At 53.0% G+C, this 109,890-nt stretch overlaps 1 protein-coding gene across 2 annotated transcripts; it reads left to right on the top strand.

The window, feature by feature from the left end:
* Positions 1 to 1,671: 1,671 nt before the first annotated feature.
* On the top strand, positions 1,672 to 68,610 carry Scarb1 (scavenger receptor class B member 1). 2 transcript variants are annotated; one of them, XM_059249374.1, is made up of 13 exons: positions 1,672 to 1,973; positions 41,047 to 41,204; positions 42,377 to 42,518; positions 44,726 to 44,929; positions 46,598 to 46,693; positions 48,091 to 48,206; positions 50,389 to 50,555; positions 55,579 to 55,697; positions 58,404 to 58,477; positions 61,144 to 61,195; positions 61,845 to 61,991; positions 64,444 to 64,572; positions 67,829 to 67,939. In XM_059249374.1, the coding sequence occupies exons 1-12, from the start codon at positions 1,848 to 1,850 to the stop codon at positions 64,570 to 64,572; spliced, it is 1,530 nt and encodes a 509-aa protein (XP_059105357.1). In that variant the 5' UTR covers positions 1,672 to 1,847; the 3' UTR covers positions 67,829 to 67,939. The 2 variants fall into 2 exon arrangements, with proteins under 2 accessions (XP_059105357.1, XP_059105358.1); XM_059249375.1 differs by lacking the exon at positions 64,444 to 64,572 and having other exon boundaries at positions 67,829 to 68,610.
* Positions 68,611 to 109,890: the final 41,280 nt, after the last annotated feature.

Below are 109,890 nucleotides of genomic sequence, written 5' to 3'. Positions count from 1 at the left end.
AGTATGACCTGGCTGTCTCTCCAGAATTTACCAGATGCTCAGTAAATCCTGATTTGGGGACATTTTTGCTGAAGGTGGTTCCAAGAGGAGTTCTTCTGGGATTTGGGGTGGGGGGAGCGGGGCTGGAGTGGCCCATGTTCTTAGGAGTATTAGCTTGAGGTACCTGATGTCAGGGATACTGCTGGGTCATCCTCGTGTGACCCAGGAGGAGTCGTCCTCCCCCCCCCCCCCCCGCCCCCGAGACAGGGTTTCTCTGTGTTAGCTTTGCGCTTTTCCTGGATCTCGCTCTGTAGACCAGGCTGGCCTTGAACTCACAGAGATCCACCTAGCTCTGCCTCCCAAGTGCTGGGATTAAAGGCATGCGCCACCACTGCCCGGCAGGAGGAGTCTTATAGGGCAGCAGTACCCTTGAGGGAGCCAAGGACCTGGTCTGTAAAAGGTTGCCAGGAGGAGGTGGTGACACCCTACACGTGCCAGACTGGGTTTTCTCAGCTGTGATTATCCACCCTTCATGTCCTGAGTGGGAAGCAGGCCTTGGCCTCGCTGAGTATGTTGCCCTGTGCCTCAGTTTTCTTGGTAGTAGCACAGGGCGGTTAGGACTAGAGCGGTGGTTCTGAACTTCCTAATGCTGTGGCCCTTTAATACAGTTCCTCATGTTGTGGTGACCCTCCCAACCATAAAATTATTTTCTTTGCTACTTCATAACTGTAATTTTGCTACCCTTATGAATCGTAATGTAAATATCTGATATTTTCGATTATCTTAGAGCTCCCAAAGGGGTTGCGACCCCCACACCGGTTGAAAAACTTTGGGTTAGAGGCCCTGGCTGTGTGCTGGGCATGAGCTAACTGAGCACTGGTCAGGTCGGGGAAATACAGAGTCCGCACCTCCCTGCTGGTATCTTGCGTGGGGTTTATGACAAAAAAAAAAAAAAAAAAAAAAAAAAAAAAAAAAAAAAAAAAGTCCAACTGAGCGCAACTGAGCCGGTGGCGCTGGATGATAAGGAAGAGTCGCCAGGGAGCATAGTGGCCGGGCGAGGTATCTCTGCCTGATAAGCCCCTAGAACACCTTCCTGGATGGATTTAGGGCCCCAGCGGGTGGCTGGGGCCTGGAATTCTGAGTGGAGGGTGTGCAAAGACCGTGAAGGACGCGGAATTCCGAGTGGAGGATGTGCAAAGGTCCCGAGAGACATGGAATTCCGAGTGGACAGCGTGTAAAGGCCGGGAGGAACACGGAATGGAGGGCGTCCAAAGGCCAGGAGGGGCCTGGAATTCGGAGTGGAGGGCGTGCATGGCCCGGAGGCAGGCAGGCCCCAGCCGACTGCAACTGATGCAAGGCCAGGGATGCTGGACCCGGAGGCATTCGCATCGGGAGAAAGACGAGATCACAGGAGTGGGGGTGGCTAGCCAGTGCAGATGGTGCCAGGGGCTTCTGCGCTCTATGGGAGCGCATCGGTTCCCACTTTGACGAGAGAAGAGACACATGGAAGCGCAATCCGGAGCGCGCAGCGGGAATCCAGGCGCCTGGTGCACTGGTTCAGAGGGCTGCGGAACTCGGAGGGGCAGCTCCAGACGGAGGCCACGCCCATGACTCACCACTAGAGCACCGCCCACTCCCCGCCCACCCACCCCCTCCGGAATCCCGCGCTGCGCGAGGGGGCGGGCTGCCCGGGCCATGGCGCATAAAGCCTGTGGCCACCTGCAGGGATCCTGGTGCGCCGGCCACCGACTGGGACTCACCTTGCTGAAGCTTGAGCCTCGGCTTCTGTCATCTCTGTGGCCTCCGTCGCCTCTGTTGCTGTCCCCTTCAGGCCCGGAGCCCCGCGAGCCCCGGCCGCGCACGCGGACATGGGCGGCAGCGCCAGGGCGCGCTGGGTGGCGGTGGCGGTGGGCGTCCTGGGGGTGCTGTGCGCTGCACTCGGTGTTGTCATGATGCTCTTGGTGCCCTCGCTCATCAAGCAGCAGGTGCTGAAGGTGAGTGACTCGTCCTCCCGGGGAGCGGGACGCAGGATGGGACACTGGCGCTACCCTTCCCACCACCTGGGAGGCCCAGGCTCACTCGGGAGGCTTGGAGGTCTGAGTCACCAGCGTCCCAGGGGCCTGACCCTCGCTGGAGCAGAAGTGTGGCCTGGTTGTCCGAGTTTCGATTGCTGCTGCCCTGACCTCCAGCCCTTCTACGCATCCCGGCCGGTGGCTGTACCTAGTGACCTCAGGGCTGTGGGCAGCTGGTGTCCCCTGGTACCTCTCTGTGAGGCTCCCACGGACGCCCAGTCCTCAGTAGGGTGTTCTGTCTGTCTCCTCCCGCCCAGATGCCCCAGCGATGCCCTGGCTCGCCCCCACACTGCCTGCCAGTCTGGAGAGTTAAGCCGCTTTCCTCCCCACGCTCTGGCAGAGGCAGACAGTACCCAGGTCGGTGAGGGCAAGGCAGCCGGGCCTCTCTCTTGATCTCACTCAGCCTTAGGTCCCGTTGCCCTTTCAACCGGGGACCTATATTAGGCGGGCGGTGCCGGCCAAGCCACAGACTCTGCCCTGGGAGCCTGTGTCCTCCGAATGAGCCCGGAGCTCATTAAGTCCTGGAGATTACCGTGTCATTACACTCCAGCTAAGGGTGCCTCTGAGACGCTAAGCTACCCCGGAAGGGGAAACCGAGGCTGGCCTTTAGGGACCATTTAGTTAGAACTGGACCTGGGATATAGAAGAGGCTGTTGTCACATGGGTTGATTGACATCTTTCCCCTTAGCGGGTTTGTTTACTGGGAATTTGAGAATGGCTTCGTGGACTGTGCCCCGTCGTAGGGTGAATGAAGGAGAGAATGAATGAAGTTTGCTCCTTCTTAGGCCCTGACTGCCGCCTCCCAGGACCTGACTGGCCTTCCAGATGGAGCCACAGGTGGCTTTCCTGGAGTTCTGGTGGGCACTTCTGAATCCTCTTGGCCACCCTGTCGTTTTTTAGTGCTTTGAATTTTCAACCCTTGCTCCTGAAGATCCTCGGGTCTGATGGCAAAGAAGTCCCAGGGTCCCAGGGGTTGCCGTGTCTGGGGTGGAGGAAAACCCTTTCCAGTTGGAACCTCAGAATTAGCGAAGTTAGCAGTGACAGCCTTGTCTCAGTGACAGTCTTGGTTTTCAGCCACGCCAAGACCCAACACGTGGACTGGCTGCCTGTTCCTCACCCCGCTTGCAGCGGGTGGAGTGAGCAAGTGACCTCTGCTCTCCTGTTTGGGGGTGAGGGGGGAATCTCAGCTGGTTCCCGGGCTCCTCTCAGGAGTGTTTTCTTTATTGGGTTGGCGTCTGCCGGGAGTGGGGGTGGTGGGGTGGTGGGGTGTTAACGTGTTAGCGTTGGGACTGCGCATGCCTGTCGGGTCAGTGGGGCGGGGGGCATCTGCCCCGGGCTTTGAGAAGGAAAGCCATGTTCGGCTGAGTTGTCCTACTGCTAGAAGCTTGGGGCTTTAAGTTTGAGTGAGCGGCTTCCAGCACCCGACGAGGAGTGAAAATCCCCAAGGCGATTGGTTGGGGGCTGAGTGGCGTGAAGGAAGGAAGACAGGAGGACACGCCTAGCCCAAGACAGCCGCTTCTTAGACGCCCCGGCTGGAGTGTAGCCGACCTCCTGGAGGAGAAGAAAGCTCACTTCAGGAGCTGGCTGGAGGACGGGGGCGGAGGGGAGCAGGGAGGGGGATCCCGGAGTTGACTTTGGCCACTTTCGTTCTTTGCGACTTGAATGGAAGCCTTGTTTTTATGAATTTTCATGTTTTATGCGGTTTTTTTTTGGTCAGTTAAAGAAGTTGATGTATAAAAGGCAGGAATGCTTGGTTTAAGAAACAAAACAAAAAATCAAAACAAAACAAGGTGCCGTAGAGATGGCTCAGAGGTGTTTTTCCAGAGGACCCGGGTTCAATTCCCAGCACCCACATGGTAACTCACAACTGTCTGCAACTCCTCACGCATACATACATGTAGGCAAAACACCAATGTCATAAAATTAAAAATAAATAAATTGTAAAGAAAAAAATCAGGGCTGGGTCTATAGCTCAGTGATGGTAGCAGTTACCCAGCATGTAACCGGCCCTGGGTTCCAACACAAACATAACACCCACACAACACACATACACAGACACACAGACACACACAGAAAAAAAGAGAAATTTCTTCTGATGTTATTATCATAGGTATGGTATCCTTTTAGACCTTTCTATATACATATATGTATGTATATAGAATCGTGTGTGTGTGTGTGTGTGTGTGTGTGTGGTGTGCGCATGCATGTACTTGTGTATGAACCAGGTAGGCGGCCAGAAAGCCCCAGCCATCCTCCTGTCTCTGCCTTCCCATAGCACTGGGATTACGGGGTCACTCTCAGTGGTGCCCAACATTTAATGTGGTGCTCGGGGTTTAAACGCAGGTCCTGTTTGCCCAGCAAGCACTCTGCTCACTGAGCAACCTCTCCAACTCTGATGGACATATTTTATAAAACCTGAACTGGGCCGGGTGGTGGCGGCGGCGGTGCATGCCTTTAATCCCAGCACTCGGGAGGCAGAGCCTCTGTGAGTTCGAGGCCAGCCTGGTCTACAGAGCGAGTTCCAGGACAGGCACCAAAGCTACACAGAGAAACCCTGTCTCAAAAAACCAAAATAAATAAATAAATAAACAACAACAACAAACAAACCTGAACTGCGTAGCATGTGCCTCTCTCTCTCTCTCTCTCTCTCTCTCTCTCTCTCTTTCTCTCTCTCTCTCTCTCTCTCTCTCTCTCTCCCTCTCTCTCTCTTTCTATTTTTTGAGTCAGAGTCTCACTGTGTAGCCCAGGCCTCAAACTCACAGAGATCTACATATGGCTACCTCCTGAGTACTGGGATTGAAAATGTGCACCACTGTGCCTGGCTTAAGTAGTATGGTTTTTCTGTTCGGTGTTAGTTCTCAAAGGTGTGTGTGTGTGTGTGTGTGTGTGTGTGTGTGTGTGTGGTGTGTGTGGTGTGTGTGGCTAGGCTTACTACACAAGGCAAGGCCAGAGGTTGATGTCGGGTGTCTTCCTCGATTGCTGTCCACCTTATTTTTTGAGACAGGCTCTCTCAGTGGACATGGGGTGTACCTTTTCTGCTGGGCACTGGTTAGTGAATCCCTGGGAATCTGCCTGTCTCCACCCACTCTGGTGCTGGGGTTCCAGACATGGACTACTGTGCTCAGTGTTTTTGTTTGTTTGAGACATGTTTTCTCTGTGTAGCCCTGGCTCCCTGGAATTTGCTCTGTACAGCAGGCTGGCTTCAAACTCAGGAATCCACCTGCCTCTGCCTCCCCAGTGCTAGGACTAAAGGTGCATGCGTGCATGCATGCGTGCGCCACACCTGGCTCAGTGTTCAGCTTTTGTTCGGGTTCTGGGAAGCAGGACAAGATCCTCTAGGAAGCACTGAGCTGTCTTCCCTGCCCTGTTCAAAGGTTTCTGCATGACAGGCAGACCATGCCAATCTGTTACTGCCTCCCCCCCCCCACTACTGCCCCCCCCCCCACTGTGAGGTATTCCTTTGTTTACCAAGTCCTCTGTTGACCGGCCACTTCCTTTGTCTCAGGCTACAGAGAGCACATACCCTCCTGTGTGAGTCTTAACCTGTGGACCCACAGGTATGCTCCATTTCGATTTTGGTCTTTTCTTCTTGACTCCCGCTTGACGGACTCTGGAACCAGCCACTTCCCCTTGGTTCTTCCTTCATTACATCACCCTCTCTGGGGCTCTCCGGTGGCTTTGATTCACATCTTCAGCTCCACGGGGTTGGGCCACGGGATGCCCACGTAGGTGACAGTTTCCAGAGCTTAGGGGTGCAGGCACACTGTGCCATGTGCTAGCTGGGGGCCAATCCATCACTTGGGAGCTGGGCTTTCTCAATGAGACAGGGGCCAGATCTGGTTTGCTCCTTTGAGGGATTAGCAAATTACAAAGGCGATTACAAGCGCCTTTGGAAATGTCCTGTGAACCCGCCTGCTTCTTTCTGGTTTGCACCCAACCACAGTGTTGTGAAACAGGCCGAGGCTGCGGAATTCTTCCTTTCTACAGATAAGGGATCTGGGCCATAGCAAAGGTCGGGGAGCAGGTTATTGAGCATGACCTGTGGTGGGCTGGGAGGGACTTCAAGTGCCCATGTTTGATTTACCTTCCATTGGGAAGCAGGAAATAGGGAAGAGCCCTCTCTATACAGGCAGCTGCTGGGCAGAGTCAAAAAAGAACTAAGAAGAGCCAGGTTACAAAAACATATGGGCTGAGCAGCGGTGGTACACGCCTTTAATCCTAGCACTTGAGAGGCACAGCCAGGCGGATCTCTGTGAGTTCGAGGCCAGCGTGGTCTACAAAGTGAGTTCCAGGATAGCTAGGGCAGCACAGAGAGACCCTGTCTCAAAAAAAAAAAACCAAAAACCGAAAGAAAACACGTGGATGATGGAGAAAAATCACTGTTCCTGTTAAAGTCCCTCCTCCCCAGCCTCTTGGCCTGTCCTCCCAGCTACCTGGAGGCTGAGGCAGGAGGAATGTAAATTCGATGCTGGCTCTCGGCTGTACAGGAAGTTAAAAGCTGGCTTAGGCTGTACAGGAAGTTCGAACAGCAAGACCCTGCCTTTAAATAAAACGTAAGCTAGGCACGTCGGGGCAAACTTTTAGTCCCAGTGTTCAGAAGGCAGAGGCAGGCAGATTTCTGAGTCGGGTTCCCGGACAGCCAGGGATGCACAGAGAGACCCTGCCAAATAAATAAATAGATAGATAATAAATAAATAATTTAATTTAAAAAAAAATTAGGTGAAAAGAAAGCTGAGGATACAGCTCAGTAATAGAGAGAGGCTTGCCTAACATGTGCAAAGCCCTGGGTTCGACCCCCAGTGCTGCAAAACATCATCATCATCATCATCATCATCATCATCATAAAAGCTAATAGTTTTCTATATTTTCTTTTTTTTTTTCTTTTTTCTTTTTTTTTTTGGTTTTTGGAGACAAGGTTTCTCCGTGTAGCTTTGGTGCCTGTCCTGGAACTCACTCTGTAGACCAGGCTGGCCTCGAACTCACAGAGACCCGCCTGACTCTGCCTCCCGAGTGCTGGGATTAAAGGCGTGCGCCACCACCGCCTGGCGGATTTCTATATTTTCAACAGGTTCCTGTCAGTGCAATTACAGTTCAGAAAAAGGTATGGAAGGGTACACACCAGACACACAAAGCAGATAATGCTGGGTCCATGATTCTTTGCACGTTTTTGTTTTACGTGTATGGACGTTTTTTGCCTGCATTTACATCCGTGCGCCACGTGTGTGCAAATGCCCTCGGAGACCAGAACAGGGCGTCAGATCCTCTGGATCTGGACTTACAAGATGGTTGTGAGCCATCATGTGGATGATAGGAATTGAACCCAGGTCCTCTGGAAGAGCAGCCAGTGCTCTTAACCCCTGAGCCAGCTCTCCAGCCCACCATGATTCTTTTTGTAAAATATTATATGTATGTAATTATTTGTGTGTGAGTGGAGGGGCTGTGCCACAGCATTCCTGTGCAGGCCCAAGAACAACTTCCAGGAGTCAGTTCTCTCCTACTATGTGGGTCCCAGGGATTGAACTCAAGTCATGAGGCTTGGCAGCAAGCATTTTTACCTGCTGAGCCAGCTCACTAGCCCCAGTGGTTATTATTTTGTTTGTACTGCTTTGAGGCAAGCTCTCTATTACTGAGTGTTACCCAGGCTTTATTTGAAATTATCCTGCCTCAGCTTCCTGAGTGCTGGGGTAACAGGCCTGCACCAACCCACCGAGCCTCTTTAGAAACAAAAAAAGAATGTATCCGTGTGTTATGAATTTAACTAAAAATGACAAGTGAGGCAGTATCTTAGGGTTATGATTGCTGTGATGAAACACCATGACCAAAGCAAGTTGGGGAGAAAAGGGTTTATTTGGCTTACACTTCCATATCGCTGTTGATTATTAACGGAAGTCAGGACAGGAACTCAAACAGAACAAGAACCTGGAGGCAGGAGCTGATGCAGAGGCCATGGAGGGGTGCTGCTTATTGGCTTGCTCTTCATGGCTTGCTCAGCCTGTTTTCTTACAGAACCCAGGACCACCAGCCCTGGGGTGGCCTCACCCACAATGGGCTGGGCCCTCCCACCTCAATGACTGATTAAGAAAAAGCTCTGCAAGCTTGTGTACAGCCCAATCTTATGGAGGCATTTTTCTCAATTGAGGCTCCGTCTTCTCAGATGACAATGGTCTGTGTCAAGCTGACGTAAAACTAGCCAGCACAGGTGGCATGGTAACACAGGTCCTTGTCAAGTAAGGAAACAACTGAAGGGGGTAATTACCCTGTGACTTTCCTGGAGTGTGTGTGATAGTGTCCCAGAGGCCAGCCCACCAGCATTGAGACCCTGGCTGTTTCACCTAGAACCCAACCTGGCATGCAGGTGCCCATCCTCGGGACCACCCCCTTCATCAGAGGCCCTCATAATCCTATGATTGGGACCCCTTTGCTGTCCTTAAGTGGGTTTTCCTGTTGAACTCACCCCAGGGGCTTGATCTATACATCTGCTGATGCCTCCTTCATCCATTTGTCCCTGAGGTGCAGAGCAGAAGGCTCAGGCTGTCCATACCTGCTTGTTTCTGTCCGCTGCTTCCTGCTACCTCCTATCTAGTTCACCGACATCTTAACCTCACGTGCCTGGGGGTGAAGGTACCCCCTGTACCCCTTTGGCTGCTCCACCTGCTTGGATCCATATAATAGTCTCATCCAGCTTTTCACAGGCAGCCAGAGGGACGATGTCCATCCTGCTCAGATCCTTTGACATTCCCCGTCTTTTTCTGAGTGAACCCCAAATTCCTCTCAGCAGCTTGAAGATCCGCACTCAGTCTGCCTCCCTTTCCCTCCCTCGACTCAGCCACCCCCACCCCTTGGCCACCCTCCTGGTTTGAGCAACACGATCCCTAGTCTCACTTCAAAGGTCCTGGCATTGTCCCTCAGCCGGAACTGGAGTGACGGGTGGTTGTGATCTGACCTGTGGGTTCTGGGAACCGGACCCAGGTCCTCCACGGGAATAGCTGGTGCTGGTAACATCTGAGCCATCTCTCCAGCCTTATTCGGTCACAGGCCTGTATGTGGTGCTTTCTTTTTCCTGAACATGGAGTTAGCCAGGGGAGGGGCTGTGGGAGCTGACTGGGATGCTGGTAGATGGCTGTCCACCTCTCCTCACCTCAATTTTGTCTCCTTCTCCCACTGCTCCCTATGGACCTCCAGGGAATTCTCAGGAGTTGGGCTAGCCTGGGATATCTACACTGTCCCTGAGTTGTTTTGGGACCTTTGGCAGAGCTCCTGGGCCTGGTGGCACTTGGAAGGAGGCGCTGAGGGCAGATAGCAGCTTGTAGACACTGTTACCTTGAGCAGTCTGATGTTACTCAAAGCCTTTTATTTTGTGTCTAAATGGCTACAGTTGCTTTCTGCTTCATTCCAGGGAGACAGACACAGGCACACACAGATAGAAAGTAACTTGTCCCAAGTCACACAGCTTGAGGTAACAGAACCAAGCTTTTCAGTGAATTCAAAGCCTGTGGTGGTGTAGCCTCCGCTGATACAGACTGTAGCTTCTGGGTGGTGTAGCCTTTGTTGATACAGACTGTAGCTTCTGGGTGGTGTAGCCTCGGCTGATACAGACTGTAGCTTCTGGGTGGTGTAGCCTCCGCTGATACAGACTGTAGCTTCTGGGTGCTTCTTTTACCCTCTATGGAGGAGTCTTCCATTTATCTGCATGGCCAGTGGAGGTATTCCAGGCTTTTCTCCCGTGGATGCCTGAGAAGGCGGCAGGTACAGAGCGCCTCAGGAGGACTCAAGTGGGAAGGTCTGCCTTTCCCCAGCTTGTGGCACCCTATGACCTTGAGGCTAAGGTCTGCCTAGGCCACTGTGGGCCGTTCCCCCAGTGGTTTCTGGGGCCCTCAGTGTCAGGATGGGTATCCCTGCAGGTTCCTTGCTCTCCAGGCCCTGGGTAGGGATGTTTGGGTATGCTGGGATTTCTTCTGTTTTCTTCCTCTTTCCTCCTGCCTGGCTTCCGGTCCCCCTGGCTCGTGAGGAGCTATTTTGGTTCCCTACAGGGCTGTGGCTGTGGCTATCAGCTGCCTATTTTTAGTTTCAAGCACTTACTTCTGTTCCCTCCTGGCTTGTGTATCCACTAGTACGCACGTCTCCAGTGAGTGTGTCACACCTGTTGGTGAATGTCCGCACAATGGTGGCCCCAGGTGTACTAGCACATACAGCTCGGTGTAGGGTCCCAGTGTTGACATATGTGGCTATGTGTGTTTTTGTGTACCACACAAGTTGCACCCATCCACATGTGGATGCAAGTCGTTGTCTGGGCCCTCGTGGACACATGTGCTAATACATGTTCCCATGTGCTGAGGGGCAGGGGACGTGGTTCCGTAGCAGAGGGATGGCCAAGCAGGTGCAAGGCACTGGGCTCCAACTTCAGCACTGCAGAAGAAAAAAAAAAGGGGTCACTGTCACTCTGCGGTCACTGTGTGCAGCAGTGAGGTGCTCTTGTCTGACATTGAAGCCAGGCTCTCCCTTTTTCATTCCTGGAAGGACCCAGGGACCCTTCCTGGAAGGATGGACTCCTTAGTGTCCTCCCACAATGACTCACCCTAATTCCCCCCCAACTCCAGGAGTTCAGCTACCTGGAATCCTGTGCACTGGCCTTGGATCCCAGCAACCTATTCTAGAGCCAAGCTGGGGAGGCCACTCGGCTCTCTGTAGAGCCTATCTTAGGTGCATGTGGGTTCCTAAGAGGTTTGGCCCAGGCTGCCAGCTCTGCGGCCATCTGGGACTTCTAGAGTCCAGAGGAGTGTTCACACATCCTTGGCCAGCATTAAAGAGGCTCCAGGCCACCACGAATCCCTCCCCCAGCTTGTCACTGGATGTTTGACACTTCCCATTTCAGGACCCGGGAGTTCAGCTGAGAAGCTCCCAGCCGCCTACCCTGGATCCGGTGTGGCCAATATAGTCCGAGGAGGATTCAGCCAGGGGCTTTGCCAAAAATACAAACAGGAAGCCGGGCAGTGGTGGCGCACGCCTTTAATCCCAGCACTCGGGAGGCAGAGCCAGGTGGATCTCTGTGAGTTCAAGGCCAGCCTGGGCTACAGAGGGAGATCCAGGACAGGCATGAAAACTACACAGAGAAACCCTGTCTCGAAAAACACACACACACACACACACACACAAATACAAACAGGAGAGGAGGCTGAAGAAGGAGGATTGCTAATTCCAGGCCAGCCTGGGCTACAGCATGACAGGGCTAAAAAAAAAAAAAAGAGAAAATCGACAAAAAATGGAAAACAGAAAACAAGAAAGGTTACACTTTTACCTCTCTCCTCTCCCTCTTCCTCCCTCACAGGTGGCCTTGGCCACCTCTGGCCTAGAGGAAGGTCAGGCCAGGCTGCGTGGCAAACAGAAACAAACAAACAAAAAAAACCAGGCCTGGCTCAGCCTGGCTCCAAGCCTTCGGAGCTCAGGAGGCCTCATGGCTGCCCAGGGGTGATTTCCACTCCAAGCCTTGAATGGTGGGGTGCTTTACACCTTCTCAGAGTCATGGCCTCCTCAGACCTGGGGGTTTCTTGTCTCCCCCCCACACCCCCCATTTCTTTGCGATGTTCAGCTGCCTGGGGAGGGGAGGGAAGGAACAGGAGTGGCCTGACCCTTGCTTGCTTCCTGGCATTTCAATGAAGTTCCTTCCACCCTCCCTGGAAGCTTCTAGAAGGGCTCTTGGACCACTTTCCCTGTGGGGCTCCTCGAGGTCTTCATGGTTGTCGCTGGGCTGGGTCCTTTTTTGCTCACAGTTGGTGAGTCCTCACCTTGCCTCAACTATACTCTGGGGGAATATGACCAGGCCTGACTCACTGCTCAGTGCCTTAGCCATCCATGCTCAGCTCTGGACTGTCTTCTGTGGACCTTCACCTTTTTCTTGAACTCCTCCAGCCTTGACCTCGAAGGAGGACTTTGGTTTGCCAGATGTCTTACCCTACCCTGAGCCCCCTCCTCATCTCCAGGCCTGTCCTCCTCACCTTCCTGATTAGCTTGGCCTGGGGTCTTCCATACTGTGGCCACCAGTCAAGACCTTGGGGGCAGCTATCACTTGCTCGCTCTCTCTCTCTCTGCTTGAGCCTTGGGGAAGTGAGGCTCTCTCTCCTACCTTCAGTCCCTTTCCTGAGGCTGGCTCCTGTCACCTGTATCTTTCATCGGGATTTTGAACTTCTTTCCAATGTCTCCTGTGTTCTCTCCCCGCCGGCTCCCAGTACAGCAGCCAGAGATAACCTAGGACCTTCTCCTGCGCCATGAGGCCAGTATCCTGCCCTTCGATACCTTCCCAGACTGTCCTCTCCGCTTCCCCTTGTGCATGGGCCAGGTCTGTGGGCTTATTATGCCTGTGACATGTCCCAGTGAGAGCCCACTTAGGTCAAATCAGATCGCACCTGCTTGGGAAGCCCACACTGGTCCCCACAGTTGACAGGAAGGCCCCCCTGGCCCCAGTCTTCACGCCATGTTTTTTTCTTCAGCCCCAATACACTGTACTGTTTACCTGTGACATTTACCTGTGTATCGGGCCTTTTTCTTCTGCCACGCTGTCCCTATGGGAATCCTGGGCTCAGGAGGGCAAGGACCTCTGTGGTGTTTGTTCTCTGTCCCCAGTGTTGGAACTAATGCCTGGCACCGGGCCTTGGGTTCCCAAATATTTAGCCAGAGCGGACAGGCCGAATCACAAGGTGTCCTGGGACACTTGGCACTGTGAGGTCCCGTGCCAGGCCATGGATGCCATGGTGCCACTGTCCTGCTGTGGCTTGCCTCCGGGCGGCGGCGGTGGCGCACACCTTTAATCCCAGCACTCGGGAGGCAGAGCCAGGCAGATCTCTGGGAGTTCGAGGCCAGCCTGGTCTAGAGAGCGAGATCCAGGACAGGCACGAAAACTACACAGAGAAACCTTGTTTCGAAAAACAAAACAAAAATCCCAGGTACTATGGTTTAAAGGGCTAGTTCAGGTTCCAGGCAGGTAAAATGATGTGAATTTGATTCCCAGAACCCAGGTCAAAAAAGCTGGCGCCGGGCGGTGGTGGCGCACGCCTTTAATCCCAGCACTCGGGAGGCAGAGCCAGGCGGATCTCTGTGAGTTCGAGGCCAGCCTGGGCTACCAAGTGAGTTCCAGGAAAGGCGCAAAGCTACACAGAGAAACCAAAAAAACCAAAAAAAAAAAAAAAAAAAAAAAGCTGGCCATTTCAGCGCTGGGGAGGCAGAGGCAGGAGCATCCCTAGGGCTCGGCAACTCTGGACAACCCTGCTGAACTGGGGAGTTCCAGGACAAAGAGAGACCCTGTCTCAAAAATCAAGGTGGATAGTGTCTGAGGAACCACACCTGAGGTTGTCCTCTGGCCTACACACACACACACACACACACACACACACACACACACACACACACGCACGCATGCACACGCACCTCCCCCATCTTCTCTTCTAACCTCGCCTGCTGTTCCTTCTGCCGAATGCTTTTCCCTGGGCTCTTTTATTCAGTTCCTCTCCTGTACTTCAAAGTAAACATCACTCATTTGTATTTTGTGGTGCCTGGGACTCACCCAGAGATGCACTCATGCTAGACAAGAGCTCTGTCACCAATCTACACGCTACACCTGTAAGTGGGATTTTTATTTATTTACTTATTTATTATTATTATTTTATTTTATTTGGTTTTTCAAGACAGAGTTTCTCTGTGTAGTCCTGGCTGTCCTGGATCTCACTCTGTAGCCCAGGCTGGCCTCGAACTCACAGAGATCCGCCTGGCTCTGCCTCCCAAGTGCTGGGATTAAAGGTGTGCGCCACCACTGCCATTTGAAGACATTTCCTGGCCACTAGCTTCCCCTACCTCCTCTGAGGCTCCCCTGGGACTTTCCCTAAGCTCACCCTCCAACCATCTCATCCATTTGGTTGATGACCAACCAGGATGAGGATCCTGTGTGTTTTGTACAGGGCTTTACTCCACAGTGGTGACCTGGCTGGGGTGGGACCAGAGCTGAGGCAGGGGCAGGGCCCTAGCCCTAGTGGCCATTATTGAAATCACAAGCCTTGTAGCTTGACTCTGCTCCATTGGGGTGGGGGGGGGGGGGGGAGAGTCAGGGGGCTTTGATGTGCCTCTGTCTCCCGGGATGGCCTCCTGGGCTGGCGTTCATATGGCCCAGACCACACCCAGTGGCCTGAGTCCCTGGCAAGGACCACTCAGGGTCTGAGTCTCGACGTGCTTCCTCTTGACTCCAGCAACTTCTCTCTGGTGTCTGTGCCAGGGTGTACCCCATGTATATGCCACTGGATTCCCCCACTGACCTCTTTCCTGTCCCAGCACAAAGGCAGTGGGCCAGGAGAAATAGACCCAATTTTCAGAGACGTTATTGGGACTGCTGTGGGCGGTGAGTAAATAAATCACACCTGTCTTAACCAAGGGCAGAAGGGATTAGAGGTGAGGAGCAGGGTTTGGGGAGCACAGCCTTCCTGAGTGAACGTCTTCGGCAGCCCTGGCTTGGCGTGGGCCACGTGCATTCCTCTGCAGTCTGTAAGCCCAGGTTTATTACCAAAGCAGGGTCACGTCCTCCCGTGGTTTCCTCACAAACAGAGCCAGTGTGGGGCTGGGGTGGACAACTGCTTCTTAATCTGCCAGTGATCTCTATCTATGGAGATGAGGAGGTGTGGCCCACAGTCATGAAGAACAACAGCAACAACAGAAAAACCTGGCTGCTAGCACACACCTGTAATCCTAGCCCTCCAGAGGCTAAAACAAGAGAATCGGAGTTACATCATCCTGACTACATAGGGAATTCGAGACCAGTCTCGGCTACATAAGATCCTGTCTCCAAAAAAAAAGGGGCGGGGGGGGGGGTATGAAAGGGCTCAGTGCGTAAAGATGCTTGCCACCAAGCCTGTTGACGGGCGTTTGATCCTGGGACCCACATGGTGGAAGAAGAGAACCAGCTCCTTCGAGCTGTCCTCTGACCTCCGTGCAGTGTACCACATTCAGACTCCTACGTACACACAAATAACAAACACGAAACAATACAAATCAAAGCAAGGATGCGAAGGGCCGGGTGATGCTGTGGTTGACAGTCCCTTGCCTCTGATTGGCTGCGCTTGGGCCACGTGCTTCTCTTTGGGCCAATCACTGTGCACCAAGGGGGCGGGGAACATTCCTCTGTAAGAGGAGCCCTCTTCTGAGGACTCAGGTCGGAATGGAGTGATGTCCTGTGACAGTAGCCCAGGTGGGGAAGGAACCCTTGGCCCCTGGTTAGCACCCAATCACCCCCTTTCGTGGTTCTGTATTTGGGATGCTTCCTTTGGCGTTAAGCTCCAGCCTTTCTTGAGAAAGGAGGCAGCTTATCAGGGTAAATTTAACAACTCTTGGATGGTTGGATCTTCAACTACTTGGGTTTCTCTCTTTCCCTTTTATTTTATTTCATCATCATCATTATCGTTTTGGTTTTTTGAGACAGGGTCTCTCTATATAATCCTGGAACTCACTATGTAGACCAGGCTGGTCTTGAACTTACAGAGATCCACCTTCCTCAGTCTCTGGGGTGCTGGGAAAGGCCTGTGCCACCATGCCCAGCTTATCATCATCATCATCATCATCATCATCATCTGAGACAGGGTCTCACAACTGTAACCCAGGCTAGCCTCAAACCTTTGGGCAATCCTTCTGCCTCTGCTTCCAGTCCTTGGGATTATAAGCATGCGCCACCATGCCTGGCCCATCTTTTCTTTTATTCAAATTACATGCATTTGTTTATTTGTGTGTGGGGGGGATGGGAGCACTTGTGTGCCCCCCTACACACACACACACACACACACACACACACACACACACACACACACACACGAGTAGAGGTCAGAGGACAAGTTACAAGGGTCAGTTTTCTTCTTCCACTGGGTAGAGCCCAGGGGTTGAACTCAGGCCATTAGGCTTGGCAACAAGGGCTTTACCGACTGAGCCATCTTGCCAACCCCCATGCTTTATTTTCTCTTTCAGGACCACAAAGGTCAGAGGAAGCTGTGCTCTGTTCAAGGCCGTGGGGATGGTTGGTAGCCGGCCTGTTGCGGGCCATGCTGACCGTCCCCGGCTAGCTAGGGAAGTGGGATGTTGGACCTAGGGAAAAGAAAGGGAGCTTGGTAGGTGAGGGGTGGCCAGGTGATTTATTCTGTGGTGACTTCCAGGCGGAGTCCCCATGTTCCTACCTACCTTCTCTTTGGTCCCACCCGGCTGCAGGAGTGGGAGGGAGGTGTTCCGATAGATGTCAGGGCCATCCGTGCCAAAGTTCAAGCTGTGTGGGCTTCCCTCGAGGCTCGGGATGGGCCCTAGGACGAAAGTAGGAGAAGGAGCCTGGGCCTTTGTGACCTTCACGACACTCGGCACCAGGCTCCGAGGAAGAGGCGTCGAGCCGCTCCGGGCATGTTCTGCAATGTGGCTCGGGAGTCAGTTCTGGCCCCAGACCAACCAGCTGTTGGCTCCTGCCCCGGACTTTGATGCATGCCCCGCTCTTCTGGGATAGTATAGAGGCTGCAGCTGGGCCTCAGGAATGAGGCCTCTGCTCGTGTCCCTTTCTAAGCTGAGCTGTGCCCGGGGTTCTCACATGCTTCCCATCTGCCTGGAGGAGAGAGATGAGATGGATGCTCCTGTAGGGTCATTGTCAATATCATGAAAGAGTTGAATAGTCTCTGGGCTTGGGCCTTGGGGGCTGGCATTCTAAATTTGAACCCTGGCTTTGCCAATTCCCTGCTGGGCAACTTCAGGCAAACGCCTTAACGTCTCTGTGCCTTTTCACCCTGTTCTGAATAATGTCCTATGCCCTGACTTTTGTGACAGCAGAGGAGCTAGTACTTGTTGGACACCTAGAGTGTCCCTTCACCATGTTGACACACACACACCCCCAGGCGGGTCTGTCATCAGTGTTTGCAACAGAACTCTGCTCCGCCTGCTGCTCTGAGCCATCAGGAGGCTTGCTCAAGGCGTGCCTAGGTTTCCCACTGGCCTTCGACTGCCTGGTGATGTCTCAGGCTGACTCTGCAGTAGCCGGAGTGACCTTGCGGAAGAGGCTTGCCCCACCACGTCCAGCTGCCTCTCCAGGGTACACTCAGCTGTGGGCCTTTCACCCATCTCCAGGTTTTCTCTTTAAAACACTGTTGTTTTGGGAAAATTGCTGATGCAGGACAGCTGGCCACATTGGCCCTCACCCAAACCCCTTGGCCCTGCAGAGGATACATGTAGATCTCTGTGTGGGTCAAGGACACTTGCCTCTCTGCCCACAGCCTGCAGCTACAGGCTGGCTCCTGCCTGTAAAAACTCTGCTTCCTACACTGACCTTCCTCCATCCCAATCCACCTTTCCTGCCTCTCTGTGCGTATGTGCACATGAATGCAGGTGCCTATGGAGGCCACATGAGGGCGCCAGATCCCCTGGAGCGGCGAGTTACAGTGAGCCACCTGACTAGGGTGCTGGAACTTAGGTTCTTTGCGGGAACAGTACACGCTCTTAACTGCTGGGCTGTCTCTTGGCAGTTTTTGTTTGTTTACAGAGGGCCCATATAGAGATCAGAGGACATCCCTGGGGAGTCAATTCTCTTCTTCCATCCTGTTGGTTCAGGGACTGAACCCAGGCCCTGCAGCAAAGTGCTTTTATTTGCTGAGCCATCTTGAGACAAAGTCTCATGGAGTTTCCCAGACTAGCCTTGGAGTCCAGGCTGGCCTTGAACCTTTCAATCCTCCTGCTTAGCCTCCCTAGCAGCTGGGGTGGCAGGCTTGCCCACCATGCCCCACTTGATTGCAGTTGTTAAGTTTAGAGGATTGTCCTGTGTGGGTCCCCTTCTTCCTATCAATGGTGCCACCAGTTTCTTGTCACACACTCTCCCAGCCCTGTTTTCCAGGAGCTGAGGAGCTGGCCAGGTTCTAGGCAGGGTGCCCTGGGTGTGATTGATGTATGCTCTTCCCACAGACCCTGCACAAAAGCTGCCCGTTATGATGGGTGTCGGACTATCCCGGTGGAGCAGGCGGCTGAGCTCCACAGCAGTAGCAGAGGGGTGGTGGCAGTAGAACCTAGGCGGGTTAGAGTATCCTGCACCAGCTCCCGCTTAAGCTTGCTGGCTTTCCTAGCCCCGCCTCCACGCTCCAAGAAGTGTTAATCCTTCCGCTGGCCAGGCTGGGGCCAGCCCAGGGTTCACCAGGCTGGGGCCAGCCCAGGGTTCACGTCCACCCACCCTCGCGGCTCCTTCTGTCCTGTTTCCCCATCCTGGCCTCTGAGCCCTGCAGGAATCCTGATCCCATCTGGCCTTCTGGCACAGGAGGCTGCATTGGTTCCCCTGGGCTGAGAGCCCTGTCTCAGCTGGTGTTCCATTGTAGCCGGGGTCCTGACAGGCGCTGGCCTTGGGATTTCCTTCTGCTCTCTGTTCCCAACCCTCCTCATGCCCCCCCCACCCCCCCTTTGCTCTTTGTTTCTTATTATTGGGAAAGAGGACGTAGTTCTGGCAAAGGTCATAATACACGTTCATCAGGTGACAGGAGCCCCAGGTGAAAAGATGAAGCCTTGTGTGGTCCTGTGGCCCTGCCAGAGGGAACCACTGACACCCCCGGGCTGCTCTCTGCCTTTCTTAGAATCCCTACATACCCGACTGGGTCCTGGTTTTGAACTTTTCCTCCAGTGTACCCAAACTCTGATTTTATTGTGATGTTCTTGCTCTGTAGCTCACATTCTGGCTTGAACTGGTGTCAGCCCTTCTGTCTCAGTCTCTGGAATACAGGGCCCACAGATGTGCACCACCAAGCCCGGCCTTGTTTGTGTCCTGGCTGTCCCAGAACTCGCTCTGTAAACCAGGCTGACCTCGAACTCCCAGAGATCCGCCTGCCTCTGCCTCCCGAGTGCTGGGATTAAAGGCGTGCGCCACCACCGCCCAGCCGGGGATATGGTTTCTTTTACTAAACTTGTTTTCAAGTTCATCTATCTAGTAGCATACGGCTGTGCATCCTAACTCTTTATGATGGAGGGATTTTTTTTTCACAGTGTCCGTCTTTCGATGGTGGCAGGTAGATGGTGGCACTTGTGAGTGTGGGAAGCATGCTGCTGTGAGGGGTGTGGACACATGCTCACTCCTCCTGTTCCCCCTTTCTCTGCCCTTCCCTGTCTGTCCTCCCAAACCTCAGCCTCTTCCTCGGTGGCTCATCCTCTTCCTAGCTTCCATCTTGAATGTGACCTTCAACCTGCTCCAACAGTGGGAGTCCGTCCACACCGCAGTGGGTGAGAACTTGAGTTTGGAGTCCCCTGGCTGGCGTCCAAATCTTGGTTCAGCCTCCCGCCAGCTGTGTGACCTCCAACAGCTGGCTAACCTCTCTGACCACGGTTAGGTGACTTACGTTACTGGGCCATCATCGTGAAAGGACATCATCGTGAAAGGCCATCAGTTGGGTGGCTTAAGGGATGCTCATTTCCTTTTGGCCGTTCTGGAGGCTGGAGGCCCGTGGCTGCTGCCGTGGCTGCCTCCGTGGCTGCCGCCGTGGCTCCTAAGGCTCCCACTCTTTAGCTTGCAGCCACTGCCTGCCTCGTCCTTGGTCTCTCTGCCCCAGCTCTTCTTGCTGTAGACATTTCATCAGGGGCCCCCCTGATGAATCGATTGCCTCACTTTAACCTCCCACCACCCCATGGTGGGCCCCGACTCCGGTACAGCCCCACTTTGAGGCATGAGGGTGGGGGTGGAGGTAGTGGTTCACCACCATGTGGAACACTCCGGAACACTCTGGATAGGACACTGTGTGGCCGTCTTGAAATCAGAGTCTCTGTGATTCGTGCCTGAGACCCTTCAAAGGTTGGGTCTTGTGGGAGTGAGGAGGGTGCCCGGGAATATCTGAGTAGTTCGCAATTGCTGGGGGTGGAGCAGATGGGTGATGCAGATGCTTTGAGTCACCCCGTGCTCCTGTAAGTGACCCCGGTAAACATGTTGCTGCACTCATCTGGATGGGCTAGAATCACCTCTTTGGCCAGAGGTCACCCTATCTGGGGTGAATAAAGTCCCCAAGAAAAGCCACACAAGAATAGGGGTTTTTATGCTTATTTTGCTTATGTATTTGTGTGTGTGTGTGTGTGTGTGTGTGTGTGTCTGTGTGTGTCTGTGTGTGTGTCTGTGTGGCGGGCATCAGATGTCTTTATCACTCTCCACACTGATTTGAGCATCAGGGTGAACTCCAGCTGCAGTGTTCGGGGAGGTGGTGGCCTCTCCAGGCACTGGCCAGTCACCCTACTAGGTGGCACTATCTTATCTGGGTTGCCGTGTGCCTATCTGGCTCCTGGCTTCTTGCTGTTGCCTGGATTCCCTGTTTAATGTCTGTCAGATTCTGTCTGTTCCCATGGTGACAGGTGCCCTGGTTTTTCCAATTCCTAGCCACACACAGCATACTCCACATACTCCCTGGAACCTGCCACGTTGGGTGGCTTCAGATCCGCCCTTGGGATGTCTGGGTAAGCAACCAGCTGACTACTGCTGGCAGGCTGGCTTCATAAGTGGCCATTCATCTTCTCAGAGTTCTCCGTGACCAGCCTTCTAGAAGCTCTGTGGCTTTGAAGAGGGCCTATGGGTGTTGTCTCAGTTTGCATTTCTGTGTGTGTGTGTGTGTGTGTGTGTGTGTGTGTGTGTACGTACGTGTGTACACAATGTACGCATATGTGTCTGTGGGTGCATTTTCTGTGTTGGTGTACATGTGGCTACCAAAGGTCCATGTTGTATGTTCTCAATGACTGCCCAATTTGCTTGTTTGTTTATTCTGAGACAAACTCTTATGACCAGGCTGGACTGGAACTCACTATGTAGACCATACTGGCCTCGAACTTGCAGAGATCCACCTGCCTCCTAAGTGCTGAGATTAATGCCATGTATGACCACACCTGTGTGTGTGTGTGTGTGTGTGTGTGTGTGTGTGTGTGTGTGTGTGTGTTGGTGGTGCTTGTGCTGGTGTTTGAACCCAGGGCTTCCTAGGTGCTAGGTGAACACCCTGCTTCTATCCTATCTCCCAGTCTATTTTTTGACTCGGAGTCTCTCACTGAATCTGGAGCTTACTGATTGGCTAGACTCTCTGTGTCCATCAAGCTCCAGGGGCCTTCCTTTCTCCACCCACCCCAATGCCTTAAGTGTTGGGGTTATAGACCTATGCAGCTAGGCTTGCTCGGCGTTTTCATGGTTCTGGAGTCATTTGCAGGTCCTCATGCTTGAACAGCAGGTAGTTGTGTCTACTGAGCTGACTCTGTGGCCTGTTGAACCTCTTCCGTTTGTAAGTAGGGCTCCAAGAATCTGAAGGGCATTAACAGGCTAGCCTGAGGCTTGGGCTCCATTTACTCAGAATTTGTGTCAGGCTGCGCTTGTGGCTCACTTTGTGGAGTGCTTGTCTAGCATGCCTGAGGTCCTGGGTTCAATCCCCAGCACCCTGGGAACTTTACATGGTGGTCCATACCCACCATCCCAGCACTCTGCTTGGCTACCATAAGGAGGCCAACCTGGGCTAGAGACACTGGTCCAAAGAAAAAATCTGTGTTGAAGGTCGTGGCGCTCAAGGGTGTCTGGCTTTTGTCTGGGATGGGAGCCTGATTGGCAGGTAGAAGCGGGCGGGAAAGTCCTGCCAAGGGCTGGAGGCCAAGGGCCTAGCGTGTCTGTCTCCTCACCAGTGCTGAAATCAGGGGTATTTTTTCAGTGGTGGTGCCTCAGCTCCTTAGAGAGGCCTGGGTTAGTCACCTAGGTCTAAGACTCTAAAGCATGGGAACTTGCTGGTTAGACTGGGAGCGCCTTGTGTTGGAGGCCCTTGACTCTCTCCACTCCCAGAGGTTTTCACGGCTCTTCAGTAGGTGGAGTCAATGCCCCTGTCTCTGCCTCTGTCTCCACATGGCCTCCTCTGTATTCTCCTCCTCCTCTTCTTCAAGATTTAGTTGTTAGTGTTTATTATGCATATGTGTATGATTGCATGAATTTATGTGCATGGTGGATGTGCTTGGAGCCCATGGAGGCCAGAGGGCGTTGGATCCCCTGGACCTGGAATTAGAGACAGTTGCGAGTGGATGCTGGGAACTGAATGCTCATGCTCTTCTCCACTGACCATCCTTCAGGCCACCTCCCCACCCCCCACCCCGCCTTCTTATAAGTTCATCTGTCCTTGCATTTGGGATCCAACCTACGTCCAATCATTTTTGAGATTCGTTCTTATTTTGAGACACAGTGTCACCATGCAGTTCAGGCTGGCCTCAAACTCATTCCGAAGCCCATGCAGGCTTTAAACTCACAATCCTCCTGCCTCAGCTTCCCAAGTGCTGGAATGACGGGCCTGTGCCACTGTGCCAGGATATTCTTAACTTGATGACATCGGCCCAGACCCTGTCTTCAAATAAGGTCTCACTCTGAGGTTTGGGTGGGCATCAACTTTGCGGGGGATGCTATCCTTACCAGTGGTCATGTGCCGTGTATGCGAGCTCAGACTCAGATCCGCAGGATTCTCGGATTCAATCCCAGCTGTCATAAGTTCTATAGAGACCGAAATCCCTCCTGAATGTCACTTCCTCATCTGTGGAGGGGCTAGGCACCCTCTCAACACCATCTGGAGGTCACACAGGGCCACTGGCATGGTTGAGTATCTACACCATGTGCATGGTGGGGTACTTTTGACCCAGACAGGCCCACTATGAAAACAAACTACAGAACAAAAAAAATCATCCCTCTGTTGTGATGACCAGATCTCGGCACTTGAGAGGTGGAGGCAGGAGGATCAGAAGTTCAAGGTCATCTCTGCTAATAGTCAGTTTGAAGCCAGCCCAGAGGGGCATGACCCTCTGGGAAGCCAAAGGTGACGTGTCGCTGTCCTTCCCCAGGGTCCCAAGCACAGAGGTAACTTTGGTTCATGGCTTTTGTTCTTTCCTGCAAAAAACATGTTTATGTCCAGGATAGTCCCTCCCTGCCCTCTCCATCCTCCCTACCTTGGCTCCCGGTACCCATGCGCACTTCCTGAATTTTGCAGCCCTTGGATTGGGCACCCGGATGGGTCCTGGGTCTTCCCCTTCTCTCCTCTGCCCTGTTTCCCATCAGCCAAGTCAATGGAGAGTGGACGTGCATTCGACAGCATGTCTCCAGGACGTTGGGCCTCTTCCAGAACCATCGCCCCATGTCTTCCGGAGCTTTCTCGGGGGATGTATTAGTTTCTAGAGACGCCACAAATACCCCCTGGCTGGGTGCCTAGAAGCCACCTGTGAGTTAAGGTGCCACTAGGACTGAACTTCCTCTGAGGCCCCAGAGGTCCTAACATACCCCCCCCCAATTCAGCTTCTGTGTCCCCCAGCTTGTGGCCCCATCGGTCACTCTATCCCTGCTCCACCTTCTGATAAGAACATCTGTTGTTGGATTCAGGACTCTCTCAAGACCCTCAGTCATAACATCCGCAGACCCTTCCTCTTGACAAGGCCATGTTTATGCCTTCTGATAAACAGAGCTTTGGTGGTGCGGGTGGGGAGGGGTTGACACCCTGCAGGAGGATGGTGCTAACAGCAGCAGTCAGCATTGACCGAAACCGAAAGCACACGAAAGGCTGAGGAAGGGGGAATCGCACATTCGAGGACAGTCTGGGCTGTAGCCGAACACGAAGTATCGGGAATTATTAAATAGCTTGTCACAGCAGTTATAGTCCAGAGCAGAAGGACATGAATTCCCATGTACTTGCTCGCTCGCTTGCTTGTGCTGGGCTCAACTTCCCCACTCCTGTGTAGTTCAGGACCCCCTTTGCCTAGGGAATGGTGCCACCCACAGTGGACTGGGTCTTCCCACATCCGTTTAACCTAATCAAGACAATCCCTGCAGACATACCCACAGGCCGACCCAATATAGACAGTCCTTCCTTGAGACCCTCTTCCCAGGTGTTTCTGGGTATGTCAAGTTGACAGTTAAAGCCGACCATCCCAAGGTCATGATTTTAAAAGACAAGGCACATCTCTGGCACATGCTTAGCTCAGAGTTGCAGGTTATGTATGTAAAAGATTAAAGGCTCATCGACACAGAACTTGGTCCCTGAAGGCATTTGCCAGGCTTAGTCACCATGAGAACATCACAGTAAGACCCTTTCTCAAACAAACAAACAACAAAAACATGGCTCAGGCATGTAGTTCACGGATGGGGGAGGGTTTGCCTAGTGTGCACAAGGTTCTGGGTTCCATCCCCAGCACCGCGCACACTCACACACCAGCTTTCATTGAGCGCTCGAGCCTCCAGGCACAAAGCTGTGTGTGGTCCGGCTTCCAGGCATGTGCATCAGAACCAGAGCCGCTCCGGTCTCTAAAGGTCCGCTCAAGGCATTTTCTGCACCTCACAGGCTCTGTGAGGTGGAGGTACCTGCCAGAGGCCACACAGCTGTTGGGGAAGGTCAGGTTTTATCTGGCCTCTGGGTGCGTCACTCTTGCCTGGAGGTTACACCCTGACCCTCTTCAGGACCTGTGTGTGTGTTTCGTGTTTGAATTTTTGTTGACACTTACAGAGGAGTGGATCTTAACTCAGACTCACATTTCCAGGCCCTTGTGTGCACCGAGGTGGCAGAATTTATGTGGTAGCCGCTGGCAGAGCTACACCTCCAGGACAGCTGCTCCTCGGTGGGGTCCTCCTGGATGGTGATCTCTAGTGTGTGGCTGAGGTCAAGAGGCTGGACTTGCTTGTGCCTCAGTTTCCCTGCTTGTCAAGGGGGACCGTGGCTAGGAGGGATAAGTGAGTGATAATTGGGGTAGTGTGTTGGTGCTGCCAGGATCGTATCCAGCTGCGGGCTAACATGGGCAGCGAGGTGCTCAGCTCAAGTTGGCAGTGATGTCCTTAACATCAGGCCTTCTTGTTAATCCAGTGTGTTCTAGGAGGTGTCTGGGGTCCTTGGGTGATGGGTTTGAAAAAAAAAAAATTGGGCCATGGTGGGTGCTGAGGTATGAAGCCTCTGGAGCTTCGTGGTAACCTCCTGCCTCTGTGTCCTCATTTGCCCTGAGCCTCCTACCTGGTCAGGTGAGGTGGTGACGAGGGATGAGAGGGCCAGTGGGATGGATGGCTTAGCAGGTAAGGGTGCTTGCTGCCAAGCCCGATAACCTGAATTTGATCCCTGGAACCTACACGGTAGAAGGACAGAACAGACCTCCACACATGTGCTGTGGTGCGTCTGTGCCCTGCATGTGCAAAATAAATAATAAATAAATGAATGTGATTTAAAAAAAAAAATCGCAAGGGGCTAGGAAATGTCATTTGTCCCCTTAACTCTCCCCTCTGTGTATGGACTTGCAGAGTGAGAATGAAGACAGGCCGAGGTCTAGCTGCTGCCTCAAGCACGACCTCATCTTCCAAGGACTCAGTTTCCCCATCTGCAGAGTGGTTGCTGTTAACTCCTGCGTCCAGCTGTGAGGACTTAGGAGTCAGAGCACACCTAGGGACATTGTCTGTGGTGGTGATGAAGGTGTCCCTGGGAACCTCCAACAGTGGAGGACAAGTCAAGTCAGATAAAGAAAGACGAGGAGAGGAGGCCAGCCATGGAAATGGCCGTGGCTGTGGGCAGGAGGCTGCCCTTGGGCTGAGCAGCCCGGCCTTTGAGGTCTCCCCACAGCTGACCTTCCCAGTCTGGGCTTGCGTGGTTTGTGGTCCAGGAGCAGATAAGTAGGCTGGACTATCCGCAGTCAGGGCCACCAACTCCTCAGTGGGGGGCGGGAAGAGACGGGATGGGCCCTGTTTCAAGGTAGAGGCTAACAGAGAGCCACTGTGGAGACCCCACAGCCTGGCCTCACCGTGGCATCGCCCCCTTCCCAGGCCCATAGCTGGGAATGGCTGAGCTCTGTTTGGTAAAACTGTGGGAATGGAAGGTGTCTGTTCCCTAGCAGTTGGGATACTCACAAACCCCCCAGTACAAGGCCTCCCACTCCAGGCCAGGAGGGACACTTGGTGCCTTAAATGATCTCCAGGTGTCTTTGTGTCACACTGAACCCTTGGGGAGTTATTGGTCTTCCAGATGGGACAGATGCAGAGGAGCAGGGTAGACAGGAGGAGGACTCAGGCCCTTCTGGGGAAGCAGGTATTCCCTCTTTGCGTGGAGCTGACTGCTCTGTTGCATGCTGGGCCCTTCCCAGACCCTGGAGCTGCATCGTGGACAGAGAAACAAGGTCTTCATGGACTATCTGCCACACACAGCACCAGCGTGAAATGCGGTGCAATGGTTGGTACAAAGGGCCATGGTGAGCATGGCGTGGATAACAAGGAGACCAGTGGGGAAGGGTCTCTGGAGCCCAGCAGGAAGGAGTAGGCTTTCCACCTGACTGAGAGCCAAAATGAGTGTTTGCCCAAAGTAGCTCACGGTGGCGGTGGCCTGGGAGCAGGTGTTCAGGACACCTGTCGGGCTGCAGGTTGCTGGGGGTCAAAGGTCATGCACATTCACAAGGACAGCCTCTGGATAACCCAGTGGGTCACAGGTGTTCGGAGGAGCAGCAGCAGCAGCTGTCCCAAGAAGTCAGTGTCAGGGTCTCAAAGAGTTGACTGGAAGTTGGGCTTCAGTGGCACATGCCTTTAATCCCAGCACTCGGGAGGCAGAGGCAGGTGGATCTCTGTGAGTTCGAGGCCAGCCTGGTCTACAGAGTGAGTTCCAGGACAGGCATCAAAACTACACAGAGAAACCCTGTCTCGAAAAACAAAATAACAAAAACAAACAACAACAACAACAAAAAAGCTGACCAGAGAATCACTGTTGGGTGCAGCCATCCTCCTGGGGAGTCTGGATGCCACACACAGCTATGTGGTCTAAGCACTGAGTGACCATGGATAGGCAAATAGAAAAACTGAATGAGATAAAAAAGGGGCTGGAAAGATGGTTCAGAGGTAAAGAGCACAGGCAGCTAGCTCTTCCAGAGGACCCATGTTTGGTTCCCGGCACCCACATCAGGCAGGCCACGACTGCTTGTAACATCAGCTCCAGGGGATCCTACATTTTCTTTTGGTCTCTTTAGGTACTACACTCATGTGCACAGAGCCACATATGCATTAAATTTAATCAAAAATTAAGTTAAAATTAAATCTTCAGAAATCAAAAGGGCTCTCCAGGAGAGGGAATCGGATCTAACTCTGCAAAGGAAGAGAGCTTCCTTCTTTTTTTAAAAAAATGATTTATTTATTTTTATTTCATGTGCATTTGTGTTTTGCCTGTGCATATGTCTGCATGAGGGTGTCGGATCCCCTGAAACTGGAGTTACAGGCAGTTATGAGCCACCATGTGGGTTCTGGGAATTGAACCCAGATCCTCTGGATGATCAGTCCATGCTCATAACCGATGAGCCATCTCTCCAGCCCCTCCGGGTTTTTTTTGTTTTTGTTTGTTTTGTTTCGTTTTTTGAGACAAGGTCTCACTATATAGTCCTTAGGCTGGTTTCAAACTCATGATCCTCCTGCCTCAGCTTTATGAGTGCCGGGATAGCCGCTGCAGAGGAGAGAGTTCTATTCTGTGCTGTAACATGGGTGAACCCTGAAGGGCAGATTCTGAGAGAAGGTAGGACAGATACAGTGTGATTGTGTTCACAGGGGCCCCTAGAGTACCCAGATGTCGAGGTTGGAGGAGTGGGATGCCGAGGGGCAGGGTAGAGTGTTGAATGGGGACAGGGTCTCAGAAGGACAGATGAGAGGTAGTCTGTGGCCGTTGGTGGGGACAATTGCCCAACACCATAGGAGCGGATACTTAAAAATGGCCCTGTATCTGGAGGCTTCACCACAATGAAAGTGAATAAACCAGCTGTGGCCAGTTTCCTCCTGAAGGGACATGGGTCACAGCCCTCCTTTCTCTGGCTTGTAGATGGAGGGCCCAGTGTCCATGGTGGCTGTGTTCCAGCTTGATGAATGTCTTAGAAAATCGCAGTTCCCTGAAAGTGTGGCCCGGAGCCATAGCTGATGCCCAACCTCTGCCCCTTCCTCTGAGGTTTGGCCGGCTTCTGGCTGCATTTTTGAACCTCAGCCAGCGCAGAGCTGGAAGCCCTTGTGGTATTGTTGGGAGTGTTTGTGAGTGAGTGGGTGTCTTCCTTGGGACAGCTTCGTGCCCCAAGCCACTGCACGCACTGACATTGGGAGGGGCCCTGAGGGGACCATACAGTAGTCTGGGGACCAGGCTGGAGAGAGCTGAGGAAACCCTGGCCCGGACCTACCCCCACGGCCTCGTAAGGCCTCGTGTGGCGCTAGCTCAGTCGAGAACTCTCACGCATTTCTAAATGTTCAAGTCCTTAGCTGCTACTGCAAGAATTCTCTAGAAGTCTCCCACAGACCCTTCACCCAGTCTAGAGGCAAGGCTGCCTTCCCTGAGAGGTAGGGCTCTCTACCCGACAGGTGAGCCACATGTATCTCTAGTGGGGGGTAGGAGGCAGAGAGCCCTGGGTGGGTAACAACACTGCCTGCTGTGTGTGTCAAATGCGGATCCAGCACATGGTGGTCGGGAAGCAGAGACAGGAGGATGACAGGTATGAGGCCAGCCTGAGCTGCACACTGAGGTCCAGGCTAGCCTGGGTTGCATAACCTGTTAGAAAAACTACAAGAAAAGATGCCCATTCACCACCTGGCGTGGCCCTTGATAAATGATAGCCCTTGTCGCTAGCCTGACACTTTGGCACCAGGATCAAGAAACAGGAGCTCCCAGAATCCCTTGGGGCACCTGGAAAGTAACCAGTCCGTCCCCGTCCCCCCCCCCCCCCCCCCTGGAGACAGGCTCTGGCTGTTGTGAAAGTCATGGCAATCCTTTTGCCTTACCCTACTGTGAGTGCAGGGATTACAGATGTAAGTTACCACACCCAGCCCTCCACTAGCTTCCGGCTGCGTGGATTAGCTTGATCGATCTAAACCGAGCCGGGCTCTGCCTCGACTTGTCTCTGTGCTTTCACAGTGGGACCCCTGGCCCCGCTCTGCAGTGGCTTCGTGCAGCTCAGCCTGAGGCCGGTGAGATGCATACGGAGTCATGGCTGGTTGCTTCTTGTTGCTGGGTCGTGTCCTGAGCAAACGGGTCCCTGTTTGGTGAGCTCCAGCTCAGGGCTGTGATAGAAGCTTCTGGAAGCATCACTAAGGCTTTTGCTGATGTTCTCATCTTTCCGAGCGGCACCTGGGATTGAGCGAGGAGGTTGCAGGTGGGTGGGAGCGGGCAACAGACTTTAATGGCTGTTTCCCAATGATGCTGCGCTGTGTGATGCGCCCTTCAAGGGTGCTGGCGCCGCCACCGCATGCCAGCAGGTGCGTCGTGATGCTCTGAGTGCCTCCTCTCAGGTCCCTGAGTCATGCAGGTTAGCAGAGTCCTCTTGTCCAATCACAACCATTTCCCTGAGGGCAGAATCCAGTCTGGTTAACCTTGCGTCCTAGTGCTAGGTAGCAGTCTGGGGACTTGGAGGTGCTTGGGCAGGTTGGAGAGAATGAAATCGATTGAATAGATGGGTGAACAAATGAATGAATGAATGAGTGTTCTCAGCCTGTGTTGTTTTGGGTCGGGGATAAGTGGGAGTGTCAGTGGGTAGAGGTGCCATGTGAGCTGTGGGGTTAGGGTGTCTTCGGGCTGTGCCCATTTTGGGATGAGATGTTTGTGTGTGTGTGTTTGTATATATTGTACATATATATTGACACACACACACACACACACACACACACACACACACACACACACACGAAGCCAGGGCCCTGTGCACATACCACACAAGTGCTCTGGTGTTAACACCTGGCCCTTTCGACTTGAGAACTGGAGTTGCTATCAAGTCTGGGGGAATCACTGCTCAGTAGAAGCTTGTTAAACAGTAATCGGCCCCAGAGCAAAAGCCGGCCTCACAGGCTTCCCATGAGGCCTCACCCACTGACAGCTGCCCGTGGGCCGGACACGTTCGGTATATGAGTCTGCTCTGTGTTCAGTACTGTGGGGGTTCTCCTCTGTGGGACTTTATCTGGGTGGCCCTTACTGCGGGCTACCTTTGGGAGCAGAGGGAGTGTGGCTCAGTGGTTGATATACACCCAGGTACCCATGTGTCTGTGTCCAGTCCTGGCCCAACCTAGGGGCTTCCTGAGGCTCCCACTGCTCTTGTCCCAGAGAAACCCACTGGCAGTGAGGATGCTTTTGACAGGACCATACATAGGTCCTGAAGCTACCCTGGATAGGCGTCAAGGGACCCACTAGGGACCCTCTGATGGAGCCAACAGATCATTTTTCCCCGGGGCTCTGATTTTTATACCTGGACAGGTTCCCTGGCCTGTCAAACTGGGGTTAAAGAGGGGTCAGGAGGCTTGTATCTTGAGGTCATCTTCGCACCTCGGTCCCTGTGTGTCACAGGAGCAGAAACCACAGTTCTCGCGTAGCCCGAGGGACTCAGCAGCCACACCCTTTGACGTCTAGGGAACTTTCTAGCATGTGCCTGTGGGGACGTTGGTATCACTCTTGTGTATTAAGCCACGGTAGCAAAACTCTTGGAAACATTTATGGACAGCCTGTGGGCGGGTGCCGACATGTCCCCAGGATGACTTAGCGGACCGCCACGCCACAGTGCGCAGGTACTCAGCTTCATTAGGCAGAGCCATGGCACCGACAGCCCACGCGCCCACCAGCATCGCGTACACATTCTGGTTGCCCCCCCACATCCTCGCCAACATCTGTGACTGTCAGTCTTTCTCATTTTAGCCATGCTGGTATATGGCCTGGAGCTCATTATGAACCGAGGGGACATTTCCCGAGTTGGTGGGATAGCTTTATGACGTCATAGGTCACCAATCTTTTATGCACGGCCATCCCTTGTGTGTGGCTTTCCGTCTCAAAGCCTGCCTCGTGTTCCAGGGCGGCTGCTGTAGCGCTCTCCATCAGGACTGAATTCCTGGGCGCATGTTGGGGGCGGGGGGGGGGGGGGCTTGTCCCTGAAGCCACAGGAACTTTTGGTAGGGGAGGGGGTCGGGGGGGGGGGAGGGGCTGTTTTTACAAAGATGGGTCCCGTCCGTTTTCTTCACTGCTATGGTTCAGGCCCAGCGCGCACAGCCTCTTGTGTTCTGGGGGCTCGGCAGAGGCTGTGGAAGGAGATGGAAAAAGATGAGAGATGGCACGTGTCGCAATCGTGGGAGGGTTAGTGCAACGGGCTATGAGCTTAGGAGCACCCTAGGGGCACGTGGAGAGTGAGCGACGTAGGTGGTACAGAGAGGCGAGGTTGGAATAATTCAGGGGAGAGGCTACACAAGACCCCGCTGGTCATTGCCAGGGATTTTTTTTCTTTTGTTTTGTTTTTCGAGACAGGGTTTCTCTGTAGTTTCGGTGCCTGTCCTGGATCTCGCTCTGTACACCAGGCTGGCCTCGAACTCAGAGATCCACCTGGCTCTGCCTCCTGAGTGCTGGGATTAAATGTGTGTGCCACCCCTGTCTGGTCAGAACTGTGTTTTTGAGCCTGAAACGTGTTTCCTAAGGGAAGGACCAGGTTTTGCAATTTCCTAGGTCAGATTAATGATTGCTCCATGACACCGCAGTACCTCAACTGAGCCGCTGGGAAGTCCCTGGAGAGGCTGGGGACAGTGCCCTGCTGATCCTGTGCGGTCCTATGTGGAGAGAGAGCCTGGGTGAGATTCCATCTCTGTGACCTCCCTGGGGCAGAGGCTTCCGAGCCTGGTGCTGTGCCTGTGATATATGGTCAGAGAGTCAATGAGGTGAAATGTGCCCGAGTGTCTTGTTACCCACACAGAGGGTTCCTCAGGTCTCTAGCACCTCAGGTGGGGCCCTTAATCATCTCCGTCTGTTTTTGTTTTTCTTTTGCATTGTGTCTTTGACATCCGGGTATGTTTGGCTCCTGCAGGCCAACCTTTAGTTGGGAATTACCCTGGCTACAGTCAGAGTGCCCTCTCACCCCAGGCCCACTGTGTTCTCTTCGGTTTGAGTGGCCCAGAGCTCACTTCCGGCTCAAAGTATTTTTTTGTTTGTTTGTTTATTGAGACAGGGTTTCTCTGTGTAGCTCTGGCCATCCTGGAACTCACTTCATAGACCAGGCTGGCCTGGAACTCACACAGATCCGCCTGCCTCTGCCTCCTGAGTGCTGGGATTAAAGCATTTGTTTATCTGGTGCCCAGCCATCCCACCCAGTTCTATTCTGGAAGGCAAGCTGGCTTATTCTCTGTTGTACCCAGGCACCCAGGTCAGTGCGGGGCACTTGGCACATAACTAGTATGTATTTGGGGGTACAAACAAATGATTGGAACACCCAGTCCTGCATTGTGCAGGGCATGGAGGTTGCTCCGATTTTCCTGTCTCTCAGGCACTTGGAGTGCATTTTGGGGGCCCCCAAGGCTTGCCGAGTGGGGTTGAGGCAGCTCATGGCTACCAATAGAGGAGGCAGTCCCTCTGTATTGTTCTATTGCTGTTACTATGATGAAGGATCCAGACTTGACGCTGGTATCACCTACCTCTGATGAGGCCACTTCATTGCTACTGTGCACTGCTGGAAATGTCTGCGGGCAGAGAGGTCACAGAGGGGAAACCAGAAGCCAAAGAGAGTCTGCACCCCAAAATCCTTTCCCAGTGAGGCCACGCCTCCTGAGGGTCCTATCCCATCTCACGCGGCTTCATGTTAGAGTCCAAATCTCCATCCATGATCCTAAGCATGAGGATAAGGTCTTTGCAGGTGTTTTTAAGGTAAGGATCTGATGGGCCAGTGAGGTTTGCTCGCTGGAATTCGGGTGTCAAAGTGCGAGCCTCAGCCATGTGCTTCGGCTACTGCTGGCCCGGGGGTTGGTGTTTGGGACAGGGCTTGGCGAGGCTCCCCGCATGGGCACTATGGTCATCGTGGAACCACCCCCCCCCCTTCCCCTCCAGGATTGTCTGGGTCCCCAGCCCTCAGGACCGTGCTCATTGTCTCTGGCCAGCACTCAGTCTGGGCAGGAGGCTTGCTGCAAACCTCTTGTGTAGAAGTCAAGGATCCTTTCACTTGGTCCTGCCCAGGGCTGGGGACCAGCTGGGAGGGTCAAGCTGTGGAAGCCAAAAGTATCAAATTTTTTTTTTTTAATTTTTGAGAATCACTTGATTGAAAAATAGACAAATGGTTGAGAATGAAGGTGGGACATTTTACCTATCATACATCCTGGACCTGAAGAGCCTGAGCCGTGGGTAGGCTCAGAAATATTCTTCTCTTAGGCTAGAGGCACAGCTTAGTCCTAGTCTATGTGAGAGTTCTGTCCTGGCATCCCCAAATGCCGTTATTGGGGTTGCATGTGTGCATGTTTGTGTGTAGAAGTCAGAGGTCAACCTTAGTGTTGTTTCTCAGGTCCAATTCACCTTTTTTTTTTTTTTTTTTTTGAGACAGGGTTTCTCTGTGTAGCTTTGGAGCCTGTCCTGGATCTCGCTCTGTAGCCCAGGCTGGCCTCAAACTCACAGAGATCTGCCTGGCTCTGCCTCCTGAGTGCTGGGATTAAAGACGTGTTAATCCCAGGGCACAATACCACCGCCCAATTACACCTTTTTTTTTTTTTTAAAGGATCTATTTTTATTTTACACATAGATGTTTTACCCGCATGTATGTCTGTGCACCGTGTGCGTACCTGGTGACTGCAGAGACCAGACTATGGTGTCAGATCCCTTGGAAGTGGAGATACAGATGGTTGCGAGCCATCATGTGGGTGCTGGGATTCGAACTCGGGTCCTCAAGAAGAGCAGCCAATGCTCTTAACCACTGAACCATCTCTCTAGCCCCTCACTTTGTTTTTACGAGGCAGGGTCTCTCTAGGATCTGGGTTTCACCCCGGGCATCCTGCTGTCTCCATTTCCCCAGTTCTGGGATTACAAGCAATGCACCACCACACCTGGCTTTGTATGTGGGAGCTGGGGGTGGGGGGCAAACTCAGGCCCTTATACTTTTTGTTTTTGTTTTTGTTTTTGTTTTTGTTTTTCGAGACAGGGTTTCTTTGTATAGTTTTGGTGCCTGTCCTGGATCTCGCTCTATGGACCAGGCTGGCTTCGAACTCACAGAGATCCGCCTGCCTTTGCCTCCTGAGTGCCGGGATTAAAGGCGTGCGTCACCACCGCCCAGCTTGCCCTTATACTTTCGAAGCAAGTGATTTACGACGGAGCCATCAATACACAGGTTCTCAAGCTCATACTATGTCAAAGGTGCCCACAGGATGCCGGCTCCTCTGGGGGGTTCGTTTCCCAGACTGGCGGATTATGGTGTTCCAGGATTAGCTTTGGCTCCTTCCTCAAAGTCTTCTGAGGTCTTGCCAGGTGCCTGGCGCTGCCTGGAAGTTCAAGGCTGCAGCGTGAGCATCATCGATGGGATTTATGGCCTGGCAGGGAGACATAAGCACAATATACAGGCAAATGGGAAAACAAGGAGCGCCTTGGAAAAAAACAAGAGTGGGTGAGGGAGCTCGGGGCTCAGGGTGACCTGTGTGGGCCTTCCTGAGCACAGACACAGCATCCCATGGGGCCTTGCTCATAAGGCTTCCTTGGCAAGCATATTGAAGAGGACAGCCAAGCAAGGGTCTGGGAGAGAGTGTGTGAGCATCCGAGGCAGAGCCGATGGAACGATGGGGAGAATGATGGTAGGTCATGGCGTTAGAGATGCCAACAGGGCCAGACACAGGAAGAGGCTCATAGGTCAATGTCATGGTAAAATTTTATCAATTTTTTAAAGAATCGTTTTGGTGGGGGCCAGTGGGCATGGCATGCAAATGCCAGAGCGCGTGCAGAAGTCAGAGGACAGTTCGCTGGAGTAGGTTCTGTTCTTCCCTAATGGGAGTCCCAGGGACCTAACTCCGGTCCTCAGGCTTCGGCGTGAGTGCCTTTACCTGCTGAGTCATCTTGTCAGCCAAAGAATTCCAAAGTTAAAATTTTTTTTTTTTGAAAGATGTTGGACCGCAAACGGCAGATAAGGAAAGGCTACACCATCACAGGCATTATGCACCCCACATTCATCACTAGGCTCAAGGGCACTGCGCACTTCAGCCTCCTGCAACCCCAACCACCTGCTCCCCTCGGGAACCGCCCATCACCCCATGCTTTTGAGATTTTTGGCTAGTTCCCCGAGCCCAAAAGAGCCAAGCAGGATCTGTGGGGAGCCTGCCCTCTGGGAGGGGAAGGGAGCCAGTCTGTTCGAGATGAGAGCCTGTGGGCACTCTCCGCGGTTCTGCCCGGGCTCTTGCACCTTGAGAATTCCTCTAGGGCAGAGTTTTCAAACTGTGGGATGTGATCTTTCTGATATGGGTTGTGACATCTCCGGGGTATGTGGGCGACTGGTATTTCAAATGTGGTGTGTGTGGGTGGGGGGGTGGGTGGGGTGTCAGAGAAATGGCTCAGAGGTTAAGAGGGGTGTGTGTGTGTGTGTGTGTGTGTGTGTGTGTGTGTGTGTGTGTGTGTGGCGTGGTGTGTGCAGATGCCAGAAGAGGGTGTTGGATCTCCTAGAAGCTGGAGTTACAGCTTTGTGAGCTGCCTGATGTGAGTGCTAGGAAGCGAAATACTCTTAACCACTGAGCCATATCTCTCTAGCCGGCCCCCGCAAGTTAAAAGCAAACAAACAAACAAATAAAAGTCTAAACCACTAAGAGCCTGGTGCAATGACACCCTGGGATCCCTGCAATCCCAGCACTGAAGAGGTGGATGCAGGAAAAGATCCAGAGTTCAAGGTCTTCCTCAACTACATAGAGGGTTCCAGGCCAGCCTGGGCTACACGAGACCTCATCACATACAAAGAATCCCAAAACCCGCCCTAGAGGAACGGGGCGCAGTACAGAGTCAGAAATACTGCGGTTGGGATGGAGGCCGTTTTGGTGGGGGAGGTTGCCCCGGGGGGCGTGCGGCATTTGGAAGCTGGTGTTCTATGTGCTGTGTCAACCAGGGACTCCACGGGGCCACTGGGCATTACACAGATCCGATCGACTCCAGACATGGACATGGCTGCCTCCTCTCTCCCCAGGCTGTATGCCTCACCTCTGTCCTCACTTCTTTGGCTCGCTTGAGCTTCCTATTTTTTGCACAGTTGCTGGGAAATGACATCCTATGTGACTGTACAGTTTATCTTTTTAAAATGACGGGTGACTTTCCATGTGAACGTATCATTTAGGGGCCAGCGAGGTGGCCCCAGTGGACGAAGGCACTTGCTGCCAAGCCTGGTGGGCTGAGTTCGATCCCTGGGGCCCACATGGTGGAAGGAAAGAACCAACCTCTCTACAAGTGTCCTCTGACCTCCACACATGTGCCCTGGCGTGTGCAAACCCACACACATACCTGTGTACTCAAATAAGTAACTGCAGTGATAAAAAAAAAAAAAAGAAACGTTTATTGAGACATGCCGGCCTTGTCTGTTCTGGAGCTTTGCACAGTAGAACTCACACAGCCTATATGCTTTGCTTCTGCCTTCTCTCTGCTCCCCCGAGATACTACACTGCATCCTACCTTTCCTGTTTTCTTTCTGAGACAGGCTTCTATGTAGCCCAGGCTGGCCTTGAACTCACTATGTAGCTGAGGATGGCTTTCAACTCCTGGTCCTCCTGTCTCTGCTACTGGAGTGCTGGGAATGGAACTGACCTAATCCACCAGGTCACACACAGAGGCACGAGTACCCGTGGGGCTTGTCCCGTGTTGCCAGAGGCAGGTTGGTGCTCTCCCAGCGGCTCTCCAGATGTTTCCTAGAGCTTCGTTTTACAAACACCCCTGTTAAGGGTGGACCCGGAGCCCGGCACGCTCTCAAAGTGGGCCAGCCTTGGCTGGAACTCCCTCCTGGGATCTTTTCCTGGCACACAGCCCGGTTTTTGTCTTTGTTTTGTTTTCTTGCTATTGTGAGACAGATGATGACTGGCCTCAGCCAGGCTGCCAACTTTCTGCCTCAGCTGCCTGATGCTGAGGTAACAATCGTGCACCCCAACACACAGCTACATCTTTTCTTTTTTCTAAGTTTTTCACATTTTGTTTATTTTGTTACGGTGATAGGGATTGAACCCAGGGCCTTGTACATGCTAGGCAAGCTCCCTTCCACTGAGCTACATCTTCAACCCTCATCTACACTTTCTTTTATTTTAAATATAGTGTCGTTTCTTTATTCTTTGAGAATTACAGCATTCATACAATGTATTTCAATGGTATGGACTTGCTACTCCTCTCGGATTCTTCTACAGGCCCCTCTTAACTTTATGTGTTTATGTTTTTTTTTTTCTTGTCCTTTGAGACAGGGTCTCACTTTGTAGCTCTGGTTCATCTCAAACTCAAAGAGATCCTCCTGCCTCTGCTTCCTGAGTGCTGGAAGCAAAGGCATGCAACACCACATCCAGCTTTCTATCTTTTTTCTTTCTTTCTTTCTTAAATATCCCACTGAATCTGATCACTGTGGCCCATATACACATAGTATGGGGGCCAGTTTATACTATGTCCATTTAGCAAAATAATAGTACATTTACCCTTTGAGCCTGTGAGCTCTCAGCCATCAGTCTTGGCCAGATTCATAGTACCAGGCATGTTTTTTGCCCTGTGGAGCAAGCTTTACATCCAGTCAGAAAGTGGTTGATTACCCCCATAATATTCATGCCACTAATATATCCATGAGCCTGTCTTTTTTTAAATTTATTTATTTTTATTTTATGTGCATTTGTGTTTTGTCTACATGTATGTCTGTGTGAGGGTGTTGGATCGATCCTGGAGTTACAGACAGTTGTGAGCTGCCGTGTAGATGCTGGGAATTGAACCCAGGTTCTCTGGAAGAGCAGCCAGTGCTCTTAACCACTGAGCCATCTCTCCAACCCCATTTAGTTTCTTTTTGAGACAGGGTCTCGCTATGTACCCCTGGAGGGCCTGGAACTCACAGAGATTCACCTGCTTCTGCCTCCAGAGTGCTGGGATTAAAGGTGTGAGTCCCCATACCTGACGTCAGGCTTCTTATTTACCTCTGGGAGAAGTATTATCCCTGTGTGTGTGTGTGTGTGTGTGTGTGTGTGTGTGTGTGTGTGTGTGTCTGTCTGTCTGTCTGTCTGTCTGTCTGTCTGTGTCTATGTCTGTGTCTTGTGTTTGGAAACAGAGTCTCTCATTTGCCTGGTACTTGGTGAGTAGGCTGGCAAGCCAATGAGTCCCAGGGATTCACCTGTCTCTGCCTTCCTAGTGATAAGATTAGAAACTTGTGCCACTATGCCTAGCTTTCCTACGTGGGTTCTAGGGATTGACCTCTGATCATGCTCACCCAAAAAGCATTGACCCCTCATCTCCCCCACTGACCCATCTCTCCATCCCTCAATGTAGTGTTTAATATGCAGCCCAAATGTGCTCTCCTGGGTGCCTTTCTACCCTTGGGCTGGGCTGAGGGTTCCTTGGAAGCAGCATGGTCCTGAGGGGACTCACCTTGGCTTCCTCCCACTCTGTGTCCTAGGGCTATGATCTTTGGCCTTGGGAAGGGGGATGGATAGAGTGAACGAATCAACTATGTTCCGCCTTGACCTTCATGACTGTTATCTAGTCAGCTGGTCCTGGTGTCTCTGGTCTCTTTGACTGGAAAAAAAATTAAAAAGGTGATTCTGTAGTTACAATGGGAAGGGTCACTTTTCACTAGGAGACAGTGTGATGCCAGAGGCCTGCCTGATCCAGTTACCGTTCCCTGTCAACTCTTACCTAAACCTTCCAGCGGCTCATAAGGTGGACGCTGTGTTTGGTCCACGGCAAGACCTCCTGTGTCACCAGGAAAAAAGGGACTGTGACAGTCGCTGCCTCAAAGGGCTGTGGAGCTGGCCAGAAATGGAAAATGCAGTACAGAGGGCAAAGCCTAGCACGGGGCACCCAGGGACACTTCGGTTGCCACCGCCAAGGTCCTGAAATGCCTCTCTATGTATGCCAGAAATTCAGGCTGTGGTTGAATGGCGGCCACAGGTGGCCACAACTGTAGGAAGGGGTGACGTGGCTTCTCCAAGGTGGGGATTCATACTCAGCTGACGATTTACTTTCCTTGAGTCCCGTGGAGGACAGGCTAGACCCAGCCGTGGCTTCAGTGACGGGGCCTTGTAGTATTCAAGAACAAACCCAGGCCCAGAGAGGTAAGCTAGGCCTGGGAGAGTGTGACCCAGCGTCTGCCTGCCTTGGAGTCCACCCTGACCTGCCAGCTCTGGCCTGCCACCTCCTCTGGGGTCTCTACCTGTTGTTTCTGGCTGTTTGGTGACAGTGGGATGGTAGTCCTTGTCCTGGAAGGCCTAGTTCAAAGACAGTCAGAGGTGATGTAAACTGCCCGAGACCTGACCTTTGGACATTGCTGTCTCTGATGAGCTGGGGGTGGGGACTCTTAGCTCTTATGGAAAGCAGAGGTTAGAGGTCAGAGAATAGCCCACCTCTTCCTTCTAGCCTTTGAGAAAATTGGTGGGTTTTGTTTTGTTTTTGTTTTCGAGACAGGGTTTCTCTGTGTAGTTTTGGTTCCTGCCCTGGATCTCGCTCTGTAGGCCAGACTGGCCTCAAACTCACAGAGATCCCCCTGCCTCTGCCTCCTGAGTGCATGAGACGGAGTCTCATTCATCACGTATCTCAGGCTGGACCTCATAGTTACCATCTTCCTGCTTCAGCATCCCAAGTGCTGGGATGACAACCCTGTACCGCCATGTCTGCTTTGTATGGCTAGGGACCGAACCCACGGCTGCCTGTGTGCTAGGCAAGCACTGAGCCACGCCCCCAGCCCTGCTTGGGGTGTGTGTATGTGTGTGTGTGTGTGTGTGTGTGTGTGTGTGTGTGTGTGTGTGTGTTTTGTCCCTCGAAGCTGGTGACTGTGAAGAATCCAAGCCACGCCAGGTGGTAGAGGCAGAGGCAGGCCGATCTTTGTGAGTTCAAGGCCAGCCTGGTCTACAGAGTGAGTTCCGGGACAGCCAAGGCTACACAGAGAAACCCTGTCTCTGGAAAACAAAACAAAACGAAAAGAACATGTCTTACGACACTGGCTTCCTTCCCCTCGAAGCACAGAGCCCATGTTTCCCTGGTTCAGTAAAAGCCCCACAAGGCTGGGAACAGACAGTCTGTCTCATTCCCACTGCTCTCTGCCACTCCTGGGACCTGACCTGTCAAGAGTAGCTGCTGACAACATGCTTGGTGAATGAATGAAGGAAGGAAGGAAAGAATGGACGAAGGAAGGAAGGAATTAATCAGTGAATAAAGGAACAAAAGGATTAGTAAAGGAACAAGTGAAATGATGAATGAAAATGAAAAAGCGAAATGATGAATGAATGAAAATAAATTAAAAAAATGAATGAATAGCTTCATGAATGGGTGACTGGATGAATGAAAGTGCCAACGTCACCAAGTCACAACCACTTTGGTGCAGGGCTCCCTTCCTAGGAGCGCATTCCCTGAGGAGCACTGCCTTAGTCAGCGTTCTGTTTCGCTGGGAAGAGATGCCATGACCGAGACAGCTCTTATAAAAGAAAATATGTAACTGGGGGCTTGTTCACAGTTTTCAGAGGCCTAATCCATTATCCTCATGGCGGGGAGCATGGCAGCGAGTACCGTGGGCGTGGTGTTTGAGGAGTAGCCGAGACCTTACGTCCTGATCCACAGGCAGAGAGAGAGAACTACCCTGGGCCTGGAGTAGGCTTGTTTTTTGTTTTGTTTTGTTTTTTGAGACAGGGTTTCTCTGTGTACCCTAGCTGTCCTGGAACTCACTCTGTAGACCAGGCTGGCCTCGAACTCACAGAGATCCACCTGCTTCTCCCTCCAGAGTGCTGGGATTAAAGAGGAGCACCACCACCACTCGGCTTTGGAGTGAGCTTTTGAAAGCTCAACGTCCAGCCCTAGCAACAACACACCCCCTCCAACAAGGCCACACCCCCTCCAACAAGGCCACACCTCCTAATCCTTCCAAACACTTCACCGACTGGGGACTAAGTGTGCAAACATGTAAGCCCGTAGGGGCCATTCTCTTTCAGATCACCACAACCACCTTTCCTGACTGGCCTTTGGGGACCTTGGCACACAGGCCAGTCTCGGGCAGCTGTTGTGAGCCGTAGCGGGGGAAGCAAGCCCCTCCTTAGGCTCCTCTCTCTGTCTCCCTGCAGAATGTCCGCATAGACCCCAGCAGCCTGTCCTTTGGGATGTGGAAGGAGATCCCGGTCCCTTTCTACCTGTCTGTCTACTTCTTCGAGGTGGTCAACCCCAACGGGGTCCTAAAGGGTGAGAAGCCGGTAGTGCGGGAGCGCGGACCCTATGTCTACAGGTGAGGCCAGGCGGGGTGGGCTGGGGCTGTGGTGGGGAGGAGGGTCTGCTGTGTTCAGCCTTGGAGATTGCTCCGGAGGTGGGCCAGGCACAGAGGAGGGAGGCCATCATGGCTGACCATTTCTTTATGGAGTGATGCTGTGGGCCCGGGCTGAGGGCTAACATGCGCGTGTATGTGTGTTTATTGGAGGGGGGGGGGGCAGGGAGGGCACGAAAGGGGAGAGATGCTATGGAGTCCGAAAAGTCAGACAGTGGTTCAGAAATGAAGCCAGTTAGCATGGCAACCTAAGAAGTGGGCCACAAGCCGGGAGGGGACAGAGAGCATGGAGGGGGGCTTGTGTCTTAGTTGACGTGGCCTGTGTGGGCCTGTGTGAAGAGACTTGTGCCTTCAAGGTTGGAGGGGAACATGTGGCCCTGGAACAATGGGATGAGCAATGCAAAAGTCCTGAGGCAGGAGAATGGTGGCATTGGGGAACAGTGAGGAAGCCAGCTTATGGTACTGCAGGGCCTGGGGCTCACCTGCCAGCAACTCTCTCCTTGGTTTCCTGTGGGTGCAGCGACCTGCTGAGGTGGGAGTATTATTGTTCCACCCTACAGATGCAAACACTGAGGCCCCAGAGGTTTTTGCATTCCGTGGCACATGTCCCAATCCTGGGCTCTCATAGTTGAAACTAGGGACTCTTAAGAGTGCCTGCCTGGTCTTCTACCCTTGGGCAAGGGGCTTTACTTCTGTAGGACTGTTTCCCCGTCTGTAACATGGAGAAACCTACCATGGCGGGGGCGGGGCGGGGGTTCAAGGACCAGGTGAGATGGTTAGTTGGAGCCTCTTAGTTTAGCGTGTGGCCTGTAGTAAACTCTCAGTAAATGCTGGCTGGGTGGATATCAGCTTGGTGCTGGGTGCTGGTTGTCAAGTGAAAGAGGGATGTGGGGACTTGGTGTGCTTTCCAGAGGGGTTCAGAGAACCTTGTGGTGGGTGAGGGAGAGCAGAGAAGGGTTCATTGGTGGCGGCAATGTCTTGCCACGCGCGGGCGGACGCTGGGGTATATAGACAAGAGGAGGCAAGCTTGGCCTTGGTACCGTTGGGTATCAGTGGCTCCCAGGGTGTGCTGGGAGCTGATGGGAGCATCCTCGTGGCCTCACACACCCAGCTGATCCAGTGTCTCTCCACCACAGGGAATTCAGACACAAGGCCAACATCACCTTCCACGACAATGACACAGTGTCCTTCGTGGAGCATCGCAGTCTCCATTTCCAACCCGACAGGTCCCGGGGCTCGGAGAGTGACTACATTGTACTGCCTAACATTCTGGTCCTGGTGAGGCTGTGGCCCCATGTCCACCCCGTGCCTACCCCACTTTCTCCCCACAGTCTCCGTAGTGACCATCCCATCCTTCTCATTGCCTTACTTCCCACCTGAGACTCTGGGACCTCCCTCGTGGTCCCTGACGAAGCCTGAAGGTCAGCGCCACCGGGGACCAGTGTGGCAGGGTCACCTGATCTGGGCAGGTGGGAGTCAGAAAGAGCAAGCATTTATTTATCGAGTACGGTGTTGGGAGTTGCTGGGTCACGGCCTCGGTGCATGTTGGGACCCAGTCAACTCAGAGCAGACCCAGCTGTCTTGGGGAGAAGGCAAGAGTGAGATCAGGAAGGACATTTACACAGAGGCGCCAGGAGGACACCCCCCCCCCCCCAATGGACGAAGTCCCAGGCACCAATTGGGCCAGCCTCACCAGGCCAGGGGCGGAGCCCATGGTCTGATTTTCATACTTTTTGGAAGATTCTTTTGATTCCCCATCCCCACCCCTGGCCATAGGAAATTGTCAGAAAGACCAGTTAGGTGCTGGCTGGCTTTGCCCCTCAGCTTCCCTGCCAGCCAAGCCTGGGTCTATTGTCATTGACGTCCCCAAAGACCGATGGGGCTGGAGGGAGAATTTTTGTTTTTATTTACTTGTTTGTTTGTTTATTATCATTATCAGTCTCTTGAGACAGGGTTTCTCTGTGTAGCCCTGGCTGTCCTGCAACTCACTCTGTAGACCAGGCTGGCTTTGAACTCACAGAGATCCGCCTGTCTCTGCCTTAAGTTCTGGGACTAAAGGTGTGCGCCACCACATCTGGCACATGACTCCTTGTTTAGATATTAAAACACAACAACAATCCGTGCTGGGCCAGCAGGCTGGGTCAGTGGGCAAAAGATGCCTGCCGGTAACCCTCATGACCTGAGTTGAATCTTCTCCAGGACCCACATGACTCCCACAAGTTGTCCTTTGACCTCCATACATGTGCTATGGCAACCCCACCCCCCAACAAACATAATAAGAACCTTGTGTTGATTACTGATACTGAAGGAGACCTGTAAGGGGGGGCGGGGGCAGCACAACACGCTTCATGGGAAGTTCAGCCATGCATCGCCCTGGAGGCAGAGGTGACTTTTGGTTGAACAGCCTTTGGAAAAACCTTGGGCCCAGATGCATGCTGTCGAGGAAAGCCAACACAAAAACTGTAAAACTCGGGCTGGAGAGATGGTTCAGTGGTTAAGAGCACTGTCTGCTCTTCCAGAGGTCCTGAATTCGATTCCCAACAACCACGTGGTGGCTCACAACCATCTGTAGTGGGAACTGATACCCTCTTCTGGAATAAAGGAGTACATGCAGATGGAACACTCATATAGATGAAATAAAATCCTTAAAAAAACACGCCTTTAATCCCAGCACTCAGGAGGCAGAGCCAGGCGGATCTCTGTGAGTTCGAGGCCAGCCTGGTCTCCAAAGCGAGTTCCAGGAAAGGTGCAAAGCTACACAAAGAAACCCTGTCTCGAAAAACCAAACAAACAAACAAACAAACAAAAAATTGTAAACTCAACTGCACTGAGGGCACTTTGACCCTGGGGGGAGCAGATGTCTTGGACTCCCAGTGTTGAGGTGGGGAGGAGACATGAGAAGTGGGGTGGAATCCCCATGAAGAGGCTGAGGCAGGAGGATGATGAGTTCTGCATCAGCCTGGACTACATCCTGAGACCTTGTGTTAAAAAAAAAAACTAGAAAAGGGGGCTGCAGGAGGCTGGGGAGACTTTCTCAATGTGTTCTGTTCCTGGGCTCCTGTTACTGATAGCATGGGGTCCGCATCCTAGTTATAAACAGAGCACCCGGATCTTTGCTGGCCCTCTTCTCTGGCAGGCCTGCTCCTATCCTTGGCTACAGCCTCGACTGTTCTGAGGGTGCAGGACAGCCTGGGAAACCTCCTTCTTTGCCCCAGCTCTGCAGAGTATCTCCTGCCAGGCCTCAGGTGTGGCTCTACAGTTACAGGGGCTGAGGAGGGCTTCTGAATGCCAGGCCTGAGCTTTGTGACTGCCTTGGAGTTCACTTAATCTGAACCCTTTGCATGTTCTCGAGTTCATATTGCCCTGGCAACAAGGACCAGAGAAGGGTCCACACTGAGGGCCTGAACTCCTTGCCTGATACCTGGTTGAAGGTATCGGGAGGGAGACACGTTCATCTCCCTAGCCCCATGTCCTTGGCTTTGCAGGGTGGCTCAGTAATGATGGAGAACAAGCCTGCAGGCCTGAAGCTGATGATGACCTTGGGGCTAGCCACCATGGGCCAGCGTGCCTTTATGAACCGGACCGTCGGTGAGATCCTGTGGGGCTATGACGATCCCTTCGTGAATTTGATCAACAAATATTTCCCAGACATGTTTCCCATCAAGGGCAAGTTCGGCCTGTTTGTTGATGTAAGTGTCTTCCGTCCACACAAACTGTCGTGAAAGCCGGCTGTTGAGGGGGAAGCCCCTAACTCAAACCGGCTTAAGCAAAGTCGGGGAAATTATCAGCTCATATAACAGAAAACACCAGTGTTGCATTCAGGGGTGGCTTGATCCAGTTCAAGGGGTGTGTGACTGGGGGTTAGCTTAGAAAATTGAAGGCTTTGCTGGAGGAGGTGGAGGACTGGGTTCTCGAGAAGCATACCTCAGATGTCCCATCAGTGTGACTCAGAGGTGCCTGCTTATTCTCAATCTTGACCTTAAGTAACCTGAGCTAAGATCTGATCTCTGACCCCTGCTCCAGCTCAGCTTTCTTCGAGGGAAATCTGATAATGAGGTAGGCTTGCAGTGAAGGTCAGTGGCATGACCCAGTCACCCACACCTCCAGGACCTGTTGTACTGAGCTTAGATGAAATTTACTGCTCAGCGGTTAAAAGGACTGGTTGCTCTTCAAGAAGACCCTAGTTCAATTCCCGGCACCCACATGGCGGCTCACAACCATCTGTAGCTCCAATTCCAGGGGATCTGATGCCCTCTTCTGGCTTTCTTTGGCTCTGTATGCATGTGGTGCACAGATAAAACATGTAGGCAAAAAGACTCATACACATAAAATAGAAATACATACAGTCTTGTGGAGAGCAGACCATGGATAAGGCACCGCATCTCCCAGTGACCAGGTGAGGATCCTGTGGGGTGAACATGTAACAAGATGTTGAATGCCCAAATGGTAGTGCTTTTACAGTCAGGAGCCCTGGGTAAAGCCCTGTTCCTGCACCTGCCCTCCCCACTCCCACCCACCCACCCATACAGACCTCTATCCCTCTCTCTTCCTTACAGCTGAGGTTGGGGGTCCTGGGTGGGGCTCCTGAGGAAACAGGCAAGGAGACAGGAACAGAGCACATTCCATCAAGCTCTGCTCCCCAGCCATTCTGCTTAGCTGATTGACAGATGTTACTTCTGTGACCTCTGATCCAGTCTACCATTGCTGGCCCTTCCGTTGAGCTTCTAGACCCTTCCATGACACTCTTTCCCTGGAGAATTTGTATTAAATGCTTGCTTTCTCTCTCTCTCTCTGTCTCTCTGTCTCTGTCTCTCTGTCTCTCTGTCTTTCTTTCTTTTTGTTTGCTTGTTTGTTTGTTTGTTTTGAGACAAGATCTCTCTGTGTAGCTCTGGCGATCCTAGAACTCACTATGTAGACCAGGCTGGCCTTGAACTCAGAGATCCGCCTGCCTCTGCCTCTCGAGTGTTGGGATTAAAGGTGTGCGCCACCACTCCCCAGTTAAATGCCTTTTTTTTTTTCTTTATTGGCTGCTGGGCCTGATGGAGTAGGCTTGTCATCTCTGTACATGGGAATATGAGGCAGGAGGGTGGCAGGTTCAAAACCAGCCTGGACAACTTAGTGAGACCCTGTCTCAAAATGTGAAGTTAAAAAACAGAGAGCTGGGGGTAATGGATGGTTCAGTGGACAAGCACTTGCCCAGCAGCATGTGCAAGGCCCTGGGTCCTGTCCTCATCACTGAGTCAGTACGGCAGTGAGGGGACCTGTCCACAGCTGAAGGACAGGTGGGCTTGTGCCTGTGTCCAGGTCTCGTGCCCCCAACCTAGGGCTAAGTCCACTGTTCCCCGCCTTGTCTGTAGATGAACAACACGGACTCTGGGCTCTTCACTGTGTTCACGGGCGTCCAGAACTTCAGCAGGATCCACCTGGTGGACAAATGGAATGGGCTCAGCAAGGTGAGCAGGAGGGGAGACAGTCCCCACCCCCGGAAGCAGGGACTAGATTGGGGACAAGCCTTAGGGGATGGTAAGTGCTCTGGAGAGGGCGTCGGGGTCACCTGAGGACCTCCCAGGTCCAGGAACTGTCCCTTGAGTGCTTCTGCTGGGAACTCCTCACTCTTCTGAGTTTTCGTTTACAAGGCAGACAGGAAGACATTCCCATAAAGATAAGACAATGGAGGCCCAGCACCTTGTCCGTGCCCACCCGGAAACCCCCAACACTGTTTGCGGGACCCAGCTTCCTGGCCGTCGACCAACCACCACGCCTCTGTGTATCCAGAGAAATGTGTTTTCCTTCCTTCTCTGAGCACACACAAATCCTGTGGGGGCTGTTTTGCAACTGGCTCTTCTGCTCAGGACATCTTTGTGTATATTGTGTTTTTGTATTGTTTTGTTTGTCAGTGGCTGAAGATGGAGCCCAGCCCCTGTGCATACTCTACAGGGGCTCTCCCACTGAGCCACACCCCAGCCCCTCACTGGGGGATTCTAGGCAGGTGCTCTACCAGTGAGCCACACCCCAGCCCCTCACTGGGGGATTCCCAGCCCCTCACTGGGGGATTCTAGGCAGGCATTACCTGCTGAACCATCTCACTGTTGCAGCAACCCTTTTCCTTCTTAATTTTTTTTTTTTTTTTTTCGAGACAGGGTTTCTTTGTGTAGCTTTGCGCCTCTCCTGGAACTCACTTCGTAGCCCAGGCTGGCCTCGAACTCACAGAGATCCGCCTGCCTCTGCCTCCCGAGTGCTGGGATTAAAGGCGTGTGCCACCACCGCCCGGCCCTTCTTAATTTTTGTTCGTTTTTGTTTTTCGAGACAGAGTTTTACTGTGTAGCCCTGGCTATCCTGGAACTTTGTAGCCCAGGCTGGCCTGGATCTCGCTCTGTAGACCAGGCTGGCCTCCAACTCACAACAATCCACCTGCCTCTGCCTCCTAAGTGCTGGGATCTAGGGTGTGCACCACCATGACTGGCTTGAGTATTGGTTCTGAGTCCTAGTCTCCCTGACTAGAGGCGCCTTAGGCACTCTGATGGGTTCTGTTGTCTCCTGTTGTCACCCTATCAGCTCTGCTGGCATGTCCCAGCTTTCCTTGTTTGCACGGTGTGTATGTTGACTTCTGCTGGGGGAGGGCACAGGAAGATGCGGGCAATGCGCCCATTGTACAGATGACTTAACTGAGTCCCCGACAATGCTGTGTGTTCAGGCCTCACTGTGGGGAGCAGGAAGCTGGGTTGCATGCTCTGTCTACACAGCCTGTTCTGTGCCAGGGGTTGGATATGATGATGTCTGCACCGGAGCATATATGAGTTGCAGGCCTTGGCTGTCCCTCGAGGCTGCATCTTGTCCTGTCCTCCCACAGATCAACTATTGGCATTCGGAACAGTGCAACATGATCAATGGGACGTCTGGGCAGATGTGGGCCCCATTCATGACACCCGAGTCCTCGCTGGAATTCTTCAGCCCCGAGGCCTGCAGGTAACGCTTGCGTTGGCACTCCCTACTCCTGAACAGGAGAATCTGCCTCTAAGATGATTTAGGGTCCACTCAGGTAGCTCCTGGCGTGTGCACTCCAAGTGCCTGGCCCTTGGTGTCCTATGGCTCAGGTGTTTTTCTTGTCAGAGGTGGCTTGCAGGGAGGAAGGATTTATTTTGGATTTCGGTTGCATGAGGATTTGTACCTTGAAGGGTCTTCTGCCTCCCTCAACAGCGCCCCCAGCTGGCATCCAAGAGTGCAAACATGTTGTCTGACTGCCTTGACAGTTTCCTGAGTGCCATAGGCTTCTGCAGATCCCAGAAGGGCTGTGAGTGGGTGGTTGCTGGGGACTCAGTCGTGATGGTGGTGTTGAGAGGTGATGGGAGGAAAAGGTCAAGGTCTCAGGGGAGCTGTGAAGTGGAGCCAGAAGGCTGGGGTCTCCTGGAATCCGGACCTTTAACTGCTGGGCGCAGTTCCCTCTCAGTCTACCGATCTCCAACTCCCCTGCCTCAGAGGCATGCTGGGGTCTTGTAGCTTAGGCTCCACCATCCCAGGGTCCCGACTGTGGCCTGGGAAGACATGGTGGGCCTCTGAATCCATTCCTAAGTTGTGCGCTAGCCAATGTTCCATTCTGGCCACGCTGGAGGTGACCTTGGCCTGGGGACTCACTGGGCTGACCTTTGAGCCCTCTGCCTCTCTAGCTAACACAGACAACGATGCTCTGTGCCAGGTGTGAACAGAGCCATGATAGGGTGAGCAAAGTCTGTGCCTTGGTGCCTATGGCCCATGGGGTACTTTCAAACGCAGAACTTGGTTATTTTAGAAAATGTATTACTGTTTTTCAGTTAGGTGTATCTGTGTGGGCATCGTGTGTGCAGGTGCTTATGGGGGGGCCAGAAGAGGGCATCAGATCTCCTGGAGCTTGTGTTATAGGTGGTTGTGAGCTGCCCAAAAAAGTGGGTGCTGGGAATTGAACCTAAGTCTTCTAGAAGAGCAGTAAGTGTTCTTTACCATTGAACCGTCTCTCCAGCCCATTTATTTGTGTGTGTGTGTGTGTGTGTGTGTGTGTGTGTGTGTGTGTGTGTGTGGTGCTGGCCATGGACAGAGTGGGTCACCCAGTCCTTGTTTCCAATCGGAAGTGTGATTGAGGTTAGACCGTGCGGTGAATGGGTAGAGAGGATTGAGGGTAAGCAAGGAAGACCTAGAGAGCTGGTGTGTGTATTCCAGGCGGAGGGAGAAGTGGGATCCAAAGGTCCTGGGGTGGGAAGGGGGTGTGTTTGAACAGCACCTACGAGGCCCTTAGCAGGTGGAGTGAGACAGGATGGGTGAGGGAAGCCAGGGATGGCATCTCACTGCGGGCAGTGATGGCAGGGGCCATGGTGAGTTCCTCAGCATTCAAAGGAGACCATTGCCCAAAGCCCTGGTTCCCACAGTCCTCTGTGCCCAAGTCCCTATCAAGACAGCACATCGCCAGGCAGCGGTGGCACACGCCTTTAATCCCAGCACTCGGGAGGCAGAGACAGGTGGATCTCTGTGAGTTCGAGGCCAGCCTGGTCTACAGACAAGTTCCAGGACAGCCAGGGCTACACAGAGAAACCCTGCCTTGAAAAACCATGAGAGAGAGAGAGAGAGAGAGAGAGAGAGAGAGAGAGAGAGAGAGAGAGAGAGAGAGAGAATGGCATTTCATTGTAAGTGGACAGGAACTCTGTAAACTTCAAACTATCTCAGGTGCCTGACCACACGTAGTGTAGCAGAACACCGAGCACATGCTGGCTGGCTTTCTTTATTGTTTGGGGAACAAGGAGAAAATTTACCAGATGGGCAGTATAGGTGCAACAACTTGGCCCCAAATGGTTTTTTTGTTTTTGGTTTTTCGAGACAGGGTTTCTCTGTGTAGCTTTGCGCCTTTCCTGGAACTCACTTGGTAGCCCAGGCTGGCCTCGAACTCACAGAGATCCGCCTGGCTCTGCCTCCCGAGTGGTGGGATTAAAGGTGTGCATCACCACCGCCCGGCAGTTTTTTGTTTTTGTTTTGTTTTGTTTTTTGGATTCTTTTGAGACAGGGTCTCATATCACCCAGGCTGGCCTTGAACTTGCTGTGTAGCCAAGAATGACCTTGGTCTCCTGATTCTCCTGCTAAGCAGAGAACTAAGGGAATAGTCCCTCACCCTGCCTCCTCCCTGCAGGTCCATGAAGCTCACCTACCAGGATTCAGGGGTGTTTGAAGGCATCCCCATCTATCGCTTCACGGCCCCCAAAACTCTGTTTGCCAATGGCTCCGTCTACCCACCCAATGAGGGCTTCTGCCCGTGCCTCGAGTCCGGCATTCAGAATGTCAGCACCTGCCGGTTTGGTAAGTGTCCTGTCCGTGTTCTTTCCCCGCCTCCAGGCCGAGGTGAGAGGGTGGCACCAGGGTCTTATCTGCTGCCAGCTTGCAGTCCCATTAATCTCTGGTCTCTGCACCCCTGATGAGCTCAGTGCTACAGATAGGGAGCTAAAGATAAGCCCAAAAGATAACGCCACCCTGATAAATGTCCCACCGGCACTGGTTATCCACACGGGCTCCGTCGCTCCGAAGTCCGAAGGGTCCTGCCCTGAGGTTAAGATTCTGACAGTGGGCACTGGTTCTTGGCCACGGGGAGAGGAGTCAGCCAGCCCTCGTCCCCTTCCTGCTTCTGGAGGCACCACATTCCTTGCCTCGTGGCCCCTTCCTTTCCATCTAGCATCCAATTTGAGACCAGGTAGTGCTGTATGGCCCAAGTTAGCGTCTAACTTACATCCTTCCTGTCTCTGCCTCCTGAGTACCGTGATGGTAGGCACGTACCCTGAAACCAGATTCCCCCCAAAGCACCGCATTCTCTGATCTCCTCCTCTGCCCAGCTCTTGAAGAGTTTTCAGGACCCCAGAGACTGACTGGATGGGAGCCACTAAAGGATCTGAGTGCCACCCGATCTTTAGCCTGGTGGCTGCCGCTGTAACTCCCTTGCCCACTAGGACGTGGGTGGGAACATCCCCCGGGGCCATTCACCTGCTGCGGAGCCAAGGGCTTGGCAGAATCAATCCGGCAACTCCGCTCTTGTGTCAAAACTCTCCTCTTCGGCCGAGTTGGGTGTGAGTCTTGGTGCTGGCTGGCTGCTCTGGCGTCTGCTCTGGCGAGTTCTAATCGTGTGCCAGACCCTGCCATGCCCCAACCTCTGTTGCTCAATTTGGATACTTGGGTGTCAGGGACATGTTGCACCCCTCACCCCTCACCTGGTGGTCAGGCCTAGGCAGCTCCAGGTACCTCCCACGCAGTCTTTCTTCCTCCTACCCAGCTTGCTCCCCGGTCTGCTACTGTGGTCCCCTCGGTCCCTTGCCAGTTCGTATTGCATCAGATGTGAGTCAAATTGAAATCAAAAGCTTCATCTGTTCATAGCCTCTCGGAGGCCCTCCTGATCTTGCGTCTTCTTTGGCCCTCCAGCCATCCTCTGTACATTCTCTTTGTGCCTCCCTATTGCCTGCTTATGGCTACTGATGTTATTTAACCCTTCCCTGCCTGTCGCCTCTCCGGACTGCAAACCTTGTGCCCTGTCCCGTCCCCTCGCCCCCCGCCCCCGCCGCCACCACTCCTAGGACGTATGGCCTTATGATAGTTGTTCACAACGTGTTGAAATATGCAGAGACAGGCACTAGAAGGCCTGAGGCAGGGTGGTGACCTGGGTCTGGAGGTTGGTGGGACACAGCCTCTCTCTGACTGGGTCTGACTTTCAGAGAACGGTGAAGCGTTCTCTCGTAGCTAGAGGAGTGAGCTCTGGGGATACTGCCATAGGGGTGAGAAGAAGAGAAGACATGATGGAGCCTAGTCTGGCATTTCCCCTGGTAAGACAGCGCCTACCAGGTCACCTGCTGCTCGGAGCCATCAGGACATCTGTGGCAGGTGCCAGGTGCCTGGCTTGACGGGGAAACTTGTTGGTTTCAAGCTTCCAAGGCAGAGCCCTGCACAGGCACAGGATCCGGGACTTTTCTGTGGGCAGGAAGCTGTGTCCACAACCTCTAGCTCTGCTCCCCCTCAGCGCTTGATCCCAGAGCTTGCTCCAGTTGGTCCAGCTATGACCCAGTCCCTGAAGCTGGACTGAGGCTGTGTTTGATTGGCCAGGCTGGGTCACACACACCGCAGGAGCGGCGGTGACATCCCGACACCCTCTACTGACAGGGACAGAACTTCAGATGTGCCAGAGAATCTAAGTGTACTTGTGTCTGTAGCTTGTTCTTTTGGTTTTTTTGGGGGGAAGGGGGGAGTGGGCACAAGCGTGTGTGTGCAGGCACGTACATGCATGGAGGCCAGAGCTGGGTATCTTCCTCAGTCACCCTCTCAGTCATTTTTTGAGGCAGATTCTCTCAATACTCCTTGACCTGGCAAGCTCCAGGGATTCACCTGTCTCCGCCTCCCGGTGCTGAGGTTACAGATGTGCACTGCCACATCTGGTTTTCTTTCTTTCTTTCTTTCTTTCTTTCTTTCTTTCTTTCTTTCTTTCTTTCTTTCTTTCTTTCTTTCTTTTTTTTTTTTTTTTTGGTTTTTCGAGACAGGATTTCTCTGTGTAGCTTTGCTCCTTTCCCGGAACTCTCTTTGTAGACCAGGCTGGCCTCGAACTCACAGAGATCTGCCTGGCTCTGCCTCCCGAGTGCTGGGATTAAAGGCGTGCACCACCACCGCCCGGCAACATCTAGTTTTCTATGTGAGTGCTGGGGACCTGAACTCGGGTCCCTAAAGCTTGCTTTTTTAAAATGGGAGAACAAGAAAGGGGAGGTGGGGGAACTCAAATGATATGAGCAGTTTGGAAACTGCAGAGGGAGCTCAGCCACCTGGCCAACCACAACCCCGCGAAGAGGCGGGCCTCGCTGGACGCAGTGTTTCCCAGCTCCTCCAGCCCACTGCCTGACTTTTGGTCTGTAGGCATCAATCTCTACGTGGATGGAGTCATGATGTGTGTTCTTTCTCCTCGTTCCCTGATGCCGCCCCCACATCACATTGCTATGTTCTATCTGCAAGATGGTGGGTGAGCTCCTGGCTCATGCAGCTCCCTCTCGGCATTTCAAGCACAAAGGTGCTCCTAGAACATTCTTGCCCATGCTGTGAGGGTGCATCTGGGTCCACATTTCTGTGGCATTTTATCTTATGATAAAGAATGCACATAGGTTTCCCCTTCTGGGTCACGAGAACTTCGTGGACTCAGGACTCCTGTGTCTCATCTCCCTGTCTTGGGACGGCCTCGGACCTTTCCTGGAGTGCCCCTTAATCACAACTAGGGTAATCCTGAGCAGTTAAGTCTGGATACACGGGCCATAAAGCTATAAATTAATTATACTTATTGCCTGGGTGTGTCTCTCTGAGGGTGTTTGAAAATAAAAAATAAAATTAAAAAAAAAAAAAAGATGAAACACACCTGCTGTTAGAAGGCCACATGGGTGTGCGTGCCATCTGCAGCAGGCTGTGTTGGCAGCCATGACACTCGGTTGGAATCTGTACCTTCCAGGTCTGGTTATATGGCAGCTTCATTTCTCCAGGTTCCATGATGTCTCTCCTATGGAAATGGGGTTCTGGTGTTTGCTGGTTTCTCCCTTTACAGATTAGATGGGAAGGTGGACACAGGGAAGTCAAGCTCGGGGTGACTTTAGAGGGTCCATGGAAGTGACATTAGGCCTCAGGGACCGACCAGGTATCTGTTTCCTATTCTGATTTATTTTTGGTGTTGTCTTCACGAGGGCTTGAAGGCCTCTGAGGGTCCGCTGCCTCTTTCTGACAGGACCAGGTGCCTCTCTGGAACCTCCCTCGCATGTTCTAGGATTCACCTGGATTCTCAAGGACTCTTGCTCTCCGCTGTAATGAGTCTTTGTCTGTCCCACCAGCCAGCTCCCAAATAAAGACACGGAGACTTATCTTATTAATCATGAAAGCTCGGCCTTAGCTTAGGCTTGTTTCTAACTAGCTCTTATAACTTAAATTAACCTATTTCTATTCATCCCAACCCATGCTTAGCTCTGCTAACAAAGTCAAAGCAACCGTGAACCCGAGGCCACAGGCCACACATAAGCACCAATTACAAAGAAGTAGGGGTTGGGGGTTTCAGCAGGGAGAGTGAGGTTTGAGGGTTCTTTTTGGAGACTAGACTGGGATGGAATTCAGAGACCTACCTGCCTTTGCCTCCCAAATAAAGGAGTATACTACCGCATCTGCCTTTCGTTTTTATTTTTAATTTAATTTAATTTAATTTTTTTGTTTTTTTGTTTTTTTCGAGACAGGATTTCCCTGTGTAGCTTTGCGCCTTTCCTGGAACTCACTTGGTAGCCCAGGCTGGCCTCGAACTCACAGAGATCCACCTGGCCCTGCCTCCCGAGTGCTGGGACTAAAGGTGTGCGCCGCTGCCACCACCCGGCTGCCTTTCGTTTTTAAAGATTTATTTTATTTTTAGTTATGTGATTTTTTTTTATTATTATTCCTGTGTGTGTTTGTACACATGAAAGCAGGTCCCTGCAGAGGCCGGAGGTTTCAGATCTCACACTGCTGGAGTTACAGACAGTTGTGAGCCCTCTGACTAGGTGCTGGGAAGCGAACCCAGGTCCTCTTAGTCACTGAGCCCCTTCTCCAGCCCCGAGGCTTTCCCTTTTTTAATTTTAGAGTGTTTGGAAGGTAAAGGCTTAGGAAACACCACTTCTAAAGTCAGTGCAGCTGACTTCAGTAGCTCTGCCGCCCTGGAGCCTCTTGTGACCTCACAGGAAGGCTAGGAACATACACATCGGGCCCTTGTCCTGAGACGGCTGTGTTGCGCCCCTCGACTTGGTTGGTGGCAAGGTCCTGTCTCAGGGGTCCAGGATGGGACTCTCTTGACTGGGCGGCCCCCTCTCCTCCTGTGATGTCAGAGACCTGCTCATGGGCACCCCTGAGCGATCATGCCTGCAGAAGCAGCCCGTATGCCCGGCTTGGCATTCAGATGCACACATTCGTGTGGCCCCAGTTTTCCTTTCCATCTTCACCTCCCATGATTCCCTCTTGCTCCTCTGGCCCCGGGGGGCCTCCATGCCTCCACCTCTGCCACACTCCTACCTGGAATGCCTTTCCCTTGCTTGGTGGCGGCTGCCCTGTCCCCTCCACCCTCCACCCCCTCTACCCCACCCCAGCCACTGGAATCAGCCACCCTGGCTCCATCCCCCCTTCCCTGTGCCTTGTGCCCAGCTTCTTCACGCAATGAGGGAGGGATGCTCCCTGCCTGGTCACGGATGCTCACATCTTGTTAATACCCCGCCGACTGTCGGTCTCTTTCCGTCCTTATCCTGCGCCCCTGGCACGCAGCCAGGCCAAGGTGGAACCCTTTGTCTTCTGACTGCCCTTCCCTCTCCAGGTGCGCCCCTGTTTCTGTCACATCCTCATTTCTACAACGCGGACCCCGTGCTGTCCGAAGCCGTCCTGGGTCTGAACCCCGACCCGAAGGAGCATTCCTTGTTCCTAGACATCCATCCGGTAAGATGCGCCCTGCTAGAGTCTGGGGCTGGCTCCTATGGGTTGCTGCAGGCTACGGCTGGTCCCCCCTCTCCCCCCACCCCCCAGCACAGAGCTGGCTCCAACTAGAGCCGGGGAGTCCAGTTCCTTCCACAGTGGCAGCTTCTAGAACTTCGAGCCATCAAAGGTCTTACCATACCCCAATTCCATAGTTCAGTGATGTCATTACTTTTTATATTGGGGCCTATAAAAAAAAGATACATGGTGGTAAATTAATTAAGAAATATCAGCTGGGACGTCTCCTGAACTAGAGATAGCCTTGAGAGTGTCGAGACTCTAAAGATTTCGAGACATCCGTGTGGGCCACAGTGTCTCACGGGGGAATCTGTGTGGGGAATTTGTCCCGTGTTACCTTGTGTCCACCAGCCAGGGCCAGGAAGGTGACACTCAGACACAGGCCCTCTCTGGGATGACAGCCCTGCCCTCCTCTCTGCCTCTGGTCACTGTAAGATGTATCCAGTCAGGCTGGTGTCCTTACCATTAACTTGGGGACTCTCGAGGCTCCTATCCTGCCTGAACACCCTTGACTCCCTGGAGGCGTTTTGTGAAGACCTTTTTGTTTTACTGGGTGGGGATGGAACCCTGGGCCTCTCACACACGACAGGCGCTCTGGTTCTGAGCTGTGCCTCCAGCTGGCCTCGAACTTACAGTCCTCCTGCCTCAGCTTCCAAGTGCAGAGTCACATCTGGCTCGCAGCCGAGGGTTATTACAGAGGAAGGATGGGAAGCCGAATTGGGCACATGGGAGGAAGTTGTCTGATGCCTTCCGTAGGTTGTGCCTAACTCCCTAGCAAGAAACCTGATGTATATGAAGTATTTTATGTCAGGAAAGCCCTTCAGGGGGGTTGACTGGGGACCTGTCCCATGGGCCCCTCTCCTTGGGGCAGATCCATGCTCCAGACTCCCAGAGGACACAGGTAGCCAGTATTAACTGTGTGGTTTGTGCAAATGGTGTGGCACAGTGAGACCAACACCCTAGCTTGGGGAGTGGGGGACCCCCTGGAACTCAGGTTCCAAGACTGACACTGGGCATTCACCCTGGCGGATTTCCTGGGGAGGGTCACGTGGCCACCCACGATGGAGCTGTATGCACAGTTATGATCCCCACACCTCTGTCTGAAAGTCATATCCAGTTTCTGGAGGCCTTTGCCCTGGGAACAGGAGGGACCTGGGTACCTGGGTGCGCTGGCCTCAGAGGAAAGGCCTTGCCCTCTACCGTGAGTGGTTATGATCTGAGAGGTGACCTTCTGGTTCCATCATCCCTTGCAAGAGTCACATGACCTGGGCAGGGCTCACCGCCTTCTCAGCAGTCAGCACAGAGCCCCCCAGTCCCAATCCTGGAGGTCTCTTTTCACCAACCTTCTCTCATTTCCTTCTAGAACTTTCTCCCTGATTTAAATGACGTGAGTGTCAGTTCCCCTAGTGATTATTATTGTTATTGGTTTTTTTTTGGTTTTTTTTTTGTTTTTTTTTTTTTTAAGCATCTCCTTTTAAAAATAGAGCCACACGCAGGAGGCTTTCTGCCACCTCTGCTAGGGAATGACGGGACCCTGCATTGTTAAGACTAAAGAAAAAAATGGCTACAAGCTGCTGTGTAATTAAACCTACTCACCCTGGATCAGGCTCTGCACTAAGCTTCCTGAGCCAGTGGGAAATGTCGTAAACAGATCGAAAAAGCCGTCCTTACTGCACATGCCCCACACTCGGGAGGCACTGTCTGAGGGAGCTGTGTGAGGGCTGGGGATATAGCTTAGTAGGTCGAGCGCTTGCCTAGCAGGCACGGAGCCCTGGGTTCCATCCCAGCACCGTGCAGTTAGGCATGAGCCAGCCCTCAGAAGACAGAGGCAGGGAGATTAGGAGTTCAAGATCAGCCTTGGTTATTTAGCAAGCTGAAGTCCAGCCTGGGCCTCATGAAATTCTGTCTCAAAACAAAACAAGCCGGGCAGTGGTGGCACAAGCCTTTAATCCCAGCACTCGGGAGGCAGAGGCAGGCGGATCTCTGTGAGTTCTAGGCCAGCCTGGGCTAGAGTGAGTTCCAGGACAGCCAGAGCTACAGAGAAACCCTGTCTTGAAAAACCAAACCAAAACAAAACAAAAACCAAAACCCAGATGGAGATCGCCCCTCTGGTGACAAGTGGCTCTGTAGAGGGGACCTTGAGATGGCCAGTGTCTGATCCCTTTGGCAAGCATGTATTTCCTGAGGGAGAGCCTAATGTATTGGGGTGGGGGGAGTTTCTAGAAGGGTGCCTGCCTCAACCTGTTGCCTGGCTCAGGTGGATGAGAAGCCCCTCAGGGCCCCAGGGCTGGAGCAGGCTGGGGGCTGGCCTCCATGGTCTTCTTCTTCTTCTTCTTCTTCTTCTTCTTCTTCTTCTTCTTCTTCTTTATTTTTTTGCTTTTCTTTTTTTCTTTTTCTTTCTTTCTTTTTCCTCTTCCTCTTCTTCTTTTTAAAGATTTATTTATTATGCATACAGTATTCTGTCTGCACATATCCCTGCAGACCAGAAGAGGGCACCAGAGCTCATTACAGGTGGTTGTGAGCCACCATGTGGTTGCTGGGAATTGAACTCAGCACCTCTGGAAGAGCAGCCAGTGCTCTTACCTTTGAGCCATCCCTCCAGCCCCATGGTCTCCATGGTCTTATACCTCTCCTCACTGTTTTCTGCTCCAGGTCACTGGGATCCCCATGAACTGTTCTGTGAAGTTACAGCTGAGCCTCTACATCAAGTCTGTCAAGGGCATTGGGTGAGTAGGGTGGGGTTGCAGATTCTGAAGGCATCTGGGACCAGGAGGCTTCATGCATTGGTGGATGCACGGCATGGGATGAGGCAAAGATTCATCCACTTCTGTCTTTCCTATGAAGGCATCTTTGCTCTGGATGGAGACCCAGCCTGCACCCTGACACTCCTTCATTCCCCCTTTCCTAAGATCTCTTCTCCTGTCAGGTTCAGTGGCTAAGAGCACTGACTGTTCTTCCAGAGGTCCCGGGTTCAATTCCCAGCACCCACCTGGCAGCTCACAACTGTCTGTAGCTCCAGTTCCAGAGGATCTGACACCCTCACACAGGCATACATGCAGGCAAAACACCAATGCACATACACACAAAAAGAAAAAATAATAATAATAATGCCGGATGGTGGTGGCGCATGCCTTTAATCCCAGCACTCGGGAGGCAGAGCCAGGCAGACTTCTGTGAGTTCGAGGCCAGCCTGGGCTACAGAGTGAGTTCCAGGTGCAAAGCTACACAGAGAAACCCTGTCTCGAAAAAAAAAAAAAATTTCTTCTCCCATCAGTCAGATTGGTCAATCCAAACTGTCTCCCTCTTCTGGAATAGAATAGATTGCCTGCTAGCACGTCTGTGCACCATTAAGTGCAATGCCCACAGAGGCCAGAAGAGGGCATGGGATCCCAGGGAACTGGAGTTGCAGACAGTTGTAAGCCACCTTGTGGGTGCTGAGAATTGAACCTGGGTCCTCTGGAAGAGCAGCCAGTGCTGTTAACCATCATTCCCTGGATTTACGTTAGTTATGTATACAGAGTGAGACTTCAAGGGCTCCTGCCCCATTCCATGTTTGCCAGGCAGAAACTTGGTAATGGGGGTCCAGCCTTGGGGCTGATCACTCCCTGGTGTCATGGATCGAATGCCTGGGAACCACTTAGAAGGATGTGATTGAGGAAGAGATGGGCTCTGGGCTTCGTGGCTTGAGTGGACGCCAGCAGGGCCTATAGGTCTCAAGAGCCTGGCCCTGACCTTCTGTAGGGGAAACTGAGGCCAGGAAGCACCTGACTCAGCTAGGCTCCTGTATGTATACACACACACACACACACACACACACGACCTCTTGGTTTCTGGAACAGCGCTTTCACTGAATTATACCCCCAGCTCTCTTTCCACTTTTGACACAGGGTCTCACTAAATTGCCCAGGCTGCCCTCGAACTCATTTTATAGCCCGTCATGGCCTCGAACTTAGACCTGCACCACTCTATCTGGCTTGCCCAGGCTCTTGAAACTGGAGGCCAAAGTGGGCCGGCTCCTGAGGCCGGCTTCCAAACATTGATTGGTTGCACTGCCTAAAATACTCCTTAGAATCTTTGTAGATTTATGGAGCCGCGGTGGAAATGGAGATCTTTGTCCCCTCTCCCCAACACCCTCCTCACCGTCATCTGCTGGCAGTAGCTGGCACAGTAAGGAACCAAAGTCTACAGAGGTGTTCTGGTTACAACCCCCGCCCCATGGGCTTCAACTTCAGGATGTAGTCTGCTCAGGCCTCCCAGCTCCTTCTGTGTGTGTGTGTGTGTGTGTGTGTGTGTGTGTGTGTGTGTGTGTGTGTGCACGTGTGTGTGCATTCCATGCACACTTATGTACAAGTGTGCAGCAGCCAGAAAAGGATGCTGCACGTCCTGCTCTGTCACACTCCACTTTCTTCCCTTGAGGCAGGGTTTCTCGTTGAAGCCCCAGCCCTGGCTTCTACCCCTCTCAGCCCTGGGGTCCAAGGTTCAAAGCCACACACACAGCCTTTGATCTGGGCTCCGGGATCTGGCCTCAGGTGCATATGCTTGAGTAGCAAATGCTCTGCCCACTGCACCGTCCTCCAGCAGTGCCCCAGTTTCTCCTCTAGCCTCAGGGGTATGGTAAAGTACCTGCTGGATCTAGACCTGTGCCGTGGGATCAGGTTCGGCTGTAGACAGCCGTAAATGCAGCCACCCCGGCTTCCGTGGGATGAGACTCATTGTTATTGGTTTTTTGTTTTTTTGGTTTTTTTTTGGTTTTTCGAGACAGGGTTTCTCTGTGTAGCTTTGCACCTTTCCTGGAACTCACTTGGTAGCCCAGGCTGGCCTCGAACTCACAGAGATCCGCCTGGCTCTGCCTCCCAAGTGCTGGGATTAAAGGCGTGCGCCACCACCGCCCGGCTATTGTTTATTTTTTAATGTATTTATGTAGTGGAGTGGGAGGGGGTTGGGGGGCAGGTCCATGCCACAATGCACATGTGGAGGTGAGGACAACTTTTGGAAGTCTGTTCTCTCTTTCCACCTTGTGGGTCCTGAGGATGGAACTCAGGTCATCAGGCTTAGCAGCAAACACCATTACCTGGTGAGCCATGCTACTCCCCTTAATGTATTATTATTATTATTATTATTATTATTATTATTATTATTATTGATTCAGGGTTTTATGTAGCCCAGGCTGTCCTCGAACTTGGCTACAGATAGTCAAACGTATGGAGCTCTTGCCTTCCAAGATCCCCATACGTCTTTCTGTCCCATTTTCTTGTGGTATTGTGGATTGAACCAAGGCCTTGCACAAGATAACCAAAAGCTCTACTGAGCCACACAACACCCCCAGCCCCTAACATAGCTTCCGTTCTCCAGGTCACCTTCGGTCACTCACTTTGTGTCCCCCTGTTTCTAGGCAAACAGGGAAGATCGAGCCGGTGGTCCTGCCGCTGCTGTGGTTTGAGCAGGTGAGGCGAGGCTCTAAGGGCGGCAGGAGGCGGTCCGGGTGGGGAGTCCGCGTGTATCTGAGGCAGGTGGAGAGAGGTGCCGGCCTAGCTTATTTATCTTATTTCACCTTGATGCTAATGTTAGCTTAATTTCTGGTACCTCAATTTAGTTTTGCCTGCATGTATGTAAGAGAGCATCAGATCCCCTGGAACTAGAATTACAGATGGCTGTGGGCTACCAAGTGGGTGCTGGGAAGAGAACCTGGGTTCTCTGGAAGAGCAGCCAGAGCTTTTGACCACTGAGCAGCCATCTACAGGGTCACTTCCTCTTTGTCTGAGGCGGTGCGCGGGAGGTGGAGATCAGCACCAGGCCACCTGATCTTTCTCGTGACCCTTCAGGTCCTAAGACTAGGTTCTAACCAGTGAAAAAGATGACGGTCTTACGAGGTGGGCCTTTGGGGTCAGATCCACCTCCCATTGGCCAATGCCTCATCACGTTGTCCTGCCAACAGCAAGGGCATCTGGGAAATGTAGTTCTCCTTGGACTTTGTAGCAAACGCGCCCTGGGGCTCTCTGGTCTGGGTTTGGGAGGGGTGAGACGCAAGGAAGGGTTCCGGGGGATGCAGGGTGCAGTCCGGCCCTCCTCACCTGCCCGTCTGTCCTTCTGCAGAGCGGGGCCATGGGCGGCGAGCCCCTGAGCACGTTCTACACGCAGCTGGTGCTGGTGCCCCAGGTGCTCCACTATGCGCAGTATGTGCTGCTGGGGCTGGGCGGCCTCCTGCTGCTGGTGCCCATCATCTACCAGTTGCGCAGCCAGGTAAGTAGGCGGGGCGGCAGGACTCTGCTCGGGTTGGAGCGGATGTCTGTCTCCCGCAGCCAGGTCTCCTTCTGCACCTCTCTGCATCCTGCTCTGACTCTTCTTCTACCTGCCCTGGAAGGCCCGGGACGCTCCCCAGTGGGTGCTGGGCTGAGAGAAGTACTCAGTAGTCATTTAACTGGGTACCACTTGGTGCAGACTCTGTGAAGCGCCTGCAGGAGGTGAAGATGGGAGGCTGGGGTCTGGCCTGGTCAGCGAAGCAAATGAAAAAGCCAGGTTTTTCAGAAACAGAAAAAAATAATTTACCCAAGGTAAAAGATAACAGAAAATGGGATGGGCCAGAGCCGGGTGTGAGGTGGAAATGGGAGGAGCCACATGTGGGCTCTTGAACTTAAATGTTCTAACTCGAGAGAAAAAAGTGAATTTAGTTATAATTTTTTTTAAACCCAAATATATCAAAATATGGGGTTGAGGGTTAGCTCAGCAATACAGCGCTTGTTTACCAAATGGATTCAGCAAATGCATTCAAACATGCATTTAGCAAATAGCCTTGCATTCAGTCCTCAACACTGACAGCAAAACTCGCGATCAAAAGTCATAAAAAGATCAAGAGAGAGAGAGAGAGAGAAAGAAAAGAGATCTAGAGAGACAGTGGTTGCCAGCACTTATTGCTTGCAGAGGACCCAGATTTCATTCCCAGCACTCACATGGTGGCTCACCACCGTCTGTCTGTAACCCTAGTTCCAGGGGATCTAACGGGCACGCATGCACGCACGCACGCACGCACGCAATCGGTGCACAGACATGCAGGCAAAATATGCACACAGATATAAAATAAATATTTAAAAATCAGAGAAGGCATGCAGTCAACCTAAAAGATGGGAAGGCGCCCTCAATTCTTTCCAGGTTTACTCTTTGAAGTCTGGTGACCATTTCTCACCAGGTGTGGTGGCTCAGGCCTGTAATCCCAGCATCCTAGAGGGAGGTTGAAGCAGGAGGATCGGAAATTCAAAGTCACCCTTGGCTACACTGTAAAGTTTGAGGCCAGCCTGGGCTCCGGGAAACCTTTGTCTCAGGAAATAAAATAAAAGGGAATAGTGTGGTTCAGACCTGGGTGGGGGTGACTTATGTAAGGGAGGAAGCAAAAATGAACGAAAAATCTAACCCTGGGGCATGCAGCCGCTAAAAGCAAGAAGCAAAAAGGGAGGTGATTAGAACTTTAGTTCCCTTCTGGCCTTATTTAGGGCCATCCATCCACTCGTGGTGAGAATGGTTTTTTTTTCCCTCGAGGCCATGCCCGTAGATCTTGAGGTTACAAAAAACGAACAGAACATACCACTTGAAATTCAGGGTCAAGTCCCCTCACGTGGTGCTGGTATCTGTAGTTACCATGAGGCCGGGGTAGTTGTGGACAGGGTGATGAGCAGCTGTGTTGGGGGATGGTGGCTGTCTGCAGACAGGGTGTCATTGGCCACCCTCAGGGCCCCACCTGAGATGTCCTGGGGCTACAGGCCCAACTTTCTGCCCGGTGTGCTTGGTGGGGGGACCTTCACTCCTGCCCTCCCGTCCCAGTCAGTCGGCTGGTTTTCTCTCTGAAGGCATCCTTGCTTGCTTGCTTGCTTGCTTGCTTGCTTGCTGTGGGAAGAACACATCCCTCTCAACTCACCAGTACCCCACTTCCCTGTCCAAGCACTGCCCCACACCCACACCCCCAGGTCTCATGTCATCTCAAAGGGGCATCTGGGAGCCTCTGGCTCTCCATGTTGGCAGTAGCTTTGAGTGTCTGATGGGCTTCCAGGCTGGTGTGTCTGCTCCTCTCTGCTGCTGCCCAGTGACAGCCGGGCCAGTCTCTTCCAGTTAACCATTGGAGAAGAGAGGGGGATCCCGAAATAGAAGGCTTCTTCTCACTGCCCCTCGGGGGCTGGGGTTTCATCAGAGGCCAAAACAGCAATCCACACCCTACCAGCCTTGCTCTAACAAGGCTAGGCCTCACGTGTGTGTGTGTGTGTGTGTGTGTGTGTGTGTGTGTGTGTGTCTGTTTGTCTCAGTCGTTTTTTGTAACTGTATGCTGGCTGGTGAACAACATACTCACCCATACCTCGTTCTTAAGGAGAACAAAATTATGTTAACATTTCCCCCTGATTGCAAGCACCATGGACTTGAGGACGTGGTTTAAGTGAGACATTGTGCTTAGCAGGCCCCAGGCCCTGGGTTCAAGTCCAGCCAAACCAGACCAGAGAAACCCAAACACTCCCCCAGACTTCCGCTAGGGTGGCTCTCTGAGGCTCTGCTCGCCCATCTTCCGGGGGCGGGGGTGGGGGGCAGTTCGCCCGTGGTGCAGGGTGGAGGACTCTGCGATTCCTGTTCTCTTCTTTCCCATCGCTTCTGGGGGGAACCCAGGGACTCCCCAGTGGTACAGCACGGACTATAAACTAGCTTGGTTGTCTTCCAGGAGAAATGCTTTTTTTTTTGGAGTGCTAGTAAAAAGGGTTTGCAGGATAAGGAGGCCATTCAGGCCTACTCTGAGTCCCTGATGTCACCAGCTGCCAAGGGCACAGTGCTGCAAGAAGCCAAGCTATAGGTGCGTACCAGGTAACCCCTCCCCCCCCACCCCCACCCCCATCTCGCCTGTAGCCAGTAGACCCGCACATAGCATCTGCCTGGGCATCATCCGCCTGGAGAGCGTCCTCCTGCCATCATCACGGTGGGTCCCATCTTGCCTGGGTTTCTTGGACCTTCAGTTGGGGTGGCTCTTCATTTACGAGAAGGTCCTGTGAGAAGCTGAAAGGTAGACCAGTTGCTTCTCAGCGCTCCGTCCCATGCGGTTTGCTGAATGCAGGTCCCTGGGCATCCTGGAAGACCCAGAGACTCCTGCATATCCCACGGGTTTGAAACTTGTGTTTTGCTGGACCTCAAAGGAAGGGTATTTTGGTGTAGAAGGAAGGCGCACCGGCTCCAGTCTGGAATAAGTGACTATAAGTAATTTGAGCATTGGTTGAGCGCCAGCTGTATAGGCGGGCCCGGGCCTGAGCACATAACAGACTGCTCGATACAGTCTGAATCTAGACCAGGAAGTGTCTGCCCTGTGCAGTGCTGGGATGGGTCGTCCCAGTGGTTCACCACCAAAGCAGGTATGGCTGACATCCTGGCTTGCCGGGAGCCGGGACAGCACTTCCCCCAAGATCTCCACGTCCCCGTAGCATTCAGGGCTAAGGAGAGGCCGAGCCCTCCAGGGTGTGCCCCTGCCTGGGAAGTGACAGGAAGAGCGATGGGCCCTGCAATTTGAGGTTAGCAGAAGTGAGTTGTGTCCCAATAGACGCTGCTATTTTAGCCTTTAAGGCAACTTGGGTGTGAACACTTCCTCGGAGGGAAGCTAGAAGGGTGGAGGCCACGGCTCTCGGCTCCTGGGCTTCTTGGGGGCCGGCTGGCTACTTCCAACAGTGTCAGCTGTGTCAGAGGAGAAAATAAAACAGAGAACTCTGGTGGGTATGTGATTGTCCTGGGAGGTGCCACCTCCCCGGAACAGGAAGGAGGGCAGGCCCAGCTGACTGGGCCTCTGCCGCTCCGTGGGTCTCAGTGTCCCTGGAGCTGAGGAAAGATCCTGGTCGGGTGGGGCTTCCAGGAGGGATGAAGGTGAGGCCCTGAGTCCTGCTGCCTTCCATCCATGGCGCCCTCTGCAGGTGATGTTTGGTATTGCCAGAGGGCAGGTAAGGATAGGGGACTCCCACGGTACAAATGCAGACTCCAAGCAGAGATTGTGTACTCATTTTAGCCCCAGATGGAGCCCATAGCCACTCAGCCTTAACCCTGTTCAGACCCCAAAGAAATGAATGAAATCGGGGTTTCGTCTTTATTTTCCCAACCTGGTCTAGGCTTTGTTTGCAGATTCCCCTGGGCTATGGAGAATGGCTTGAATCCCCACTACAGGGGACACACACACACCCCGCGCCCCCCGCCCCCCCCACCACCACCCTGGCCATGTGCTAGGGAGGGGAGTGTCTTCCAAAGACCAGCTTCTGCATGCGGGGTAGACACGTGGGTCCTTGCAGAGGAGGTTCCCCAGCCTCACTGGCCGGCTAAGTAAGACTTGGTGAGGCCCCACACTTCGCCTCGCACCTGGGGTGTGGGGGTGGCCCCTAGGGGTGCCTGCCGTTGCTGAAAGAGAAGGAAAACAGGGCCACTGCTAGCCCAAAGGGTATTATTATATGAATCAGAAAAAGATGCTCCCCCACCCCCACCCCACCCCCACCCCCACCCCCCGGGCGGATGGGCGTGGTTGTGAAGCAAGGGGGTTGGCTGTGTGGCCAGGTCCTGGGAACAGACAAGGGTACAGAGTGTGGCCTCTAGGGAAGTGCTCCGATCCTCTCTTTCTCATTGGTCTGTCTCCCATTCTCAGTTACTCTCTGTCGAACACAGTGATGGGGGAGGGGCAAGCGAGGGGCAATCCCCTGGTTCCCCTGGCTGCCCTGGTTCCCCTGGCTGTCCAGTGCCCTTGTAGATTTGTTACATGTGCTTTTCTTGGGAGAGACCAAGCTACAGTCAACTCTTGTTTAACTTGTTGACTGGCGGCAAGGGCGCGCTGCTGGGTCCCTCGGACTGGCTTGGAACTTGTGGCAATCCTCCTGCCTCAGTCTCCCGAGTGCTGAGACTCCAAGCCCCCACCACTGCTATGCCTTGTGTCCTTTGACTTTGGATTTTGTCTGTCTGTCTGTCTGTCTCTGCCTGTCTGTGGTGCTGGAGACTGAAGCCAGGGCCTTTTACTGAGTGTTCAACCTCTGAGCTTCACCCCCAGCACCCCCGTTTTTACTTCCGACTGAGACTTTCTCACATGCTGGGCTGCTGGGGCTTATGGTGGCGGGAGACTGGCTTTGGTCCAGGGAGAGGATGCTCCCCCACCCCCCGCAGGCCTCTTTCTGTCTGCCCTGCAGTTTCCTTCCCTGCTGCGGGGTGCAGCAGGGCCAGGATATGGGGCTGACAGTGTCTCTCTGTTCTAGGGGAGGAGGGAGGCCGGGCGGTGGTGACGATGCACGCCTTTAATCCCAGCACTCGGGAGGCAGAGCCAGGCGGATCTCTGTGAGTTCGAGGCCAGCCTGGTCTACAGAGCGAGATCCAGGGAAGGCACAAAGCTACACAGAGAAACCTTGTCTCGAAAAGCCAGTATATATATATATATATATATATATATATATATATATATATATATATATATATATGGCAGATCTCTGTGAGTTCGAGGCCAGCCTGGTCTACAGATCAAGATCATGGACAGGCACCAAAACTATACAGAGAAACTCTGTCTCGAAAAACCAAAAAAAAGTATGCTAGGGGAGGAGGAGGAGGGATGGGGCTGCAGAGCAGGGATAGATGCCCAGTATTCTTACCATTTTCCTAAGCTGGGAAATCTTTTCAACATCTATGGCATCTTTTCCTCCTCTGTACCATTGCCCTTTCTCCATAGCCTGCTGTCCCTAAGGCCCAGAGGCCACCATCTCAGGGATCTGCTGGGAAGGTGTCTCTCACGTCCATGAACAACAGCCATTTTTAACAGCTGATCCTGGCCTGTCGTGTGACCCTGTTTTAAACATGGATTCCTGTGGACAGACATTTAGGCCATTTTTAGTTTCCCTGTGCGACGGTGTTATACACCCACTCTGGACTCCCGTGCTGCCCTCCTCACTGTATCCTGCCGGCCTCTCTGGCCTCAGTTTCCCCATCTCTCAGTTCATGGCAGACGGCGTTGTGATGGGGAGGAAGTGGGGTCCGTGCTGGTGGAATGTGGGGTGGGAACCGGGGATAGGCAGGGTGACAATCTGGTGACTCAGCTTCTTTCTCCACAGGGTCCCAAAGACGCCGTGAGCCCCCCAAACCTGATAGCTTGGTCAGACCAGCCACCCAGTCCCTACACCCCGCTTCTTGAGGACTCTCTCAGCGGCGGACAGCCTGCCGATGCCACGGCCTGAGCCCCCAGAGGTCACACCTGTCCGCACAGCACGCGTGTGCCCAGGCGCGTGCAGAAACACTCAGGGACCAAGGACAGACCCGCTGTGGAGGGCGCCTGCCGGACCACAGGCACTTTCTTCCAAGTGGCCCGTGAGCCAGGCTGTGGGGACTGCTGCGACCCGACCGCCACCGGCCCCTCAGGGCCCTCAGACTTCATGCTCCCCTTTGTCTTCCATCGTCAGGCTGAAAGCCTCAGTCCCCTCGGAAGACACAGCTGTCACTCCTAGGGGCTGGGCGTGCATCGGCCTCTTGTGCCAAGGCCAGGCAAGCAGTTCCAGGTCCTGATGGGTGTGCACACACACACTCGGGAGCTGTGTCTGGCCCTCTTCCTCTTGTCTCCTGCTGTGTCACCTAAACACTGAATTTGGCCACTGTAAGTGGCCAAGGTGGCAGGCCCCTCAGGGTCCTTAGTTTTCAGGTATAGTGTCAAAGGTAGAGAGGTGTGGGCCTTAGACGGCCTGGCACCTGGTCCCCTGGTCCCCAGGTGTACCTCCCCGGAAGATGGGGGACAAGGAGGCCCAGCACCCCGCAACTGCCCCTTTTTCTACTGGAAGAGAAATTTTATCATCTTTTCAATGAAACTCATGATTGAAGCAATAAAACCTTTTCACAAATTCAACGCTGCCTTCTGTGACTGTCTGCTGGGCAGGGCGGGGCTGGGGCTCCGGGGGTCCAGGCCACATCACTCATTCAGGATGTGTTCCCCACGGCTGCCAAGCATGTCTCCTGGTGTCAGGCCCGCACCGGTCCCTAGCCATTTTTCCACTTCAAGCCTGGTGTGGTACATGGCTCGGATGCCCCGGCACCTGGCTGCCTGTGTCCTTTCCTGTGGAGCCCTCTGGGTCTTCCTACAGTCAGCACCCAGGGCCAGAGCGTCCTTGTCACCCATGTGACCTGGGAGGGGCTGGGGGAAGGGTTGGGAGGAAGAGTCTAAGTTTGGTTTTTGGTTTTTGGGTTTTTTTTTTTTTTAGTTTTTTTTTTTTTTTTTTTTTTTTTTTTCAGGACAGAGTTTCTCTGTGTAGTTTTGGTCCCTGTCCTGGAACTCACTCTGTAGACCAGGCTGGCCTCGAACTCACAGAGATCCACCTGGCTGTGCCTCCCGAGTGCTGGGATCAAAGGCGTGCGCCACCACCGCCCGGCTTATTTTTGTTTTTTTTAAAGACAGGGTCTAGCTTTACAAGGCCAACCTGAGCTGGAACTCACCATCCCCCTGCCTCTGCCTCCCAAATGCTGGGGTGACAGGCATGCCCCACCGTATCACAGATTTATAATTTCTGTGACGGCGAATAGCTAGCCTCTCTGTGCTTCTCAGGTTGGTCATGAACTTCCGGGCTCAAGGAATCCTCCCAGGACTGGGAGGTAGAGGCAGGAGGATCAGACGTTCAAGGTCATCATCTTCAGCTACGTATGTTCAAGACCAGCCTGGGCTATACATAAGACTCTGTCTTACAAAAAAAAAAAAAAAAAAAAAAAAAAAAAAAAAAAAAAAAAAAGGAGGAGGAGGAGGCCGACGCCTTTTATCCCAGCACTCAGGAGACAGAGGCACATGGATCTCTGTGAGTTCGAGGCCAACAGCAAGCTCCAGGCCAGCTAGGACTACATATTGGGATTCTGTCTAAAAAAAAAAAAAAAAAAGCACAACTTGGGCTTCAAGACCCCACGTCCCCGGTGCTTCGCTTGTTCCAAAACATTCTCAGAAGGAACCACGCAGCGGGGAGCCTGTCCAGTTGGCTTCGGGGACTCCTCCCCTGCCGAGCCGTGTGCGGGGATCCATGCCATCAGTGGCCAGCCGTCAGTCATCCAGGGTATTTCTACCCCAGCAGGCTGACACGCCCACCGATCTCTCTCCACATTTATAGAAAGCCGGGGAATGGAAATAACCCGCTTGCAAAAGCTGGTTGCCCAATCTGCAGCATTCTGGGAACTAGCGTGGGAAGGTTCCCCCACGGCGGGGGGGGGGGGGGGGGGGGGGGGGGAGGGGGAGGTTTGAGAAAGAGGCCTATGCTGTGGAGAAGCCCCAAGGCCACAGGTGGTCCTTGAGGTCCAGATCTGGGAGAGGTGGTAGCTCACAGCGCCCCCTGCTGGCTCCTTTTTGGTTTGGTTTGCTCTGTGTGTGTGTGTGTGTGTGTGTGTGTGTGTGTACACACTGTGTAGCCCAAGCTGGCTTTGAACCCTAGGCAGTCCTACCTCAACCTCCTCCCCAGAGCTGGGGTTCAGGTGTCTGCTACCATTCTCTATTTCTAAAGATATTTGCTTTAAAAACAAGAAAAATAATTTAAAAAAAACTGTTGGATTTTCGAGACAGGGTCTCTCTATCTAGCTTTGGCTTCTTAGAACTTGCTACGTAGACTGGGCTGGCTGGCCTCAAATTTACAGAGATGCACCTGCCTCTGTCCCCGAATGCTGGGATTAGAGGCATGAGCCACACCTGGCTTCAAGAATTAAATTTGTTTGAAGAGGAAGCCATGTGTCTGTGACGGTCCGGAGCTGTCTGGCCAGAGATATTCTGTGTCACCCATGAGGGCTGACACACAGCTCTCACACCGGCAGGCCCTTCGGGGTCCTGTGGCTCCTACTTCCTTGGAGCTACATCCTACACTGCCAATGGAGTGTGTGTGTCACCCCTGGTCATTCTCCTGCCTCATCCAGACCTCACTTTCATCAACCACTCTATCCGAGCCCTTACTGACTTCTCTGGGAAGTCCTGCCCCGCCCCATGCTGGCTAATTGTGACTGTCAACTTGACACAATGTAGAATCACGCTAGAAGAAAGTTTCAGAGCCAGGCGGTGGTGGCACTCGGGAGGCAGAGCCAGGTGGATCTTTGTGAGTTCAAGGCCAGCCTGCTCTACAGAGCGAGATCCAGGAAAGGCGCAAAGCTACACAGAGAAACCCTGTCTCGAAAAACCAAAAAGAAAAAAGTTTCAGCGATGGATTGCATGGATCCAGCTGGCCTGTGGGCACATGTGTGGGTCGTTGCCTTGATGGTTGATTGACATGGGAAGACCCGCCCTTATGTGGGCGGCACCATTCCCTAGGCAGGGCCCTGACCTGTGTTAGGAGTGAAGAAAGCCAGCTAAGCATGAGCCAGCAGGCAGCGTGGGCGTGTGTTTCTCCCGGCTCTTGACTGTGGATATGATGATGTGAATAGCCAGCTGCCTTGACGTCCCCGAAATGATGGACGGTGATTCGAAACTGTAAGTCATATAGCCCTTCGTCCTCCATGTTGTCCACAGCGCCGGAAATGGAACTAGAACACTCCCCCACCTCACCCCCATGACAACCGCTGCTCACTCAATGTTTCCATCTCGGGACACCTGGAGTGCTTTTGCACCCCGGCTGATGCTAGAATATTTTGGAATGCTTGAGATGCTAAACCTGGCTGCTGCTGCAGTCCCCTCCCCCTTCAGCCCTGACCCCGTGAAGGAACCTCTAGTACGTGACCCCCCCCCCCCCCAGAACATGTCGACCTCCTCAGAGGCCAACTGGTTCCGGAATTATCTGTCCAGAACCTGCTGTGTGCTTGGCACCAGGGTCCTGGCACAGGGTGCTGGTGGAGGTGCCCACCCGATGTCCTTCCTCCTTTCAGATGGCTTTGCCATCTGAAGCTTGCGAGGGGCATGGATGAGTCGCGGACCTTAGCATACCACCAACCACCACTTACTTCCCCCTTTAAAACTACACCAGAGAGGCCGAGAGATAGGGGTTCAGGCGCTCAAGGAATAATTGAGCTATATAGCAAGTTAGAGGCCAACCCGGGCTGCATGAGACTCTTGTCAAGCAGAGAAACCAAAAGCCTGAAGCCAGGCTCGCTGGGGCGTGCCTGTCACCCCGGCATTTAGGAGGCTGAAGCAGGGGGATCGTTAGAGCCCAACCTGGGCTGCAGAGTGAGGCCCCTGCCTTAAAAAAAAAAAAAAAAAGGCAATGAATAAAAATTTTTTTAAAAAGCAACGGACAAAAGCTAGAGTCCCTGCTAGAGATGGAGCAGACAAGGAGGTGGGTGGAACCTGCCTGGAGTTCGTACTTGGTGGCTCCTGTGTTCAAGCTCACTACTCTGTCATGCTTCGATCTGTCCCTGGAGTATTTGGAGTGTGTGCCTGGCTGCTCCTGGCTCCCATACGTGGCCTGCGCCTTCTGTCCTCCAGAGAGCTACCCAGGAGTCCTTCTGAGATGTCACCTGCCACAGCTTGTCCCTGACCACATAGGTAGCTTTTCCCTCCTCTGAAGGCAACCCGCCCTATAGTCATCCTGCACCTACAGGACCGGCTTCCGGGCAATCCCAGCATCGGCCACTGGGGGGCGAGCTGCACACACAGGATGCCCAGCGGCGCCTGTAAGGGTCAGGGTCCTCCCATTCCTGGGATGTGGAAAATCCATCTTTAACTGTCCACGGGCTGGCTCGGGGATTGGTAACCTTGAGGAATTGCATTTTGTGTGTGTGTGTTCCAGAGCACCCCTCCCTCGCCAGAAATATTTCTTTAATAATCTTTAGAATTTGTAAGAGTCTTAACCCTAAGAGGCTTAGGAGCAAAAGAGCGAGCCCCTAAGCTAAAACCCAGGGCTAAATGATAAGGGCTTTGGCCATGGGAAACAACCTTCTGTGTTGCTAATCTCTGCTGTAGTCATTGGGCTGCCTTGGAGCAATTCTCTACATCTCTGAACTTGCCATTGCCAGCTCATGGAAAGGAGTGACGGTCTCTGCCGTGCAAAACTCTGGCAGCATCTGTGAAAGATAGAACAGAAAATGCATGGTGGTACAGGCCTGTGACCCCAGGACTCAAGAGGCTGAGGCAGGACAGTCATAAATGTGAGGCCAACCTGAGCTACATAGCAAGAGCCTGTCCATAAGTAAATAAGGAATGAATGGGTGTGTGAGCAGTCTCTCCAGAGGTGAAAATGCTTGGATGCTGAGCTTCCGACAAGCAGCTATTAGGCACCTGCTGTATGCAGAACGCTTTCAGCTCTGAGAAGGTACTTAGAGTCTCTCATTCAGTAAATATCTGGGTGGTTGCTGTGTGCCCGGCGCTCTCCTGTGCAGTGGGATCGTGTTGGGCTGAGTTTCCTAGAAGGAAAGTGTGAGACAGAGAATTATGACTAAGGGGTATCCCTTGGGAGAGGGACTGGACTCAGTAGCCAAGGGCAGTTGTGCAAGAAAAGCTTATGGGCACGGAAGTATTAGGAATCGGGGACATGAAATAGCTTGGAGCTGCTGCAGGTACAGGGAATGGCCACCAGGGGTCACTGTGGTTCTAGTCACTAGAGTGCCTGGACCAGAGGTCAGCATCCTTAGCCATCCAGGGTTTCTGTGGCAGCTTTGAGGCAGAAGAATATCTATTTCTTGGGGTGCTGGACATATTAAGAGTGAAAAACAAAACAAAATTAACAGTAACAGATCAGGGCTGCACAAAATATGCTGTTAAATGTGTTTATGTTTAAAAGGCTATCCCCAGCTCACACACACAAGTGCTGTGTGGTGTTGCCAAGTCATGGGTCTTGTGGATGTGATGTCTATGGAAATAGTGACAGTTCTTTTAGCCCATCAAGCCAGGTACTGGGACGGGACATTCATACTCATCTCCAAACTGGACACTATGGGTTCAGGCCACACAGCTGTCCTCGGGGTAACTGGGAACTATGAAAAGGCAGATTCTGAGGCTAGAGAAACAGCACGGCAGTTAAGAGCACTTGCTGCTCTAGCAGATAACTGAAGTTCGGTTCCCACCATCCCCATCAGGTGGCTCGCAACCATCTCTAATTCAAGATCCAGGGGTCTGACGCCCTCTTCTGGCCTCTGTGGGCATTGCACCCATGTGCGCACATTCACACATAGAGGGACACATATGCATACACATAATTTTAAAAATAATACAGATTTTTGGTTCTGGCCACTGCCTACCAATGAGACCAAAGCTGGGCCCTGTTTCTACGTTCCTGGGATACTGATGTCACTTGCGTACTTGTACACATGCCACATGTGTTCAGTGTTTTGCGTCAAGACCTGGGGACGTGCTGGTGTTACCATTCCCCTCGTTTTTCCCAGTGAGGAAACTGAGGCACAGAGAGATGAGGTCATAGTTCATGGTCCCCCGGTTGATAAGGGAGCGGGTTTGCAGCTCGGCAGCCTGGTCCAGCTCTGGAGTACTGCCCTCATGGTCCTCTATATGCCCACTGTGCTGCCGAGTGGCTCTCGGGACCCCAGAAAGAATTGCAACCCAGGTCAGGAAGAAGGGCAGGCACTGAGGCAGGAGACCTCAAGACTCCTGGAGAGAAAGGGAAGCCACAGGCTCCGGTGCCAGCCTGCATCCCAGCTGTGTCTAGAACAGTGGTTCTCAACCTTCCTAATGCTGCGACCCTTTAATACAGCTCCTCATGCTGTGGTGACCCCCCCATCCCCGACCATACAATTATTTTCATTGCTGCTTCATAACTGTTATGATTCTAACTGTTATGAATCGTAATGTAAATCATTTTGGAGGTAGAGTTTTGCCAAAGGGGTTGTGACCCACACAGGTTGAGAACTGCTGGTCTAGAAGGAGTTCCATTTACCAGGCCAGGCTGCTCTGGTAAGACCCCAGGCCTGTCCCGTTCAGACTTGTCCCAGACAGGTGGCGAGTGGTGGGTAGGGCAGGAAGAGTCATGTGTCTAAAAACAGCGCCTGGCTCCCGGAGCCTGTCACAGGACAGGGCGAGACGGCAAGGGAGTGGGAAGGATTCCCTAGACTTTGGGGGTTCTGTATACACCTTCAGAGGAGCGGTCCATGCCGCTTTGAGGTCTGGGGAGCTGGGCTAGAGGGGGAGGTGCCGGGGCAGCAAATGCCACCATCTTAGAATCAGTGTTTGAGCCATTCTGGGTCCTGTGCTTTGTGTGAAGAATTTTAGAGGGCCATGTAGGAGGCAGGAGGGGCTTTGCAATGTGGCCACTATGCCCATTTCTCTCATCTACATGTTACCTGCCTCCTCCCATAGGATATGGGACGCCATACCCAAGCCACCACCACCCCCCCCTTTCCTCGCCCTACCCTTACCCCTGCCCCGCGACCGCATCTCCACAGATGGACAGGCAAGGCCTAGTGTGGGGCAGGGACTTGTAAGCTGGTACAGTGGCCTCTCTGGTCCCACCCCCAACCCCCGCTGTGTCTGTGGCTACCATCTGCCCTCGGCTGGGCCACAGGAATGTCTTCTGTTTGAGGAGCAGGGACCCAGTGATGACACACAGGCCTCTCTGACCCAGCTTTGTGCCGCTCTTGGCCCTATGGTCTCAGACTGTGGGCAGCAGCTGTTTGGGGGCAGGACATGGTTTCCCCATGACATCAGCTTTGGCAAGCAAGCAGGCAAGGGTAGGAGGCCAGCCCCGCGGCTGGAGGCTGGATGGCGCTGTGTCTCCCTGAGCAAGGCACAGGTGGGACCACACCATGCCCACGTCCACCTCACGGGAAAGCCACTTCCTGCCCCCACCCACTCCTCAAGGGTCCAGATGCGGGTGGGCGCGAGGGACGTTGCACATACATTACGCTGAGGGCGATTGGAAACCGTTTTCAGATGGGTGACGGAATGCGGAACAAACCCTGGGACCTGGGACAGACCCAGGCAAGCTGCCCTGCGATACCACACATCACCAGCAGATGCCGCTGTTGGTCACACAGCAGGTTCCGGGCTTCCTGCCTGGCTCAGTGGTTGAATTCGAACCTGGGACTGAAGTAGAGACTCTCAGGCCAAGGGTTTATACACTGCACGTGATTTACAGCAGGCAGATGGGAAAGGCACGCCTGGCCCAGAAGCTGGCCAAAGAGAGTAGCCGCATGGAGCGTGTGGGATTCTGGGTAATGGTACCTCCTCTCCTGGGGCACCTACTACTCAGGGAGGCAGGTGGGTCTGTCTCCCTGGGTTCAGGCCTGGGCTACAGTTCCTCACAGAATTAATTTCCTGGATGGAAAAAAAAAAATCAATGCCTGTCCCTCGGTGCCAGACATTAAAGTCCTTCTCAGGATTGGTGGTGGCGGACTGTTTTGACAAGGGTGAGAATGGAGACACCCGGGAGCCTGGTCGATGCCTCACTTCCTGACACCCGTGCTGCTGAGCACACTGTCATTGAGCCAGGACACGCAGCCACCCGCCCCTGCAGCAGCCATTCACACACACACACACACACACACACACACACACACACACACACTTCATTTGTGAGCCCCTTCAATGTGCAGCTCAGTGGCTGTGGCAGAGCAGAACCCCAAATGAGCTATTTATGGGCCATCTTTCCACGTTGCTTGCATATTATAATTAAGAGATAATGTCAGTGGAATAGAGCGTTGTCACCCAGGAACGGCCCTCCTGCTGCCTCGGAAATGTCACGGCAAAGTCACAGATATATCAAGCGTAAAACTGACGTTTGTTTTCAGAGCAGGGACGCTGATCCTGGGGACAAGTGATACAGCTACGGCTTCATTTCTGTCTTGGAAGTGATGGATGCCGATGGATGGCTGGGTCTGGAGGAGGAGGGGTCTTGTCTGCGGTGGAGACCAGCTGGGGCTGTGTCTCACCCGGCAATCAGAGGAGGTGGCTGTCCTCTGTGTCCCACGCTCAGCAAAGACACTCTCGGTGGTATAGCCGTGAAGGTGGCCTGGGTGCCCTGGCTCCCGATTGGGCAGTGTGTTTTCTGCAGCCCAAGAGGCTGCCAGCTGGCAGGGTCCCCCTTCCTGTCACCCCGTTGTCTCTGGGGAACTGAGCGGCTGCTGGGTGGCTTGTCCTTGGACAACCTCGGTTTCCGAATCACTACTCCGAGCCACACAGCCTTGGAAGGGCGGCGGTGACTTTGTGGACTGGGTGTCTACACTGTGGAGTGGCTGAGGGTCTGTAGGCTTCCAGAGTGGTGCCCTGGTGAGACCACTCACCTGGCTGATGTTGCCTCACCCAGCATCATTATCAAATGCACATCTGCTCAGCACTCCACCCAGGGCCTCATGAATATTAGGCAAACACTACCAGTGAGCTACAGCTCTCAACCCCCTTTCCTGAGGGTCCCACAGGGGCCTGGCTGGCAGACCTCCTCCAGAACACAGAGTGGCTGCTTTCTGACTGTGTGTTGGAGTGGCTGAGGGAGGAAAAGGCAGACAAGGATGATTGTGTGGTTTGTATCAGTCAGTGACCGGCCAATGGTGCTGCATAACAAGTTTCCTCAAATCCCAGTGATGGAGGCGTCTTTGGTTCCTGCCTTTGCGGGCTAGTGAGGGAGGCTGGCTTGCCTGGCTGGTCCTGTCTCGGGTGGGGTCACTCACACATCCTCAGGGTGGTCTGTGGCTGACTGCACCTTATTAAGGGGGCTGAGCGTTTTCCAGCCAGGGTGTGCTCCATGATCGTGAGCCTGATATACACATGGCTAGGGACAGTGGGTCTGCCCCAAAACGTGAGGACATTCACCCACCACCAGAGCCCTGGCTCTGCTGTCTGTCCATAGGGGGACAGATGGACCGTCATCTGCCCTGGAGATAGAGGGACAGAGGAGGCATAAACTATGACCATTAAGAGGCTTCTGCCACTGAATCTCCCATCTGGTCCTTGCCAAGCAGTTGCTTTGTCCTGGGTCTTGCCATTGGGTGCTGAGGGACAGCGGCATATGGAGCAGCCATGTTCCCACAAGGTCACATTTGAATGAGGAGTACATACACCTCATGCCTTGCTATGCAACATGTACATTCCTGGGGGCTACATTCTTGTCCAGTGCGGGTATTGACTGAATTAGCCTAAGGGTGGTCACTGGGGTGCCCTGCTGTGCCCAATTCTTCATTTACAAAATGGTGAGGTCCCTACCCCTTATTTCAGGGGTACAGTCTGCTCACAGGAAAAATGAGTGCTATTTGTCTGTCTAGTCTTTAAGAGACCCTGAATAGTCTCCACCTGTGTCACAGTGTGCCGCGTAGCACACCCTGGCCCCTTGCACATATCCGTTCGGGGTGAGAAGCAGATGTCACAGAATGATCACTGAAGCCCAGCCTGGGCAGAGGGGGATATGATGATGAAGGATGGTTGTTTGGACCACTGAGTGTGGGGCTCTTTTGTTACGCAGCACTTTGAGGGTGTAACTAACTGATACAGTCTGTGATTGGTAAATGCTATCAGCAGCCCCATTTTACATTGAAGAAAGTTATGGCCCAAATTCATGAGGAAAGTGACTCAATACTGCCAGGTGGAACCTAGCCATGTTGACTGGGCCTTGGTCCAGGTGAGGCTACATGCTTACCCCAAGGCTGGACACAGAATGGCGTCACCCCACACCCATGCGCCAAGAGTGGCGGAGAAAGGCTTTTCCAAACAAGGCTGTCCACCCACGTTTTAGGGGTCTGGTCTGCATACAGAAGCAATGCTGTGTTTATCTGACCAGCCTGTAAGAGACTGTATATATGGTTTCCACTGGTGTCACCGTGTTCAGCACACGCACCCTGGCCTCAGCACTTATCTGAGGGATGAGAAGCCAGCAGAGAGAGAGGTAAATGTCAGCAGCAGCAGACCTCAGCCCGAGGCACACCATAGAAGCTCTGTAATCCTCTGCAAAGTCCCCCCGGCCACGCAGCTCCCAGCCTCCCACGCTCTACGCAGCTTGGAGAAGATCATATGTGATTTATTCCTGGCGCCGGCGCCGTGAGGTACTCTGCTGGAACAGTGAGTTACGAGGCCATTTATCTTGCTGGCAGCTTCTGATAAAACGGGCAGTCTGGACAGACGGGGCCGTTAACGAACGCGGCAGCTGAGCTGATCATTTAGAGCTGGAAACCTTGAAACTGACTTTGATTGAAAGGGTTCGCAAGCCAGGAGCTTGAGGGCTTAGGTTGAGGTGAGACCCCCCCCCCCACCTCGGGGGAGAGTGTGGTGCGGCGTTACGTGGCTCTAGCTGTCCCCGAAGACTCTCTGGGTGTGACTTTGTACAATCTAGGTGGCCAGTCCCCAGCCTTGCTTCCTACCCCTCCAGAGGGATGTGTATTAGTCAGCACCAGTGGGGGCAGGCCGTGGTAACAAAGAGTTCCACAGTCTCATGGCGAGAAACTAGCAAGGTCACCGCTCACTTGAGTTCCACGTGTGCTGTGGTCAGCTGGGGTGGACTTGTACCGTGTCCCTCTCTCTGCAACCCAGACTGAAGGCTGTTCCTCTATGAGCTGCCAGCTTAGCTTTTTTTTTTTTTTTTTTTTTAAAGATTTATTTATTATGTATACAGCATGTATCCCTGCAGGCCAGAAGAGGGCGCCAGATCTCATTACAGATGGTTGTGTGCCACCATGTGGTTGCTGGGAATTGAACTCAGGACCTCTGGAAGAGCAGTCTGTGCTCTTAACCTCTGAGCCATCTCTCCAGCCCCGGCTTAGCTTTTGAGGCAGGGTCTCTCACTGAGCCTGGAGCTCCTAGATTCAGCTAGACTGGCAGCCAGCAAGCCCCACAGACCCACCTCTCTCTGCCCCTAGCACTGGGGCTACAGGCGCATGCCTGGCTCTTTACGTGGGTGCTGGGGATCTGAACCTAGGTCCTCGGGTTGCATGTCTGCATTCCTTTACTGACCAAAAGGTCCCCACAGCCCTCTGTACATTTTTGCTGAGCATCTACTGTGTGCCTGGAGCTCTGAACAGCAGCTCAACCCAAGTCTGATGGGGGCAAATGGAGGCATCACTGTGTGTGTATGTGTGTGTGTGTGTGTGTGTGTGTGTGTGTGTGTGTGTGTGTGTACGCTGCTGGGGTGGAACCCAGGGCTTTGAGCTTGCCAGGCAGGCACTCGGCCACCAACCTAGCCACATCTCCAGCCTGGTGCCCAGATCCCTGTGGGGTTCCCCTTCCCTGACTCATATTTATAGGTCTATGCTGGTCAGTCCCATGGCCATGCCTGACTTCCGCCCGTGTGGGTGTGGGAAGTCCTACCAGGTGGCTATCAGCGGCAAACCAACAGTTACTAAGAGAGAATGGAGCTTTGCGGGGCTGCTCCCACCCAGGCCTAATCCACTTCTCTGGCCTTTGTCACCCCCCTCCGTCTGCTGGGGACCTCAGGCTTGCTCCTCACAAGAGGGCCAAGCCAGGCATGGAGAACCTGGAACCTGTTCCTCCTTCCCAACGGTATCCCCGGCATGCTCCAGGGTGCCTGGCACACAGCAAGCGCTTGATACTAATGTGTTGTGACTGTGAGATGACTCACCCAGCTCCGTGTGCCCTGAGGACCTTCAGAGGTGTAATGTTGAGCCAGACAGGACTCCCGCTAAAGTGCTCACCTGCCTGGCTCCACGCCAGACCCCTCCCACTGCAAACCACTCCTAAGGAAGGTGCATGTGGGGGTGGGGGGGTGGGGGCGGAGTAGCTTCCTTTACCCACAATGTAATTTCCTCTCCTCTATTCAGAGATGGTGCTCAACCCATTCTGGGTTTTGTTTTTGCTGGACTGAGATTTTAAAGCTTCTAAGCGACAGATTCCTTATCTCTGCAACGTGTGTATTTGCCAGCTGCAGATTCAGCTGCTGTGACAAAAACAAAACAGAACAAAAAAACCTGCACTCTGGTTAAAGCCAACAGAAGTTTATTTCCCTATGACATGGGATTCCCATGGGGCAGCTCCACCAGGGACAGTGGGAGATCTGTCCCACTGTTGTTTGGGGACCTGGGTCCCTCCATGTGGCTCTTCCGTCATCTCTGAGATGAAGTCATTCCCCATAGAATGGATGCAGCCCAGGGTTTGTCGGGGAGGAGGTTGCACACAGCCAGGGGTGGAGACAGATGTGGCTGTGTCTGGGTACCACCAGGACCCCCCCCCCATGGCTGACACAGCTCCTGTGTCTGCTGTCACCAACCCCCCTGCCCCGCCCACGGCCAACACAGCTGGGCTCTTGAGAAGCTGGAACTGGTTCTGATTGGATCCAGGGAGTGAGAAAGATTATCACTGTCATGCCACGCCATGGGGATCGGAAGGGGCTGGGTGGGCAGCAGGCCGGAGGAGGCTCAGTTGCTTTGCCGGGGCTGTGACCGAGAATCTGCCCCCCAAGGCTGCTCAACAGGCTACTTTGGTTCTATGGTTCTGATCCCAGCCATCTCAGGGTCCCCAGAGGATCGGATGACCAGCAGCGTGCCTGGGACATTTGATGTTGACCCCTGGTGTGTAGGAAGGCCCAGACCAAGGCTGAAGCAGAATTGCCCTCCACCCTAGACAATGGGGGTCTGAGATGGATGCTGAATCAGTGGGAAGGAAGCCCAAACCAGGTCTGGGTTTGTGGCCTGGGTGTACACCTGTGGCCTTGAGCGCCAGCTTTATTGGATGGGGAATCAGGGCCTCAGGGAGGTCAAGTCACTGCCCTGTAGACACCCAGTATGGTCATTCTAAATTAAAACCAGGATTTGGAATGGGCTGTGTCCGGCTGAGCCCAGGGAAAGTGCTGCCGTGTATGGGTTCCTGTGTGACCTTGCTTTATGGAGGGAGGGGGTAGACACAAGGTCAGAAGGAGGAGCTGGCTGGTGATGGAGGGTTCTGGATGCCCAAGGAGACCGATGTTCTATGAGTATGACATAGACCTGCCAGCCAGTTTACCCGGCCTGTCAGGCCTGATCGGCAGAACTTTCTAGAAAGTTCTAGAAGTCTCCTGGGGGCTCTCATCCATGGGTATCTCAGGAGCAATGCTCAGACCCCTTCTACCCTGGGCTGGGCTGGAAGCAGTTGCTGAGTTCCCGCAGGCACCTGTCTGGGGTGGGGGGAGGGGGAGGGGGAGGGGAGGGGGAGGGGGAGGGGGATGGGGAGCGGTTCAGCTAGGCCAGCCATTCGCCTCCCTGAGCCTTGAGGTTGGTGGATATGACAGTATGATAGGGGCGTTTCCATCTTAGAGAGAGAGACAGAGACAGAGACAGAGACAGAGACAGAGAGACAGAGACACAGAGACACACACGGAGGGAGGGAGGGAGGGAGGGAGGGAGGGAGGGAGGGAGGGAGGGAGGTGCCAGACCTCCCACCAAGACTCAGCCTGACCTGCATGTATGTTCCTGTAAATGTCAATCTGGTGTCACTCTCAAAGAGAAGCCAGTGACCCCCCTCCATGGCAGCCACCCTCCATCCCTATGAAGCCACACAGTAGGGACAGTATGTCCTATGGAAGCATGTCTGGTGTGTCCTTCATTCTTGGGGGCAGGGGTAGTGACTTTGGGTTGTTGCTTCTTCGGGTTCTGTGTATTGCCTGGCTGACTTAACGGGGTTGGGTCATTCCTCTTTGTCACACTGCCCGGCCCGGCTCTGGTGTCTCCAGCAGTCCCTGGAGGCAGCCTTGCCTCTGGGTGAACCTCACTGGTGTAGAGTAAAAACATGGAGCCGCAGATGACACTGTGCACAGAACCCTGCTGGGAAGGCAGAGAACACACAGCTCCATCACACCGTCTTAGGGTCGCCAGATCGGCAGCAGCGACCCCTGGGGATGTGTTAGCAGTGCTCTTGGGCGCTGGGTGACCCTGAACCTGCGATTCCCACAGCCTTCTGGGGTGCTCTGGACACTATGAGACTAGGTTCGAGGGCCCAACTAACACACAGGGACAGAAACCTTTCGTGAGAACAAGGGGGTGATCAGAGCCTTGCTCCGCCCCAGGGGACAGCTGGGTATGTTACATCAAGGAGGATGCTGGGAGGATGCCTTTAATCCCAGCACTCGGGAGGCAGAGGCAGGTGGATCTCTGTAAATTCAAGGCCAGCCTGGTCTACAGGGTGAGTTCCAGGACAGCCAGTGCTACACAGAGAAAAACCCTGTCTTTAAAAAAAAAAAAAAAGCAAAAACAAAAAAAAAAAGATTTAGCCGGGCGGTGGTGGCGCACGCCTTTAATCCCAGCACTTGGGAGGCAGAGGCAAGCGGATCTCTGTGAGTTCGAGGCCAGCCTGGACTACCAAGTGAGTTCCAGGAAAGGCGCAAAGCTAAACAGAGAAACCCTGTCTCGAAAAACAAACAAACAAACAAACAAACAAACAAAAGCAAGGATAGGGCTGGCATCCCAGAAAGGCCAGTGAGTCAGTGTGAACCCAGCAAGGTCCATTCTTGTTTTTACATCTGCAGGAGGTTCCTGAGTGCCTGTCACACACACACACACACACACACACACACACACACACACACAGCACCAAGAATAAACATATGAGATAAAACCAGCTGACACCTCAGTCAGCCATGGCTGCGTGAGGGCAGGCAGATGGTGCACACCTGTCATCCTAGCACTCAAGAAGCTGAGGCAGGAGGATTGCAAGTGTAAGGCCAGTGTAGATGGCATAGTGAGACCTCATCTTTTTTAAAAAAAAAAAAAAAAAAAAAAAAAAAGGAAGCCGGGCGGTGGTGGCGCACGCCTTTAATCCCAGCACTCGGGAGGCAGAGGCAGGCGGATCTCTGTGAGTTCAAGGCCAGCCTGGGCTACCAAGTGAGTTTCAGGAAAAGGCGCAAAGCTACACAGAGAAACCCTGTCTCGGAAAACCAAAAAAAAAGAAAAAAAAAAAAAAAAGAAAAAAGAAATGCAAAAAAGGAAAGGAGGGAGGGAAGAGCAGAAGGGAATCCCATGGGACCCTGGGGCTCCCCTCCCTGAGCCCTCCATCCTCAGTGCATTCCTCCGATGCCCTACAATCTCTGAATTTGGAGTGGGGGCAGGGAGGGGTGTCTGCAATCAGCTCAGCAGACTGCCTTCTGACTCCGCCACTGATGCCCATTCTATAGATGGGGAAACTGAGTCTTGGGGATGCTGGGTAACCGCTCAAGTTTCTCCGGGAGTGGAGTGGAGTCCCGAGTCTGGGCCCTCCTGCCCCTGCTCCCCGCAAGGCTGGCACAGAGCCCTCGGCTGGTCAGGCTGACATCCGGGAGGAGCCAAGTTCAAGGCTTCCCATGGCATCCCTCTGTGAGTGCAGTCACATCTGTGGAGGTTCTGGCTGATGCAGGCTCCTTGTCTTGACAAGTCCCCATGCTCAGTGGCAGGGTGTGAAGGTACTGCCCGTGGCCTTGGGGTATTTGTCTCCTTACCCCTGGCAGGTAGGGCTGAGCTTCCCCCTCACATGCATCCCTCATCTTCATCCGCCCTCCCTCCCAGCAGCCGACCAGAAGCCTGATACCCAGGGTGTGCCTTGCAATCCAAGCACACAATCCCTACCTACTCCCCTTTGTGGGACAGGGAAACCAGCTCTGCTTAGCAAAAGGAGGTCTGGATCTGGCTCTAAAAGAGGGAGGCCAGCCGGGCGGCGGTGGCACCCACCTTTAATCCCAGTGCTCGGGAGGCAGAGGCAGACCGATCTCTGTGAGTTCGAGGCCAGCCTGGTCTACAGAGTGAGATCCAGGACAGGCACCAAGACTACACAGAGAAACCCTGTCTGGGAAAAAAAAAGAGAGAGAGAGAGAGAGAAAGAGAGAGGAGAGAGGCCAACAGTGTTTGCCCAGTGCCCACCATGGCCTGCGCTGGCTCTTCTCCCTGGACTCTTACAGATGGAGAAGATCACACAGAGAGATCCAGCGACTGGCCCAAAGTCACACAGCTTAAAAGACAAGGAGCCAGTCCCCAGCCCCTCCCCTAGGCTGAATTCTCAAGTTGAGGCCCAGCTCTGCTTCCCATGGGTGTGGCTGGCCGTGGATCACACCAACAGGAGACCCCTGAAGGTGCTTTTGGGGTTTTCTCATGTTCCCTTGGATCAGCCAACTGGGGCCGGTGGCTCTCGTCCGTGCCCCGCCTAGGACCAGGAGTGTCACAGCCCTGTAGCTCTTGGTGGCTCTGAAAAACAGCAGATTGCATTTCGCCTGCTGGGAAGAGGATGGGGAACTCAGTCACCCACTGACAATGGAGACTCTCTCTGAGCAGGCGAGGGCAGGGCTGTGGGTCACCGTGTCCCTGGCACAGCCGCCTCCCGGAACTGGCCAGGGCTGATCTTTCTTTGTCCTACTGTGGCCCCACCCTCCCTGTGGGCTGGGAGTCCCTTGCCTAAGAGGTCACTCTCAAGCAACCTGGAGCCTTAGTCCATTGAACTGTGCCCTCCGCTGAAGGCTGGGGTCTTGAAAAGATTCTGTCATCCACTCACCCACCCATCCACCCACCCACCCACCCACCCATCCATCCACCCATCCACCCATCCACCCACCACCTATCCACCCACCACCCATCCACCCACCACCCATCCATCCATCCATCCATCCATCCATCCATCCACCCACCCATCAAACCACCCACCCACCTATCTACCTGCTACCCACCCACTCACCCACCCACCCACCCATCCATCCATCTATCTGTCCGTCTATCCATCCATCTACCCACCCACTCACCCTGCTACCCACCCATCCATCCATCCATCCATCCACCCTTCCTTTCTGCCTTCCTTCCTCCTACCTTCCTGAGAATCAAACCAAGCCAGAGTTAGGCATGGCAACACATATCTGTGGTCCCTGCACACAGGAGGCTGAGGCAGAAGGACTGCACATCAAGACTATCTCAGAAAAACCCAAACCCAAACAAAACGAAACAACCAGGCAGAAGAAATGGTAAGAGGGATACCTGCTGGTACCTATGCTGACCTGCTGGTACCTATGCTGACCTGCTGGTACCTATGCTAGGCTGTGACCGCCTGAACCCGGATAAGCTCCAAACTGGAGGACTTCAGGCCCTGACCGGGACATGAACCAGCGAGGAGCAGGCCATCCCTCTCCTTCATTCTACATGACAGCTCCCACACTGCACGTGGACACTCTGCACGAGGACCGGGCAGGATGAATTCTTTGTTTTTCTAAATTGCCGGTGAGAAGTTGGGCTGAGAGAGGCCATCCTGGGCTTCCTACTCTCCATGTGGGGACATTTGTCTTCCTGCTGGCCACAGACCTCTTCTCTGGACAGGAGAAGACGGTCACTGGGTTCCTGACTCTGCCTCCTCCCATTCAGAAAGTATGGCGAGCTCAGACAGCGAGCTGAGGGACAATATACTTCTCCTGTGAAGGCTCAGACACAGTGGCTGTTGGAGGTTTTGTGGGTCACAAGGTGTCTGTTATACGTTCTGGGTTTTTCACTGTTTTGGGCTTTGGAACAGGCTCTCACTGTAGCCCAGGCTGGCCTTGAACTCTGAATCCTCCTGCCTCAGCACTTCACCAAGCTGTTTGTATGTTTTGTTTTTACGATCCTTCGGTAAGGTAAACAGTCTTAGTTTGCATTTTGGAGGCTCCTCCTTCTCAGCCACAGGCCTCAGGAAGATCTGGCCCCGACTGTGATGCCCAACATTTGAAGGTGGTTATAGGATGGAGTCCACTGTTTGTCGTCTCCCCAATTTGTTTCTCTCTCTCTCTCTCTCTCTCTCTCTCTCTCTCTCTCTCATATTTTATCTGCACTGGTATTTTGTCTGCCTGTATGTCTGTGTGAGGGTGTCAGATCTTGGAGTTACAGACAGTTGTCTGTAGTTGGAATTTTCTTTGGACCGCCAACCAGCTCTCAAAGAAACGAAGACTTATTATTAATTATGAAAGCTCAGCCTTAGCTTAGGCTTGTCCCATTAGCTCTTATAACTTAATTTAACCTGTTTCTAGTCATCGACATTTTACCTCGGGGCTTCTTAATCTTTCTGAACATCCTACTGTACTGCTTCCTCTGTATCTGGCTGGCTGGCCCCTGGTGTCTCTTTTTCTTTCTTTTCTGAGCCTAGATTCCTCCTCCTCCTTACTCTCCCTGCCTGGAAGTCCCACCTATACATCCTCCCTCACTATTGGTCATTCAGCTTTTTATGAGACCAGTCAGGTGCCTTAGGCAGGCAAAGTAAAACAGCAACACATCTTTACATAATTAAACAAATGCAGCTCATCTTCGCATAGTTAAACGAATATTCCGTCACAGTTGTGGGCTGCAGTGTGGGTGCTGGGAATCGAACCTGGGTTCTGAACTGCTGAGCCGTCTCTTTATCCCCCCTATTGTTTTCTTTCTGTTAGCTGGAATGAAATCTTCTGTCCCAGGCCTGGGCTATCCTGGGGTACTTGGAGTGGAAACTCCCATCTGAGGTACCTCCTTCCTTGGCTGTCCCCTATCACGTAGTTACTAATGACTACTGATTCCTTTGACTGTATCCATGTGTCTGTCTCTCTACTACAGAATGCAGCTGCTGGAAGGAGAGTCTGTGTTCTGTGGTGTGGCCTGGGGAACCATGGGGGAATCTGATGTCAGCCACCTGGGGCCAGAGCACAGGTGTGCAGGCAGGCCTTGGCACAGGGCAGAGATGCCAGTGTCCAGCCTGGGTGAGCAGAGTCAGTGGGGCCGGGGCTACCCTCAGGCTGTGACTTTAATCACAGGGGATTTCCTGCCTAAGGCACCAGATTGGTCTCATAAAAAGCTGAATGGTCAATAGTGAGGGAGGATGTATAGGTGGGACTTCCAGGCAGGGAGAGTAAGGAAGAGGAGGAATCTAGGCTCAGAAAAGAAAGAAAAAGAGACACCAGGGGCCAGCCAGCCAGATACAGAGGAAGCAGTACAGTAGGATGTTCAGAAAGATTAAGAAGCCCCGAGGTAAAATGTCGGGGAGAAGGGAGGTCCCTGTCCTCAGAGGCATGTGAGTAGAAGCCACAGACTCCCCAGGATCGGCTTGCTGTTGGGGATCCTGCTGCTGAGGGCGAGTCTTCCTTCCTTCAATGGAGCCCCAGCTCCCAGCCATCCTGAGCCTACCTTGTGGAACCAGACCCTTGTACTCCTTGCCTAAGCGCCGAGAGCCAATTCTAGAAGCTATAGACTGTGGTGAGAGGGAAGGTCCTCCCAGGGCCCAGAGATCAGCGCACCTCTGCCTGGAATCAAAGGTGTGTGTCTCCACGCCCCAGTTATCACCCACATTTTTAATACAGCCTAGAACTGCCTGGGACAGAGGGACCACTCACCTGTCCATTCACTAACAATCCATGCATCTACCTACCACCCACCAACAGATGCATGTTTTAAAGACTTTTTTTTCATTAATTTTTTTATGTGTATCGGTGTTTTGCCTGCATATCTGACACTATGTGCATTCAGTGCCCATGGAGGCCAGAAGTGGTTGTTGGATCCCCTAGGAATGGAGTTACAGATGGTTGTGAGCCACCATGTGGGTGCTGGGAACTGAACCTGGTCCTCTGCAAGAGCAGCCAGTGCTCTTAACTGCTGAGCCATCTCTCCAACCTCCAAGATGTGTGTGTGGGTGTGGGTGTGGGTGTGGGTGTGGGTGTGGGTGTGTGCGCACACACGCATGGATGCAGTACATATGGGGGCCAGAAGAGGGCATTGGATTCCCTTGAGCTGAGTTACAGGCAGTTTTGAGCTGCTCATCATGGGTGCTGGGAACCAAAATCAGGCCCTCTGCAAGATCAGTACCCATTCTTAACTGATGAGCTATTTCTCCAGCCCTTTGTGTTTTAATGCTGTTTTGTTTTTGGCTTTTGAAGCAGAGTCTGGCCATGTAGCCAAGACTGGCCTCAAACTCACGATCCCCCTGCCTTGACTCCTGAATTCTGGAATGACAAGGGTGAACCACCTTGCCTGACTTGGAAGGAGGCTATTAGAAGCCAACTCACTTCTGAAGTCCTCATCAGAGTTGCTGGGGGAGTCACTGTTACTCCATTTCACTAAGGAGAAACCGAGGCACGAGAAATTTTCAGGGCCCATTGTTGGCTACACAGGTATTTATTTTTGTGTTAATACACTCCCTGAGGATGATGGCAGAGGCCCTCCATGTGGGAGTGGAGGTGACCCCACCCACAGGAGCCTGTGTGGGAGCCACTGGAGCTGATACGGCTTCAGGTGAGTACCTGGCCCCTGGGGACAGCTCGGTCCTGTCACTATTGCCTGTGCCTCAGTTTCTCCTTCATGAAGCCTAGGCTTTTGGTGACAATGAAGTAAGGTATGTATCTACCCATGATGCCCAGAGCACCGCACTCACCCTCAGGGTTTGTTTGCAGAGTGACTATGGGACCACCTTGCCATTTCTGCTCAGTCTCCCTTCCACATAGGGAACGGTGTTCCCGGTGGGTGGAACGGCGTGAACAGAGGCCCGCTATGCACTGGGGCATGTGGGCCGGGACAGGGCACAGTGCCATCTGGCCACTACCGAGTGCCGCACCTTGGGGGCACACAGAGGACAAAGGAGGTGTGAAAACAGCAGATGTGACCAGTCTCCTCTTGTCTCAGGTGGCAGAGGACTAGAGGCCTGGCTGACTGAGGTGCCAGTCAGCCCTGGAGATGGGGACCAGCGGGCTGTGTCGGGAGGGGTCTCCCCTCTGTCTCCTCCCACTGTGAAGCCTCACACACACACACACACACACACACAGCCTGCAGCTGTGGAAAACGCCAAGTCTGCCTTTTCCTGAGCAGGACCCCCGATGGTGACTTATTACAGACGAGCCACTTCCTGCCCTGAGATGACTCAGATGGATTCGCTGTGGGTGGGGCTGCGAGGGGGGGCTGCAGCTGCCAGCCTGGATTAATCTGGAAATGCTGGCTCAGGATGTGGTGCCGCAACACTTCGCCAAGGTCACGATCTCTTCATTTTCTCCTGGCTTAGGCCAGGCCTTGAGGGACCACAGTCTGAAGATGTCACACCCCCGGCAGGGGCTATACTGGCCTTTGGGGACTCTACAGAGACTCCTCTGTCCCCCTGTTCCAGTAACAACAGCTAGAGAGGGTGTGGGGTGTTTCTTCAGTTGTCCAATCAGTTAATTATTCAATCAACAAACTTTGGTACTCATCTGTTCCTGGTGTAGGTGCCATGCTAGGAGCTTGTGGTGTGAAGTACAATAAAGGCATTGTCCTCCCTCTCAAAGAATTCCAGCCTCACCTGAGACCTGTTTGTGGTTAAATGGAGCAAAACCCTTAAGCCAGCTTAAGCCAAAGGGAACTGAGTGATCATCATGTGACTGAATTAAGTCTATACTTTCAGGTATGGCTTGATCCAGGCGCTCCAAACATTTCTTAGGGGCTGGGGAGATGGCCTGATCAGTAAAGCTCTTGCTCTGCGAGCATGAGGCCTTGAATTAAATCCCCAGAGTTTACTTAAAAAGCCAAACATGGCAGCATATGCCTGCAATTCCTGCACTGGGAGGCGGGGACAGAAGGAGCCATGGAGCTCACGGTTGAGACAGTCAGTGAGAGACCCTGCCTCAGAAAATAAGGGGGAAAGCCAGGTGGTGATGGTGCACACTTTTAATCCCAGCACTCGGGAGGCAGAGGCAGGGGCAGGTGGATCTCAGTGAGTTCCAGGCCAGCCTGGTCGACAGAGCAAGTTCCAGGACAGGCTCCAAGAGCTACACAGAGAAACCCTGTTGGGTGGGGGGTGGGGGCATGTGATGGGAGGCTGAGGCAGGAGGATCTCTGTGAGTTCATTGCCAGTATCAAGCCAGCACCTGCATGAAAGCATACTCACATGTAAGTCGTTACACACACACACACACACACACACACACACACACACACACACATACTTTTCAAGAATTTCATTGCCCTGTGTCTCAGGACTCTACCATATGTATTTTCCATTGCTGCAACGTCCAGAGGACCACAGCTCTTGACCTCTTAAGCGGGTGGGTGGGGTCCACATCAGACTCACCATCTCCACAGCTGTGAGCCTGCCAAAGTCAGACTTCCCTCAATGCCTACATCCTGTCCCCAGTGATTCTGGATGGAATCAGCTTGGGCCACATGCCCAGCTCTGAGACAACCACATGGCCGTAAGTGCTGTGATTGGCCGGCTCTTTGAGTGGATGGAGACCACCCACACACTGGGGCTGAAGGTCCCTGCAGGTAGAGGACACACTGGACTGTGTTCCAATCAAAGGAAAACAAAGGCGGGGTGGTCAGAAGCACCAGTGGACTTGTAGCATGGAAGGAGGGCCATGGGGAGCCCCGAGTCCTTTCCTAGCTTCCTGGCTCTGAGCTGTGTGACCTTCGGTAGACGGGGCAACCTCTCTGGTCCTCCTTTCCTCATGAGTCAAAATCAGTCAGTCGCCCCAGCCATGCCTCTTCCTGGGCTGGGACCCATCCTGGAACACTTGCGCTGCCTTTGAACTGGTCCTGGCTTGTTTCTGCTGCCCCAAGCCTAGGAGCCGGGCTGGGCTGGCAGGGCTCCTGCCTTTAGAGTTTGTTCAGAGGCTCGGCTTTATCTGGGTGTGAAATAGAATCTTTGCTGATGACTCAGACTTCAAAGGATGGGCTGGGACCTTCTGGGCTGGGACCTTCTGGGCTGGGCTTCCCACAGCAGGAAAGCATTGATGCTGGGCCAAGGAGGCTAGCTTCTCCCTTCAGCTTGGCGTGGCGAAGGCCAGGCACCCTTCCTGCACCAGAAACTTCTATCAGAGCTGTCAGGGGCGGCGGCGGCGGCGGGGGAGTGGGGAGGGGAGTGCGGGGATGGGGGTGGGGGAGGGGGGTTGCAATGACCCCTGAGCCCACCCATCCTCAGCACACCCTCCCAGCTCCCAGCGTCCCAGAGGGGCCAGTGGTTGGCGATGACGCATTTAGACCTCATTTGTTTATAAGAGACAGAAGTATGTGTGGACAGAGGTAAACAAGAGGGTGTCCTCTATTGCGGGAACTGTGCCTCGCCCCCCCCCCCACTCCACCCAAACCTCCTGTGTACTCCCTCACGCTCTTGGTTTTTTTTTTGTTTTGTTTTTTTTTTTTTTTTGGTTTTTCGAGACGGGGTTTCTCTGTGTAGCTTTGCGCCTCTCCTGCAACTCACTTGGTAGCCCAGGCTGGCCTCGAACTCACAGAGATCCGCCTGGCTCTGCCTCCCGAGTGCTGGGATTAAAGGCGTGCGCCACCACCGCCCGGCTCCCTCACGCTGTTGGACTCCTGCTGACTCCTCTACCACGAGCGCTGGGATGATGAGTATGCACCACCAAGTAACCTCACCCAGCTCCAACCTGGACTCTCGAACAGATTCCAGGGGAGCCCTGGACGTGCCTGGTCGCTGGTGTCCCTTTGTTGACTTATCTCGTCCTGCCAAGATGGCTGGAGAGACACCAGCATGGCATTGCTATGAAGAACAGTGTATAGACTTAGCTGGTCCCTGGGCGGAGCCTGCCTCCTCCTGCTCCATTCAACTGGGAATTCTAGCTGTCAAGCCATGCCAAGTTCCGTGAAAGTGTGCACCACACACCCGCCAATATGTCCACACCGGCCTGACCCATGCTTGTAGACTTGGCTTGCGCACTGGCCTTCCGTTGCAGACTTTCGCTGTCCAGCTCGTTCTAAAATGTCATGTTCCCACAAAGGGACACAAGGAAACACTTTTCCTCAAAGATTTCTTTGTTTTTAATTTTGTGTATGAGTGTTTTGCCTGCATGTAAGTCTGTGCACCACATGTATGCAGTACCTGCAAAGGCCAGCAGAGGGCATTGTGTTCCCTTAGAACTGGAGTTACAGATGGTTGTGAGCTGACGTGTAAGTGCCCAGAATTGAGCCTGGGTCCGCCAGAAAGCCAGGCAATGCTCTTAACCATTGAGCCATCTCTCCAGCCCCAAAGAGTGAACTATTGATCCACCCCAGGACAAGAGAAGTTGACCTCACAGCGTCAGGCTAAGTGTCAGAAGCCAGCTGCTGAAAGGGTATGTCGAATAGAAAATGGACAGGGTCAGGATAGAAAGTTCAGAGAAGAGACTGAGACCCTACAGCATACCATAGTCACCTGATCTTGTGGGGGGCCCCCAAAACAGCTTGACCACACAGCTGCCATGACAGGCTTAGAGGCCTAGACACAGCTTCTGGCAGGCAACACCTGGACCCAGGAAGAGCCATAAACTGATCCCACCCAGGGTGGGCCTACATCTAAGGGGAAATATCTGACATTCCAAACATTCCCTATACCCAAATGTCAGCCAATCAAGGTTCTGAACCCTGGAAACCCCCTCACCCCAGCCTCTGCTATGATACCCCCCCCCTCTGGGCTCTCTGCTGTTTTACATACGGGATTTGCTCCCCGTGGTGGTCTTTTGGGGGTCCCCAAGGTCTGCGCATAACATTCTGTCCCCAAGACCTCACAGGTCCACTTCCTGCTCTCCCTGTCCTAACTTCTGCCCCGTTTCCTGAACATAAACCAGAGTCCCTGCTTCAGGGTCTTTTGTGCTGGCTGTACACACATCCCCAAATCCAGACATGGCCCCAGGACATGCTGCCTTCCAGCCTTGGCCCAAACGCTACTCTTCAAAGAGACCTAAGTAGACCCTTTCCATCACCCTCACATGGTATGCGTGTGGGGTACATCTGAACACACCCCAGTACGGATGATTCTCAACTCTTACACAGGACTAGGGATGTGACTCAAAGCTTTTCTAGCATGTATGAGGCCCTGAGTTCAAACCCTAGCCTTGGTTCGGGGGGGGGGGTGGTGGTGGTGGTGGCGGGGGAGTGAATGAAGGAGGCCAGTCAGAGACCTGCTTGGCTCCATTGACGAGAATAATTATATCTAATCCTATAAATTGTCTACTTATAGCTGTATCAATAGAGGTCACAATTGTCAGCCACATGTGGATGGAGCCCTTGAACTCTTGACTCTAAAACAGAGAAAAAGAAATTTATGTCTTACCTCATTTTAATGACTTTCAGTCAGAGTAAAAGCCAAAGAGGCCGCATGTGATGGCTCACACGGAGTCCCAGAATGTGCGATCCCGAGGCAGGAGGATCACCGTGAATTCAAGGCCATGCTGGGTTATAGAAGAAGATGCTGTTACCAAGCCCTACCTCCATCAGAGTTACATTAAAAGATCCTTTCGGTGAGGGGGATGGGAATATTGAAGGAAAAGGATGTTTTAGATCAGGCTCCAGGAAGTGTTCACCTCTGCAGGATGATGTGGGAGTATGGCAAGTTGCCTCTGTGTGTGTGTGTGTGTGTGTGTGTGTGTGTGCATGCGTGCACATGTGTGCACATCTGTGTGTGCACGCACATGAAGATGGAGGCCAGAGGCTGATATCAGTGTCTTCCTCCATCACTCTGCACCATTTACTTTATTTATTGTACGCGTGTGCTGTGGGACACGTGGGAATAACTCTCAGGATTTCATGCTCTTCCCCCCCCATCACGTGGTTCCCTAAGAAGGAACTCAGGTTGTCAGGGTCTTTAACAAGAGACTTCACCCAGAGAGCCATCTCCTGGCCAGTGAGCTGCTGGGATCTGCCTCCACCGCCTCCCCAGCACTGATACATAGTCCTAGAAACACACAATGATTCTGGTGTTCTTGGGGCTGTGGGCCCTGGGCCCTGGGATTTCTGTTGTAGGGGATGGTCACAGGCAACTATCACACACAGACTCCAAAATCGTTTTTTTCCCCCATTTTTATTTATTTATTTATTTTTCTATTATCAGCTTGATACAGTATAAATTCTTATCCTAATAGTGAAATGTTTGATTGAGGCTTGCCCAGGAATTGAGTAAAACCAAAACTTATTCTAAGCCACAGTCATCCTAGGGTACCTCCTGCTATATATGTAGCCTCCGTGGTTCTGTGGGTTGCAGTCTGATTGTTCTTTGCTTTATATCTAGAATCCACTTATGAGTGAGGACATACCATGTTTGTTCTTCTGGGTTTGCAGACTCCAAAATTTTAACATGGAAAAACACTTGTGAATGTCTCAGGGGCAGTTTTATTTTTTAATGATTTATTTCTTTTTATTTTATGTGCATTGATGTTTTGCTTGCGTGGATGTCTGTGCGAAGGTGTCAGATCCCCTGGAACTGGAGTTACAGACAGTTGTGAGCTGCCATGTGGGTGCTGAGAATTGAACCCGAGTCCTCTGGAAGAGCAGTCGGTGCTCTTAACCACTGAGCCATCTGTCTAGCCCTGGAGGGCAGTTTTTAAATGGATCCTGAAAGATAATAATCGGCGTTGGTGGTGGCGCTGGTTACTGGCAGAAAAGTCACGAGCCACGGCCACTGACTACCAGAGTTACAGACAGATTTATTAAGAGGGAAAAGGAGGGGGAGGGGAGCAGAGCAGAGCAGAGATCAAAAGGATGCTTTTTAAGGCACAGATTGTGACCACGCCTCACCTAAGTAGTCGCCAGCACCCGCTGATGACATGAGATATAAGACCCCCGAGCTGCCCATGTGTGGGAGTGAGGGCACGATCCTAACAGATCCAATATGAGATTGGACTGGGGTATGAGGTATTTAAAATCATTACACATGGTGTCTACCTCTCTCTCTCTCTCTCTCTCTCTCTCTCTCTCTCTCTCTCTCTCTCTCTCTCTCTCTGTGTGTGTGTGTGTGTGTGTGTGTGTGTGTGTGTGTGTGTGATCAAAACAGGGTTTCTCTGTGTAACACTCCTGACTATCCTGGTATCTGCTTTGTAGACCAGGCTGGCCTCGAACTCACAGAGATCCGCCTGCTTCTGCCTCCCGAGTGCTGGGATTAAAGGTGTGCACCACAGCCACCCAGCCTTTCCCTGTTTCTTGACGTGGCAGCTGACACGCTTTAATCCTGCCCACAGAGGTCTGTGCTCTAACCTCTGTACATGTGGCTCACAGGTGGATCCACCTGCCCGCCCTTCTCCATCACAGCCTCTGTGTCCTTACAGGGCTCTTTATGTGCTGAGCCTGACATCCATAGGGTCCCCAACCATAGGAAGTTGTCTACAGCCAGGTCACCAGCTCCTGGCTCTTTTCCTGCCCATAGCTAGCTGAGCATGTGTTCTCCTGCTGGCTGCCTGAGGCCTGGAGGCAACTGAAGGTCAGACCCGCTGGGAGGAACCTGCAGTTATTTTGCTCAGGAAATGTGATCACTATGGCATGGACCACTGGCTGCCAGCCCGCTTTTCAGGTGCAGGTGCCACCAACTGGGAGAGGGAATCAAACTAGGACACTGGTGACAGGGTCTGAGTCTGGGTTCCCTGTGGTTTGCCACAATAGAGACAAGAGGAAATGGTTGCATGAGCTGTTTTTTTTTTTTTTTTTTTTTTTTTTTTTTTTTTTTTTTTTTTGGTTTTTCAAGACAGGGTTTCTCTGTGTAGTTTTGGTGCCTGTCCTGGATCATCTCACTCTGTAGCCCAGGCTGGCCTCGAACTCACAGAGATCAGCCTGGCTCTGCCTCCCAAGTGCTGGGATTAAAGGTGTGTGCCACGGCCACCCGGCCAAGCTGTTTTTAAACAGTCAGTTCCATGGCACTGAGTACTTTCCCAATGATGCATCACTGTCCCTGCTTCCAGAACTTTCCTCTTCCCAGCTCAATGGCTTATAGCCTCAGGTAACCTCAGGGTTCCTGGAGAAGGAAGCTAGGCAATGTGAGAGGCCAGGAGCCCAGTGTGGAACAGATCCTGGAAGTTGGGGCTGGAGAGATGGCTCAGTGGTTAAGAGCACTGGTTCTTCTTCCAGAGGACCTGGAGTCAGTTAACAGCACCCACATGATGGCTTATGACCACCTTTAACTCCAGTTCTGGGAGATCTATGCCCCCTTCTGGCCACCTAAGGCACTGCACACATGTGGTGCACATATACACATACAGACAAACACTCATATACATGAAATAAAAACAAAACTGTTAAGAGAAGCTAGAAGTCACAGGTGAGCAGTTCCTTGAGGGTGTGCTAAAGGAGATGGATTGACAGTGGGGAGGGGGCGTGGGGGGCATCCCTGTGCCACAAAAAGAAGTTCCAGAAACTCAGGGGAGTCCCAGAGCCTCTCTCCTACCCTCTACTGGGGTTCTGTGCTGTGGGATGTTCTGTATACTGTGAATGTGTTGCTCTGATTGGTTGATAGATAAAACGCTGATTGGCCAGTAGCCAGGCAGGAAGTATAGGCGGAATAAGCAGACAAGGAGAATTCTGGGAAGGAAAAACAGAACTGAGGAGGAGACGCCAGCCTGCTGTCGAGGGAGCAGCATGTAATGGCACACAGGTAAAGCCACGGAAAATGTGGCGACGTATAGATTAACAGAAATGGGCTGAGTTTAAGTAGTTAGCCTGAGCTAATGGCCAAGCAGTTTTAATTAATATTAAGCCTCTGTGTGTTTATCTGGGTCTGGGTGGCTGCAGTACTGTGGGACCATGGGAGCCGGGTGGGACCAGGAAAACTTCAGCTACAGCTCTGAAGGCCCAGAAGTCAAGAATATCAACCTATAGCCAAGGGCTTCAGGCTTGGGGACTGATGGTAGGTAGCAGAGGACTTGGAGGATCTAGGGGGGCCTGCAGCCCAAATCCATTTTTGGTTCCTTTTCTTCTGGCTTCAGCCCTGGTTTTCCTGGGGCAGGGTGGATCTGGCCCCCTTCCCAGCTTGAAGGCATTAACTCCAACTCTAGGGCCATTTTCCAGGGGCCCAAACCAGGTAGCTCTCTGCTCTGCTTCGGTCCGGCCTGGTTTAATGTTGCTGATCAGGACTGGTTGGGGCCTTTGCAGAGGGACTGATACGTTCAGGGATTTTTTTTTTTCTTTTTTTTAAGTTCAGCAGGAACGCTGAGCAAGCAGCAGATGGGAAACAGCAAGCTGTCTTCTGTGTCTGGTCTGCGTCAGCGTTCTGTCTACACTGAGTCTTGTTCCGGGAGGGAGCCCGAGGACTGATCCTGCTGAGCCGCCATGAACCACAAGGCATCCTGGGTCAAACAAGTATTTTGACTTCCACCTGAGCCAGGAGCCAGGTTCCTGCCTTTAAAATGGGGCGATCATCATCCTCGCTCTTTGGGGTTCTCCTAGGTCAGGCGAGACTCCTGTGCACATGGACCCAGTGGGTGCAAGGGCCTCTTAGGGCTGCAAAGATGGAGTTACTAGACTTAGCTGAGGCCTCCGTGAGGTATCTGACTCTAAGCCAGGACAGTTCCTGGGCTGCCAAGTCTGGGAACCCCATGTGGGACAGTGCCCTGGCCCCAACCCTAGGACATCCAAATGTGACTGTTTGGAGATGGATCTGTCATGGGTTGGGTCTGCCCCCAACAGGCTCGTGTGTTTGAACTCTTACCCCCTCCCCCATTAGGGGGTGCTATTGTGAGAGGCTGTGACACCTTGGGGACCCGTGGCCTAGCTGGCAGAAGTGCTCTCTGTGGACAGGCAGGCCTTGGTTGTGTTCCTTTCTGGTTCTGGCCAGAACTGTCTATGTCCTGACTCACCAAGGTGTGAGAAGCCGTATACATTTCTGCCACAACAAAGCCACTTACCTTGGCAGTTTCTCTCTGCGATGGGCCGTGAGCCAATTCTCCCCTCCACTGTGCACCCGGGGGTAGCCTCAGCAACACATGCGTTCACACTAATCTTGACCTCAGTCAGGAGAGGATGCGTTTTGCTGCAGTAACAAATGACCCCCAAACCCCAGCTTACCAGATGCTGACCATGATGCACCTACTGGCCAGTGGGTCAAGCAGAAAGCTGGGCTGTTGATGGACAGAGAGCGCTGACTATTGCAAGGGACATGGCGGGGATGGGAAGATGGCTCAGTGGGCAGCACATAATGGTGAGGATGGGTGTTCAGATCCCCAGCACCCAGGTAAAAACGGGCGGGCCATGTGTGCTGACTGCCCACCTGCCATCCCAGCACACAGAGGCAGAGCCTGGGGATGCCCCATGGCAAGCAACTAGTCAACCAGCTGGAACTGCTGAGCTCAGGGTTCAAGTTAGAGACCCTGTGTCAATACAGTGGGGATTAATGGGGGAAGACACCAGGGTCAGCCTCTGTCTGTCACGTGCTGGCATTCATGCACAACCTACTCACTCAAGGGATGTGAACCTGAGTAAATCTTACACTGGCTTTTTCTCTCCCCTCCTCCTCCTTCCTCTCTCTCTACTAACGGCTATCCTCACCTGCTATGGGATGAAGGTGGCCCAGGGAGGTCACTTACCTTGCTCAAGGACACACAGCGATGACATCTCCCTATGCCCTCAAGAAAATCTTTACTTGCTGAGCGTGGTGGCGCATGCCTTTAAGCCCAGGATTCCAGAAAGCAAAGGCAGGTGGATCTCTGTGAGTTCGAGGCCAGCCTGGTGTGTATAGAAAGTTCCAGGTCAGCCAGGGCTACATAGACCCTGTCTCCAGACAAAACAACCTTCATTTATCCTTTTACTCTAGATATATCTCCTATCTATTCTAGGACACACACACACACACACACACACACACACACACACACACACACGCACATGTGCACAATACACCCCCCTGCTTGCACACAGGATGGTAATTTGGAGCAGGATGGGGTTGGGGGCCTTCCTTATTCCCTCTTAGGAACTGAGATCACTGTGGCTTCCTGTCCCGTGTGTCATGATTCATGGCTTGTCTAAGGTGCCCGCCACCGCCACCGCCGCCGCGTGAGCTCATCCCAAATCCTGTCTATTGTCTGAACCGCTCCAGGAGACACATCCGAGGCTGGGGATCACAGCGGCTGATTTATGACGCCAGCCTCCCCACAGCGTGAGGCAGAGGCAGTTAGAGGTTCACTGAGCTCCAAGAAAGATCTGGTTGGCTTGCTTAATCCCCAGAGGAGACGCAGCCTGCGGCGAACGGAGATGAGCAGAGGTTCTGAATTCTCCAGGCAGACAGCGCATCCTGTTTCCTGCCGAGGGGTCCCAGGAGGGAACTGAACGCTGTGGGGTGGCAGATGGCTCATGGCATCTTGAACTTGCCACTGTTGGAGATTGGCCTCGGGCCCACTTCTTGCGGCTCCTCTCTCTCTCTCTCTGCCAAGCTGAACCATCTGGCCATGCTGGACTAAGGACTCAGGGTCATCCCTGGCTGCATCTTTCCCAGCCCGTTCTATAACCGATTCATTAGCCAGGACCGAAATTCCTCATTGGAGCCACTTTGGTTGCCTGGACCCATGCAGTAATCCAGTTCTCCTGGCTTCCGGTGGCCACCCCCCCCCCCTGCTCCATTTCTCACACAGCAGTCTGTTAAATCTGTTAAAGCCTATAGCATGATACTTCTCTGCTCTAAAACATCCTGTGTCTCCCACTTTCCTCAGAGCAAAGACCCTGGATGTCCTGCCCCTCACACCAGTGATCCCCTCCCCTCACACCGGTGACCCCAGTGCTTTCATATCTGCCTCCTAACCTCTCCGGGGTTCTTAGAGGTATCCAGGCCAGCATCCCAAGCTGCTCATGGCTGGAGCTCACCTCTTTCAATTGCAGGAGAGATCAGCTCTCCTTGCTTGGGCCTTCCTGATGCTTTCCCGAAAGCTTCTGAGTGGCCCTCTGTGCCCTGCGCCCGCTCTGCATTTCTCTGGTCTTGCCTAGGACAGTGGTCTGTCACCAGAACAGGACTAGCACACAGCAGGTCCCTCTGACCGTCTACCGAATGTGTACATTTGTGCCTTCAGTTTGCCAGACACCGGGAAGGGACGCAGGTCCCAACAGAAAGCAGACTCAAGGCTCAGGAACACAGCCAGTCCCCAGTGTGGCCTCCTATATGGCCCGAAATGCAATGTGCTTTCCAACTAGCTCAAACTCTGCTCCACAGCCAGGGCCAGGCGCTGTGTGATGCTGGGTTAGTTTCACAACTTCTCTGAGCCTCATGCAGCCCAGGACTGTCATGGGTGGCCATGAGGCCAGGCTGGGCACATATCCCATTCCCTGTCCTGGGAGGAAGAGGAGACCCAGCAATCCTCTACTCCTTGGCCGTGGAAACCCCGACCTGTAAACGTGCCTTCTGGCTCCCGTGACAAGTCAAAGGGTGTCACATTCTGTGGACATGGAGCCACCATCTTCTCCGACTTGGAGAGGGCAGAGGCTCTCAGGTCTAGTTACTGTCGCCGGCCCTGTCACCAGGGAGGCTGTGGTGCCTCCGTGCCTGAGGCCAGTAACTGCAGTGACTGAGTTGGGGCTCAGCCCAGTCCCCTGGCCTTCCTGCTCCCCAACCTTCTTCCTCTGTGAGCAAGCCTCTGGCCACAGGGCCTTTGCACCTGCTGGACTTGCCTGGCCCTGTATTCTTCTTCCTTTCCCAGAGCTCCCCCCACCCCACTCCCACCCACCCTCTACACACACACACAGCCCTCCACCCTGCCCCACATCCTGGGCCCCTTGGGAGCTGCCTTCCCCCTAAGCTTGGCTGACTCCTCCGCTGTGGGTCCCCATGCTCTGAAAAAGAAAATCTATTTAAGACACGAAGGGGGGGGGGGAGGGGGTTGTGCCACAAGCTCTGACACGGAGACTCTGCTAAGAAGCAGCCAGCCCCCAGATGGCAAGGGGCCCCGTGGGAGGCAGCTGCATCTGTCACATGCACAGATGGGAGGCGGGACACTGGGTGCCAGGGCTGAGGGAGGGGTAGAGCTCAGGGGGAGCAGAGCTGCTGTTGAGGGAGATGAAAACCTTCTGGAAGGGGGTGGCAGGGATGATTTCACAGAACAATGGCTGCTCCATAAACATCACACACAAGCTCGCATACACATACACAGATGCGCGCACACACACACAGACACACACACACACACACACACACAGGTATATGCATGAATACAAATAGATACACATGCAACACACGTGCATACATGCACACACACATAAACATACATATATAATACACACACACATACAGGGGCAGGCTCTAGTGCAGGAGAGGACTAGCCCGAGGCTTCCTTCTGCCCCTCTCCCCAGCAAGCCTGCCCTGGGAAAGCTCCTCTCTCTGGCCCTGCCTCTGGAGTGGTGGGTCTGCCAGAGGCTGTGGTTTCTTTTTTCTGGTGCTGAGGATGAAAACCACAGCCTAAGGCTAAGCAAGGGCCTTACCGCTGAGCTATGGCCCACTGTTTTTTTTTTAATCATTTATTTTTGTTTTGTGTGTATGGGTTTTGTCTGAAAGTATGTGTGCCATGTGTGTGCAGTTCCCACAGGGGCCAGAAGAGGGCGTCTGACCCCCCACAGAACTAGAGTTACAGATGGTGTGAGCCAGCATGAGGATGCTGGGACTCAAACCCCGGTCTCTGCAGCCAGAGTTTCTCATCAATGAGCTGCCCCTCCAGCACCCGGCTCTTTTACTACTTTCAATTTTTTTTTTCTTTTTTTTTTTTTTTTTTTTTTGGTTTTTCGAGACAGGGTTTTCCGTTTTCCTGTGTCGCTTTGCACCTTTCCTGGAACTCGCTCTGTAGCCCAGGCTGGTCTCAAACTCACAGAGATCCGCCTGCCTCTGCCTCCCAAGTGCTAGGACTAAAGGCGTGTGCCACCACCGCCCGGCGACTACTTTTTATTTTTGAGGCAGGATCTCACTGAGTTGCCCAGGTTGCCTTGAACATATTGTGTAGCCCAGGCTGGCCCAGGACTTGTAGTCCCCTTCCCTCTGCCTCTCAAGTACTAGAATGTTGACCTACATCACCAGGCCTGGCCCTGGCTGTGGTATTTATCCTTACTGTGTGTGTATGACATGTATATGGGGGTGGGGTTGCATGCATGCTGCAGTATTCACATGGAGGTCAGAGGACAACTTTGTGGGGTACATTCTCTCCTTCCACTTTTCATGGGTTCCAGGGATTAAACTCACGCGGCAAGTGGTTTTACCCAGCCCCCGCCAGCTGTGATTTTTTTTTTTTAACTTATTACGTACATTGTGGTTTTGCCTGTATGTATGTCTGTGTAAGAGCTCCAGATCCCCTGGAACTGGAGTTGCAGACAGTTATGAGCTGCCATGTGGGTGCTGGGAATTGAACCTGGGTCCTCTGGAAAAGTAGTCAGTGCTCTTAACTGCTGAGCCATCTATCCAGTCCCACACTCCCCAATCCCCAGCTGTGATTTTTAAAGCATGCAGAGGTGGAAGCTGGAAAGTTTTGAGAGCTGCTTATATCTCATGGTGAGGCTGAAAACACAACCGTGGTGCTTAAGAGCGCTCACAGCTCTTACAGAGGACCTGAGTTCAGTTCCCAGCCACCATATTAGACTCCAGCTACAGGGGATCTCGGTCATTTGAGCTCCATGGGCTTCTGCACTCGTGCGCACACTTCCTTAAATTTTTTATTTTGGCTTTTTGAGATAGATTCCATGAATTTTTAATTTGAAATTTTTGTTTTGTTTTGTTTTGTTTTTCGAGACAGGGTTTCTCTGTATGGTTTTGGTGCCCGTCATGGATGGATCTCGTTCCGTAGACTAGGCTGGCCTCAAACTCACAGAGCTCCACCTGGCTCTGCCTCCCAGGTGCTGGGCGGCTGGCTAATTTGAAAATTCTTATGCTCCAGAGTTCACCGGACCCACATTCTGCTGGGTGAGGATGGGGGCGGGGGTGAACCCAAGGAACACAGGCCTCCCCGTACTTCCCTGTGTCCCCTCTGCACGGTGGCTTATTGCGGCGTGGCTCTTGCTGGCCCAGCCTGGCACAGTCTGGCTCGCCTTGGCCTGGCTCTGGGCCACCAGGAGACGCTTCAGCTGCCAGGAGAAGATCCGGTCCGGGAACAAATGGCAGGAGGAGAGTCAGGCCCAGCACATTCCTGCCCTGTGGCTCCATTCACCCCAGATGAACCTCGCCCTTTTAACACTATACATCACCTGTCCCAGCCACTTGGCCAGAAGGCAGCACCTGGGAGATGTCGGGCTAGGGTGGACCAGGAAGAAGGTGCTGACGGAAGCCAAGGGCCCTGGTGGTGGCAGCAGACAGAGTCATCAGGAGCAGTGGCCCCAGATTCCATGCAGCACCCTCTCTACTGAGGACCGCCCTGGACACAAACTGGAAACCTCAGTGGGTCTGGCAGGCTCAGGGAGAGTCAGCTCCAGATCCCTGCGGGAGGCCTTTGCCACTGTCTAGGGTACACGCACTCAAGTGCACTCCACCCTCGGGAAGCCCCAGGCAGGCTTCTGAAGGGCGCAGCCCTGCACAGCCTCCACCCTAGCCGCCCCGCCCCCTCCCCTGCAACCAGACTCCACACCTCCTGTGCCATCCAGCAGGAGGCAGGGCACACCCAAGAGAGACAGAGTGCGGCCACTCACCTTTCCACGGGGGGGGGGGGGGGGGGGGGGGGGGAGGCTTTATTCCTGTGTCAGTTCAGCAGCCGTACTGAACTGGGGGGGCTGGGGCTGGGGGGGGCTGACACACCAAGTCCTTGAGGGGCAGGGCACAGGACCCTGGCTGACGAGAGAGGGTAGGATGGGTAGGATTGGTCAGGTGAGGCCAGTGGCCAGGCAGAGGTCTCAGGGTCCATGGCAGGATCCACTGAGGTCCCTTCTGGTGTCCCATAGCCAAGGGTGCCCTGTCGCAGAGACTTCAACGTCTCAACCTCTCCTGCTACGATCTTCCCTCATCCTGTGGCTGTCTGCTTCAGGCACTTTCTTGAACAGCGCTGTTTTAGCCAGTGTTGTGCCCATTACCAACTTTGGGGTTACTCTGGGGTCGTGTGGGCTGTTGTGTGGTGTCAACTCGAAACAAGCCGACCATTAGTAACGTGTACACACTAAGCTACCAATAGCATGCATATGCTGGGTTCTTGCATATGTTTTCACGATATGGAGATTACAGAATACACAATATGAAAGTGGCCATGTCCATCCCTCATTTTTCCCCAGTCAGGAAGACTCTGCTTGGAAGCCAACTCTACTCTAAAGGAAACCATAGAACAGGACACACCCCAGAAAAGCCAGTCCCCATGGACCGTGAGCACCTGGATCCAGCCGCACCTGAAGCTAGCAATTCCTTGCTATGTCCCAATACTGAGAAGGTGAGATTTTGGCTGGGGACAGAGCCGGGAACCCATGTTCCTGGGAGTCTCCCCTGTGTTGTAGAATGTTACTTTAAGGTGTGTTCCATTTGTTTATTGTGGAACATTTGTTTAACGATGCAAAGATGGGTTGCGTTCGTTCTTTTATGTTGCATTTGTTTTACTCCGTGAAGCTGTGTTGCTTTGCCTGTCTAAAACACCTAGTGGTCTAATAAAGAGCTGAATGGCCAATAGCGAGGCAGGAGAAAGGACAGGCGGGGCTGTCAGGCAGAGAGAATAAATAGAAGGAGAAATCTGGAAGGAAAAGAAGGAAGAGCAAGAGAACAAGGAGAGGATGCCAGGGGCCAGCACACAGCCAGCCATGGAGTAAGAGTGAAAGTAAGATTACAGAAGAAAAGGAAAACACTCCAAGGCAAAAGGTAGATGAGATAAGTTAAGAAAACCTGGCTAGAAACAAGCCAAGCTAAGGCCGGGCATTTATAAGTAAGAATAGGTCTCTGTGTGTGTGTGTGTGTGTGTGTGTGTGTGTGTGTGTGTGTGTGACTTATTTGGGAGCTGGGTGGTGGGTCCCCTAGAAGAGCAAAAACAACCAACAATATCCCTGGTCCCCCCCAACTCCTCCAATTGTGAAGGCCCATCCCAGGACCTCAGAATCAACAGCTGTCTGTAGGCATGGAGCCCTGGCTCAGTGGTCCTCCCCACTGGTCCTCCTCACTGCCGGCTGTGCTATTGGCTGCCGAGTTGTGATGTATCTTTAACAATGGCTCAGAATCAAATTAATTCAGATTGGTTAATAAACTTCCACCTCCGTCTTCCTCTTGGGCAGCTGAAGCTGGTGCCTGCTGCTTTAATTTGTTGCCATTGTGATCCTTTAATGCTGATGAAATTATGAAAAGGTTACTAGTGAAATTACCCAGATTTGATTAGGTTTGAATGTATTAATACAGCTCTTTCCTGCGGTCTCTAGAGAGAGCGGGGCAGAGGGCCTGTGGGTTTTGCACATTAGGAGCATAGGATGCCACCTAGAGCCCAGGTTCACCCTGCCACTCCAGATAAGCCCCTTTGGGGGGTGAAGTATGCATTGATTGAGTGCTGACTGTATGCACGGCCCTGGTTGTGAAAGTTCTTATTGAGTCTACAGGGCCAGGCTGAGACAGGGGTTACAGGAGGAAGTCATGACCCAGCTCAGCCCTAGGTAGCTCTTGGACTTCCCAGTAAACCCAGTCTGGTCAGAAGGAGGGCCTCCTATGCAAATCAGTTTGACCTTGGATGATGAATTGGGCATTCCCTGTGCTAGAGGCCCATCTCCTAGCCGCATAGGGAGCTGGTAAATGGATGGCCTTAGGCCAGGCAGAAGACAGAGGCCCAGTCAAAGCCCACCCTGGGGCCAGCCAAGGGACATGGGTAGCTGAGGGGGCTCCCCTCCCTGCGTAGGTCATCCTGTGGCTGTGAATGGCATCACTCTGGAACATGTGGCCTTGCCCTGACATTCCTCAGCAATAGAGGGATCCACAGGCACCTCTGCCCTTCTTCAGAGCCCAGCATTGAGCTAGGCTAAGACCTGAGTCCTAGGATGGGTGGTATAAATGGTTCCCCATCATGGCTAGTCAGAGGGTAGGGTGGGGGCTCCAGAGTCCCCAAGAAGGACTCCTGGGTTCCAACATTTGTGGCCACCCAAAGAATATCAGACAAGTGACCCTCGATGGGGAGTGTCTTTGCCTCCTGTGACCCCACGAAGATCTGCTGGAGTTGGCAGAGTCCAGCTGCCAGACTATCCTCCCTATATCTGGCTTGGAGGGTGCACCAGTCCATATCAAGACCACACATGGCCATTCTGGAGGGCTAGAGTGACTTCCTTCCTCAAACCCTGCTGTCCTCACCCCCACCTGACCGAGGAGCCAAGGAAACGAGGAATAAACCTGTGTTTGCTGCTTTTAAAATTAAGCCCAGTGGGAGTGCCACATCTGTGCAGCTGAGTCCGGAGGACTCAACACCAGCCTGAGGAAATGGCTCGTTTGGTAAAGGACTCTCACCTTGAAGGGCCTGAGTCCAACCCCCACACCTAAAGGACTCACCTTGAAGGGCCTGAGTCCGACCCCCACACCTAAAGGATTCACCTTGAAGGGCCTGAGTCCGACCCCCAAACCCCATGTAAGAAAAGCAAGACTAGCCAGTGTACACTTGGAATTCCAGTACTGGGAAGGCAGAGACAGGATTGTCCTTGGAGCTCCATCCTTAGCCAGCCCAGTCAAAATGTGAGAGTCCCAGGCCAGTGAGAGGCAGACTTGCTTCAAAAAGGAGTGTGGACTGGGCGGTGGAGGCGCACACCTTTAGTCCCAGCACTCAGGAGGCAGAGGCAGGTGGATCTCTGTGTGTTCAAGACAGGTCTGGTTTACCTAGCAAGTTCCAGGCCTGCTAGGGCTACACAGTGAAACTCGGTTTTGGTTTTGGTTTTTCCGAGACGGTTTCTCTGTGTAGTTTTGGTCCCTGTCCTGGATCTTGCTCTGTAGACCAGGCTGGCCTCAAACTCATAGAGATCCGCCTGGCTCTGTCTCTGGAGTGCTGGGATTAAAGGCGTGTGCCACCACTGCTGGGCTCAGACTCTGTTTAAAAAAAAAAAAAAAAGAAGGTAGAAGGCAGTCACTTAAATGGCTTGCCGGTAATGGCACTTGCTGAGCGAACCCAGTGACCTGAGTTCCATTCCTGGAGTCCACAGAAAGGGTTAGAAAAAACAACTCCACAAATTTGTCTTCTGGCCTCCAAACACAGTTCAGGGTGGAGAGCCAAGGGAGAAAGCCACTTTTGCTATCTGTGACTATTTCAAAACAACAAAAACGAGGAGCTGGAGAGATGGCTCAGCGGTTAAGAGCACTGAATGCTCTTCCAGAGGACCTGGGTTCAATTCCCAGCACCCACATGGCTGTCTGTAACTTCAGTTCCGGGGTACCTGACACCCTCACACAGACATACACACACTAATGCACATAAAATAAAAATAAATAAATTCTTAAAAAAGAAAAAGAAAACAGATATTAAAAAAAAAAAACACCAAAGAAACAAAAAAGAAAAGGCAGAGGGGGTTGGAGGAGACGAAGGAACCCTAGCCAGGCACGTTTTGTGTGGCACGTTTTGTGTGGCACGTTTTGTGTGGGATGTTAGGAGGATACCCTGGGGCAAAGCTGAGGTAATGGGGACACAGGATGTCCAAGTTTGCCAAGTGTCCATCACTTGTCCCCACCCGGCCCATGCCTGCCCTCTGGTCCACACGTGGTCCACAGCCCTGGCCACGGCGTCCAGGACAGCCTCACCCTGCGGGGCATCAACCCCTGGAGCCCGGTCCCTGTATTTGCTCACAGGCTTCTCCAGCACTAGCTTGCTTCTATTCATTTTGTCCAAAGCAATAATTCAAGAAAAGCTATTTAAATCTGGCAAGGAAGGAGGATGTTTATCCCACCTGCGCCGTGCACGTGGTCTTCCTCCTTTTCATAATCGGTCACTAAGCGGGGGTGGGGGGTGGGGGGTGGGGGGTGGGGGTGGAGGGGGCCCGATTCCTGGAGGTGAGGGCTGTGCCGGTTCTGAACCTGCCAGTCAGTGGCCGGTGTGAAAATAGACTCTTAAGCCTGGTGGGAGCAGCCAGGGTGGGTGGGGGCAGGACAGCTTATGGGAGAGATTCAGTGGATCTCATCCCAGCCGGATGACCTCCTCCATTCCCCAGCCTGTCACTTAGCTTAGGAACATGGATCTGTAACAACTGGGCTTTCCCCCTGTTCCACGCACAGTTAAACCTTTTTTTTTCAATACGTTTTTTATTTTATGTGTACAAGTGTTTGCCTGCATGTATGTAGTATGTATGTGTACCACGTGCCAGTCTGATTCCTGTGGAGGCCCAAAGAGGGCATCAGATTCCCTGGGACTGGAGTTACCGGTGGTCGTGAGCTGTCAAGTGGGTGCTGGGAATCGAACCCAGGTCCTCCATAAGCGGAGCCAAGCGCTCTTAACTGCTGAGCCATCTCTCCATCCCCCGTAGTTGAACTTCAACAAAAGCTGAGGTTGTAGCTTGTGAGTGACAAGTGAGATCTGTGGGGAGCAGCAAGCAGGCTTGAGGCTGTGACGGGGTCTGCATGTCACCCGAAAGCCTGTGCCTGTGACGGGGTCTGTGTGTCACCAGCATACCAATGCCCGCTTCAGACAGTATTTACAGGGTCCAGCAGAATCCACACGGAATCCCCGGGAACCCATGGAGGGAATGAGCTGGCTGTGGGTTGGCCAGCTTGCAGTCAGACCCAGGAAATAGGAGGCATTGATCACTGTTGATAGATCCTGGGGAAGGGGACTTCCGTCTCATACTTCGTGCCTGTGGGGAGCTCCATCCTGAGAGGAGATAAGGGTTGCCATTATTGAGTCACAGGACTGAGAGAAGCCCAGTCTCTGCTTGGGGATGTGGCCATCTTGGACCAGTTGACAGCAGAGGCTGATTTACCGGTGAGCTGTTGTGTAACTCTGTAGGAAGCCTAGGGCCAGCCAGGCTTGGTGGCACACATCTTTAGTCCTGGTACTTGGGAAGCAGAGGCAGGTGGATCTCTGTGAGTTTGACGCCAGCTTGCTATATAGAGAAACCCTGTCTCAAACCAAAAAGAAAAGAAAAGACCCTCCCCACTGAATAAGTTTCAATGCTCTTGCTATCCATGTCATTGCTGTGGAACTGTGGGCTGCCGGGGGTTCAAATCTCAGACTGGATGTTTCCTAGCTGTGTGTGCTGGCTAGTTTTATGTCAGCTTGACACAGCTAGGGTGCTTTGGGAAGAGGAAACCTCAACTGAGAAAATGTTCTCACAAGACTGGCCTGTGGGGCAAGCCTCTGGTGCATTTTCTGTCTGTCTGTCTGTCTCTCTCTCTCTCTGTGTCTCTCTGTGTGTCTCTCTCTGAGATAGGATTTCTCTGTGTAACAGTCCTGGCGGCCTGGAACTCACTCTGTAGATCAGGCTGGCCTAGAGATCCACCTGCCTCTAGTTTCTGAGTGCTGGGATTAAAGGCGTGTGCCACCACCATCCAGCTGTGGTGCATTTTCTTACTTAGTGATTGATGTGAGAAGGCCCAGCCCACTGTGGGCGGTGCTTCCCTTGTGCGGGTGGTCCTGCAATATAGAAGACCAACTGAATCCAGGCCATGGTGGTGTACTCCTTTAATCCCAGCACTCAGGAGGCAGAGGCAGGCGGATCTCTATGGGTTCGAAGCCATCCTGGTCTACAGAGCGAGTTCCAGGACAGGCACCAAAGCTACACAGAGAAACTCTGTCTCAAAAAACTTTAAAAAAAAAAAAAAAAAAAAAGACAGACTGAGCAAGTCAGGAGATAGAGAGCCAGTAAGCAGCGTTCC

This window comes from Peromyscus eremicus, chromosome 23 (genome assembly GCF_949786415.1).
Source record: "Peromyscus eremicus chromosome 23, PerEre_H2_v1, whole genome shotgun sequence".
NCBI lineage: Eukaryota > Metazoa > Chordata > Mammalia > Rodentia > Cricetidae > Peromyscus > Peromyscus eremicus.
This window is presented reverse-complemented; position numbering and strand designations above follow the sequence as displayed.

What these genes read in the sequence shown, in the direction of transcription:
- Scarb1 (XM_059249374.1), top strand. Translation starts at nt 1,848, where the DNA reads ATGGGCGGCAGCGCCAGGGCGCGCTGGGTGGCGGTGGCGGTGGGCGTC. An exon ending in AAGTCTGTCAAGGGCATTGG is followed by an intron (nt 58,478 to 61,143) that starts GTGAGTAGGGTG and finishes CCCTGTTTCTAG; the next exon opens with GCAAACAGGGAAGATCGAGC. An exon ending in CGCTGCTGTGGTTTGAGCAG is followed by an intron (nt 61,196 to 61,844) that starts GTGAGGCGAGGC and finishes GTCCTTCTGCAG; the next exon opens with AGCGGGGCCATGGGCGGCGA.